This window comes from Anolis sagrei, chromosome 2, assembly GCF_037176765.1.
Source record: "Anolis sagrei isolate rAnoSag1 chromosome 2, rAnoSag1.mat, whole genome shotgun sequence".
In the NCBI taxonomy this organism is placed as follows: Eukaryota; Metazoa; Chordata; class Lepidosauria; order Squamata; family Dactyloidae; genus Anolis; species Anolis sagrei.
This window is the reverse complement of record NC_090022.1, coordinates 281,888,713-282,031,911: the sequence shown is the minus strand read 5'-3', so window position 1 is coordinate 282,031,911 and position 143,199 is coordinate 281,888,713. Positions and strand designations below refer to the sequence as shown.

At 40.8% G+C, this 143,199-nt stretch overlaps 3 protein-coding genes across 3 annotated transcripts; all 3 read right to left on the bottom strand.

Annotated features, from left to right (window-relative positions):
- Positions 1 to 885: 885 nt before the first annotated feature.
- RAX (retina and anterior neural fold homeobox) lies at positions 886 to 17,582 on the bottom strand. The gene is made up of 3 exons (XM_060761345.2): positions 17,237 to 17,582; positions 11,899 to 12,140; positions 886 to 1,836 (listed from the first exon to the last, which is right to left on the bottom strand). Exons 1-3 carry the CDS (start codon positions 17,574 to 17,576, stop codon positions 1,384 to 1,386), a joined length of 1,035 nt encoding a protein of 344 aa, XP_060617328.2. The 5' UTR covers positions 17,577 to 17,582; the 3' UTR covers positions 886 to 1,383.
- A 25,497-nt stretch (positions 17,583 to 43,079) lies between these two features.
- CPLX4 (complexin 4) lies at positions 43,080 to 102,570 on the bottom strand. The gene is made up of 3 exons (XM_060760796.2): positions 102,163 to 102,570; positions 92,935 to 93,022; positions 43,080 to 43,855 (listed from the first exon to the last, which is right to left on the bottom strand). The coding sequence occupies exons 1-3, from the start codon at positions 102,327 to 102,329 to the stop codon at positions 43,628 to 43,630; spliced, it is 483 nt and encodes a 160-aa protein (XP_060616779.1). The 5' UTR covers positions 102,330 to 102,570; the 3' UTR covers positions 43,080 to 43,627.
- A 5,790-nt stretch (positions 102,571 to 108,360) lies between these two features.
- LMAN1 (lectin, mannose binding 1) lies at positions 108,361 to 142,772 on the bottom strand. Its single transcript, XM_060761346.2, has 13 exons — positions 142,511 to 142,772; positions 137,051 to 137,205; positions 136,858 to 136,965; positions 135,450 to 135,511; positions 133,024 to 133,123; positions 132,076 to 132,199; positions 124,492 to 124,550; positions 123,033 to 123,165; positions 121,548 to 121,732; positions 121,360 to 121,430; positions 114,813 to 114,966; positions 113,115 to 113,236; positions 108,361 to 110,246 (listed from the first exon to the last, which is right to left on the bottom strand). Exons 1-13 carry the CDS (start codon positions 142,725 to 142,727, stop codon positions 110,210 to 110,212), a joined length of 1,527 nt encoding a protein of 508 aa, XP_060617329.2. The 5' UTR covers positions 142,728 to 142,772; the 3' UTR covers positions 108,361 to 110,209.
- Between the last annotated feature and the right edge of the window lie 427 nt (positions 142,773 to 143,199).

The window sequence follows — 143,199 nt, the reverse complement described above, 5'->3', positions numbered from 1 at the left end:
TTATCCACCATTTCTGTTTCCACAGAGAGTTCAAGACCATATTCCACCAATACGGGGATTGCACTGTAATAATAGTAAAAGTAGTAGAAATATCGGCACACAGGTTTCTCTTCCAACCATCTCTCTGTATCTGTCACCAAAGACAACTCTCTCATTCTAGCATTTTGCTTAAGGGTAAAGGTTTCCTCTGGCATTAAGTTTAGCACGTGCTTATCTTATCTCTAAGCCAAAGCGCTGGCATTGTCCATAGACACTTCCAAGATCATATGACCGGCATGACTGTAAGATGTGCTGCAGAAGTGGTACCTATTGATCTACTCATATTTGCACGTTTTTGAACTGCTAGGTCGGCAGAAGCTGGGGCTAACAATGGGAGCTCACCCCATTCCCTGGATTCAAACCGCCAACCTTTCAATCAGCAAGTTCAGCAGATCAGTGGCCTAACCCGCTGTGCCACTAGGAGCCCCGAAGGGTTTTATTTTAAATTCCCCTTGAATCAACTTTGATTTATAATGATCTTATGATGAAAGGCAGCCTTATAAGTTACACAATTACCAACAGTCCTGCTCAAGCCTTGTAAATCCAGGATTGTAATCTATCCATCTGTATAGTACTAGAGTTGCCACGTGAAAAGCAGAACTGAGCTCTTGTTGTTTTTAATGGCATTTTAAGAGGATATTTCAACAAGCAGAGGTTGTGTGACCAACACTCCTTGCTGAAATACCTTCTTCTACATGACTATTTAAGGTACCTGGTCATCCTGGTTAGGATCACCTATACAACTTGGGTTATCATCCAAACAGGACACAACCTTCTCAACATGTTCAGAAGCCTGCAGTGCATCACATTCAATGACTCTTTCCACAGAGAATGAGGAGGTCCAGGTTACACTCTGAAAATATTTGTGCTTTAATGTTACAAATACTCCTAGAAAGAGTACAACAATGTTCTTTGCCTCTACTGTAATCCAGCCAATAAAGTCAGGGATATCAAATGATTAGATCATTGAGAAAATACAACAAACAAACAAAACTAGAATCAAGCCCTAAATCTTGGCCGAGGATGGGGAAAAGAAAGAACACAAAAGTGTGGAGAATTGCGGGATAGCATGGCTTCTCTGCAGAAGAGCTTGGAGATTGTATTTTTTTTGGACTACAACTCCAAGAATCCTGGACCAACTAGGCCCATTGCTGAGGGGGGCTGGGATTTGCAGTCCCAAAATAACTTGCTCTACCTCTCCTCTTTAGTCCTCAGGTCACTTCTATGCAGTAGATGCCTCTTGACAGCAACAGTCCTGACCTATCTGTTTAAGGAATGAGTTCACTTTGCAAGGATGATGTAGTCAAGTCCTCCAAAGAGCACACAGAAGGGAGTGCTTCCTTCTCATATCGTCTGCCATGGTTTCCCAATGGACTGGATGTGCTCCTTGGCTTTCATCCTCAATGCTGCTATGCTGGTGTTCCGAGGGTCGACTTCTTCCAAAGGGAATTTGTCCACAAAGTTGGTCCCGCATTGATATGGTGGCGGTGGCCCCATGGCTCCCAGGGGTTGCAAGGTGTGTCCCATGGGGGGAGAGTTTAGGAAAGGGGGAGGGGTGTAGCTGCTGGGGAGGCTTTGGGGTGATGCCACGAAGCCCGGCAATGTCTGGAGGGGGCTGCTGTTGGACATGGGTGGGTTCAGCCATGACTCCAAGGGCAAATTGCTGCCAATGGTCCCAATGGTTGAAGGTTGTGGGGAGCGGTTGAAAGAGAGGATGGGTGAATCCTGCAACTTCATAGATGTCACTTCCAACTTCTCCTGCCTCCTCCACTTGGCTCTCCGATTCTGGAACCATACCTGAAAGACATAGCATAGAGTTAATTTCATGTCAAAGAGTACAGTTTTCCATTATTTTATCAACAGCTTTGGAAAAGTTACTTTGCTGTATCATGATTTCCAGAATCCAAGCCAAGCTAACTCAGTGATTCTGGGTCCTATTTTCCAAAAAAAGTAACTTTTCCAAGCTCTGGTAATTAAATAGTCATTTTTATTCTCTATTTTAACATGCATATACTTGTGAAACATCTAGATGAACTTTACATAAAGCAATCACATGTGTCTTTATTCAGAAGCAAAGTCCATTGTCAAATGAAATGGGTTTTCCAAGTAAGCACGGTAAGGGATGATTTGAGGAAAAAAAAATTGAGAAAAATCAGCATAAAGGAACCATGGTGGCACAATGGGTTAAACCCTTGTGCTGCTGATCTGCCAACCTGAAGCTTGGCAGTTCAGATCCACGAGATGGGGTGAGCTCCTGTTCCTGACAACCTAGTAGTTTAAAAACATGCAAATGTGAGTACATGAATAGGTACTGCTTCAGCAGGAAAAGGCAAAGATACGCTCCAAGCAATCTTGCCGGCCACACAACCAGGAGGTGACAACACAGGCTCCTCAGCTAAAAAATGGAGAAAGCACCTCCCCAGAGCCAGAGATGAACACAGCCTCCAGAAGCCGGAAATGAAAGGAGAAGCCTCTGCCTTTGTGTTTGTGCATCTCATTATACATGATTGTAAAGGCATTGACTGTTTGCCTATATATGTAAATGCTGTAATCTGATCTCAGCCCCTTAGGGAAGAAGGGAATATAAATAAAGTGTATTATTATTATTATTATTATTACTATTATTATTATATGCATAAGTGAAAAGCACAACAAAAAGGATACATGTCGCATAGCTATCTGTATGGATCCACATATATATAATGCTTCTTTTTCTAAATTTTAGAAAACACCTTCTGTATTCTTTTTCAGTGCATCCTTATCTGTGTCTTCTCAATGCATAACATTGAGCCCAATGGGCTTATTCCAAATAAGTGGATATAGGATGACAGCCCTAACATGAAACTTACTATCTGCATTTTTTCCATAATGGATATTTTTTTAAAAATCAATTATTACCCAAAGTACCAGAAGAAAATAAAGAGTTGACTTACACCAGTATCACCACTCCACCCTGGGAATATATAGGAGTAATTTGGGCAGTCATGTGCATAACCAGTAGGTTATGCTGGCAGGTAGTGACCAGACCTTGGAAAAGTTACTTTTTTGGGACTACTACTTCCAGAATCCCCAAAACATCAACAAATGCAGCGATGCCACTCTTCTGGGTGAGGCCTACTAGTCCCTCACAAATAGATGATCAGAATAAACAAATCAACAACAATGGTAACAAAGCATCCTCTGAGGATGCTTGCCATAGATGCAGGTGAAACGTCAGGAGAAAATGCCTCTAGAACATGGCCATATAACCCAGAAAAAACTACAACAACCCAACAATGGTAAAGACAAATGTAAAAAGTAACTGGTGCATATTCAGAAACAAAACACTACATTTTGCAGCATTTAACTCCCCAAAAATATACAGTGGATTTCAGCACTTCTTTTAAATCAGGGGTTTTCAACCTGTGGGTCCCCGGGTGTTTTGGACTACAACTCCCAGAAATCCCAGGTAGTTTACCAGCTGTTAGGATTTCTGGAAGTTGAAGACCAAAACATCTGGGGGCCCACAGGTTGAGGACCACTGTTTCAAATGAACACTTTCTATAGAATACTATAGACTGCCCATGCTGACTGAGGGATTTTGGGAGCTGTAGTCCAAAAGTCAACATATTTAAGATCAGTTAGAAGGACACCCAAAACTGTTCCTCCATGAAAAGGACTGGAAATGATAGGAAATTCTCATAGCATCATTCCTTGTGTCCCTGTATTGCGTTTTAGTCTATTCCAGAGGCAACTAGTCAGTTCCATGGAGTGAAACCCCTCTAGTCTGAATGTTAAATGACATGTTTGAGGTGCCCTATGCCTAGAACAGGTCCAACTCCTTGGATATATTATCTACTTTAAAATTAAGGTAAAAACCCAGAATAGATTCACTACTTCACAACAAAGGAGCCATCCGTTGCTGGTTTCCTCCCTAGTCCAGCAAATTGCTTCATCCTCGTCTTCAGAGCCCCCATAATTCCTGTCACTTTTCCCTTGTATCCTAATACATTTCTCCTGTGATCTCCAGCTTTATCACTTTTCAAGGCCAGCATTGTCATTAGGCAGAGTCTGGTGACCTTCCCAGACAACAGATGCTGGAGGGCAAGAACAGCCATCCGTTGGCTGACCTCTTGTGCCCTTTGGCCATACCCTTCTGTTGGAGATGAAGCTGAGCCTTCCATATTAGCCCAAGCTGTTCTTATGAACTGCCTCGTTTTAGGAATCTAGCACCCTGTTTGGAAGAAAGTGCACTTTTCTATGGTGTTCTTAAAAGTAGCCACACAAACATTAACTAGCAGGAGTAATATGGAAGTTGTAATACTTTCCCCAGCTTTGCTTACAACTCATTTGGGTAATACCTGAACAGGACATTATCAAAGTAGGGGTCATTGTGCCTAAGCCACCTCTACAAAGATGCATATTACAGCTGAGGCAACTTCTGGAACGTGTACAAGGTCACTTAAACAAATAAAGGTAGTGCTGGAAAAAATAAGGAACTCATCTGGAGGACCAAACAATAGCTCCACAGATTTTTTTTGCCTACAAGTCCACAGATCTATAACCATTGGCTATGATGGAAAGGCCTGATGAGGATGTAGGTTCAAAACACCTAGAAGGCCACAGCTTACCTCCAAGTGCCTGCTTTAGGGGAATAGCAGTTTTGAAAAACTCAATTGACATAAAGGTGCACTTGGAGTAGGGGTAGAAATGACCAAGTAATCTGTGCGTCTCCCTCTTCAGTCTGCTGCCCAGGTATTAACCGTGTGTGGGCAACTTCAACCTGCCTTGTTTTCTTTTATTATTGTTGTTTAACTTTAAGGCAAATTATTGGACTGGATAACCCCTTTGGGGAGAAAAAACGGGCTATAAATAAGTATAATAATAATAATCCTTCCAACAGAGGAAGCATTCAAGCAAGGAAAAACTTTTCCTATGAATGGCACACAAATTATGCCACATGTAAATCTATTCCAGTTCCCCCCCCCCCCCCACTTCAATAGCACAGGTTAGGGCAGGAGATAAATGTTTTCCTTTTGCTAATGGCTTGAATCTTATCGTTAGGTCCAACTAAAGTAGATCCTATGGTTTCTGTAAGTCGCTATTCAATTTGAATATACTCTAACTGGCTATCACTACATGCCAAAATGACCAAAATGAGACTATTGTACTTTGGGCATATTACAGTTGACTGGAAAAGGTGAGAATTCCTGGTAAAGCTGAAGATAGTAGGAAAAGAAGGAGACCTAATTGCAGCCAAATTGTTTCAATGCATGAAGCAATGGCCCTGTACTTGGAGGTCTCTGTTAAGAAGATCACTGTAAGTTGGAAGCTGACCTGACAATAAAACTCTATGTACTGATCAGGGATAGTTGGGGCTAAGAAAACTCCAGTAGAAAATCATGCTGATCTGACAGCAAATATTTGTTGATATCCAGGCTTTAGTCCACACATTAAAGGTAACTATCCAAAGTGCTGAACTAAGCTTCACACCTTGGATATCTTCTTCGGCCCAGAAAACACACAGCAACCCAAACAAGCAAACAGGAATTCATCTAAAGCCAAATAATGTTTGTGGATCATTATATTCCATCTTTCAAATTATTCTTGAACAATTTCCTTCAAACTGGAAATAATCCTCTCTCCACTTTTCTGGGTCTTTATAGACTCATTCACATGTGCTTTTCTAGTAAGCAAAAAGAAGACTGCTGTAGTCAAATATATAGACTGGGGCAATAAATACTTGCCTTCCCAGATTATGGTAGACTACAACTCCCATCAGCATTGCCAGTGCTTGGATCGTTTGTCCAACAATATTTGGAGGGCCAACCTTTTGCTTGATTTACATTTTTAAAATGTGTTCTTGAACATGAACTCAAGCTTGATCGGTTTAAAATGAAACCCTTTCCAAGCGCTTTTCTCCCATGCTTCCCACCAATAATGCCTTTCCATAAACTCGGATCTCTTCTCATTACCCACAAGATGGAATAAAATTAGTCCTGTTTTTCCACTGTTTGGGAGGCAGCTTGGGAAAAAAATCCACCTCGTTTTTTGGAATCCCTCCCAGAATTTTTACAGATGACTAGTAAATATTTCAGGCTTTTCAAACATTTTCATGATCCAGGGATTAAAGATCATTCAGCTTTAATTAAGCCCATAAAAACCTCCCACTTACAATTAAGGGGGGAAACACTAGACTCCCCCCTCCTTACAGTGGGAACTGAAAAGAGCCGAAAAGAATGAAGCAGCAGAATCTATATGATCTGTAGGGAATGGCATATATTTTATATCCAGTGTTGGGTTACAACTTTCAGAGAGGCTCTGAATGCTGGTAACTATAGTCTACATACACCTTTTCTGAATTCCGGTAATGACATTGTTCTGAGACTATTCACAAGTTAACAATGTGAAACAGTTTTAATTTTTTTAGCAAAACTGATTAAGTAAATACCCCATACAGAGTGAAGAGGCAAAGCCAGGAAGATAGTTCCACCTTGTTTTTTGTGCCATCAGTTGTGGGCTCCTCTCCCCAACAACAATATAGTACTAGATAATACAAATATTGTGCTATGATAATAATGCAATATATTGTATATAATATTATTTTTTTTGTCGTGTCAGGAGAGACTTGAGAAACTGCAAGTCGCTTCTGGTGTGAGAGAATTGGCCGTCTGCAAGGACATTGCCCAGGGGACGCCTGGATGAATTGATGTATTTATCATCCTTGTGGGAGGCTTCCCTCATGTCCCCGCATGAGGAGCTGGAGCTGATAGAGGGAGCTCATCCGCCTCTCCCCGGATTCGAACCTGCGACCTGTCGGTCTTCAGTCCTGCCGGCACAGGGGTTTAACCAACTGCACCACCGGGGGCTCCATATAATATTATCATGTAATACAATATACTACAACTACTACTAATAATAATACAATATAATAAAATTAATTATATATTATATATTACATGCAATATTGTTAATAATATTACAGTATCATGGCATAGTACAACATAGTAATATATAATGTTAATATTGTGCTATGCTAATAATATACATTGTATGTACATGTAAACTGCTCTGAGTCCCCATCAGAGTGAGAGAGGGCAGGATATAAATGCAACAAATAAATAAATAAATAAATAAATAAATACTATATTTACTGGAAAGTCCAGTTTTAGTAAGCAGATAAGTACTGCACGTTTCTCTGTTTTGTGAAGTATGGATATAAAAACTTTGCTCCTATTATGTGAAGATCTACACCTATTTTTAAAAATTGTTCTGTTCTGTTTGAGTTGAAATCCTAGATTGTGTTTGCATAGTGTAACTCTCAACTCAGTCTGCTACACAATTAAAGTGTTATGGTAACTTTGGTTAAGTATATCAGTATTGCCCAGATTGTGCTGAAAACTGACATTAACTGATTGTGTATCATGGAATGTGTCTGTATATTTAAAAAATGCATAGTTGTTGTTTCCAAATTCCAACTAAAAGTGGTACATGAAGAAAAATAGTTGCAATTGTTGCACAGCATCCAAGAATGGGCAACTACATAGACAGAATCCTGTTAGTTACTTCCAATTACAGTAGACCCACTGAACCCATTGTTAGCATGTTATCAAGTGAGTTAATATGTAGGTCAATCCAGTTGTTTCTGAAGCTCTACTGAAGACTGAAACAGAATGTAGGCCTATGGAAAATAGTTATACTTGTTTAACTCTCCATACACAACCATGAATGGAAAACTAAGAATGGGCAACTTAGAAGTCCCTGAACAGACTCAAAAGTGGAGTGGGCAGATCAAAAGATAACCTGGCAAAATGGCACAACCTAGAAGAATCCTCCACCTTATGGGACTGTGGAGCAGAACAAACAACTCTGCATCTGTATGCTTGTCCACAATGCTCTGCCTCATGCACAGAAGAAGAATTGGTTGAAGCTACAGACAATGCAATTACTGTTGAAGGCTTTCATGGCTGGAATCACTGGGTTGTTGTAGATTTTTTGGGCTATATGGCCATGTTCTAGAAGCATTCTCTCCTGAAGTTCCGCCTGCATCTATGGCAGGCATCCTCAGAGGTTGTGAGGTATATTGGAAACTAAGCAAGGGAGGTTTGACCTCACAACCTCTGAGGATGCTTGCCATAGATGCAGGCAAAATGTCAGGAGAGAATGCTTCTAGAACATGGCCATATAGCCCAAAAAAACTCTCTGGTGGATGCTCCTTCTTTGGAAGCTTTTATACAGAGGCTGGATGGCCATCTGTCAGGGGTGATTTGAATGCAATATTCCTGCTTCTTAGCAGGGGGTTGGACTGGATGGCCCATGAGGTCTCTTCCAACTCTTTGATTCTATGATTCTAGAACATGGCCATATAGCCTGAAAAACCTACAACAACCCAGTGCAATTACTGTTGCTCATTTTTGGTCTAAAATTATTTAGCCGCTTGTGCTCCCTCTATTTTATCAGTTTTACATTTATTTATGCAATGCTTTTGACACTAAATAAAACCATGGACTGAATACATTCACTATGCAATAGGTACAAAAGTACAACCATGGATGTAAGGGAGATTACATATAGGAATGACTTCAACAAAGTAAATGTGGTGTAGTACTTTGAGCTAGGACTCTGGAAGACCAAGGTTCAAATCCTTACTTGGCATTGAAATCCATTGGGTGACCAAGTCACATTGTTTCACCTTCAGACAATATCAATGGAAACCCCTTGCTAAGAAAACCCATTGTAAGGTCAGTTTGAGTTGTAAATTACTTGAAGGCACACAACAAGAACAACAAAGACACCAATGTGATGCCAACCAGGATCATGAAACCATAATAAACTTCACTTTGAGAAGACAACAAAAGGTGCAACTACACTATACAACAAGTATGGCAAATTTAAGAGGTGTATGAACCTCACTTGCCTAGTTTCTATCATATGTGAGGAGCTAAAGATTGAAGGTGGGAAAAGTTAAGAACTTTTAAAAGGTACTTAAAAATGCAGATGGCTGAGAGAATCTTGAGAAAAGTAAATCTGATCATTGTACAAACAAGAAACAATTGCTCTGTGTGAGATTCAAAGGTCCATGCATTTTATGCTTGAAGACCTTATCTTCATGTCCACAATGGTAGCTGGTAGATTCATTGGGGTGGTAAACTTAGTCTAATATTCAAGGAATTATCCAAGTTGCTTAACTGTATACGCTAACCGGGTTCACTACAGTGCCTTTCAAATGCAATGCAAAATATTCACCGGATTTATTACCCCACTGACATGGAAGCTCCCACTGAAAGAACAGTTAAATTGTAGCCCTATTGGTTGTGGGATTTCAGGAGTTGTAGTCTAAAAGGGTATCTTGTTTGACCTGTGCCAAAGGGTTGCAAGAGAACCCCTAGTCTTGCTAACAAAATAGCATAATTGGATGTGGGAATGAGTTTCATAGCATTTCACACTAGAGAGTTAATGCAGTAGCACAGCTGGCTCAAAATCAGAAATAAATGCACCAACAAGAAGCTTATCAAAACAATCCCTATCTCTGGGTCTTGCAGGATGCAAGGGTGCCATTTTGTTGCAGGTGGAAGAAAACGTCTTCCACGGCCCTTGGGTGCCCCCGACCACCCAGGAGTATTCCTTAAACAGAGCTAACTGGCCATAGTAATAGTGCTATGAAGTGACTATTATACTGAAGAAATAAATGGGTTCACGTCCTAGGTGAGCATGCCAAAGGCACAAATCTGTTTGCTTAACAAATATAAAAGGGATGACCGATTGACCTTTGGAAAAAATATTGCTATAAGATACCAAGATATTATTTTTTAAAAGAAAATAAATACATTTTTTTTGTTTTTGTGAGATTCTTGTTTATCTCCTATCAGAATTAGAAGTGCATCAAAAATATTGCATTGCACTGCACTCAGACCACTAGTTTTTATTAACTACCATATATACTTGAGTATAAGCTGAGTTTTTCAGCCCTTTTTTTAGGCTGAAAAAGCTCCCCTCAGATTACACTCAAATTTATTATTTTCCTCTAATAATAATAGTTATTATTATTATTATTATTATTATTACATTTTTATTTTACTCTATTATTACTACATTTATTATTTTACTCTATTTATTATTGTTGTTATTATTAAAATTATTATTTTACTTTATTATCACTACATTTCCATTATTTTACTCTATTATTACTATTATTATTGTATTTCCATTATTTTACTCTATTATTATTATTATTATTATTATTATTATTATTATTGCATTGATAATTTCACCTGCTGTATTATTAAGCACGTTTACATTCAAGGTTAGAATAATAGTTTAATCAGAGTTAGGCAGTCTTATCTTAAATTACAGTTTTATGCTAATATTCAAAAACATTTAACCTACCGATGCCCCAATTAATTTTATTTTATCTATTATTATTTTGATATTTGCCAGTAGCTGCTGCATTTCCTACCATTGACTCCGCTTATACTCGAGTCAATACATTTTCCCAGTTTTTTTGTGGTAAAATTAGGTGCCTCGGCTTATATTCGGATCGGCTTATACTGGAGTATATATGGGTAATACAATCATGTTTGACAGGCAGTGGGAAGGGATACAGAGGTACTGTGATTTATTCCCCACTGTTCCAGAAATGAATGTAGTTTTGCTTCTGTTTTGCAATGTAATCTTGAATATATTCTACAGCAAGATTAGCCACTTTGATGTGAATCCTTCTCAGCCAACTTCCAAAATCATAACAAAAATGTATTGGACTGAATAAATAGATTTAGCTGAAGGATCTTTTAGCAGCTTTGAGACTAAGGGCCCTTCCACACAGCCCTATAACCCAGAATATCAAGGCAGAAAGAAAATCCCACAATATCTGCTTTGAACTCTGTTATCTGAGTCCACACTGCCATATATTCCAGTTCAAAGCAGATAATGTGGGATTTTATTCAGCTGTGTGGAAGGAGCCTACGAGAAGGCTTGAAAACATAAGTCTATTTCATCAAATGCAGGCTAGATTGAGCTAGAAACAGTTAACCAGATTTCAGAGTCTTGTTGCGTTGGGTTGCAGTTTTTCAAAGAAAGGGGCACTTTCATTCAGAATTGTGCATGGAGGGGTGATTTCACTTATTTATTCCCCTTCAAGTCGGGACCCACAAAAATGGGATTTCCAAACACAATGATTACAGTTTGGTTACTAAACAATTTTGGGAAAGTTAGTGATAGTTTAACCAAGTATTAATTGCCATGCAAAGTGGCAGAGCTCTAAAAACAGAGGATACAGGCTGAGAAACAGATTAGAGATGGGATTTTCCACAGTGTTCTGAGCTGAAAATAATAGATGAAAATGAACTCAACTGGACAACACCTAATTTCTAACTGGTTTTTTCTTTGCTTCCTGGGTCTGTCTTTCTGTTCTCCAGATCCCTGGCACTTTATCAATAAGTAGGGGTTTAGAATTCATTCAAATACACTACGTTGGCATAAATGGCTTTGCAAATAACCTTAGCGACATGTTTCCCCAATACGCCACTCAACTTCCCAGGTGAGTGTGAAGAATCTGATTCACAAAATGTGAAACCAAACACTCACAATTAGAGAGCAAGATTACAGTCTAGATTGATAAAGAGAGAAGATAAGAAAACCAGATTAAAAGGGGGAAAATCCATTTACACACCATTTAGCATGTGTGCAAACCCGAAATTATCCTCTGGGCAAGAGGAGAGAAAGAGAAGAAGGAAAGCCTTTAAACTGGATTAGTAAGCAAAGGTTGCTTTTGATTGAGGTCTCCTAATGAAGGAAACAAGGAGTGGGAGAGGATTAACTGTCCAAGATTTCACAGGGGAGCCAGAACAGGAGCGGAAAGGAACAGACAAGTTGTCTTCTCACCTGAACTCTCACTTCTGGAAGATTGACTTTCATCGCCAGCTCCTCTCGGCTGTAGACATCCGGGTAATGGGATTTCTCAAAGGCTCGCTCCAGTTCGTGCAACTGGTAGGTGGTGAATGTAGTCCGATTCCTCCGGTGCTTCTTTTTGGGCTGGTCTTCATCAGAAAGTTTGCCATCGCTGTTGTTGCAAGCGGGCAGCTCTGGACTCAGGCAGTCCTCCGAACGTTTGGGACAGAAAGGATCTGAGAAGGAAGAAGAGGCCGGCAAGGCTAAGTCCACTGACTGATTCAATCAGAAGAATGTATGGATTTTAGCAGACTGACCCCAACACAATGAAGGGCATTTATTTTTCAGAATCTGCAAGTCCCATTTGGTCCAATAATATTTGCTTTCCAAATTATCAATTTCCATGTTGGCTGGTAAATTTTGCCTTTTGCCTGATTTTAACATTCTGAGATTTTTGCACATGGAAGTTTGCTAGAAATTATTGTTCTCTATACATTTTTTTGAAATAGGAAAATAATAAGGGTATTAATCATCATCACTGTCACCATTACTGAATCTTCATGCATAAAGATGATTTTTTAAAAACAACAACTTGCCTTGAGTGAGTTCTGGGATATTTTGGACTCTCACAAGAATGCTACCTTCTTTAGGGTTAGCACCATTCCTAATGTTAGCCATAGGATATTCTGTATACTTTGGCGTTTCTCGAATCTACTGAGATTTCTCTCCTCCTTCTCAACCTTATGGTCAAGCTAGTGATTATCAGAATATGTCACTTTCGTTTTTCAGCATCATGGTTCACTGAGCACTGGCAGGGGACTTTTTTGTGTGTCCTATTATGTTACATTGATTGGGAGAAAAAAGTACCAAAATTTCAAAAACCAATAGATTTCTTGGAATAGTCGTGGTGGGTTACTATTGTTTTATTTGCTAGTTAGAACAGCATTTCTCAACCTGGGCATTGGGACCCCTGGGGGAGGTCATGAAGGGGTGTCAAACGGGTTGCCAAAAACCATCAGAAAACACAGTATTTTATGTTGGTCATCAGGATTCTTTATGCGAAGTTTGGCCCAATTCTGTCATTTGTGGGGTTCAAAATGCTCTTTGATTGTAGGTGAACTATAAATCCCAGCAACTACAACTCCCAAATGTAAAGCTCTACTTTCCCCAAACTCCACCAGTGTTCAGATTTGGGCATATTGCATATTCATGCCAAGTTTGGTCCAGAGCCATCATTGTTTGAGTCCACAGTGCTCTCTGGATGTAGGTGAACCACAACTCCAAAATTCAAGGTCAATGCCCAACAAACCCTTTCAGTCTTTTTTGTTGGTCATGGGAGTTCTGTGTGACATGTTTGGTTCAATTCCATCGTTGGTGGAGTTGCACTTTGATTGTAGGTTGACTATAAATCCCAGCAACTACAACTCCCAAATGGCAAAATCCCATCAGTATTTGGTTGAAGTTTGCCCATGCCTGTTCTAAAGACTTCCTTCAGTGAGTTTTCCTTAGATGAAATTAACAATTGGATTTCACCAACTGAACATAAAGCAACATGTTTTGCATGAACATGAGCTTTGAGATCACAGTGTGCTCTCAGTTTGCATGCCTGTCTTTTGCAGGGTCAAAACCTTTCTTCCCCCCCCCGAATCCATACTGCATCTGTGCTATGTGAATCATGTCTTGGTAAGCATCTGGTTAGCTGTCGTGAGCTACACTGAAAGCACCGGTTCAAACAAACCTTGATCTAATTGAGTGAGACATTTGCTCAAGTCTTTTGGGGTCCAGTCAGGAGGAGCGAAGGTGCAAAAATGATGATTTGAGGAAGTGGTGGATCATTCAAATGATACTGTTCATTTGGTTTTGCACCAAGCAACCAGAATTTGTGAGCAAAGCTATGCTGTATTGTTGAAGGCTTTTATGGCAGGAATCACTGGGTTGTTGTAAGTTTTCCAGGCTATATGGCCATGCCCCAGAAGCACCCTCTCCTGACGTTTCACCTGCATCTATGGCAGGCATCCTCAAAGACTGTGAGGTCTGTTGGAAACTAGAACAATTCCACAGATATATAAACCCCATTTTCCTAGTTTCCAACAGGCCTCACAACCTCTGAGGATGCATGCAATAGATGGAGGCAAAATGTCAGGAGAGAATGCTTCTGAAATTCACAACAACCCAAACCTATGCTGAATTGTTCAATTCTAAATTTGTGCGGATTTCAGTAGAATGTAAAAATCATATGGCGTCCCCTGGGCAACGTCCTTGCAGACGGCCAATTCTCTCACACCAGAAGTGACTTGCAGTTTCTCAAGTCACTCCTGACACGACAAAAGAAAGGTAGATGTATATGTAAAGTCACTAATCTGTGCATCTTTGAGTGTAAACCTAACTGAATTCAGTGGAGTTTATTTCTCCCCAAAGGTCACAATTCATTTTGGGATTAATAGCAGCTTCATTTTTGTCATCAGAGCAGTATTGTTTTGATCTTGGAATTTTATTTTGAAATATTTTTAAAAGCAGGGAAGAAAAAGTGGGAACACACATTGCTATATAACAGCATCACTAATTCAACTATCCTCCACCTGGATGGGACATTTGAATCCTCTTGAGTCATATTTTGTTGCACAATCAACAAAAAACTAGACTCACAGCATAGACGTTTTAGAACATCATCACCTAACAGTTGTATATAATGCCTCCAACTTTTCACCGCCTGCCATGTACAAGGAGTTTCTAACACAGTGGTTCTGAATCTTCCTAATGCCGCAATTTCTCATGTTGCGGTGACCCATAACCATAACATTATTTTTGTTGCTACTTCATAACTGTCATTTTGCTACTGTTATGAATCGTAATGTAAATATCTGATGTGTGGGATGTATTTTCATTCACTGGACCAAATTTGGCACAAATACCCAATGCGTCCAAATTTGAATCCCGCTTAAGTGGCAGAGGGGAAAAAGGAAGGGGCCTGAGAATGTTAGGAATGGTGGGAGTTGAAGTCCAAAACACCTGGAGGGTCTAAGTTTGCCCAAACCTGCTTTAGAAGAATGAAGAGAAACATTTCCACTTACTCACTTAAGGTAAATGTTTTGCCCTGACATTAAGTCCAGTCATGTCCGACTCTGGGGGTTGGTGCTCATCTCCATTTCTAAACCGAAGAGCCGGCGTTGTCTGTAGACACCTCCAAGGTCATGTGGCCAGCACTGTTAAGCAACTTAAGCAACCCATTAAAATTAAACTAGACAGAAAGAAAGAGGTTGCGATCCACCAGCATCTCACTACTGATCAGATCCATTGATTCTACTAGATGCCAATTTACATATGATAGCAACACCAAAGTAAGCAGATACTGACTATTGGTCTTAGCTGCCATTATTGCAGGGTTACTTCGGAAATTGACGTTAAGCAACCTTAGCATCTCTCAGCTGGGTTTAAGTTTTGTTTGAAAGGTTTAATAGAACGGGTTTATCCTCTCTCCCTAAAAAAATGGTAAGAAAAAACTCTTTCTACAAGGATCTGATCCAAATGCGCACACTTCACTGCAGTCTCAAACTTGCCAGTGTTAAGAATGGTGCCTATATTTAAGTAATAGACTCATCTTACGTGGGTTTAATGAAGAGTATTAATGAATTATCTGGGAATTGTGTTGTCAATGGGTTTCAAGGCCAGAATCACTGGGTTGCTGTGAGTTTTCCGGGCTGTATGGCCATGTTCCAGAAGCATTCTCTCCTGATGTTTTACCCACATCTATGGCAGGCATCCTCAGAGGTTGTGAGGTTTGTTGGAAACAACGCAAGTGGGGTTTATATATATGTAGAATAATGTCCAGGGTAGAGAAAGAACTCATCTGTTGGAGGCTAGTGCGAACTTTGCAATTGGCCACTTTGATTAGAACTGAATAGCCTTGCAGTTTCGAGGCTTGGCTGCTTCCTGCCTGGGGGAAAACCTTTGTTGGAAGTGATTAAGCAGCCCTGATTGTTTCTTGTCCTGGGACTGTCTTTATGGCTATGTCCAGCTTGCCCTACCAAGGTTCAGGATCTTTAATTCCTCCCCCCCCCCACCACCTTTGCCTTTTTCTTCCTCTGTAATTCTGCTTTTGATTTAAGAGGATGAGGGCATGTCTTAAGCACTCTTGTTGGAGTTCAAAATGTGCATGTCCCATATGGAAGACTTGAACGCCTGCCTTGACTAATTTTAGTAAAAGTAAGTGTTGTTAAAAATTAGGCAAGTGGGGATATATATCTGGGGAATGTCCAGGGTGGGAGAAAGAACTTTTGTCTGCTTGAGGCAGGTGTGAATGTTGCAATTGGCCTCCTTGATTAGCATTTAATGGCCTTGCAGCTTCAAAGCCTGGCTGGTTGCTGCCTGTTGCAATTGGCTACCTTGATTAGCATTTATACTACTTTATGCAATACTTTTGATACAAAATAAATAAATAAAAATTAGCATGATGCATGATAATAATAATGTTTTAAATATATTTTAATCTAATGTTTTAACTTTTGTATAATGTTGTACGTAATGTGTTAGAGTCCCCTAGAGTCCCCTTTCGAGGGTTGAGAAGGACAAGGTAGAAATGTTGCTGGTTGTTGCCTATTGCAATTAGGCACCTTGATTAGCATTTATACTAATTTATGTCATGCTTTTGATATGAATTAAATAAATAGCATCTAATGGCCTTGAAGCTTCAAAGCCAGGCTGGTTGCTGTCTGTTGCAATTGGCCACCTTGATTAGTGTTTAATGGCTTTGCAGCTTCGAATCCTGGCTGGTGGCTGCCTGTTGCAATTGGCCACCTTGATTAGCATTTATACTAATTTATGTAATGCTTTTAATATGAAATAAATAAATAAATAAAAAGCATTTAATGGCCTTGCAGCTGGGAAACCTGGCTGGTTGATGCCTATTGCAATTGGCCACCTTGATTAGTGTTTAATGGCCTTGCAGCTTCAAAACCTGGCTGGATGCTGCCTGTCGCAGTTGGCCACCTTGAGTAGCATTTAATGGCTTTGCAACTTCAAACCCTGGCTTTTTGGGGGTGGGGGTGGGGGTGGGGGTGGGGGGAGGTCCTGAAGCTGTTAAGAATGGTGGGAGTAGAAGCCCCAAAAACCTGGAGGGCCCAAGTTGGCCTGCTCTATATAGCTAAGGTAGAAGTCAAAGACTGGTTGATGTAGGTTTTTTCGGGCTATATGGCCATGTTTGAGAGGCATTCTCTCCTGGCGTTTCGCCTGCATCTATGGCAAGCATCCTCAGAGGTAGTGAGAAGTCAAGGGTGCTGGAGAGTGGGGATGGGATACTTCTCCCAAACGTCCTGCCCCTTTTTCCCTGCCTTACCTTCGAAGTGCTCTTCGGGGCCCCCTTCGGCCTCTTGCCCGGGCATCTGCTCGGCTGGCATTTTGGGGAAGCAGTCCCGGGGGCTGATCTTGCCCGGTGCCTCTTGGCCCGCCCGGCCGCCCCCTCCAGCCGCCTCTCCGCCTTGGAAGCTGCCAAGAAGAGGGTCTTCTTTGGGGAAGCCCAGGATGGCTTCGATACTGTGCAGCCTGGAGGGGTTCCCTCCTCCTCCTCCTCCTCCTCCGCTTCCTCCTCCTCCGGGGCTCCGGACCAAATGTCCCGACAAGGAGAAGCCCCCTCCTCCTCCTCCTCCTGCGCTCCCTCCTCCGCCGTCGGTGGCCATGCTCACCAGCGCGCCTTGCTGCAGATGCATGGGCTTGGGGAGCCTCTTCCCTTCGAGGAAAGTCGCGCAAGAGCCTTGAGTTGCGCCTCTAGACCCTCCCGACGGATTTGCGCTCCTTCGGTGTCAGCGCGGGCAAGAAGAAGAGGCCAAAGAGGAGCAGCAGCAGGAGGAGGAGGAGGCTCTCCTCTAAGCCGCTTCGCCTTCTCTTCCTCCTCCTCCTTGGAGAAGCCTTGTCCTCGAAGGGCCCGCTTGGGATGAGAGAGAGAAAGCCCTTCACGTCCGCCCTTCGGGTTGCGCACCAAACGCCGCTCCTCTTTGGAGATCCTTCCTTTTCCTTCCGTCCTCTCTCTCTTTTTGCCGCGGATTAGGCATCGGAGGGAAGCCAACTTCGGGCTGAGCCGAGCCCCGCCCCCTTTCTCCCCCTAAGCCCCTCCCTTTTCCCTGTGCCTTCCTCCCCATCCGTCTAAAAAAAGTCCAAGAAAGGACCTTCCCCCGAATTCACTTCTTATAGGGTTGGATTGGACCTGCTGGGAAAGAGAAACAATATACCCTACCCTATGTGTTGTCGAAGGCTTTCATGGCCGGAATAACTGGGTTGCTGTGAGTTTTCCGGGCTGTCTGGCCAAGTTCTAGAAGCATTCTCTCCTGACGTTTCGCCTCCATCTATGGCAGGCATCCTCAAAGGTTGTGAGGTTTGTTGGAAACTAGGCAAGTGAGGTTTATATATCTGTAGGATAATATGGAGGGTTATGTTCCAGAAGCATTCTCTCCTGACGTTTCTCCTGCATCTATGGCAGGCATCCTCAAAGATTGTGAGGTCTGTTAGAAACTAAGCAAGTGGAGTTTATATATCTGTGGGATAATATGGAGGGTTATGTTCCAGAAGCATTTTCTCCTGACGTTTCGCCTCCATCTATGGCAGGCATCCTCAAAGTTTGTGAGGTCCGTTGGAAACTAGGCAACTGAGGTTTATATATCTGTGGGATAATATGGAGGGTTATGTTTCAGAAGCATTCTCTCCTGACGTTTCGCCTTCATCTATGGCAGGCATCCTCAAAGGTCGTGAGGTCTGTTGGAAACTAGGCAAGTGAGGTTTATATATCTGTGGAATAATGTCCAGGGTAGAGAAAGAACTCTTGTCTGATTGAGACAAGTGTGAATGTTGCATTTGGCCACCTTGATTCGCATTGAATGTCATTGCAGCTTCAAAGCCTGGCTGCTTCCTGCCTGTGGGAATCCTTTGTTGGGAGGTGTTAGATAGATAAACCCCACTTGCCTAGTTTCCAACAGACCTCACAACCTCTGAGGATGCCTGCCATAGATGCAGGCGAAACGTCAGGAGAGAATGCTTCTGGAACATAGCTATACATCCCAGAAAACTCACAACAACCCCAAGTAAGTGAGGTTTATATATCAATGGAGTGTCCAGGGTGGGGGAAAAATTCTTGTCTGCTAAAGGTAAGTGTGAATGTTGATTAGCATTTAATGTCCTTACAGCTTCAAAGCCTGGTTGCTTCCTGCCTGGGGGAATCCTTTGTTGAGAGGGGTTAGATAGATAAACCCCACTTGTCTAGTTTCCAACAGACTCACAACCTCTGGGGGATGCCTGCCATAGATGCAAGCGAAACGTCAGGAGAGAATGCTTCTGGAACATGGCCATACAGCCCGGAAAACTCACAGCAACCCAGTGATTCCCTTCGACAACACAAGAGAAACAAGGCTTTGTCGTATTGGAGTGGGTGCAAGGCGAGCTCTTCTTCCCCTCCAAGGGGACGTCTACATTGGACTCTTAAGGCGCTTTGCCAACCTTTGAAATGCCATGGATCAGCGCTATAAAATCCTGGGTTTCGTAGTTTTACAAGCTTTGTATTGTCGAATGGTTTCATGGCCGGAATCACTGGGTTGCTGTGAGTTTTCAGGGCTGTATGGCCATGTTCCAGAAGCATTCTCTCTTGACGTTTCGTTTGCATCTATAGCAGGCATCCTCAGAGGTTGTGAGGTTTGTTGGAAATTAGGCAGGGGAGGTTTATATATCTGTGGAATAATGTCCAGGGTGGGAGAAAGAACTCTTGTCTGCTTGAAACAAGTGTGAATGTTGTAATTGGCCACCTTGATTAGCATTGAATGGCCTTGCAGCTTCAAAGGCTGTCTGCTTCCTGCCTGGGGTGTGTGTCCTATGTTGGGAGGTGTTAGCTGGCCCTGGTTGTTTCCTGTCTGGAATTCCCCTGGTTTTGGAGTGTTGCTCTTTGTTTACAAGCTTTCTTTATTAAAGGCAGTTCTGGTATTTCAACCAATTGCACAATTCCATAGCCTTGAGCGTGGCAGTTAAAGCGGCATCAAAAGGTATCAATTCTACAATGTAGATGTAACCCAACTTCCCCTCGAAGGCGCCACGGATCCGTCTTTGTTTATGTGTAGCTTTCTCTCCTGGGGAGGAAGAGGAAAGCAAGCAAAAATTCAAAACGGGGAAATAGTCTTTTAATCCCCCCTCTCTCTGTGTGTGTTAAATTACAATTAAAAATTAAAATTAAAAGAGTGCCATTGTCGGGATAGAAAGGAATACAACAATATCATTTTGTGGGTTGTTATGAGTTTTCCGGGCAGTATGGCCATGTTCCAGAGGCATTCTCTCCTGACGTTTCGCCCGCATCTATGACAGGCATCCTCAGAGGTTGTGAGGTCTGTTGGAAACTAGGCAAGTGATGTTTATATATCTGTGGAATAATGTCCAGAGTGGGAGAAAGTACTTTTCTATGCTTGAGGCAGGTATGAAAGTTGCGATTTTAGCAATTAATGGCTTTGTAGCTTCAAAGCCTGACTGGCTGCTGCCTGGGGGAATCCTTTGTTGGGAGGTGTTAGCTGGCCCGGAGTGATATTTGTCTGGAACTCCCCTACTTTTTGGTGTTGTCCTTTATTTATTAATTTGGTATTTCTTTATGTATTTCTTTATTTATTTATTTGGTGTTGTCCTTTATTTATTTATTTGGTATTTACTTTTTTATTTATTTATTTGCTGTTGTCCTTTATTTATTTATTTAGTATATTTATTTATTTGCTGTTGTCCTTTATTTATTTATTTGGTATTTATTTATTTATTTATTTGCTGCTGTCCTTTATTTATTTATTTATTTATTTATTTATTTGGTGTTTATTTATTTATTTATTTATTTGGTGTTGTCCTGATTTTAGAGGGGTTTTTTTTAGTTCAGCAAGCTTTGAACACGGATAACCACAGATCTGGCTCTTGGAAAGGGTTTGTTTGACATCTTCTGTATGTTTGGAATGACTTCATAAGGCATCCCATGGTTTTGATTGCAGGTTATCTAGGAAGCGTTATTACTATGAGGATGCTTGCCATAGATGCAGGCGAAACGTCAGGAGAGAATGCCTCTAGAACATGGCCATATAGCCCGAAAAAACCTACAACAACCCGTTATTACTTACTGTGGTTGAAAGCCGCCTTTGGGGTTTTCTCCTGCTCTGGGAGAAAGGCGGCGTAGCAAAAGGGAACGGAAAGTCCTTGTCAAACTACAACTCTCGAGCCGCCCGACGCCTCCCGGCTGAAGAGACAAACGCAAGACTTCCCTGGGCCTCTCTCTTTCTTTCCTGGGTTTCCTTTAATGAACTAATTGCCCTTCCTTTTAATTAATTCAACGCCCAGGGAGGGAAAAGGGATCAAGTTAAGAAGGTGAAACGCCTTTAATCGGTTCAGGGTTTTTTCTTCTTCTTCTTCTTCTTCCATGTGACATTTATGCCTCCGATCATCCAGTCCACAATCTGGGTTTATCTACACCAGGCATGGGCCAACTTGGGCCCTCCAGGTGTTTTGGACTTCAACTCCCACCATTCCTAACAGCCTCAGACCCTTTCCTTTCAGCTTAAGCGGCTGAGGGGGGAAAAGGAAAGGGTCTGAGGCTGTTAGGAATGGTGGGAGTTGAAGTCCAAAACACCTGGAGGGCCCAAGTTGGCCCATGCCTAATCTACACTGTAGAGACCATCGCTTCTCAACCTGGGGGTTGGGATCCCTGGAGGGATCACAAGGGGGTGTCAAAGGGGTCGCCAAAGACCATCAGAAAACACAGTATTTTCTGTTGGTTATGGGGGTTCTGTGTGGGAAGTTTGACCCAATTCTAACGCTGGTGGGGTTCAGAATGATTGTAGGTGAACTATAAATCCCAGCAACTATAACTCTCAAATGTTAAGGTCTATTTCCTCCCAAACTCTACCAGTGTTCACATATTGAGTATTTGTGTCAAGTTTGGTCCAGATTCATCATTGTTTGAGCCCACAATGCTTTCTGGGTGTAGGTAATCTACAACTCCCAAACTCGAGGTCAATGCCCACCAAACCCTTCCAGTATTTTCTGTTGGTCATGGGAGTTCTGCGTACCAAGTTTGGTTCAATTCTATTACTGGTGGAGTTCAGAATGCTGTTTGATTGTATAAATCCTAGCAACTACAACTCTCAAATATCAAGGTCTATTTTCCCCAAACTCTACCAGTGTTCACATATTGAATATTTGTGTCAAGTTTGGTGCAGATGCATCCTTGTTTCAGTCCACAGTACTCTCTGGGTGTAGGTGAACTACAAGTCCCAAACTCAAGGTCAATGCCCACAAAACCCTTCAAGTATTTTCTGTTGTTCATGGGAGTTCTGTGTGCCAAGTTTGGTTCAATTCCATCGCTGGTAAAATTCAGAATGCTCTTTGATTGTAGGGAAACTATAAATCCCAGCAACTACAACTCTCAAATGTCAGGGTCTGTTTCCCCCAAACTCCACCAATGTTGGTCATATTGAGTATTTGTGCCAAATTTGGTCCACATCCATCGTTGTTTGAGTCCACAGTGCTCTCTGGATGTAGGCGAACTACAACTCCCAAACTCAACGTCAATGCCCACTAAATCCTTTCAGTATTTTCTGTTGGTCATTGAAGTTGTGTGTGAAAAGGGGGTTCAATTCCATCGTTGGTGGAGTTCAGAATGCTCTTTGATTGTAGGTGAACTATAAATCCCAGCAATTACAACTCCCAAATGACAAAACCACCCCCCAAACCCCGCCAGTATTCAAATTTGGGTGTATCAGATATTTGTGTCAAATTTGGTCCAGTGAATGAAAATACATCCTGCATACCAGGTATTTACATTTCGATTCAGAACAGTAGCAATGAAAATAATGTTATGGTTGTGGGTAAACATCAGAAAGTGTATTAACGGGTTAATGAAGAAGGTTGAGAAACATTGCTGTAGTCCGTTAGTGTCCAGCGTTTTTCAACGCCGTTCCTCCCGATTCAGGGTAGGAAAAAGAGTCGTGAAGCCCAAGATCGGAAAGTGTTTGCGCCTTTGGCTAAAGCTCCCCTCGAAATCCTATTACAAATGTAACTTCTTAATCCGTAGCCAAGGCATTAATCGATTTGTCGCCCCAATGAACCATTCCTCTTGGCCACGTCTGGCATTAGTAGTATTACTAGCTGTACCCGCCACACGTTGCTGTGGCCAACCTTCCCTCCCTCTTCCTCTCCTTCCTTTCCTCCCTCTTTTTCTTTCCCTTCTTCTTTTTTCCTTCTCTAGCTGTTTATTTCCTCACTTCCTTTGCTCTTTGGTTCCACCCTTCCTTGTCTCTTTCCTTCCTTCCCCTCTCTCTTTCCTTTCTTCTTTCACTTTTTTATTTCATTCTCTCTTTTCTTCCTTCTCTACCTTTCTTTCTTTCCTTCTTTTTCTGCTTTTCTCTCTCTTTCTATCCCTCCTTCCTTTCTTCCCTCTTTCTCTCTTTCCTTCCTTCTCTCCTTCCTTCTCTCTCTCTTTCCTTCCTTATTTTACTTTTTTATTTCCTTCTCTCCTTCCTTCCTTCCTTCCTTCCTTCCTTCCTTCCTTCCTTCCTTCCTTCCTTCCTTCCTTCCTCCTCTTCTTTCTTTCTTTCTTTCTTTCTTTCTTTCTTTCTTTCTTTCTTTCTCTCTCTCCTTCTTTCCCTCTTTCCATCCTTCCTTGTCTCTTTCCTTCCTTCCCTCCCTCTTTCTCTCTTTCGTTCCTTCTCTATTTCCTTCCTTTCCTCTCCGGGGGCAGAGAGTTCCACTGCTGAATGGCTCTCACAGTCAGGAAGTTCTTCCTAATGTTCAGGTGGAATCTTCTTTTAAGCAGATGCTGAATGGCCATCTGTCAGGGGTGCTTTGAAAGGAACACTTCTGCTTCTGACTGAAACTCTGCTGTGTGTGTGATATGTGTGTGTGTGTGCGTATGAATGCTGGTGAATGCCATTTTCCCAAACTGTTGTGACTCTTAATAGGTCATGCTTTGACCAAGAGGTTATGGCATCATTTTTTCAAAAGGTTGTGACTTCTAACAAGGACATATCTTTCCAAAGATGATAAAACCTCCAAAAAGTTATGGAGATTTCCATTTTTCAAAAACGCCAAACAAATCAGTGTGCATGCTTCCCCAAATTGTGCAAAAGGTACTCCTAACATGTGTTCTTGCTCCACCTTTGTAGCTTGCATTTAAGACAGGCATGGGCCACCTTTGGCCTTCCATGTGTTTTGGACTTCAGCTTCCACAAATGCAGTGGGTTAAACCACTGAGCTGCTGAACTTACTGACCGAAAGGTTGGCAGTTTTAATTTGGGGAGCGAGGTGAGCGCCCGCTGTTGGCCCCAGCTTCTGCCAACCTAGCAGTTTGAAAACTCGCAAATGTGACTAGATCAATAGATACCGCTTCTGTGGGAAGATAACAGCGCTCCCTGCAGTCATGCTGGCCACATGACCTTGGAGGTGTCTACAGACAATGTTGGATCTTTGGCTTAGAAATGAAGATGAGCACCACCCCCCAGTCAGGGGAAACCTTTACCTTTACTATAGGCTATTAGGAATGGTGGGAGTTGAAATCCAAAACAACTGTAGGGCCAAAGTTGCTTGATCTAGGTCTTTCAAAGCAATTATATGTCCAGCTTCCAGTGGAAGTTGACCATAGGCTCATTCTGGAAGACCTAAAGATTCATTGAAAGCTGTTTTTTCAGATTAATTTTGTGTTCTTTATTCAGTTTTTCAATGTCATGGGGGTCCTGTGACCCTGGCCTCCAGTGAAAGGCGAGGGGGTGGGGGGGGGGATGACTATACTATCCTTATATGATAGTACATATCATTTGGCTCGGAAGCCAAATCGGAGTCCCAGAAGGGCTGGGCAATGCATGCTAGGCAAACAACCACGACTAGCAATGTTTCCCCTTATTGTTTGCCCACATGCTGCTAAGGGGCTTGTGGCCTTTGTCCCTGGCCATTCAGGGATTTGTCCTACACCCCTTCGCACTGCCCTACCCCTTTACTGTGTGTTGAGCCTAGGTTTTTTATTAATGGAGAGAGACAAAGAAGGGAGATGCTTGCCTTTGGAAGAGGGAGGGAAACTCAAACAAGGACATGCTGGGCTCATCTTTTGTGGACAAGTCCCTGGCAGTGTGGAAGCAATAGAAAGCAGCACTCCAAGTTCATTGTTCCCCTTAAAATGGTTTGTGTCCTTCCAAGGAAAGTGACAGTGAATAAACAACACAACATTCCTAATCTTTCCCTTTTATAGCTCTGATTCCCCACCCCTCCCAAAATGGGTCTTTCACCAATGCCAGAGCATTGCAAAAGTTTCTTTTTCTGCAGTGGTGGATTGAGTCTAAAAATATTGGTTGTCAGAAGATGGGGGGGGGAGGGGCACCCACAATATTATCAAGAAATAAACAATTTAAAAAATGCACATGGAAAAAAGTACAATTAGCATTGTTATTTTTTTAATGATATTGGACCCCCCGGTGATGCAATGGCTTAAAGTTTTGTGCCAGCAGGACCAACAAGTCAGGGACAGGCCAGTGGTTTGAATCTGGGGAACAGGGTGAGCTCCCATCTGTCAGCTCCAGTTTCCCATACAGGAACATAAGAGATGCTTCCCACAGGATGGCAAAACATCCGGGAGTCCCCAGGGCAGCATCTTTGCAGACGGCCAGTTCTCTCACTCCAGAAGCAACTTGCAGTTTTTCAAGTCACTCCTGACACAAAAAGTAATAATATTGAAATTTCTATTATATTTTCAAATTACTAAAAGGTCATTAACATTTTTAACATATTGTCTAATGTTTAAGGCCCCCTGCTTGCCATTGGGCAAGCTGAAACCCTGCCCAATCCACCACTGGGACCAACCTCACAATCTTTTTTATCTTCTAATCGGCTTCAGTTTCCTCCCATGGAATATGGTTTCCAGTTTAGATCCAGTGATAGTTCTTCCTTGCTCAACCCCTGGTGAACAGAACAAACATCTGGGAAAATAGGACAAAGAACAAGCAATAGAGAGTGTCATAGCAGTGTAGGAGTTTGAGTGTTGGACTATGACTCTGGAAACCAAGTTTGATTCTCTGCTCAGCCATGGAAACTCACCAAGTGAGCTTGGGTCAGCCACACACTCAGGGTCCTTCTACACAAGCCCTAAAATGCAGAAGAAACTGGTATAAGGGGAGTGTGGGGTTGGCTAAATGATGTTTTACAAAAATGTGCACTGATTCAGATTAGCAGCTAAAAAACACATGTTAAAAATGTGTGCTTAAAACCTGATTTCAGCCGGAAAGTGTGCATTTTCACATCACTGTATATCCCTGCACTCAAGAAAAACATGGGACTTTGTTGCGATACAGTGGCGTGGACTGCTCCAGTGCATGTGTACATTTTAAAATTCTAAAATAGCTGATCTGGGCTGTAAACAAATGGAGCCATGGACACACAGGTGGATGAATGGAAGCACAACTGGAAAGCAATTACAATGAGTACTCTCTGCAACCATTCCTTTGTTCTGATTATGAAATTAAACGGAGACTGGATTTACCAGAGGTTGAGGATAGATATTAAGAAATTTGCTTGTGTGTACAATGGGATATCTGCACGATCACATATGAGGTCCAGTGCATCTTGGAGAGTCAATTTTTAAAAAGTAAACTTCCACTGAATGTTCCCCGTCTATCTTGTGGATTTTAAAAATCCACTACAAATGAAGGTGTCAGAATAGTGGGGGACCATTTACCGGGACTGACAAGCTTGTGTTTGGACTTGCTGTCAGGTCCTGCAAATTTTCCCCGGCCCCACTATTTCCCCCCCCCCCCCCATTTTGACACTGTCTGGAAGCATCCTCCATTCCAGAACGCCCTGTGATAGATTCACAATACTGTTGTAAGTCAGAAATGACTTGAAGACATAACAACAAGTAACTGAAGCTCAATCCAAATAAAATGGAGATATTGAAGAATTGTAGGCCTGTTGATCTTGGAGCATTAAGTGAACATCCCATATGGAAAATAATGCTGTGCTCCCCTAAAGGAATGCACATTTGAGCATTTCCCAATCCAACTTTGCTATATGAACGAGAAACCATGGATGTGGGATTGGAAGTTATTTAGGAACACTCAATATGGTAACCACACTCTCTGCCCTAGAATATATAGACATGGACTCCATCATTCATGTTTTGATAGTTTATAGAATAGAAAATTTTCAAATGTTTTAGAATATTGTTCAAAACAGAATGGTTCTGGATCTTCTTTAACCAGCCGTAGCCCAAGGTCTTAGCAGAATTCTGGTGGTAGTTTCCAGATAACTTCAATTTCCTCATGTATACCTTCAGTTTCCTCATGTTCCCCCTTTCCCATGTGTTGTAGCAGAGTTGGTGCCCTCCAAATGGTTTAGACCAGTGGTTCCCAACCTGTGATCCATGAACCACCAATGGTCTGCAAGAACTAAAATATGGTTGACGGCCTCATCATTACTACACCATTGCAATGAGAGTGACTGGTATCACGAAACCCTCTTATAGTGCTGAGGATTATTCAGTATGGTTTTCTGTTGGCAAGCAGATGGCGACTACATGGATAGTGTATGTTCTGTATCAGAAACTAGAGTTGTTGTGGTCTATCCAATGCAATTTTCTGAATCTGCGCCCCAAATAACCAAACTGAATCTAAACTTGACCAAAAACCCTTTTGGTACTAATGTTGGAGAGTGGTCCCTGGTCAAGTGGTCCCTAGTCAAAAAAGGGGATAGGAACCACTAGTTTAGACAGGGTGTGGTCTAAATTGTGAGTGGAGTACGGCTTTGAATCAAATGAATTTACCTGACTCAACAGTTGACTGAATGAGTCTATTCTTGTTGGGTCTAATCAACAAGATTCCATCATATAATTCCCACAATCCCTGATCAGTGGTGATGCTGAGGGTTAATGGCTAATGTAGTCCAAAACACAAGTGAGAAGAAATGGGTTGTCTGCTCCTCTCTTCTGAGCATCCAAGTTTTGTGGGTTGTGTGGCCTCTTTTAGAAGTTGACCATGAGCCTTCTTGGCACATGGCCAGTAGCCCATGGCCAGTAAGAATCATAATCATACATCATGTTAACAAATCCTCTCCTTTTTGTAAATGAACTCCAGTGATAGATTGGCAAGTTTCACTTCTCTTCCCTCTCCCTCCAAATGTTCGTCCCCTTAAAGGTAGAGGTTTTGAGTTTCACACAGTAAAGCTACATTAATGCAATCCTTCTTTACTTGTTTTCCAATTAGCCTAATTGAATTCAGATTGCTTAAAAGTGGGCACCCGAGACGTTTATCTTGATGGGATGACTGCTCTGAGCTCCAGCGATCCTATTAGCTGTAAGAAGAATGAAAATCCCAGGTTGTGTTGCTCCTTCCGTAACACCAGCCCCAGGCCCCACGTGAGGGGATCCAAGTAAGCCGCTCCTGGTCTTCTGAGCTCTGCTGCACACTTGGCATGGAAATTGCTCACCATAAGGACCCCGGTGGGTACATCTGACATGAAACTGCATGCAATGAAGCCTTGGCTTCTTCATGTTAAATGAAAAGAAGCAGGGAGGGGAGGTAGGTTTGAAGGATAGTGATAGGTACTTAACCTTTTCCCCAATGACTGTTTTTCCAGGGTTTTTTTTTCATGTCAGGGATGACTTGAGAAACCGTAAGTCACTTCTGGTGTGAGAGAATTAGCCATCTGCAATGACTTTGCCCAGGGGAAACCTGGATGTTTTACCATCCTGTGGGAGGCTTCTCTATGTCCTTGCATGGGAAGCTGGAGCTGACAAATGGGAGCTCACCCTGCTCCTTTGAGTCAGGAGTTCACGCTTGTGATCCTTTTCTGTAATTATTTGTGTATCTTACAAGATCACAACTCTGTGTCTTTGAATGAATTAATGCAGTTTCACACTACTTTAACTGTCATGACTCAATGGTATGAAATCATGGGAGTTGTAGTTTTACAGCAACTTTAGCCTTTTCTGCCACAGAGTCACCAAACGACAAATCCCAGGATTCCATAGGGTTGAGCCATGGCAGTTAAGGTGGTGTCAGACTGCATTAATTGTACAGCGCTGATACACTCTCTCCTTCTTTTCTTATTTAGTTGTTAAAATATTTTCATCACAAACTGTTATTAAGGGATTGCAAGGCTTCAAATAGGTGTAGCACACACAATTCAAAATGTACAGTACTAAAGAGCTCAATCAAACTTCAACAAGTTGAAAGGGCTAGAAGTGACAAAACAGTTTAAAAAAACACGTACAGGCTGAAAAATAAATTAGATTCAGATGCTTTGCCTGGCACTTCAATGAAACCAATGTTATCTCTAGTTGAGTCTCCAAGGCAGTGTTTCTCAACCTGGTGGTCGGGACCCATCAGAGGTCGCAAGGGGGTTTCAGAGGGATCGCCAAAGACCACCAGAAAACACAATATTTTTTGTTGGTCGTGGGTTCTGTGTGAGAAGTTTGGCCCAATTTTCTCATTGGTGAGGTTCAGAATGCTCTTTGATTGTAGATGATCTATAAATCCCAGCAACTACAAATCTTAAATGTCAAGGTCTGTTTTCCCCAAACTCCACCAGTGTTCACATTTGAACACATTGAGTATTCATGTCAAGTTTGGTCCAGATCCATCATTGTTTGACTCTACAGTGCTCTCTGGATGTAGGTGAACTACAACTCCAAAACTCAAGCTCAATGCCCACCAAACCCTTCTAGTATTTTCTGCTGGTCATGGGAGTTGTGTGTGCCAAGTTTGGTTCAATTCCATCATCGGTGGAGTTCAGAATGCTCTTTGATTGTAGGTGAACTACAAATCCCAGCAACTACAACTTCCAAATGACACAATCAACCCCCTCCCCCAAAACCCGACCAGTTTGGGCATATTGGATATTTGTGCCAAATTTGGTCCAGTGAATGAAAATACATCCTGCATATCAGATATTTCGTTATGAATCATAACAGTAGTAAAATTGCAGTTATGAAGTAGCAACAAAAATAATGTTATGGTTGGGGGTCACCACAACATGAGGAACTGTATTAAGGAGTCACAGCATTAGGAAGGTTGAGAACCACTGCTGCAAAGGGAGGAGGTTCCAAGGAGAGCAGTGGTTCTCAACCTTGGGGTGTTACATACAAATTGGGGTGTTACATCCAAAAAGACCTTCTTCACTTGCTCATTTTTTTAAAAAAAACAACAACATTACACTATTATTAAAAGCATAAGGTCACATCAAGGTCTGTCTTCCTGGTCAGTTGGCAACTACAAATCTCCATCTTAAGGTCTGCCTGTCTCTCCCTCCTAAGCTTCCTTTGTGAAAAGAGCTTAGCTTGAATAAATGAAACAACAGAAACTTTCCCCATTGCTTTTCTTCTCATTGCTAAGAAAAGCATTGCTGATGACTGATTGTTTTCTGTGTCCTAGGAACACAGGAGTTGAAGACACAGGAGTAAAGCTCCTTAGTAAAATGTGGGCTAGACAATGCCTCTCTGAGGTGGATTTCTAATTGGTTGACCGGCTGAACCCCTTCTTCATCCTGGAGAGAAGTGGTTGGTGGGGTATTAACAGGTTTCTGTCTTGAGCACAGTGCTATTTAGCTTCTTTATCAATGACTTTGATGATGGAATAGAGGGCATGCTTGTTGAATTTGTGGATGGCACGAAATTAGGAGGAATAACTAGAACCCCAGAGGACAGAATTCAAATGACCTTAACATATTAGAGAGTTGGGCCAAAAAGAACAAAATTAATATCAACATGTAAGGTACTGAGGCAGAAAAAAAAATTGAAACACACTGATTTAGAATCATAGAGTTGGAAGAGACCTCATGAGCTATCCAGCCCAATCCCCTGCCAAGAAGCAGGAAAATCACATTCAAAGCACCCCTGACAGATGGTCCTCCAGCTTCTGCTTAAAAGCCTCCAAAGAAGGAGCCTCCACCACACTCCGAGGCAGAGAGTTCCACAGCTGAACAGCTCTCTTGCAGTTAGGAAGTTCTTCCTAACGTTCAGGTGGAATCTCCTTTCCTGTTGTTTGAAGCCCTTGTTCTGCATCCTAGTCTCCAGAGCAGCAGAAAACAAGCTTGCTCCCTCCTCCCTATGACTTCCCCTCACATATTTATACTTGGCTATCATGTCTCCTCTCAGTTATGTCTTCTGCAGGCTAAACATGCCCAGCTCTTTAAGCCGCTCCTCATAGGACTTGTTCTTCAGACCCTTGATCATTTTAGTTGCCATTCTCTGGACACATTCCAGTTTGTCAACATCTCCCAGAATACAGGGGTAGCATGACATTAGAAGCTGGAAAGTGACTGTCTAGAGAAGGGTAATCAAGTCCCACAAGGAGTGGACAAGAGAGAAGGGTGTGTTTAGCTCCAAGAAGAGAATATTAAGTGACATTATAAATCATGTTTAAATATATTGAAAAGATGTTGTACTGAAGGTGAAGCCAGCTTACTTTCTGCTAGATTCAAAATACAAGAGGAGATTCCACCTGAGTATTAGAAAGGCAATAAGAGCTGTTCAGCACTCAAATATGCTGCCAAGAAGGGCGGTGAAGACTCGTTCTTTGCAGAATTATAAACAGACACTGGATAACAATCTGTCAAGAATTCTTTGATAGTGTATTCCTGCATGGAGTTGGGTTACACTGGATGGCCCTTGTGGTCTCTTCCAACCCTATGATTCCATGATTGTAGATGTATTTGGCTCTTGGCTGTTTTGCTTTGACTTGTGATGTTGCCACTAATGCAAACCTATGCCCTGTCTTCCCTAAGTCACCCAGCAACTTTTTGATTGATCCGTGATCTGAAGCTGGGATCCTTATCTCCATCCAGGGCATCCCCATAGAAAGAAAATATGGCACTTGTTGAAATTGTGTCTCCTCTGCTACCTTCAAAGGAAGAGCTCTTCTGTTAGAGAGCTGAGGTTAGCTTTGCCTATCATGACTTCACCAGTTTAGCATGTAGATCTCTATGGGGTAATAATAATAATAATAATAATAATAATAATAATAATAATACTCTTTATTTATATTCCACTTTATCTCCCCGGAGGGAATCAGAGAGGATTACAGTAAACATATAAGGCAAACATTCAGTGCCTTTTTACACAAACAACAATATACAATAAACAGATAAGGTCAAGGCCTTCCCCTTTTTCATCTCCGGTGTCTGGAAGCGATGCTCAACTTCCAACCATAGGGAAGTGCTCTTGTTCCATTTTCCATGCCAAAGGAGGCAGCTGTTCATAGATATTTCCGATCTTTTTGCCTACATGTCTGCATGGGGCATCCTTTTACCTCTCCACTAAGGTAGTACTTATTAATCTACTTGCATTGCATGCTTTCAAACTGCTAAGTTGGCAGAATGGGTACATTTCCCCCCCCCCCTTTTCCCACAAATATGTGAACCAAAACGCTTGTGGAATTGGCCCTTTTCTGAATTCTGCAAGAAATACTCTCATTTGTAGAGAATTTAGATTAAGCATCACTTACCTGTAATTCCAAAATCCAAAATACTCCAGAATTGTCCACATGAGTGGCTGAAATAGTGACAGCTTTGCTTTTTGACAGTTCAATATAAAGAAAATTAGTTTCCTCAAAACATTATTAAAAACTGTATAAAATGATCTATAGGATATGCACATAAATTGTATATGAAAAAGAAATACATGTAATGTTTAGACTTGGATTGCATCTTAAGATATCACATTAAGTACATATAGGCAAATAGAGATTCCAAAATAAAAAAAAATCTGAAATTGAAAATATTCAGCCTCCAATGCATATAGTAGAGAAATAACATTAAAATGTATTATAATATTATATGATGCAATATATAATATAATATAATAAATATAACATAACACAATATAATTAATATATTATAATATGGAAAATGTGTATATTAGACCAAAACATATACCAAATGTATGCATATTAAAATGCACATATTTTGTACACAGATTTGAGGAACTTAAATAAAGTTTCAGTTTGAGATGAACCAGACTTAAAACTGAAGAAAGTTCTCAACAAGGCGAGAAATGAGAAATCAAAATAGACAGATCTGTCTCTATCCCTATGACATTGTAGATATATCGATGATGAGAACCTGAAAAACAAGGTCTTCAAAATACCAATCATCTTCTATCTCTCTGACAGTCATCACTATAATTATATTTCAAACCCGTTAACTCCTATCAACCCTTGCATTTGACGGACTCTCATTAGTCCCTTGTTTAGGGATCCTGATTGTACTTTCTCCTTTGACCCCTTAAACCAGGAACATGCTGATCCTATATGCACTGACGAATTTAATTAGCTCCTTTAAACCGCCAGATGCTTTCAATAAGATTTTCAAGATGTTCCTGTCACATTTTAATTCAAGAGGTCAAGAGCTTTAGGCTTGTTTGGTGCTTGTGTTTTTAAATAATGTACTTTGCTTCGTGACGTTAACACAAAGGTCCGAAGAGCTATAGCAAACAACAGACACTAGATGGAAATGGAACATAGAAGGATCTTCCTACAATGGATGAAATGTTTTGGTGTATTAATTCTTCTTACAGCACAAAGTGTTGAAGCATTTCTTATACTGCATAGGGACCACAGACCTCAGGAGGACTCCTGGAATATTAAGGACTCATTTATATTTTCCCTCTGCTTTATATTCACAGACATTAAGAAGGTTGATGCTTTGGAAAACAGGTGAAGTGATAAAAAAAACTTGGAAGCCAGTGTGAGCCCACAACCCTTAGCTCTCTTTTGCATCACACAATTACAGCACTTTCAGACCACCTTGGCACAGCTCCTATGGCCTCCTTAGATTTGTTGTTTCATGAGCTTTTTAGAATGATTTGCCAGAGAGTTCTAATATCTCAACAAACTACACCTAACAGTATTCTATAGGGCAATGGTTCTCAACTTTCCTAATGCTGTGACCCCTTAATACAGTTCCTCATGTTGTGGTGACCCCCAACCATAAAATTATTTTCGTTGCTACTTCGTAACTGTAATTTTACTACTGTTATGAACTGTAATGTAAATATTTGATATGCAGGATGTATTTTCACTCACTGGACCAAATTGGGCACAAATACCTGATACACCCAAATTTGAATACTGGTGGGGTTGGAGGGGGATTGATTTTGTCATTTGGGAGTTGTAGTTGCTGGGATTTATAGTTAACCTCTCTACGTGGGGTTGCCTTTGAAGACAGCTCGGAAGCTCCAACTAGTCCAACGCTCGGCAGCCATGATTTTAACAGGAGCGGAGTGAAGGGAGCATACAACCACCCTGTTGCGCCAACTCCACTGGCTACCGAGCTGAATTCAAAGTGCTGGCGTTGGCCTTTAAAGCCCTAAACGGTTCCGGCCCAAGATACCTATCTGACCGCATCTCTGCCTATGAACCCACCAGGACTTTGAGATCTTCCGGGGAGACCCTGCTCTCGATCCCGCCTGCTTCTCAAGCTCGGCTGGCGGGGACGAGAGATAGGGCCTTCTCGGTGGTGGCTCCTCGGCTGTGGAACGCCCTTCCTACGGACATTAGACTAGCACCATCTCTAATGGTATTCCGCAAAAAGGTGAAGACCTGGATGTTTGTGCAGGCGTTTGAGTAATTTAGTGCAATCTGGTAATGGAACATAGGAATGGAACAATGGACGACGAACCTGGACTACGCTTGGATGATGAGAAGATTGGGTACGGTTGTTTTTTGTAATAATTGTGCATTGTAATTGCTTATTGGTAATTTATGGATAATGTGTTAAGTCAATTGTTATATGTTGTATGGAACCACTGCTGTTTCTACTGTTTTTACTGTTTGTGAACCGCCGTGAGTCGCCTTCGGGCTTGAGATACAGCGGTATATAAGCAAAGTAAATAAATAAATAAAATAAATAAATAACCTGAGCATTCTGAATTCCATCAATGATGGAATTGAACCAAAATTGGCACACAGAACTCCCATGACCAAAAGAAAATACTGGATGGTTTGGTGGGCATTGACCTTGAGTTTTGGAGTTGTAGTTCACCTACATCCAGAGAGCACTGTGGACTCAAACAGACCAAACTTGACACAAATACTCAAAATGCCCACATGTGAACATCGGTGGAGTTAGGGGAAAATAGGCCTTGACGTTTGGAAGTTGTAGTTGCTGGGATTTATAGTTCCCCTACAATCAAAGAGCATTCTGAACCCCACCAATGATGGAATTGGGCCAAACTTCCCACACAGAACCCACATGACCAACAGAAAATACTGTGTTTTCTGATGGCATTTGGTGACTCCTCTGAACCCTCTCCTCTCTGCAACACCCCCAGGAGTCCTGACCCCTGGATTTAGAAACGCTGCCATAGGGTGTTAGCTAGACTGTTAAAGTAGTATCAAACTACTACAATTGTGTGGTGGGGAAGGAATCCTAGAATATATAGCCAGTGGATATATCTTCATGTCTATCTACTCTGTTAACCTGAGTGAAGAAGAAAAAACCTCAAGTTATTATAAAATTAAACACTGTCTCAGATTCTAAAAATTTAGAAAGCAGACTCAGGCTCTCGGAGCTGCCTGCATGCATTTGGATAAGATTAAAACATGCATTTTCTGACATGGAGATGAAACTTTGGCTTGGATTACTATTATTGGCCAATGAGAATAATCTTACATCAGTTAATTTCTCATCCAGTTCACTACTCTTCTTTATGGAATTGGGAAAGTTACACCAGAAACCAATATGACTTGTTATGTTATGTAACTTTACATATGGTGTCTAGCAAAGCTGCAGAGAAATCCCTTTACTGAATTGCAAAGATGTGTAACAGGACACCAACACAAGTGCCCAATATGATATATGTGTGCATTGGGCACCAATGTGCATTGGGCACATTGCTGGTTCTGCTATATAGTAACTTAAAAGCAGCCCTGTACTGGATATGGACATTATACAAGCACACAGTTCAAATTCTCACATAGTTAAGTTCACTTATGATGTAAATCCCAAGAAGACTTTGGCCTTAGTTTTGGGGACTATAACTTTCTGAGTCTCTCAGTTCGGGCTTCCAGGAACTGGGATCTTTAAAGAGTGTGTGTGTGCGCACGTGCATGCATGCATACACACACGCGCGCGCACACACACACACAATGCATTTCCATTTTTTTTTCACTCAAAAAAGGAGAACAAAGAAGGAGGGTTGTGAAGCTTTGGTTAGTAAATTAAAACTATCTAAATATCTACTATGTCACCAAAGAGGAGAAAGGGAATGGAGGGGGAAGAGAAACTTTACATTTGTTATAATTGTTACATCTATATTTTCAACACAAGTACTATTATACACATCATCAAAAGTTTTGAAAGTTCCATATCCTCTATAACAGGAAAAAAAGTGAATTCAAAATGCAGCATTTCCTGATTTTATAGCTTGGCATGAAACAAAAATACAATAGGATTCATAGAGGAATACAGTCAAAACAGAGGTGTTTTTACATACCTAGATCTATCAAAAGTAGAGATCTGGATATCAACAAAGTCCACAAATATGGCTTCTAATATCCTTGTTGTTCTATGAATTTTGGTTTCTTTGCTTTGTTTTCCTGGCATTGAATGTTTGCCACTTTTGTTTGGAAACCACCCTGAGTCCCTTAGGGGAGATAGGGCGGTTTATAAATAAAGTTATTTATTATTTTATTTATTGGTGAAGTCTGTGTTCATATTTACGTGTTTCTTCTTATAGGCAAGATCCATCCCTGTTTTTGCTCATTTATCTCAATTTTGTGCATTTTATGCGTATGTCTAAATTCTTTTCTTGATTGAAGGCAGCAGTATTTTGCACACATTTTATGCACTTTTCTAACCTGTTCATTTTCCCCATCTGTTTCCAGAGCTGTCCATCGCAGCAAGGATCTCTAAGTGCAACTTAGTTCTAGTTGAAAGTGTGAACTTAAGATATGTCAGATTGAAACTGGACACTTTCTTATCTCTAATTGAGAGAAACAGCCATTGTCAACACACTTTTTTTTCGTGTCAGGAGCGACTTGAGAAACTGCAAGTTGCTTCTGGTGTGAGAGAATTGGTCATCTACAAGGACGTTGCCCAGTGGATGCCCAGATTTTTTTTTACCATCCTTGTGGGAGGCTTCTCTCATGTCCCTGCATAGGGAGCTGGAGCTGACAGAGGAAGCTCATTTGCGTTCTCCCGAGATTCGAACCAACACACTGATGATGAAACTTTAAAATATCTCATGTAGTGAACTCATATGCAAACCAAAGGTACCACTCACATGAATTGTTGAAGGGTTGCTAGTATTTCTAACTGTTCAATTGACCATAAAAGCTTTTTTTTCCCAAAGGAATGTGACACAAATTGGTGGCCCATGGACTGATCACTAATTCACGTGCTTTTGTCTACTAGTCTGCAGTTATTTCCCAAGAAGGAAAGAAACAGTTGTTGTCATTGGGCATAAATATGGTGCCAGTCCCTGGCACATATGCCTGAAAAGCCCTGGATGTTTCCCACATCATATAGCTTTAGAATAGCCCAGTGCCAATTTGGAGGTGCTATGTTAAAAAGAAATCTGTTACTTGTTTGTTGTTAATTTTTACAAGGAACATATTACTTATAACAAGTAACAGAAAACATGATTAATGTGTTAGTGTTAACACTGTTTCAAGAGTTTTTTAACAAATGAATTCATTAAAAAGAGTTAGAAAATCCCAGTCTTAAAGGTAGCATTCCTGCAGCATGAGGTTACTCGTTTTGATGTTAATGGTTATGCAAACACCAAATGCATGTTCAGATTTGTGTTCAGATCTTTAAAATTAAGGAAGGTAACCTTAAGGAACGAAAGAAGGTAGGAAGGAAAGACAGACAGACAAAAAGAAAGACAATATTAATATTAATTTTAAACACTTTAATATTGATTTTTATACATTATTTCCTAGTTTTGACCCTAGGCAGTGCAACCAGTAGAGAGGGATTATGGGAGTTAGAGTCCAAAAAAATTTGGAGGGCCATACATTAGGCTTAATATCTAATCATAAGTAGGTGATGCTTTTCTTTGTGCTGTAAATGGTTTGCTCTTTTTAAAAAACATATCAACCTACCTTTAAAACAGTGGTCCCCAACCTTATTTTGACCAGAGGAGACTTGACCAAGGACCACTTTGACCAGGGACCACTTTGATCAGGGACCGCTTGACCAGGGACCACTTGACCAGGGACCATTTTGACCAGGGACCACTTTGACCAGTGGTCACATTGACCAGGGACCATTTTGATCAAGGGCCACTTTGACAAGGGACCACTTTGACCAGGGACTGCTTGACCAGGGACTGCTTGTCCAGGGACCACTTTAACTAGGGACCATTTTGAACAGGGACCACTAGATCAGGGACCACTTGATCAGGAACCACTTTCACCAGGGACCACTTGGGCAGGGACCACTTTGACCAGGGATCACTTTGACCAGAGTCCACTTTGACCAGGGACCACTTTGACCAGGGACCACTTGTGCAGGGACCACTTGGGCCAGGGACCACAGTGACCAGGACCACTTTCATCAGGGGCCACTTTGACCAGGGACCACTTTGACCAGGGGCCACTTTGCCAACATTAGTACCAAAAGGATTATGAATCAGTTTTTGGTCAACTTTAGATTCAGTTTGGTTATTTGGGGTGCCGATTCTGAAAATTGCATTGGATAGACTACATCAGCTCTAGTTTCTGATACAGAACATATGCCATCCAGTAGTTGCCATCTGCTTGCTCACAGAAAACCATATTTAATAAGCCTTGGCACTACAAGAGGGTTTTTCGAGACCAGTCACTCTTGCTGCAATGGTGTAGTGATGTGAGGCCGCAGACCATTTTTTAGTTCTCGAGGATCACTGGTGGTCCACGTACCATAGGTTGGAAACCACTGCTTTAAAAGCACAATCCAAAAGAGGTTTCATTCATCCTCTTCATCTTGCTCCTTACAGTGACAGATCAAATGTACATTGGAGGGTAGGGAAGTCCAAAAGAAGTAAGGCATGAAGGAATAGTTTCTTCCTTCTTTTAGTGGCATCTTTAAATGTATTTCTTTAAAAAATGCAAGTAAATCATTTGTGTTTCCAGCTTTATCCAGTGAAACAATCAGAATTTCATGGGAAAATATTACTCAGTGTTGCCATGAGATGCATGACAAAATTTGTAAGGGATTAGTTTGGATTAGTTGATAATCAGAAACTCTTCCAAGTACTTAGTAGATTAGCAAATCTTGTTTCTTTAATAAAGTAATTTCAGGGATAATTATAACAAGATGTTTCTTATTATAAGTCCAATTGGCTATGTACAGGAGGGAAAGCAACACAGAGAGAGTTGGTGTAAACTGCTTTTCAAATGTATTTCTAAAGTGTTTTCTACATAGTCAGGAACTGATTTTACAATTACTGTTGCTGTTGTGTGCCTTCAAGTGGAGGCTCCTTCTTTGGAAGCTTTTAAGCAGAGGCTGGATGGCCATCTGTCAGGGGTGATTTGAATGCAATATTCCTGCTTCTTGGCAGGGGGTTGGACTGGATGGCCCATGAGGTCTCTTCCAACTCTTTGATTCTATGATTCTATAAGCCATTTGACACAATCATGGGATTTTCTGGAGCGGAGAGTGTGTGACTTGCTCAGGGTCATCCAGTGGTTTTTCATGACCAAGTGCATTTTGAACCTTTGTATCCAGAGCCATATTCCAAAACTCAGAACAGGATGCCACTCTGTTTCTTGGATTCACTTTGCTCTCTGCAAAAGGGAAGTATTGAAAGAGAGTTTTGTTTGGACTCAGAATTCTAGATTGATGTTTAGAGGTGTTAAGTGTTCACACACCTCCCTGCATGGGATACTTGTTTGTGTGTGCTTCTTTTAAACTATTGTGACTATTCATCTCTCTGCCCAGAAATGTCAGAGCCCATTCTCAAAACTCTTTAGTGAATTTCCTTCTCCTCCTGTGTCCCTGGACAAAGTTTGATCATCAAAACCCTGTATGCCTTCACGGCTCTGCTCTCATGTCCCAGCATATCCTCTGCCTTTGGTCGCTGCTCTCCTTTGTCCCAATGTGGGAAGATGCAATGCCAGCTGTGAAATCTTGGCACTGCCCTTTCCTCTCCTTTGCTTCAGTTTCCACTGTTTATACATTTTCCCAATAGTGTAGACACCTTTCTTTGTATTAGTTTTTGTGTGGTGCATAACACCCTCCCCAGAGGCCAGCCTTAGATGGTCTATTCCAGTGGTTCTCAACCTGGGGTCCCCAGATGTTTTTGGCCTTCAACTCCCAGAAATCCTAACAGCTGGTAAAATGGCTGGGATTTCTGGGAGTTGTAGGCCAAAAACATATGGGGACCCCAGGTTGAGAACCATTGGTCTATTCCATTTCCCTGTATAGAGCTCTCTTGCTGGACTCCTCCTCTTCCTACAGCAGAGCTATTGTGACTTAGGCATGAGGTTGTCTGGTAACCCTAGGCCTAGCAATTCAAAAACAGGCATCCTTAACATCTGCACTTAGCAGTATTTTTGTACCACTAGTCTAAAGAACAACAGAAACTTTTGGCCAGCCTAAGCTTCACAAGGAAGAAGATTGAGAGAGTTTATAACCATCGCTTTGCACCAGAGGCAAGAGACTTTCAAAGATTCCAGAAAGATGACTGCAACCAGCAAAACCCTTTTAGTAATATATTGTTTTAAGTTACCTTATGATAGTCCCAGGTGGAGTTAACTCTTTATTCATTTTGTTTCAGTAAACTCATTTGGTTATCTTTTCACCATGTCTAAAGTGCCTCTGTCTGTTAAGGGTATTAATCTTAATGGAAGGTATCAGATAGTCCCCGAGTAAAGCCAGACAACATAGTTTTCCCAAAGGCTCGGGCGTGCCATCACACCAGCCAAGAGCTTTTACTGAGGAAACAGAGTGTAATTTTACACTTGCAGCGTTACATTATAGTTGTGAATTGCAATGGGCAGCTAAATATGCATTGTGCGTAGATATGCACATGCAATACAACTCCCAGAGCTAGGCACAATGCAAAATAACACCACATATGCAATCCACATCTAAAACTTAAACTGGATGCAAATATTGTGTACTGGACAAAAATAAAAGTGTCACCACTTCTATAGAGGAACTTATGCATACTTAAAACATGCTATCTTTGATGACTAAGAATAAAAGAACCTGCCTTATATGAGGCCTACTTGTCTGTCTAACCTAGAATTCAAATATTATGTTAGTCTGAAACAGTTGAAAAGGGTTCTTGATGCACCTTTGAAGCAAGCTGAGAGGAAGAAGTTTGTAGGAAAATCTTTTGTGCCACAGGGAGGAGGGAGCAAGCTTGTTTTCTGCTTCCTTGGAGACTAGGACGCGGAACAATGGCTTCAAACTACAAGAGAGGAGATTCCATCTGAACATTAGGAAGAACTTCCTGACTGTGAGAGCCGTTCAGCAGTGGAACTCTCTGCCCCGGAGTGTGGTGGAGGCTCCTTCTTTGGAAGCTTTTAAGCAGAGGCTGGATGGCCATCTGTCAGGGGTGATTTGAATGCAATATTCCTGCTTCTTGGCAGGGGGTTGGACTGGATGGCCCATGAGGTCTCTTCCAACTCTTTGATTCTATGATTCTATGATTCTATGATTCATCAGAAGCATGGAGTGAGGTACATATAGATTGACATTTATGCTCAGAAATCAGGCATGTGAGTAGTAACAGAAATGTGAAATTTGTCAGATGGTGATGACATGACAGGTCAGTTGGTGGACAAAGATAGCAGGAAAAATATTGTCTAAAACCAAAGTGGATAGACAAACATATGAATAATGGAGGAAGTTTGAATGTAATATAATACTAGCCATGAAGCAGAAATGAGTTGTGATGAAATGGGCAAGAAAACTATTACCGTATATACTCGAGTATCAGCCAAACGTTTCAGCCGCCTTTTTAGGTTGAAAAAGCCCCCTTGGCTTATGCTCGAGTCAAGGTTATTTCTTATTTTACTCTATTACTATTATTTTTATTACTACAATTTATTCTTCTTCTCTATTTATTATTGTCACTATTACATTTATTATTTTACTCTATTATTATTATTACATTTATTATTTTACTCTATTATTATTGGAAGGATACATGTGCACATTTACATTGAAGATGGTTAGAATAATGGTTTAATCAGAGTTTGACAGTCTTATCTTAAATTACAATTTTATGTAAATATTCAAAACCATGTAATCTACTGATGCCTCATTTAATGTAATTTTATTGGTATCTATTTTTATTTTGAAATTTACCAGTTGCTGCTGCGTTTCCCACCCTCGGCTTATACTTGAGTCAATACGTTTTCCCAGTTCCTTTGTGATAAAATTAGCTGCTTTAGCTTATATTCGTGTCAGCCTATACTTGAATATATACGGCATGTTAGTTTGGCTGAGGAATTAACTAATATCTGCTCAGGTTGGCACCAACTTTCCTGTATCTCAAGCAGAGACTGACCCCTTCATCTTGTACCACTTTGTGGTTTAAACTTACTTCTGAAGTCATGACAAGGAGAGATTGGCAAAGAAGTCAATGAGAGTATCTTCAGAAAGAATCATAGAACAAGAGTTGGGTTAAGAAAAAATGGATGGAGTTGGAGGATCACATTATTTGGGATGCTAGATAGGGTGGCTTAGATGTCATTAGATTGTATTTTTTCAACATGGAGTGGCCTGGCTAGGGGTGGTGGAAGTTTCTAATCCAACATCTAGAAAGCACACATTCCCTCTCTCTGTGCTGAAAGGTGTGCTGCCTCCTTTGCATCTGGTTATTTTTTTAGCTCAGCTATGATGCCAAATGTCGAGTCTAGCTTTAAATATTTGACAAAATTAGTTGGTTATGGTTTTTTGTGGAATGGAAATTAGATAAACTTCAACAAATTTCTGTATACTAGGCTATTTGTAAAACCCCAGGAGCAAAACCTGACAAAATATGGCAGCTATTGAAGGTGATGTGAAGTTATGCTCAGCCAGATAAACCTATACAATATTTTGTTTTGATGTGTTCAACAAATAATATATTCTGTGTTTTGAAACATCCTGTGTTTCAAAAGTCACGTGGCTCCTTTTGCATTCTCCCCTCCATAAATCATTATTATTCCCTTTCAAACTGACCCAATATATTGACACTAAATCTATGTTTTATACAGGACAAGACATGATCCCTTTATAACACAATATTTATTGTCCTTTTACTTCACAACATCATTGTACGCTGTATACAATTGATATCCCTTTATTTCAGAATGTTACTGCTCATCAAAGGCCATATGCAAAATAGATTTCACACATCTTTAAACTTCCCTAGCTAAGAAACACTTTTCTAATACCCAACTGAATGAAAACTATTATATCTTTCTTAAATCCGGGAAAATGAAATTATTGAAAATTGTCATAAAGGCGTCTATCATACTTAACAAGGTGAATTTTATCATGCAGTTCACAACCTGGAAGTATGGTGTGCTTTTGTGAACACTGAGCAAAAAGTTGTTTTTTTAAGTGCTGCCAGAGCTTTAAGCTCATTGTCTGCAGTTTTGGAATCCCACCACCTCTTTGTCAGTAGATACATCTGATTTGTTTGTTTGTTTTACATTATTTGGAAAGGAAACCCTGAAACACTTCTGATACAAATACAAATTGGCAAGTGAGCAGTGGGAGTAGCCATACATGGCTAGTGAGCATCTGTACACAGATCTTGTCACGGTCTTGACTACATTACAGAACACTTCTCTTCAGCTGCCTGCTTAATATCAGTGAAAGTAGCTTGGGCCTTCTCTTTGATAGTGTCCATGTCCATATTTTGGAGGTTCTGAAACTGTCCCAGAATAGAATCTTTGTCTTCCTCTTCTACTTGATCTTCAGCCACCATTTTCTGGAGGTCTTCTGGCAAATCCACGTCGTCACCAGCCATCTGGATTTGATTCTCATCCAATTCACTCTGAGATGGAAGGGATGGGGGAAGGAAAAAAGAGAGACAAAGCAGAAGAACTGTTAATACGGATATGAATCAACCGTGAAGCCAACAAGAAATTGAAAGTCATTTGGGAAGATCAAGAACTTGAACATCGTTTCCATCCTAAAAATCTCGGTGTCACCTTAAAACGAACACTAGCATATAGGAAACACTGCTTGAACACCAAGCACAAAGTAGCTGCACGCAATAGCATCCTGCGAAAACTTACTGGCTGCACATGGGGTGCAGATCCAAAATTAATAAGAACACCAGCCCTGGCCTTGTCTTACTCAACTGCTGAGTATGCCTGCCCTGTTTGGCATAGGTCTGCCCATGCAAAGCAGGTGATTATAGCATTGAACGAAACATGCAGAATAATCACAGGATGTCTTAAACCTACACCTGTTGATAAACTCTACAAGCTAGCTGGCATTGCCCCCCTCCCCCAATGTAGGACAGGAAGTTGCTGCTAAATGTGAGAGAAATTAAGTTGAACACTGTGAAAGCCATCCACTACATGGCTACTAGCCTCCTCCCAGTAGACTCAAATCAAGGAAAAGCTTTATGAGAACTACCACTCCTCTTGGCATCCCTCCAGCAACAGCAAGAGTATACCTCTGGGCAGCTAAACCAGGAAACCCCAACTGGATGGACTCCCGTGAGGGTCTTCCTCCAAGGGCAAACCAAGAATGGGCAACTTGGAAGTCCCTGAATAGACTCAGAAGCGGAGTGGGCAGATCAAAAGACAACCTGGCAAAATGGCACTGCCTAAAAGAATCCCATACCTTGTGTGACTGTGGAGCAGAACAGACAACTCTGCATCTGTATGCTTGTGCAGTATGCCCTGCCTCATGTACAGAGGAGGAATTGTTGGAGGCTACAGACGATGCTGTTGCTGTTGCCCATTTTTGCTCAAAGGATATTTAATCACCTGCACACCTTCTATTTTTATCAGTTTTATACTAATTTATGCAATGCTTTTGATACAAAATAAACAAATAATAAAGTTACCAAAGATGTAATTTAAATTTAAATCATTTTAGCTCATCAACCCAAATTCTGTGGAAACCTGGGTAATGTGTGTCGCAATGAAGGTTAATGTAGACATTCACAGACATGGAAGACTTTTGCCTTTGACCAAGAAACAAACTCAGTCATTTGTATTTTGCAAAGTTTATATAAAAGAACATATATACATACAGAGTCCAAATATTCTCTTTGAGACACAAGCCTTGTGTAACTCCAAACTCTTTCCAGCAAACTCCTCCGATTCACCAAACACACCTCTCCAACAATCCAGCTCCAACAACCCACAGCAAGGAATAGTACTTTGCTCCTTTATTCTCCTAGCAGCTGCCCCACCCTGGATGTAACCACACAATGTTGGCTAGGTGGTTTGGCTCACTCCTTACTGCATTGATCCTTACGCCACTTACTGCTTGCTACTTAACAATGTGATCTGTATAAAGTCAGATATTTTCAATTGGATGAGCTATCAGAGTTCTGTAATCCTAAATAAGGATAATGCTCCATCCATATTTATGGGAAGCTCAGAAGCAGATGAAAGGCCTTCCCTCTATTGCAACTGCCACTGCCCTAGCATCAGAGGGAGAGAAGAAGAGCAGGCAGATCTCCATCATGCTTAGCCCAGAAAGAGACGAAAGGACTTCCCTCCATCCTGATGGTCACTGCTCAGGCCTCAGAGGGAGAGAAGAAGAGGCAGCCACAGTTCATCATGCCCAGCTGCAGAAGCAGAGGAAAGTCCTCTATCCATCCCAACTGCAACTGCCCTTGTCTCAGAGGGACAGAAGAAGAGACAGTATTTGCTGAACTTAATCCCCTCTTCCTTTTGTGTCATGCCTTAATTAGTCTTTAAGCCTGAGGGCTGGGAAGTGTTTAGTTCTTTTACCCATAAAGCACCATGTACAGGAATGGTGCTATATATGAAAAGGGAGGAGGAGGTGGTGGTATTAGTAGTCCCAAGGAACATAATAGCATATATCCCTAAGTAAACCATCAGAGAGGATTGTGGTGCATTTGACAGAGGAGGAGCAAAGAGCTGAACTGTAATCCATCCACCTTTTATGCTATTGAACATTAGGAAATACAGTTTAGGTATCCAAAGAAAAAAGGTAGCAGGAAAAAGTTACCAAGCAAATACACAGGCCAATGGATACTCCACCACAGACTTCAGAAGAGCTGCAAGACCAAGAACAAGCCATGAGAGTAAAGACAAAGATCCACTCAGAGGAAAAGTGTTCTTGCCATACATCAAGGGAACCACTGACCACATAGGGAAACTGATGAAGAAACACAACCTACAAACTATCTATCAACTGACTAAGAAAATCCAACAAATGCTATGTCCAGCAAAGGACAAGAGGGATCCTCTCACCTCTGCAGGAGTCTATTTTATACCATGCAGCTGTGGACAAGTCTACATAGGGACCACCAAACGCAGCATTGCCCAAACACGAATCAAGGAATATGAAAGACACTGCAGACTAATCCAGCTAGAGAAGTCAGCCATAGCAGAGCACCTGATGAACCAACCTGGACAAGAGCATATTATTTGAGAACATAGAAATGCTGGACCACTCTAAACAGGCATGTAGCCGGGGGGGGGGGGGCTTGGGGGGGCTTGGGGGGCTTCAGCCCCCCCCCCCGAAATTCTCATGGTGGTTCGCGAAAAGCCCTTACTGGTGCATTATTTAAACTGTTATGTTTATTCATATCGTGATCTGATCACCATACTCAATATATTTATTTATTTATTTATTATTTAAACTTATATGCCGCCACTCCCCTGGGGCTCGGAGCGGCTTACAAGGATAGCTAAAATCTAACAAAGTTTAAAAGCAATTTAAAACAATTTAAAAACAACAGTATCAAACATTAAAAGCCTGTCGGAACAGGTATGACTTACATGCCCTGCGGAAAGCTGGTAAGTCCCGCAGGGCACGAACTTCAGGTGGCAGAGCATTCCAGACTGATGGCGCCACTGCTGTGAAGGCTCTGCGTCTGGTTGCCGTTAGAGGCAAGGTCTTGACACTGGGGACTTCCAATAGATCTTGGTCCTCAGAGCGGAGGGATCTCTGGGGTTGGTAGGGGGTGAGACAATCCCTCAGATACATTGGCCCCAGACCATGCAAGGCCTTAAAGGTGAGTACCATCACTTTGAAAGTGATCCGGTGCTCAATTGGTAACCAATGCAGCTGTAGTAAGATTGGTGTTATGTGGCATCTCATCGGAATTCCCGCAAGAAGCCGAGCAGCTGCGTTTTGTACCAACTTGAGCTTCCGAATCACCGACAGAGGGAGGCCAATGTAGAGGGCGTTACAGTAGTCCAGCCTTGAGATGACCGTGGCCTGGATCACCGTAGCTAGGTCGTCCCTGGACAGGTAGGGGGCCAGCCGTCTAGCCTGCCGCAGGTGAAAGAAGGCGGTTTTGATCACGGCGGAGACCTGGGCCTCCATTGTCAGCAGAGGGTCCAAAAGGACTCCCAGACTCTTTACCAATGATGACGGGCGTAACGCCTCGCCATCCAGGGTGGGCAGATGGATGTCCCCACTGCCTGGTCCACCCAGCCATAGGATCTCCGTCTTTGCTGGATTCACCCTCAACCTGCTGGCACGCAGCCATCCAGTAACGGCCTTGAGGCACTGATGGAAACAATCGGGTACAGAGTCCGGTCGGCCTTCCATCTTCAGCACCAGCTGAGTGTCATCGGCATACTGATAACACTCAAGCCCAAAACCTCGAACCAGCTGAGCAAGTGGTTGCATATAGATGTTAAACAACAGAGGGGAGAGAATGGCCCCCTGAGGAACCCCACAAGATAGAGGGGACCTCTCAGAGACCAGGCCTCCCCTCTCCACTCGCTGTCCACGGTTGTGAAGAAAGGAGGACAGCCAGTTTAAAGCTGTCCCCCTGATTCCAGCAACAGCAAGGCAGTGGGTCAAGAGATTGTGGTCGACTGTGTCAAATGCTGCTGTGAGATCCAATAGCACGAGCAGCGCTGACCCGCCCTGGTCAAGCTGGCATCGAAGGTGATCCGTGATGGAGACCAGCACAGTCTCTGTCCTGTGCCCTGCACGGAAGCCAGATTGGAAGGGATCTAGTCTGGCTGTGTTGTCTAGGAATTGCTGCAACTGCTCCGCTGCTGCCCTCTCAATCACCTTGCCCAGGAACGAGAGATTTGAAACTGGGCGGTAACTGGAGGGAACCGAGGGATCTAAATCTGGTTTCTTCAGCAAAGGAGAGACCACCGCCTCTTTTAAACCCTCTGGAAAGACTCCTTGCTCAAGGGAGCTGTTTATGATCTTCAACAGAGGGTCACGTAATCCCTCCAAGCAGGATTTCACCAACCAAGAGGGACACGGATCGAGGGAGCAAGTGGTCGGTCTAGCTGCAGCTATGAGCCTATCGACAGCCCCTGCATCCAGCAGGATGAACCGGTCGAGGATGGGCCCAGCAAGTGGCCACGGGGTCTCAAGTTCTCTCACTGTATCAATTGTGGCAGGGAGGTCCCGGCGAAGTAGCGAGATCTTGTCTGCAAAATAGCTCTGAAAAACCTCGGCTGGAGGGGCCTGATTACCACTTTTTGGGACGGTAGGAACCGTCGTTAGAGATCAAATTATTTTGAACAATTTTGCCGGGCGTGAGCTAGCAGACGTTATCAAAGAAGCATAATATACTCGCTTTGCCTCAGTGATAGCATGCTCATAGGATTCCCTGAATGCCTCATAAGCTGATCTCGATGCTCTGTCACGGAGTTCTCGCCACACGCCCTCCAGCTGTCTCTTTTCCCGCTTCATCAGTCGAAGTTCCTCGGTGAACCAAGGAGACCGATTTCGGCGGGGTCTGAGAGGGCATCTAAGGGCGATCTCGTCGAGTGCATTGGATAGCCTGATGTTCCATGTGTCCACCTGCACATCGATTGAGTCACTGGCAGGCTCCAGATCCCTCAGAGCATTCCGGAACCTACTGGGTTCCATAAGTCTCCTTGGGCGAGCCCAAATTGGCTCGGCGCCCTGGCAGCGTGGGTAGGCATGCTCCAACCGGACTCTCAGTGCGCAGTGATCCGACCATGGAACCTCTATTGTGGAGGCTTGGGTCACTTGAATTCCTGTGCTGAAAATCAAATCTAACGTGTGCCCCGCCCGATGCGTGGGCCCAGTAGTACAGAGGGAGAGTCCTAGTGTCTCCATGGTAGACACTAGGTCCACAGCCGCTAATGAACAAGAGTCAGCATCAGCGTGGATATTGAAATCCCCCAAGACGATAAGTCTGGGGAACCTCAGGGACCACTCTGACACAGTCTCAAGCAGCTGGGATAGGCTGTCCGCTGGTGTGCTGGGCGCACGGTACACCAGCAGAAAGGCTATGCTCTCACAGGAATCCTACACCAGGCCAACACTTTCAATGCCAGAGATGCTCAGCACAGGAACCGCCCTAAGAGAAAAACTTCTCATATGCATGGGGGTATTGGGGTAATGATACAAAAAGTTTGCTAAGGTAAACCCTCTTTCACTCAGACTCAGCCTCCCCCCCGAAACTCAGCCCCCCCGCCCGAAACCCCCCCTGAAAACTTTTTAGCCCCCACCGAAACGAAATCCTGGCTACGGGCCTGACTCTAAAACATGTCAGACAACAAAGAGAAGCCATTGAAATCCACAAGCATGTGGACAATTTCAATAGAAAGGAAGAAACCATGAAAATAAACAAAATCTGGCTATCAGTATTAAAAAAAACTCTAACAGTAAATAAAGAGCAACACTCAAAAAGTAGTGGAATTCCAGACAAGACTCAGTCGTGGCCAGCTAATCACCACCCAACAAAGGATTCCCCCAGACAGTAATCAACCAGGCTTTAAAGCTGCAGGGCCACTAAATGCTAATCAAGGTGGCCAATTGCAACATTCACACCTATTTATTTATTTCAAATATTTGTGCCTTGCCCTTCTCTAGCCCCAAAGGGGACTCAGGGTGGCTTACAGCCAGCTGCAATTCGATGCCCCCCCCCCCCATATACAAACAGACAAAACAACAGTTACAAAATAGGTAAAAAATTAATTTAAATTAAAAATAATTTAAAATAGTGCAAATTAAATTGGTTGGCCATATCTAAATCCAAGTTCTATGATCATCAACTTAGTCCGAAGCCGGTCCATTTTCCATAGCATTGTCATCATTTTTATCGTCACCTACCTCAAACAGGCAAAGAGTTCTTTCTCCCACTCTGGACATTCCACAGGTATATAAATCCCATTTTCCTAGTTTCCAACAAACCTCACAACCTCTGAGGATTACTGCCATAGATACAGGTGAAACATCAGGAGAGAAGGCTTCTGGAAGATGGCCATACAGCCCAGAAAACTCACAACAACCCAAATATAAGTGACTCTCACCAAGAAAACCCCACAACCGGTCTGCTTTGGGGTCTCCATAAATTGGGGACCTCACGGCACGCAACAACACAAATAACACAAGTAAATATGAATGATTTTCTGTGTCTCACTCTCTGCAATGGTAGATATTTGGAGATTGAAGGAATATTTCGTTTGGAGAAGATTTTTTTAAATTGGGGAATGCACGCTTTTTTTCTGCCTCCCTTTTCCCATAGCTACACTCCTGGTAAAGCTAACAGGATGAAGAAGGTTGGATTTCCACCCCTTTCTTAAGCCCTCAATATTTCTCATGAAATGTTAACTGGCTTGGAACTCTGAACTACACCTTCAAGATAAGAAAGCAGTGAGCCAACCACTGGCAGAAATGGATGGAGGGGAATAATCACCACCACATCTGGCTCCTACTATTAACTGAATCGGGACTGTTTGGCAGGAGTCCACTTGCTGGCTTCTATTCATGCTTGTGTGTTCCTTCTTACTGTTACAGGAATACAGACTAAGTTAAAACATGGAGCTCTTGAACTGCTGCAAATTAAAGCTTGTAGGGATGTAGCTTAATTGGCAATGAAATGTTTTCGCTTGGGAAGCTGTGGAAAGGGCTAACTCAAAAGGACACTAATAACAGCTGCGGAGGATTGGAAACCCAGGTCCTCTTCCTTTCTAGCAAGTTACCTGCTTCCCCCTAATTATTAAAAGCAGCATGAGTCACTTTTCCTGACGCCTCCCCCTTGTATTCCAATCCACGTTTACTGCCCCATTCATTTTTCCACTACATCATATTTGCCAGACTGCATACTTTTTTTTGTTATGGCCTGAGAGGTAAAATAATGAACAATAAAAGAAAATTTCACAGAAATGTAAATCTGGCTCGCTTCGTTACATTTGCAGGGCATGCCAAGAGAGTGAAACGGTTCTCTGAAGGCTCTTACCAGACCAAAGTAACCCTCAACTTCATTTGATGCCTTCTTTGTTTTGCCACCTGCTCAATGGGAGCATAGTTTCTCACACCAAATAAATGAAATTATAGTCTCATAAGAAACTATTAATCACAGCACTTGTTCAAGGGCATACAAAAACAGTAAGAACTGGCTGTTAAATCTGACAAGAGCTCTGCTGCTCCGGTCATTGCTTTCACAGCCAACTGCAATTTTAGCCAAAATGGTACAAAAGAGGTCATAGGTATGGCAAGACTAAGGCCTCTTCTACACTGGTCCTATATCCCTGGATCTGATCCCAGATTATCTTCTTATGCCAGATTATTTGGCAGTGGAGACTCCTTTAATCTAGTTCAAAACAGATAACCTGGGATCAGATCCTGGGATATAGAGCAGTGTAGATAACAATACTAATAATAAAACTTTATTTGTATACTGCCCTATCTCCCCGAAGGGACTCAGGGGAGTTTCAAACATATTAAGGAAAACTTTCAATTGCCAAGAAGAAAATCATACAAACAAATAAAAATAAAGGCATCACGAGACAACAAAAATCCTACTAGAACACAAGAAAAAATTAAACCAATTGCAATTATAACTCCATCAGACAAGTTTCAATAAAACCAATGGCTAGGACTACAAAATGGGCATGGTCAACTAAAAAAGGGCTGGACAAGGGATAGTGCAAACAGTGTTTCATACGGCCAGGAAAGTGGGCAAAGTGCAGAACAGAGTACTAACAGATGACCTAGACACTGGGACTGGGGACTAGTCATTCTCAAAAAACTGCTACAACATCCAGGTTTTCAGGTCCCTACAGAAGGAGGATAGTGTGGGGGCTTGCCTAATCTTCCTGGGGAGGGTGTTCCAAAGTCAGGGGGACACCACCGAGAAGTCCCTCTCCCTTGTCCCCACCAATTATACATGCGACAGAGGCAGAAAAGTGAGGAGAGTCTCCCTGGCAGATCTTTGAGCCCGTGCCGGACCATAGGGGGAGATGTGATCACAAAGATAGGTAGGGCCCAAACCATTTAGGGCTTTGTAGGTCATAACCTACACCTTGAACTGGAACTGGAAACTTATTGGCAGCCAGTTAAGGTGCTTTAATAGGAGTGTCGTGTGCTCCCTATACTTAGCTCCAGTTAGAAGCCTGGCCGCCAATCTTTATACCAACTGCAATTTCTGGGCTGTCTTCAAAGGCAGCCCCACATAAAGTGCATTGCAGTAATCCAATCTGGAAGTAACCAAGGCATGGACCATTGTGGCCAAGTCCAGCTTCTCAAGGTATGGTCACAGAACGAACCTAAAACTCTATACCACCTAAAGCTACCAAATCAGGTAACCTGCTGCATGCTGATGGTGACAACTAGTGTTGCCAGTTCTCATGGCCTGTCCCAATATTTCATTCTCTAAATGGAAGTGTGGACTCACATAATCCAGTTCAAAGCAGATATTGTGGGTTATTCTGCCTTGATATTCTGGGTTATATGGCTGTGTGCAAGGGCCCTAAGTGGGGATTTACTGGGAGCAGGTTTTAAAAGTACCTAGGTTTTCTTGGGAGGAAGGGGCTGCTAATTTTGGAGTAGGGGAAGTTGGGGAAGGAGAGATCACCAGGAGAAGCTAAAAAGTTGGCTGAAGCATTCATATCTTCTAAATCACAGACTTCCAAACATTTCACCCTTTACGCATGCATCATTTTGTGACATAGTAGTGTTATTAGCAAATCAGAGATTAACCAACCCCTTATGAGAGAAAAATACACAGAACTTATAATAATGAAATGTATGGAAGGACAACATATGGTATTTATTTATTTATTTATTTATTATATTTATAGCCTGGCTTTCTCAGCCATACGGCGACTCAAGGTAGGTTACAGATTGGCACAATTCGATGTCAGGCATTCATAAAAGTGCCATTCAAAACAATCCACATTACAATATAAAACTTAAATAAAAACCGTTAAAGCTTATAATAATCGGTGTCATCTTATTAAAAACGTTATCCAGTAACATTGTCTGGTCATTCCATGTTCATCATTCATAGTTCCGTGTTATCTATTCCACTGCATTCTCAAAAGCTTGCTCAAAGAGCCAGGTCTTTACTTTTTTTCAAAAAGTCAGGAGGGAGGGGGCCACCACTGAGAAGACCTTGTCCTTCATCTCTGCCAATCGCACTTGTGAGGCAGGCGGGATCGAGAGCAGAGATTCCCCAGATGATCTTAAGCTCCTAGATGGTTCATAGGAGGAGATATGTTTGGACAAGTAAGCTGGGTCGGAATCATTTAGGTATGGTATCGCATGAAAGCCTTTAAAAATACACATGGTTTGTAAGATATTAGCATACCTTCCCAAGCTGTTTGTCATTTACGAGTAGCAATATGTAAATATGTGCAAAAAACTTAGCTATTTCTATCTTGGGCTGCTCCTTTGAGGTATTGGTGACATCATAGAATACTTCTTAGAAAGATCAGAAGCCTCTTTATGACCTCATAGAATTCCTCCATGCCTGATTGGCTGATGATGTTGCCCATATGAAAGCACAATTGACCACCATACAGTAGGGATGATTCTTCCAGGCTATTACTCCTATGTTCTTCTCTTGGGAATGGTCTTGTCTTTAGTCTTCCTGTCAGTTGGCTTTGATTTTGATTGGTCAGCACAGGAAGCAGAGCAATCACTTAGGAGAGAGGCATCTAAAAGTCTTTATTGTTCAGTTTGTCAAGTATGCCGGTGTATTTTTGGCTCAGACAATATCCGGAGGTACCTAAAGAAGCTGTATGTTAGTGGTGCAGTGCTATTCATTGGTTTTTCTATACTCTACATTTCACTCATGAAACTCATGAAAAATGTTAAGGTAAGTTTTAAATGTATGAATTATACAATGAAGGGTGTGCATTAAAATAATTTGCATATTTCTAGTGAAAAGGTATTTACATGGTTCCCTAAGCCTGCAAGAAGAACCTTACAAAAAAGTTGCAGCACTTTTTACAGATCTCCTCCTTGTATTTAGTGGCAGACTGACACTTTGAGAAAATGTAACTTTAGTCTGTGCTTTCTGTGCTTGCTATCTACACATCAAGCAACTGTTAAGAGACACAAAGGTAGAGAGCGTAAAACAAAGTGGCCATTTTGATAAACATCTATTTATTTTTTCCTTAAGTAGATACAATTATCTTGTTTTGTCATTTTTCTCAGCTCAGTCATGACATGACCGAGACACCAGCTGCTTCAAAAGTGAAAAACAAATTGACCAAGAGAAACATAAAAGTGCATGGATTGTTGGTGAAAAACACCTACATGAATAAATACATGATATATGTCATGCATCATGAGAGGAAAAAACCGAAATCTAAATTAAGAACAAGAAGAAAGATCTATGAAACTGAAAGTGACGCTTCCCTCCCAGTGTGCTGCTGCCACGATTCCGGTCAAGACAGTGCATGAACCTCAAGAGTGGAAAGCCTCCCTCTTCCCATGCGCCAACCATCCTTCATGTTACAAGCAGTCTGTAAATGACAACGTAAATGACAAGTCAAGCCTCAACGTGGAGATCAACACATGTTGGGATGAATATTAAAGATTGTACTTGGTAAACAATGCTGTGGTTTTTCATATGATCCTGTTATCCTAGTCCACATTACTCATACTAAAGTGTGATTGAAGTAAATATAGTAGACTCTCAATTAACCAGAATCCAAACAACCGGAATGCTCAAGCAACCAGCAAAAAATGAAGAAATAGTACTTTACCGGCAAAGCAATTTGTTCAATGTTTACAAAACTCAGTTGGTGCTAGACTTTTGATATGTTTGATATGTTTTAATCATTTGAAAGGCTATTTTAATTGATATGTATTTGTTTTTACAGTTTTATAATATTTACTGATATTGTTATTATCTGAATCTGGCATTGAATTATTATCATAGTTTGTAAGCCGCCCTGAGACCTCTATCCAGGATGAGAAGTGATGAGACGCTAGTGAATGGTTATTATAGTAATTGTGTACTAATTGTGTATTAGATTAGGTTGTTAACTGTTCTTTATATTGGTGCATTGAATTTCTTGTGTGTTGTGAACCGCTGTGAGTCGCCTCTGGGCTGAGAACAGCGGTATAGAAGTAAAGTAAATAAATAATAAAATAAATAAATAAGGGCGGGGTATAAGTACAATAAATAAATAAATAAATATTTTTTTATAATACAGAAAAATAGCAGCACCATATTACATCGAGTTAATATCACAGAACACATATACGACAAACATTCAATGCCAATTATACAATGACAAGACAGACAACAGATAGATGTCTATACAGTAGAGTCCCGCTTATCCAACATAAATGGCAGAATGTTGGATAAGCAAAAATGTTGGATAATAAGGAGGGATTAAGGAAGAACCTATTAAACGTCAAATTATGTCATGATTTTACAAATTAAGCACCAAAGCATCATGTTTTACAACAACTCGACAGAAAAAGCAGTTCAATACATGGTAACGTTATGTAGTAATTACTGTATTTACGAATTTAGTACCAAAACATCACAATGTATTGAAACAGCTGTGGATTTGAGCAGGAGGCAGATTGCATTGGAATCCTTCTAACTAGATTCCAGAAGCGGGATATACAATGCTACTAACATTAATGCTAATAATTTGCCTAGTTTCCTCCTCCACTCCCAGTCAACGAGTCACTATGGTCTCATTCTCTGCATCCTTTTGGCTAGAAGTAGTTTATTTATGTGCATTCAACTCACCTATCAACTTATAGTGACCCCTTGCATTTCCAAGGCTTTTCCAAGGTAAGGAATATTTAAAGATGGCAAGCCTTGAAATGTAACCTACGGCTTCTGGTATTTGTTGGGGATCTCCCACCCAAGCAAGTAGGCTAGATTAAATGTTCCTGATTGCATCTATTCACTTCACCTGTTGTTGTTGTTGTTGTTGTTGTTGTTGTTGTTGTTGTTGCTGCTGCTACTTTAGCCCATCCTTTTCTCAGTAGGGACTCAAAGCCCATGACAACAAATGTCGCACAATATAAATTAAAACAATGCAATTGTACAGAAATATTAAAATACCTTTGAAAATGACAGCCAATTGCATCCCCTGAAAACTGCATTTACAAATGAACTACAATTATATACTTTTTAATCTAATGTCATCTGTTTGCAAACTGCATATACTCTTTTATGTACTTTTACTTATTTCAGTATGGAATGGGAACTAAAGAAATGAAAGCTTGTCTCCCATCGCACTTGGGATGGCGGGCCGTTCTTCTGTTTTCCCCCATCTGATTCTCTAGCCCTGGAACTCAACAAAAAAGCTCCTGTTTTATATCAGGTTTTCTATGAGGCGGGTGAGGTGGTAGTCCTTTGTGATATTATACATTTTTCTCAGGAGGAGCCGGTGGTTTACAATATCATAAGCCGCTGACAGGTCTATGAAGACAGCTCCTGTGATCCACTGCCTTTCAAAGCCATCTTCTACGTGCTGAGTCAGGTTCAGCACTTGCGATGTGCAGCTTTTGCCTTTCCCGAAGCCAGTTTGCTGTGGAATCAGACATGGGTTTATTTTTTCCATAATTCTATGCAAAATAAGTCTCTCCAGAACTTTGTAAAGATGGCATAACAAGGAGATTGGTCTATAGCTTTTTGGATCATTACGGTCTTTGCCTGGCTTCAAGATGGCGATGACTCTTGCTTTCCTCCAGATTTTGGGGATCTGACAGGATGCCGTGCCATTGCTCATCAGCTCCAGCAGCCAGCGCCTTGCTTTGGGACCAAAGTTCTTGATTTGTTCCATCCGTAGATCATCCAGGCCAGCTGCTTTGCCATTCTTACATTTGTTGAGAGCCATGTCCAATTCAGTAGGTATAAAGGGTTCATGGAGGTTGTTGTTCTCAATCTCTGGTTGCCTGGCTATTGGTTTCTTTCCTACTTTGGTGGCAAAGTTGGGTTTCCCATTCTTCAAGAGTTAGTGTGCTTTCTGATCTGCCTTCATGTTGGCATGGGTATTAGTTTGTGAGGGGTCGTTGCTCAACCGTCTCAGCAGCCTCCAGGCCTTCTGGCTGCTCCTGCCCATGTCGACCTCTGTGAACAGCTTGATCCACTGTTCTTTCTTGGCTTCAGAGATGGAGGACACAATGCTCTGCGCTGCCTAAAGGGTTTGCTCACTAAATGGGTCTTCATTGTGGAGCCTGTAATAGTTTTCCAACAAGGCAGCTGTTTCAGGAGTAATGCCCTGAAGCAGGCCCATAGCCAGGATTTCGATTCGGGGGGGGGGGGGGTTCAAGGGGGCTGAGTTTTGGGGGGGGGGGCTGAGTCTGTGTGAAAGAGGGTCTAGCCTAGCAAACCTTTTGTATCATTACCCCAATACCCCCATGCATATGGGATATATTGAATATGGTGATCAGATCATGATATGAATAAACATAACAGTTTAAATAATGCACAAGTAAGGCCTTTTCGTGAACCACCATGAGAATTTCCGGGGGGGGGGCTGAAGCCCCTCAACCCCCCCCCCCCCGCCTACATGCCTGCCCTGAAGGTAGTTGGTTCTGCAGCCTCTCGATATCGAGGCCCGTGAGCAGGTTTTCACTATTTCAATAAAGTGTTTGTATTACTCAGGGGTTGGCGCAACCGATGTGATCATGTCATGTAACATGTCTGAGAATTTAGTCCAATCTGCCTTTCTGAAGTTGAATCTTCGTTTAAATCGAACTTCCTGAGGCCTTATAGTTGGGAACAGTTGGCATACTATTGGTCGGTGCTGTGTTTTTGGAATTGGTGGTCCCACTGATTTAGTGCATTGCTGTATGATGCTTTCGCTCACAAATAAGAGGTCTGGGTTATATCCTCGGTGCCATCTCCTGCTGTTGTAGGATGGTGGGAGCTTACTATCATGAATGAGTGATAGTTTGTGTAGTTCAGACCAGGAGAGGACAGCCTCTCCATTTTTATCCTCTTGAGCATATCCCCATACATGGCTATGGATGTTAAAATCACCAATTACTACCACCCTTTGGTGCCTATCAAAGTTCTTGGGGGGGGGGGGGAAACAAAACTCTTCATTTGGGGGCTTGTACACAGAGGTGATTGTGATGTTATTAAGCTCTACTGTTATAACCTCTATATTGTTTTCTTCAGTGTTGTGGGTACTGCTGACTTGGAGGCCTGGTTTGACAAAGACAGAGCTTCCATACTGTGCATGTGGTCTTTCTGCTACTAAGATCATTCCTGGAACTTTTGGTTGTTTCTGTTGTTCATCCCTGTGTGTTTCTTAGTGTCACGTTGCCAGGGCTCTACCTTATTTAGGTAGAGATGAATCCCAGTTTTATCAAATAGTTTAATTAAAAAAGCACTTACTTGCTGGCTGTTTTAATAGACCAAAACATAAAACATAAAGATAGCACCCAGCCACAGAATAAACAAAAACTGATAGCAAAAACAACTCTGTAGTCAAAAGGGTCCAGTCCAGTGGTCAAATGCTGAGAGTTCAATAAGCAATGTCCAGGGATCAAGAGTCTATACCGTAGTCAAAAGCCAGTCCAAAGGTTCAAGGTTCCAGGATTCCAAGATTACAGGAGACAGTTCAGGATACCGAAAAATCCAACAGACCTGGGGAAAAAACCAGCAGCGTCCACCACTAAAATACAACAGATACTTTTTCCCCCAAAGATCAGTCTCAAGGTTAGCTCCTTAAATCCAGTAATACCCAGCTGCAACCCATCTTCTGCACACCTCCATCCCTAATTGCTTTCACCCATGAATTCCCACTTACAGATTACCAAACCCTCTAGAACTAATACTCACATTAACCTTTCCATCACCAACCACCATCAACTACAGAACATATGACACTTAGACACGCAGCACATCACATTTCTTATCTTGGCACAGTTCATAGAGCAGTTGTTCTTTGGCAGCTGAAATGCCTTCAATGTTTATTGAGATTATCATCATGATGGGTCCTAAAAAGATCAGTTGGTTGTTTTGCTTGCTTGTTTGCATGCTGCAGGTCGCTTCTGGTCACTTCTGGAGTGAGAGAATCAGCCGTCTACGAAGACGTTGCCCAGGGGACGCCTGGGTGTCTTGCAATCCTGCGAGGAGGCTTCTCTCATGCCCCCCTAGGAATCAGCTGCATTAAGATCACTACTGACCCAAAGGTCATGAGTTCGAAGCCAGCCTGGGTCAGAGTGAGCTCCTGACCAAAATTGTGTAGCTTGTTGCAGACCTTTGTAGCCCAAAAGACAGTTGCATCTGTCAAGTAGGAAATTTAGGTACCACTTATGTGGGGAGGCTAATTTAACTGATTTATGAGGCCATAAAAAATCTCCAGGAAGTATGCAAAGAATGAGGAAAGTACTTCAACAGGGTCACAAACGGATGGTGAAGCAACAGCTCCCCTGGTGGCCAGAAGCTGGAATGTTAAATAGCCTCTGAGTGTCTGTCTATATATGTTATGTGTCTATGGCATTGAATGTTTGCCATGTATATGTATATTATAAACCACCTTGAATCCCCTGCGGGGTGAGAAGGGTGGAATATAAATACTGTAAATAAATAAAAATGGGATGAGGGAGGTTGGGAGTTTTGGTGCTGCTGCTGTTGGGGATGGGTGGACTGAAAGGGATTTGAACCACAAAAGAAATGAGGCTTGGAGAAGGGAAAAGGCAGAAGGGAAAAGGAAGGGAAATTTTTGGTAGAGGGAGGGAGAGAGAGAGAAGAGAAAGAAAGAAAGAAAAAGGAAAAAATTGTTTGGCAGGGAGGGAGAGGGATAAATTAATAAAGTGATTTGAAACTACTTTTTAGTCACTAAAGCTAGCAATAGCTATTTTTATTGGGGTTTCTCCCTTGTTTCTTGGTTGTGATTTTTGGGACAACTACATTTCTCAACACTGTAGCACCTGAGATGCACAATTGGTGGCCATCCCAAGCCAGGGAAGTCACCAAAAGCTAATTTGGGTGCTTTCACTCTCTCTTTGAGGAAGTGGTTGATATTGGTTTCTTATTTTGGTTAATATGAGATAAATTCAAGTTTTAAAATAAAAAAGGTTCTTTCAAGACTGTAAAAATTTACCAAAAATTGGTAGATGTAAGAATGTGTCTGAAATTTTGCGGGAGTGATCCCTACAACCTTATGCAATTTCCTTGAAAATTCAAGGAGGTAGATCTTTTATTTTTTATTTTTTTTAAAAAAAATTCTGCAATTCTTTTTTAAAAATCTGTAAAATCTAAACATGTTGAAATTTTGTATGCTAACAGAGGAGGATGCGTTCTAGCACTATATCAAGTTTCATCAGGATTGAACTAAAAATGATGGAGGGAAGAGCCCCAGAATTTTCCTCAGTGCCAGTGCTGTTTTTCGCTTATTGCGCAATAGCGTCCGCCATTACTGAATCAATTTGGAAGTTTCGGAAGTTTCGGAAAGTTCTGATTTTTTTCTTAAAAAATTAAAAGTGAATTTAGAATTGAACCACCAGCACCCCCTACTTTTGAACACAGGTTAGAACCATTGGGGGGGGGGGGGATCAACCAAGCCTAGTAAAAATGTGTTTTTAGAAGAAAGTAGTTATCCCCGGGTTTTAGGTTTATTTCCATACTTTAACCTTGGTCTGGTAGCTCCTTTGAAGTATAAATGACATCATAGACTATGTCTTTTAAAGTCCCCTTTATGACCTCACAGAATTTCTCCATGCCTGATTGGCTGGTGCACCTGTATTAAAGGCTCCCTGTCCTAATTATTTCTGGGGGAGAAATTATTTCTGGGGCAGCAGCATGAGCCTTCCAGGCCCTTACTATGTTCTTCTCTTGGGAGCCATCTTCTTCTCTTCAGTCTTTTTGCAGAATGCTTTCAGTGGTGAGAAACCAGCCTGGGCAAATGTTGCTTTCGATACACCAGAACAGGAAGCAGAGCAACTTTTGAGGAGAGCATCATCTAACAGTCTTTATGGGTCAGCGTGTCAAATATGCCGTAGTATTTTTGGCCTAGAGAAGTTGTATGCTGTTGGTACAGTGCTACTCGTTACAATTATTGGTTTGTTTATAATCTACCTTTTACTGAAACACATTAAAAACAGCAAGGTAAGATTTCTATGTATGAATTATATATCGAAGGGAATGGTCTACGCATTTGTGATTAGAGCTTCCTACATATTTTATTATGTTTTGCATTGTTACAGATTCCAAGGAATTAGTGAAAATATTAGTTTGACATGATTTTAACTCTCATGGGCCGATGCTATGGAATCCCGGTTGTTGTAGTATGGTGAGACATCAGAACTCTCCCAGGATCTACAACTCCCAGGATTCCATAGCATTGAACCGTAGCAGGTAATGTTGTATCAAACAGCACTAATTCTACAGTGTAGATGGAACCTCAGAGAATAGAGACATAACAAACCAAAACTTTGGAATGAAGCTGGGGGAAGGAGTTGGGAAAGGGATGATCTATAGGCCGTGAAGAAGACTTCAAAGTAAAGTCTACAACTAGTAAAAACAAAGTGGCAATGCTGACAAACCACTATGTATATTTTTCCCATTATTATGTTTGATGACAATAATCTTGTTTTGTCAGTTTTCTCAGCACAGTCAGGACATGATCGAGGTAGTACCTGCTTCAGGACTGGATAACGAATCGACCCAGAACAATCAAGAAATGCTTGAACAGTTGGTGAAAAACACCCACAAGATCAACAAATACATGAAGTTGTATGTTATAGGACATTACAAGAAAGAAATGAAATCTAAATTAATCCCAAGAAGAAAGTACTATGAAACGGAGAGTGAACGTTTCCTCCCAATGTGTTCCTGCCATGATTCCTGTCAAGACAGTGCATGAGCCTCAAGCCCAGAAAGCTTCCCTCTTCACATGTTCCAACATCCTTCGTGTTACTAGCAGTTCTATAAATGACACCAAAAGTGACAAAAGCCTCAACATGCATTGAGATGAAAATTAAAGATTGTGCTTGGTAACTTACAGCTTCCAGTATTCATTGGTAGTCTTCCATCCAAGCAAGTAGACTAGGTTATGTTTCTGGTCCCATCTCCCTATACAGATGAGAAGGAATGATCTAGTCATTCCAACTTGAAATGGGAAGAGCTCCTTCATGGTTTCTATCATAGTCTCCAAAAAAGGAAAATGTGTTCTTTGTGTATATAATGCTTTATGAGATCTCAGGTGCCATCCCATGTTTTGGTCTCTAAATCTCAAAGATGGAAGAAGGAGGAGGAGAAGTTGGGACCTTTTAAAGCAGCTGTTATAGTGGGCTAATAAATTATTAATCAGGACTGTCTCTGCCAAATCAGGACAATTGGAAGTATGAAATAATTGGGTGGAAGACATGGAGGTGGGCCTTCTTGGCTGTGGCCACTCACTTTTGGAATGGCAGCAGCATTTGTTGCTTTTGGGCCCCAGGTAAAGACATGGCTCTTCATTAAAGCATTTGGTGCCTAATTGGCTTCATCTCTTTCATCTCTTTTACCAGGTTAGTTCCTTCAACTCGATCAAAATGATTAACATGTCATCTTGTCTTGATGATTGATTGATTGATTGATAGGCATTTGGAATTGTTTGAATTCCTTATACTGTCTTCTTGGTTGGCCACCCATGAGCTCTTATGAAATAAGGGCATACTTACATACTTACATGGCTTTTTTTCAGACCATCACTTTCAGGCAAATCTCTTTTTTCTGGATTACTATAGAAGGAGAACCTGTTCTCCACCATGAAGTGGCATTGCGGGCCCTGAGCTATATTTCATGAGTCCTATTTTTGTGCTGCTCTTAAAAGGTATACACAGATCTATTCAACGCACTTAATAAGGAATGAATTGATGGATCCATGCTCCATCTTTGCCAAAGTAAGGAGTCTAAACAAATTCAGTCCCATCTTCACCCCCAGTTTCTTAGAAGAAACAAAAACAGTGTTCCCAAGTTCATCTTAAACATTTGATGCTTCCTCGGCCCCTTATAATGAAACAAGCACCTGCCTTCATTCTGTGGTTTACTTCTCCATTCCCATACTGGTCAGGATTTGACAGTAATTTTACTCAGATTGTACAAGGGAAATAAGATGAAATAATAGTTCAAGACTAACAAAAGAAGGAAAAGCTTAAAACCCATCTGCTTTCAATCCTCAAAATACTTTTTCACATATGCCTAGATGCTAAAATGTTCAGAGCATGAATATCAAAAGTACATATACATTAGTAAAACAGTCATGTCACCAACGGACATATATTTAGGGAGGGATTCCAATGGGATACATCTCCACTGCCTGATCTCTGGATGACTTCTCCTATGGGGCATTCTGGGAGTTCTAGTCTAAAGCAACAACTTTTCATTCTTTGCATTTCGGTTATTTCATGGTGCTAAGCAAAGTCCTCAGATATTCTGCTATATAGAGGCAGATTGGAGGTAAGAACGGGACTTTTGAATGCTTCATTGGGGACTTGCTCCCCCCCCCCCAATACAGTTGAATAAAATCCCACATTATCTGCTTTGAACTGGGATATATGACATTGTGGACTCAGATAATCCAGTTTAAAGCAGATATTGTACGTTATTCTGCTTTGATATTCTGGGTTATATGGCTGTGTGCAAGTAGGGGTGGATAGGTTCGTTCGGAAGAGCCTGTAACTGGCAAAAAACTTCCAACTCTTGACTTTCGAAGCAGTTTTGAACCATGCAGGAAAGGTGGGAAGGGCAAATCCGAATTTGAACCACTAATCATTTTTCCGGAAATATTCCATAATGTTCGGATGTCTCCCAAGGTTATGTTAATTTTCAGAACCATTAAGCAACTTTGGTAAAGCCTAAAATGTTTTAAAATCGCATGCTTTCCTTCCACGGCAATGCAAGGGGGGGATGAGGTGGCTGTGGCTAAGCACAGCTATTGTAGTTTGTGACGGCCAGGCCCCCAATGATAGAGATTGCAAAAGACCCTGCTGATAAACTTCATTTCCCACACTGCATTGCTGCTCATTAGCCAAAATGGCTGAAGGACCCCTATAGCTGTCTGTAGCAGTCTTCGTCTAAATATACAATAAACTGATTGAATCTACAAAGGTCTCTAAAGAAGGCAGCAAAGCAATAAGCAACTTTTGGAAAGCCAAGAGAATATAAACTGCTTAAAAAACGAATCATTTCACTTTGACCTGATTGCTATGAACAAGGCACAAGGGAAGCCAGCCACAGCCAACCACTGCCAGCCCTTTAAGTCAGTAAGTAATGATAAAAGAAAATGATTGATTGCATCCACAAAAAGGAATAAATGGATTGGTGTCTTGAGGGTCTCCTCCAACTCAGTAGAAGAAGCAAATTGATGTCAGGAGAGTTTGGATGGTGCCTTTCTGCCCAGAAAAAGTGTGTCAGTCTAGATGTTCCTTGATGGAGTCTCTACTATTATTTCTGTTCTCCACCAATTTAACACAGTTTATGCCACACAAACAAGGTTTCTGAAGTAGAACAACTAATTGCAAAGTAAAGACCACCAAATGAAACAGGAAATAACACTTTCAAACCAGGAACACAGATTTTCTTATTATTAAAAAAATGTTTTTATAAAAACTTTGAAAATTTGCCAAAACTCCATGGATAAGTAAAAGGTTATGAAATTTGGTGAGCTAACAGTGGTCCATGTGTTCTACCACTGGGACAAGTTTCATCAGGATTGGTCTAAAAATGAAGGAGGGAGAATCCCCTGGAATTTTCCCAGTGCCAGTGCTGTTTTTTTTCCTACTGTGCATGCATGTCTGCCAATAACAAATCAATTTGGAAGTTTCTGAAAGTTTTGAATTTTTGGGAAAAAAATTGGAAGTGACTTTAGAATCAAACCCCAGCACCCCCTACATCTGAAATGAGTTTTGAACCATTTTTAAATCAATGAAGCCTATGTGCAAGGGTCCTAAGTGGGCATTTACTGGGAGGAGGTTTAAAAATATCTGGGTTTTCTTGGGAGGAAGGGGCTGTTAATTTTGGAGTAGGGGGAGTTGGGCAGGGAGAGATCACCAGAAGCAGATTAAAAAGCTGGCTGAAGTATTCCTATCTTCTAAATCACAGCTTTCCAAACATTTCATGCATCGGTTTAAACATGCATCATTTGGTGACACAGTAGCTCAGTGTTATTAGCAAATATGAGATAAATCAACCTCTTATGGTATCTCATGAAAGCCTTTAAAAATACATGATTTGTAAGACATGATCATACTTTGCCAAACTGTCTGTCATTTATGAGTAGCAATATGCAAATACTTGCAAGACTTTTAGCTATCTCTTAGGCTACTCCCTTGAGGTATTGGTGACATCATAGACTACTTCTTAGAGAGATCAGAAGTTTTTTTGTGACCTCACAGAATTTCTCCATGCCTGATTGACAGATGATGTTGTCCATATTAAAGCCTCCCTAGCACAATTACTTCTGGTTGACCACCATACAGTAGGGATGATTCTTCCAGGCTTCTCGTCCTATGTGCTTCTCCTTGTTTTGTCTTCTATGTTACTACAGAATGTTCTTAGTTTTAAAAAACCAGCTTGGGCAACAATTGTCTTTGATTTACCAGCAGAGGAAGGAGAGCAACTGTTGAAGGGAGAGCCATCTAGGTGCCTAGAGAAATTTTATGTTATTGGTGCAGTACTACTCGTGACAGTTATTGGTTTATCTATACTCTACATTTCAATGAAACGCACGAAAAACGTTAAGGTAAGTTTTTAATGTATTAATTATGCAATGAAGGGTATGGTCCACCCATTAGAGTAATTTGCATAGTGAAAATGTATTTACATTGTTCTCTAAGCCTGCAAGAAGAACCGTACAAAAAGGTTGCAGCACTTTTTACAGGTCTCCTCCCTATATTCCATGGCAGACTGATACATTGAGGAAAAAGTCACTTTAGTTTGTGCTTTCTGTGCTATCTACACATTAAGATTCTGTTAAGAGACACAATGAAAGGGAGAATGAAACAAAATGGCCATTTTGATAAACCTCTATTTATTTATTTATTTATTTTCCTTAAGTTGATACAATGCTCTTGTTTTGATGTTTTTCTCAGCCCAGTCAAACCATGACCGAGACATCAGCCACTTCAGAAGTGAAAATCCAATCGACCCAGAGTAATACAAAATTGCTTGAATTGTTGGTGAAAAACACTTATACAATGAATAAATACATGAAGTATGTCATACGCCATGAGAGGAAAGAACTGAAATCTAAATTAAGAACAAATAGAAAGATCTATGAAATGGAGAGCGACGCTTCCCTCCCAGCGTGTTTCTGCCATGATTCTGGTCAAGACAGTGCATGAACCTCAAGAGTGGAAAGCCTCCCTCTTCCCATGCACCAACCATCCTTCATGTTACAAGCAGTCTAAAATTGACAACGTAAATGACAAGTCAAACCTCAACGTGGAGATCAACACATGTTGTCATGAATATTAAAGACTGTACTTGGTAAACAATGCTGTGGTTTTTCATATGATCCTGTTATCCTAGTCCACATCACTCATACTAAACTGTGATTGAAATAAATAAAGTAGACTCTCAGTTAACCAGAATCCAAGCAACTGGAATACTCAATCAACCAGCAAAAAATGAAGAAATAATACATTTATTTAAAGCTGTTTTTATAATAGAGAAAAATAGTAACACTGTTATAACAGTACCTTAATTTAAATTTGCCTTTATTTGCTTTTAATTGCTGCATTCCAACATTAATAACAGATCAATACACAATCGATGGTATGGTATAGAATAGGGTATAATATTAGGGCTATTTTTAATAGTAAACCTCAAGCAACCAGAAACTACATTTATTTAGTATTTACCAATCCTCATGGGTGCCAGTTAATTTAATCTATTGGAGGACTTCCTTTATGTATTTAATAATAGATCTTTTATGTATTTATTTACAGTATTTATCTTCTGCCCTTATCACCCCAAAGGGGACTCAGGGTGGATCACAAGACACATAAACAGCAAATATTCAATGGCAATTATACAATGACAAGACAGACAACAGATATATATATATATATATATATATATATATATATATAGAGAGAGAGAGAGAGAGAGAGAGAGAGAGAGAGAGAGAGAGAGAGAGTTTTCCCATCTTTCGGCATCTTTGGAGGCTGTGCTCGGTTCCAGCCACAGGGGGTGCTGTTGCTTCATCTCTTGCCAAAGAGCTTTTCTTTGTTCGTAAACTGCCTTCTTTTTCTGATTGAAATGTCTTTTATTAGCTGTACATCAATCCTTCTAACTAGATTCCAGAAGCGGGATACACAATACTACTAATAGGAATGCTAATAATTTAACTTGCTTCCTTTCCCTCTCTCAGTCACTGAGTCACTATGGTCTCATTCTCTGCATCCTTTGGGCTAGAAGTAGTTTATTTATGTGCCTTCAATTCGCCTATCAACATATGGTGACCCCATGCATTTCAGAGGCTTTTCCTAGGCAAGGAGTATTTTGAGGTGGCAAGCCTTGAAATGTAACCTACGACTTCTGGTATTTGTTGGGGATCTTCCACCCGAGCAAGTAGGGTAGATTAAATGTTCCTTATTCCATCTCCCTATGGGGATGAGGAGAAATAATCTATTCACTTCACCCTGATCTGAGAACAGCCCCTTTATGGGTTGTTGTAGGTTTTTTCGGGCTATATGGCCATGTTCTAGAGGCATTTCTCCTGACGTTTCGCCTGCATCTATGGCAAGCATCCTCAGAGGTACCTACCTCTGAGGATGCTTGCCATAGATGCAGGCGAAATATCAGGAGAAATGCCTCTAGAACATGGCCATATAGCCCAAAAAAACCTACAACAACCCAGTGATTCCAGCCATGAAAGCCTTCGACAGCCCCTTTATGGTTTCTGTCATCATTTCCTAAAAAGGAATATGTGTTATGTATGTGCATAATGTTTTATTTTATTTTTTTAAAATATTTTTATTGAAGTTTCTTGGTTGCAATACATCAGTAAGGTGTTAATCATTGACATATTGAGTTAAAAATAGACCGGATTGGGGGGGAGGGATGGGGGGGCAGGGGCGGGAAGGGTAGCTATCTAAGGGATGGGGCAGGGGGCTGTGAAGCGGACAGTGTAGGATATCACCTAACTCATCGGAGATGGAAGGGGGGGGGTGGTGGGTAATGAAGGAGGTGGGACGTGGAGTGTGTTAGTATGTTAATATATTCTCCCCCTAGTTCATTGTTTACCCCCGTTGATTAGTTAGTGTTTGTGTGTTCTTGCTCTTTCTGTCTTCGTTCTTCTTGTCTTCTTTCCCGTTCGTCATTCTTATTTTCACCTTCCTTCTAGATAGTTCCTTATTGGAGACCAGTCTGTTATGCTACTTCTTGTCGTCTGTTTGGATGTTAAGTGTTGTGCATATGTGCATAATGTTTTATGACATCACTGGGTCTGTCCCACGTTTTGGTCTAGAAATATCAAGGATCTTCCTGTCCTGAAAACCCTAGTGTAAACTCATCTCTCAGGCTATGTGTATTTCATTGTTGTTGTTATTATTATTATTTTAGCGCAGTAGGGACTCAAATGTGGCACAATATAAATTAAGACACAATATAAATTAATACTAAAATATTAAAATACATTTAAAATCACAGCCAATTGCATTCCTTCCAAAACTTTATTTACAAATGAACTACAATTATGTAATGTCATCTACTGACAAACTGCATATACTCCTTTTTGTTTAGTTCAGTATGGAATGGGAACTAAAGAAATGAAAGCTTGTCTCCCATCTCACTTGACAAGTGTAACGTGTTTTTAGAAGAAGGTTATAGCTATCTCTCCATGTTTAAACCTTGGTCTGGCTGCTCTCTTCTGGTATCAATGACATCATAGGTTGTTTTTTTTTTAAATAAAGACCCCTTTATGACCTTAAAGGATTTCTCCATGGCTGATTGGCTGATGCACCTATATTGAAAGCTTCCTATCTTATTTATTTCTGGGGGAGTTGTTGTTCCTGGGGCAGCAGCATGCTCCTTCCAGACTCTTCCTATGTGCTTCTCTTGGGAACCATCCTCCTCTCTTCAGTCTTCTTCTTTCAGGATGCTTTCAGTGGCGAGAAACCAGCCTACACAAATGTTGCTTTTGGTACAACAGAACAGGAAGCAGAGCAACTTTTGATGGGAGAATCATCTAACAGTCTTTATGGCTCAGCCTCTCAAATATGCCATAGTCTTTTTGGCTTAGTCTTTTCCAAAAGGGGCCAAGAGAAGTTGTGTGCTATTGGTACAGAGATACTCATTACAATTATTAGTTTGTTTATACTTCGCCTTTTACTGCCACATATTAAAAACATCAAGGTAAGATTTGTATGTATGAATTATATATTGAAGGGGATGGTCTACACATTTGTGATTAGAGCTTCCTATATATTTTATTATGTTTTTGCATTGCCACAGATTCCAAGGAATTACTGAAAATATTAGTTTGACATGACTTTAACTCTCATGGCTCAATGCTATGGAATCCTGGATGTTGTAGTATGGTAAGAAATCAGAAATCCAAAGACTTGGATCCCATAGCATTGAGTCATGGCAGGTAATGTGGTATCAAATTGAAGTAATTCTACAGTGTAGATGCAAGCTCAGAGAATAAAGACACAGAAACTGAAACTTTGGGATGAAGCTGGGGGCAGGAGTTGGGAAAGAGATAATCTATAGCAGCGGTTCTCAACTTGGGGGTTGCAACCCACAGAGGGGTCAATTAGCCATTTGAGAGGGGTCATGCTGCTGCCTCCTTTTACCCACCCCCTCCTCCCCAGAATGGCTGCCAGCTCCCTCTGCCAGTCAAACAGCCACCCAGCGGCCATGCCCAGGCCTATCTTTCCTCCTCCACATCAGTTCTTCCTCCTCCCTCTGGGAGGCAGGGAGTCAGGAGGAGGTGCTTGGGGGCAGAGGTGTGTGTGGGAGAAGGTTCTCACATGTTTCTTGAAGTTGAAGATGCTCTCACTCTTCTGTAGGGTAAGTAGCATGGGGCCCATGGCGAAGGCTGCTTCTTCCTCAAAGGGCCCACCTCCTTGGCCTCACACTTCTGTGGTGCCTCCATCACTTAACTCCCACTGCCTGCCGGACTTAGCGGAGGCATGAACCAGGCAAGAGCCTCCCTTCTGTGCCTGGGCTCTACAGTAGTGCCTCTGTTGCCCAGCTCTTGCCACCTGTCGGGCTAGTGGAGGCATGAGCCTCTCGGCCAGATCTAGGCCTGGACCTTGCTATGAGGCCCCAGGCACCTGGCTCTCACCACCTACCAGGTAGTGTGCTAAGTTTGGTTCAATTGCATTGTTGTTGGAGTTCAGAATGCACTTTGATAGCATCAAAGCAACTGCAACTCCCAAATGTATGGGTCTATTTTCCCCAAACCTCTCCAGTATTTCCTCTTGGCCATGGGATGTTCTGTATGCCAAATTTAGTCCAATTGCATTGTTGTTGGAGTTCAGAATGCTCCTTGATGGTGGCAAACTATAAATCCGAGTAACTGCAACTCCCAAATATCAGGGTCTATTTTCCTCAAACCTCTCCAGTATTTTCTGTTAGTCATGGGAGTTGTGTATGCCAAGTTTGGTTCAATTCCATTGTTGTGGAGTTCAGAATACTTTTTGATTGCAGGTGAATTATAAACCCAAGCAACTACAACTCCCAAATGTCAAGGTCTATTTTACCTAAACTCCACCAGTGTTCAAATTTGGCCATATTATTTGTGCCAAGTTTAGCCCACATCGATAGTTCTTTGGGTTCACAGTGCTCTCTGGATGTAGGTGAACTACATCTCCCCTAAATCACTCTCAATTCCCCCCAAACCCTTCCTGTATTTTCTGTTGGTCATGGGGGTTTTGTGTGCCAAGTTCGGTCAGGTCTGTCAATTGTGGGGGTCTCAGTGGTTTGTGGATGTCAGAGGTGAATTGGTTGAGCATACTGCAAATCCCATGATCCATTGTCCATACTCCCTCAAACATTGCTTTTGCGATTAATTGTATTCAATTTGTAACAATGAAAATATACATACCAAATATTTACATTTCAATTCATAACAGTAGCAAAATTACAGTTATGAAGTAGTAACGAAAAAATAATTTTATGGTTGGGAGTCACCACAACATGAGGAACTGTATTAGGGTTCACAGCATTAAAAAGGTTGAGAACCACTGGTCTATAGGCTGTGAGCAAGATTCCAAAGTAAAGTCTACAACTAGTAAAAACAAAATGGCAATTTTGATAAACTTGCATGTATGTTTTTCCACTTATGTTTGATAACAATGATCATGTTTTGTCAATTTTCTCAGCCCAGTCAGGACGTCACTGAGACAGTACCCGAATCGACCCAGAATAATCAAGAAATGCTTGAACAGTTGGTGAAAAACACCCACAAGATCTACAAATACATGAAGTTGTATGTTATAGGACATTACAGGAAAGAAATGAAATCTAAATTAAGCACAAGAAGAAATTACTATGAAATAGAGAGTGAACGTTTCCTCCCAGTGTGTTCCTGCCATGATTCATGTCAAGACAGTGCATGAACTTCAAGCCCAGGAAGCTTCCCTCTTCCCATGTTCCAACACCCTTCATGTTACTAGCAGTTCTGTAAATGACACCAAAAGTGACAAAGGACATGCATTGAGATGAAAATTAAAGATGAAAATTAAAGATTGTGCTTGGTAGCCTACAGCTTCCGGTATTTGTTGGTGGATTTACATCCAAGCAAGTAGACTAAGGTTATGTTTCTGGTCCCATCACCCTATGCAGATGAGAAGGAATAATCTAGTCATTCCAACTTGATCTGGGAACAGGCCTTCATGGTTTCTATAAAAAAAAGGAAAATGTGTCCCGTGTGTATATATAACGCCTTATGACATCTCAGGCACCATCCCCTGTTTTGGTCTCTAAATCTGAAGGATGGAAGGAGGAGGAGGAGAATCTGGGACATTTTAAAGCAGCTGTTATAGTGGGCTAATAAATTATTAATCAGGCCTATCTCTGCCAAATGAGGACAGTAGGAAGTATGAAAAAAATTGGGTAGAGGATGTGGAAGAGGGCCTTCTTGGCTGTGGCCACCCACCTTTAGAATGGCTTTCCCCTTGGAGCTGAATGGCAGCAGCATTTCATAGAATCATAGAATCATAGAATCCTAGAGTTGGAAGAGACCTCATGGACCATCCAGTCCAACCCCCTGCCAAGAAGCAGGAATTTTGCATTCAAATCACCCCTGACAGATGACCATCCAGCCTCTGTTTAAAAGCTTCCAAAGAAGGAGCCTCCACCAAACTCCGGGGCAGAGAGTTCCACTGCTGAATGGCTCTCACAGTCAGGAAGTTCTTCCTCATGTTCAGATGGAATCTCCTTTCTTGTAGTTTGAAGCCATTTGTTGCTTTTGGGCCCCAGGTCAAGGCAAGGCTCTTTATTAAAGCATTTGGTGCCTAATTTGCTTTTAAACAGGCACATGGCATCATCTATTTTACCCGGTTAATTCTTTCAACTTGATTTATTTGATTAACATGTTATCTTGTCTTGATTATTGATTGATTGATTGATTGGAATTTGGAATTGTTTGAATGCCATATATTGTCTTCTTGGTTGGCAATGATATAAGGGCAGGATATAAGGGCAGGAAAAAATATTTAAGTACATACGTACATGACTCTTTTTTCAGACCTTCACTTTCAGACAAATCTCTTTTTTTCTGGATTACTATAGAAGAAGAACCTGTTCTCCACCACGAGGTGGCATTGCGGGCCCTGAGCTATATTTCACAAGTCCTACTTTTTGTGCTGCTGTTAGCAAACATACCGAGATCTATTAAATGCATTTAGTAAGGAATGAACTCCTGATGGATCTGTGCTCCATCTTTGCCAAAGTAAAAAGTCTAAACAGATTCAGTCCCACTTTCACCCCCAGTTTCTTAGAAGAAACAAAAGCTGTGGGCCCAAGTTTATTTTGTTATTTATTTATTTTAGTCAAAATATTTATATTCTGGCCCTCTCACTCCGCAGGGGACTCAGAACATATATACAGCAAACATTCAATGCTGGACATAAAACTATAAATATACACAAACATTAAAAACACTTATATCTTCTTTAAAATCAGATGTTTAAAACCATATCAAAACACCCATTATTGTCTCCCAAAGGTTTGGTCCTACAGCCAGGTCTTTACCATCTTTCCAAAGGACAGGAGGGAGTGGGCTGACCTAATATCACCAGGAAGGGAGTCCCATAGCTGGGGTGCAATCACTGAGACAGCGTCGGGACCAAGAGCAGGGCCTCTCCAGAAGACCTTAGTCTTCGCGGTGGTTCGTAAAAGGAGATGCGTTCGGACAGGTAAACTGGGCTGGGGCTTTTTAGAGCTTTATAGGCCACAGCCAACACTTTGAATTGTGCCCAGTAGCAAACAGGCAGCCAGTGGAGTTGATGTAACATGGATGCATTTTAGACATTTGATGTTTACTTGACCCCTTATAATGAAATAAACAGCTGCCTTCATTCTGCCATTTACTTCCCCATTCCCATACAGGCAAGGATTGGATAGTAATATTGCTTGCCATAGATGCTATTGCTTGCCATAGATGCAGGCTATTGCTTACCATAGATGCAGGCGAAACGTCAGGAGAGAATGCCTCTAGACCATGGCCATATAGCCCAAAAAAACCTACAACAACCCAGTGATTCCGGTCATGAAAGCCTTCGACAATACATTGGATAGTAATTTTGCTCAGATTGTACAAGGGGAGTAAGACAAAATAATAGTTCAAGACTAACAAAGAAAAGAACAGCTTAAAACTCATCCGCTTTCAATCCTCAAAATACTTTTTCACATACAACAAATATAGTGAGTTCTTGGTATGTGCTGGGATTTGATTCCACACACCCCCTCCCTCCATAGATATAAAAATCTGTGGATGCTCAAGTCATATTATACAGGGTGGTCCACGAGAAGGCCTTACTGGTACATTATTTAAACTGTTATGTTTACTCATATCATGATCTGATCACCATGCTCAATATATTCCATATGCATGAGGGTATTGGGATAATGATACAAAAGGTTTGCTAGGGTAGATCCTCTCCCACTCAGACTCAGCCCCCCCCCCCCCCTCCCCAAAATAAAAATCCTAGCTACGGGCCTAATATTATATATAATTTTGTAGTAAAATGGTGTTCCTTATATACATTGGAAAAAATCAAAATGTACATTTAAAAAAAATTAAATATCAGTTTAAAGCTGTGGATACAGAAACTGTGGATACAGCAAGCTGACTGTAAAACTAATGTCCAGATGCCAAAGAGCATGAATAGTAATATTCATGTAATATTCATTCAGAGCATATTCACATTTTAGTTAATTTGTGGTACCAAGCAAAGTCCTCAGATATAGAGACAGATTGGAGGCAACAGCAGGACTTTTGAATGCTTCTTTGGGGACTTAGGCCCCTTTCACACAGATGAATAAACTCCCACATTATCTGCTTTGAATTGGGATATATGGCAGTGTAGACTCAGATAATCTAGTTCAAAGCACATATTATTCTGTCATGATATTCTGGGTTATATGGCTGTGTGGAAGGGCCCAGAGGTTCTGGAGAGAAACGATGGAAGCAAAGGATTCCCTTACATTGTGACCAGACCACTGCATCAGTGTAATTTTCAGGTTTCAGATGGTGTGGATGGGCTTGTGCAAGATGCACTCAATGAGTGCATAGTGTTTCCACCTCTTCCTTAACATTGCCATCCCCAGTGCCCATTCATTTGAGATTCAGCATGGCACAGTGATAATAGCATTGGACTTAAAATCCAGTTTTAATGAATTTGCTTGTTTTGCATCATGTATTCTGATGGCACACCATAACAACAACAACAACAACAAGCCATTATTTATTTTAAACCATATCTATTTGTTCAAATAGAAAAGTCTTCTGAAAGGAGAGAGGGAGAGGGCCAGCTGGTGGGACTGGGAGAAAGCCCTTTCCGGAGGATCTTTAAAACCCAAGGTGCCTCATATAAGAAGATAAACATATTTTAAGTAAGCTGGATCTAAGCTATGGAAGCTCACACAAGCCCTTTCAAACCATGAGCAGCTCCAACAAAACTCAACTAATGGAGGCCTTGAAGATGCAGTTTTAATTTGGGCAAATAAGGAATTGTGAATAAAGAACCAATATCAGTTGGTGCAAACAAGACCTGGAGCTGACTGCAGTTCAGAACTTCTTATTGCACAATTTCGAATCAGACTAAAGAGATTAAGGAAAACACAGAGACCAGTTTGATGTGATCTCACTAATATTTCTAGTGAATATGCAGTGGAGGTGAAGAATAAATTTAAGGGACTAGATTTAATAAATAGATTTCAGGCAAAAATGGGCATGATTAAGAACAAAGATGGCAAGGACCTAACAGAAGCTGAAGAGATCAAGAGGTGGTGAGACTATACAGAAGATCTGTATAGGAAGGATAATAATATTGAGGATAGCTTTGACAGTGTGGTGAGTAAATTAGAACCAGACATCCTGAGGTGTGAAGTTGAACGGGCCTCAAGAAGCATTACTAATAGCAAGGCAGCAGGAGACGACAGGATCCAAGCTGAAGTGTTTAAAATCTTGAAAAATAATAGAGAAAAATAATAAATGTAATAATAATAAAGAGAGTAAAATAATAAATGTAACAAAATAATAATAGACTAAAATATTGTATCAAATGTAATAATAATAAATAGAGTATATTAATAAATATAATAAAAATAATAATAGAGTAAAATAATGAATGTAATAAAATAATAATAATAGAGGTGCTGTCAAGGTGATGCATGCCATATGCCTGCAAATATGGAAAACATAAGAATGGCCATTGGATTGGAAAAAGTCAACTTATATCCTCATACCAAAAAAGGGACACACTAAAAAAGGGAAACACTAAAAACACTAAACCCTTATTTCTCATGCCAGTAAGGTAATGCTCAAGATCCTGCAAGGAAGACTCCAGCAATACATGGAGTGAGAGTTGCCAGATGTACAAGCTGAGTTTAGAAAAGAGAGGAATGAGAAACCAAATTGCCAATATAATGGATGAAGGTAGGGAGTTTCAGAAAAACATCTATTTCTGTTTTATGGACCATTCTCAAGCCTTTGATTGTGTGGATCATAATACATTTTTCCAAATTCTTGGTGGTATGGGGATACTAAGTCACTTTGTCTGTCTCCTGAGGAATCTGTATAATGACCAAGTAGCAACAGTAAGAACAGACCACAGAACAACAGACTCGTTCAAGATTGGGAAAGGAATACAGCAGTGCTGTATACTCTCACCCTACCTAGTCAACTTGTATGCAGACACATCATGTGACATGTGGGGCTTGTTGAATCCAAGGCTGGAGTTAAAAATGATGGAAGAAACATTAACAACCTTAGATATGCATATGATACCACTTTGATGGCTGAAAGAGAGAAGGAGCTGAGGAGCCTTATAACCAAGAAAGAGAAAATGCTGGGTTCCAGTTAAACATTAATAAATCAAGATTATGGCAACCAGACTGACTGATAACTGACAAATAGAGGGAGAAAATGTGGAGGCAGTGACAGACTTTGTATTTCTAGGTGCAAAGAAATATTGGAAATCAGAAGACAGGAAATCAGAAGACATTTACTTCTTGGAAGGATAGCAATGACCAATCTTGAGAAAATAGTGAGGAGTAGAGACATCACACTGGCAATGAAGATCCACATAGTTAAAGACATGGTATTTCCCGTAGTAACCTATGGATGCAAGAGCTGGACCATAAGGAAGGTTGAGTGAAGGAAGATGGACACTATTGAACTGTTGGAGGAAAACTCTGAGAGTGCCTGTGAGAAGATCAAACCATACTTCAGGAAATAAAGCCTGATAGTTCACTGGAGGGAAGGATATCAGAGACAAAGATGAAGTACTTTGGCCACATAATGAGAAGACAGGGAAGCTTGGAGAAGATAATGATGCTGGGGAAAATTGAAAGAAAAAGGAAGAGGGGCTAACCAAGGGCAAGATGGATGGATGGTATCCTCGAAGTGACTGGCTTGACCTTGAAGGAGCTGGGAGTGGCCAAGGCTGACAGGGAGCTCTGGCTTGGGATGGTCCATGAGTCTCGTTTTATGGGCAGGGTTGTGGAAGGAAATGAAAGAGAGGTTAACTCTTTCACATCTCACATACAGAGTTTTCATGCCCAATGCTACTTCCCAGAAGCCTCCCATTTACATAAATAAATTCAAAAAGGAAAGGAAAGAAAAGAAAGCTAATTGCAGCCACACAATTAGCAAAAAATCAGGTTTGGTTCTTCCACTTCATATTTAGAGGTGCAAAGATTTCTTGCCCTAAGAATAGAATAACACATACCCCCTGTTGAAAATATGTGGCTTTAGCATCAGCTCCCTTTCAGTAATTTGCATAACCCCTTATTAATCTGAGAAATGTATAGTATATGCTATCTTCAATGGTAAAGGCCTCTCAGTTCACTTATGAAAAACAATTGCAACCATTACAAAAGAAAACATACAAGAACAAAACTAAACTAAAGTGAGCAACAGTCTAATAATGCAGTACTGTACCTTTACCAAAATGTGGAATCACAACTTTTGAAAGATTAATTTGAACATGAACAAAGATTGGGCTGGATGTCACTTCTTTCAGGGGAAGAATGCCAATGAAAAAAAGACCCTGGCAGTGATGCCTGCCCATCATTGATGAACGTGAAGATGGGCCTACAGTCATGCAATATGTTAAATGTAACAAAACTGAAATACTGAAAACATTTTAGAATACATCCTTGGCAAATAGTGTAACAAGGACAGTTATTAAAAGTTTGGATGAAGCTAGATGGAAGATGCTTCTGGAGAGTGGTGTCCCACCGTTTTAGTTCAGTGTTTGCAAATAAAATTAAAAGCAAGACAAAAGATATGTTTCTAGGTCAAAATACAACAATTTTCCAATACTGGTTCTATAATTACTAATGTTTGCAATATCTAAGCAGGGTCCTAGGGAGTGATGATGTCACAAATTCTTGTGGACTAGTTTTGGATAGATGTGCATTTCTCTACAAAGCAACCATATAAACACATGTAAACATGTAGCAAAGACAGCCACTGCACATTTCAAATTTCACACAAAGTGATCTTTACCGTTCTGCTCACTTTCCATTCCAATGGAATAGTTTCACTTATGAACAAGCCATAAGTCTCATGGATGAAAACATCTTTTCAGTGACAAATCTACCCTGACAATCCCATTAATAGGATTAAGGTTCATTAAGGACATGTTTTGTCATATAAGACTGCCCCAAATACTCCTGGAGGTTTAAGTCTTGCACCAAAACCCAGGGCCTCTTGCACAGTAAATCCTGGATACATCTTCTGAAAACTATTGAATGTTTTTAAAGAAATAGGCATCATTTTAACCAAAAGTGTATTGTATTACTTTAGCCCAAGTTGTAAAATACAGTTAAATTATTATATGCACAATCTAAGCAGAATATTATTCTCTAGTAAACTAAAATTACTGAACCAGAATGGAGTGATGACTTTATTTGCCTGGATGCAGCAAGCAGGCACAGGTCCAGAAATTTCCTCAATCTTCCCATGTTACTTCTGCATATTGCAGAAAGCTAGGAAGGAACCTTCAACTGTAGTAGACAATCAGTTGCTTTGTCTACTCTGGGAAACAGTAGTCTTCCAGGGTGTCAACCAGAGGGTCTTTCCCTGATCCTTTTTAAGGAAGGGAGAGAGAGAGGGAGGGAGGGAGGGAAGAAAATGGATTCCAGGAGCTGAACCTAGAATCCTTTCCTTATAATACCATAGTCTCTCCCTATATTGACTGGATGAAGCAAAATGATCCTATAGAAAAGCTGTTATCTGTAACATTTCCATTTGCTAAGAATGCTGACTCCATGAAGAAATTTTCCTTTAATTCCTAAATTTCTAGCATTGCAGAAAAATAACATTTCAGTTTAGGCATCTCAAGAAAAGAGCAGTTACCAAGGAAATGCAAAAATACCAAATATAAGAGTTCTTGGTGTGAGCACTAGTCATCATTGTCTAAGGCCCCTTCCACACAGCTGAATAAAATCCAACAATATCTGCTTTGAATTGGGGGGGGGGGGGCACTTCCAGACAGGTCATTCCCAAGAGCAACCGCGTTTTAAAAACGCAGATGTTCCCAGGGGCCCATCTACACACACCCCAGAAAGTGCACACTTTCTGGGGTGTGTGTCCAGATGTTCTCCCAGTACTTTCAGGGAAAACACCAGGACACTCTAACCTCCTTCCCAAAATACCGCCAAAACAGCATTAAAAAACGAAATAATTTACCCGGCCTCCATGAGATGGCTGCTGGAGCTCTCCTGGCACGTACCAATGACGTACCAGGAGAAAGGAGAGCAGGAGCTCAAGACGTCAATAAATCAACAATTGGTATGTGCCAGGAGAGCTCCAGCAGCCATCTCATAGAGGCTGGGTCAGTTCTTTTGTTTTTTAAAGCTGTTGGGGGGGGGCTTTTCGGGAGGAGGTAGGTATTCTCACAGTTTTCCGGGATAATTTAGCTCAGAAAGCCGTGGAAATTTAGTCCAGACACCGGAAGTAATGGGTTTATCCCATGCCTTCCAAGAAGGTGCAGAATAAACACACTATCAAATTAATTTGCTGATTAATTCAGGTTTGTCCAGGATGTCATCTGGACAGCCCCTTTTTTATTGCAGAAACTACCACAGTAAAGTGGCTGTCTGGATGCGCCCTGGGATATATGGCAGTGTGGACTCAAATAACGCAATTCGAAGCAGATATTGTGGATTATTCTCCCTTGATATTCTGGGTTATATGACTGTGTGGAAGGGCCCTATTTTCCGCATTGGTAGACATATGGAGACTGAAGGGGAATTTCACTGGGGAGAGGGCAGATTTTGCTTTTGGGGCCAACAATGTCATTTTGTCTCTCTTGTCCCCGGTTTTGCCTGCTGTCAGCAGTTGGCCATCAACAGACAAAAATCTTCTCCCCATGGTTGGCAATGTTTGGCTCAAAGCAACCTCTGGATGCCAGAGTACAAAGCGTGCGATAATTACATCATGTTTCCTCCATTTCAATCTAAGGAGCATGGCTTGCCATCGAAATAGGATGCCAAAGGCTTAACCCCCTTCCTGCACCCTCAGAGAACTGGTTCCTGAACCTTCATTTTGGCCAAGTGAACCTGACAAGAGTTGACAGCTCCTGGGAAGATTTTTCCTTAACTTTTCTTTAAGTTGAGCCTTAATAAGGTGCTTGCCCATGGGCCGAAGGTTAACTCTTTTTTCCCTGCTGTTCCATAGCCTCCGTGATTGTAACCCCAAAGCAATTATGAATGAAGTGCCCTGAGGACTTGGTAATTGGTTACCTGAGGACATTTCTGAATGTGTTGAGCGCCCTGTGGGTTGTTAATTTCATTACTGCAGCTTAATTTATAGAGAAGCTATAAGGATGGAGAAAAATGTTCATGCCCTTAATGGAGCCATCACTTTGGATAAATTTCTAATTCAATTTTAAAAAATAACAATTTGAGGAACAATGTGAATAGTTAAGTACTAACATTCTTTTATACCAGGGGAAAGGAGCCAATGGGCTACCAGCTATTTTGGATGATAACTCTCATAATCCCTTAGCATCCGCCATGCTGACTGGGGCAAATGGAGGTTGATGTGCAAAGCATTTGATGGGCCCAATGTTACTGAGCTCTATCTTATATAGATAATCTATATCTATATATGTAATCAGTGTAAAACCTTATTTATTTATTTATTTTATTTCGGGTGCTTCTACCCCGCCCTTCTCAACCCCCGAGGGGGGACTCAGGGTGGCTTACACAAAGGCACGATTCGATGCCTACACAAGATATACATACATACAAAACAGCAGTTAAAACAATTAGCAAGTTAAAACAGTCGGTACATAACACAATTAATAAAACTAAATCTCATGTTCAGCGTTTATCTTGCAGAGTTCCATAATTCCATTCCGTTTAGTCAATTCCTGTCCATTGTCAAGTCCTTTCTTTAGCTGCCAGAATGTCCGAATGCCTGGTCCCAAATCCAAGTTTTCAATTTTTTCCTAAAGGAAAGGAGGGATGTCGCTGATCTAATTTCCCCAGGGAGTGAATTCCACAGGTGAGGGGCCACCACTGAGAAGGCCCTGCTCCTCGTCCCCGTCAATCTCACTTGTGAAAGAGGCGAGGTCGAGAGCAAGGCCTCCCCAGAGGATCTTAGACTCTGAGGTGGGACGTAGAGGGAGATCCATTCGGACAGATACACTGGGCCGGAACCGTATAGGGTTTTGTAGGTCAAAAGTAATTACATATTGCTGTATGACATGAGGTCCATTAAGGGACCATTGGTATTTAAAAAATCAGTTAAAATCCATAAAAATATATTCAAAACTAAAAAGCACAGTATCCCCTGACTTGAACCCTGTTCTCCAGAGTTGAAACCCAGCTTTCAAACGAGTACACCAATATGTATATTCCTTGATTCTGCTCAAATGCTAAATTGAAATGACACAATTTGAGACTGCTGAAATTTTTTGGAAGATCAGCTCTAGAGAGCTCTAAGTATTTTCTATAGTATGCTTCACCCGGCGGACATAATTCATCCAAGACATACCATATATACGTGAGTATAAGCTGACCCGAATATAAGCCAAGTCACCTAATTTTACCACAAAAAACTAGGAAAACGTATAGACTTGAGTATAAGCTGAGGGTGGGAAATGTAGCAGCTACTAGTAAATTCCAAAATAAAAATAAATTCCAATGAAATTACATTAATTGAGACATCAGTAGGTTAAATGTTTTTGAATATTTACATAAAGCTGTAATTTAAGGTAAGTCTGTCCAACTCTGATTAAAACATTATTCTAACCTTCTGCAATGTAAATTTCCAATAACAATAAAGAGAGTGAAATAATCAATAATAATAATAATAATAATAGAGTGAAATAATGGAAATGTTATAACAGTAATAATAGAGAAAAATAATAAATGTCATAATAATAATAGAGTAAAATAATACATGCAATAAAATAATAATAGAGTAAAATATTGTATTAAATGTAATAATAATAATAGAGTATAATAAATATAATAAAATAATAATAAAGAGAGTAAAATAATAAATGTGATAAAATAATAGAGTAAAATAATGTACCAAATGTAATAATAATTTGGCCACATCATGAAAGCTAAGAGAAGACAGTTATGCTGGGGAAGATGGAAGGGAAAAGGAAGAGGGGCCGAGCAAGGGCAAGATGGATGGATGGCATCCTTGAAGTGACCTGATTGACCTTGAAGGAGCTGGGGGTGGTGACAGCCAACAGGGAGCTCTGGCATGCGCTGGTCCATGAGGTCACGAAGAGTTGGAAATGACTGAACAAATGAACAACAAAGAGTAAAATAATAAATGTAACAACAACAACAGAGTAAAATAAGAAATAACCTTGACTCGAGTATAAGTGGAGGGGTGCTTTTTCAGTCTAAAAAAAGGGCTGAAAAAACTTGGCCTATACTCGAGTATATATGGTAATTCATTTCAGAGAAGAAAAATAGGGTTCCAGTTTATGTTAAAATCATATTACATAAAGTGTTCCTGAATGGATCTTTCACATAATATGCAGCCCTGCTATAGAGTACTTGCCCAAATCCTACTGTTAACATGGTTTGTTGCTGCTAATTGTTATCAAGTTGACTTCATCAATATATGATGAACGGTTCTGGCCCAACATATCTATCCGAACGTATCTCGGCCTATCAGCCCACCAGGACCCTAAGATCTTCGGGAGAGGCCCTTCTCTCCATCCCGCCTGCTTCACAGGTGCGGCTGGCGGGAACGAGAGACAGGGCCTTTTCTGTGGTGGCCCCGCGGCTTTGGAATGCCCTCCCTATAGAGATAAGATCAGCCTCCTCGCTGATAGTATTTCGGAAAAAACTCAAGACATGGATGTTTGAGCAAACATTCGGCTAATCCGATACGATGAAATCTCTGATCAAGGACTGGCAATCACAGACAACGAAATTGGATTATGATTTTAATTTAAGAGATGCATTGGTCTGTATTGGTGGCCCAATACTGTGTATTGTATATGTATGTGTTTTATATTTTTAATTGGAATATTGTTGTTTTTAAATGTTGTAAACCGCAATGAGTCGCCGTTTTAGGCTGAGATATTAGCGGTATACAAGTGTACTAAATAAATAAATAAATAAATAAATAAATCCTATGAACACGCTGTCCTCAACTGCCTGTTCAGCTCTTACAATGTCAGGGTCACTAGCTCCTTGACTAAGTCTATCCATCTGTCTTCCTCTTTTCCTACCTCCTTCTACCTTACCAAGCATTATTGACTTTTCTAGTGAGTCATGACTTCCCATGATATGGCCACTATATACCTTCCTATTGTGCAGAAAATGGTAGCCTGGTAACCTACAAGTATCCTCACCCTGTTCTCTATGTGGTTTTTGTTGATGGGGGTGGGAGGCTCACAGCCTCTTCCTCTCTTCCTTCTTAGAGTTCTTAGACTTTTAATAAAAGTTGCACAAAATATTATTAAAATATTTAACTAATAAATAAATGGAAACAAATAAAAAGGAGAAATCCTATTGGTTGTGATAGCCTTATAGGATGCTACTGTATATACTCGAGTATAAGCCGACCCGAATATAAGCCGAGGCACCTAAGTTTACCACAAAAAACTGGAAAAATGTTTTAACTCAAGTATAAGCTGAGGTTGGAAATGCAGCAGCTACTGGTAAATAAAAATCAATACCACTAAAATTACTAATTGAGGCATCAGTAGGTTAAATGTTTTTGAATATATACATAAAACTGTAATTTAAGCTAAGGCTGTTCAACTCTGATTAAACCATTATTCTAACCTACTTCAACATAAACGTGCTTACATATCCTACCAATAATAATAGAGTAAAATAATAAATTTAATAATAATAGAGTGAAATAATGGAAATGTAGTAATAGCAGTAATAATAGAATAAATAAATGTAATAATAATAAAAAACAGAAAAATAATATATGTAATAATTGAGTAAAATAACTGTAATAATATTAATAAATAGAGAAAAATAATAAATGTAACAATAATAATAACAACAGAGTAAAATAATAAATAACTTTGACTCAAGTATAAGCTAAGAGAGGCTTTTTCAGCTTAAAAAAGGGCTGAAAACTCAGCTTATACTCGAGTATATACAGTAATTCCTTAAGACATTAGTTGTTTACCTGATCTGTTTAACTCAAGAAAAAAGCATAATAGTTTGTTTATTTATTTATTTGCATTCTACCGCATGCAGGACACAACGTGGCTAAACATTAATCCCAATTTAAACAAAATTGAGGTATCATATTTAAAAACAGCAGTTAAAAGCAGAGGAAATGAGTAGATTTATTTATTTATTTGCATTCATTAAATAAATATTTTAACGGAATTAAAGATAATTAAATACCAACTTAGCAGGCATTCCTACTTACTACAAATGATAGAACTTTTCTGGTGTAGATGTAATTCTCATTCTGGATTGGGTGATATCGTGAAAATCTAGCAATGGTTTTCCCTGTCTTAGCCAATTGTCCACATGCTTGTTTATTTCAATGGATTTCATTTAGTGTTAGTGCTTTGTTGGCAGCTAACACCTCCCAAGAAAAGATCCTCCAGATAGCAGCCACTCAGGCTTTGAACCTGCAAGGTCATTAAATGCTAATCAAGGTGGCCAATTGCAACATTCACACTTGCCTCAAACAGACAAGAGGTATTTCTTCCACCCTGGACATTCCACAGATATATAAACCTCACTTGCCTAGCTTCCAACAAATAATAATAATAAAACTTTATTTATATTCCGCTACCATCTCCCCAAGGGACTCGGTGCGGCTTACATGAGGCCGAGCCTGCAATACATCAGTAATAAAAGCAGTAACAGACAACAGTTAAAATAAATCTCATAAACAAAAAATAAGCAATAAACAAACCTCACAACCTCTGAGGATGCCTCCCATAGATGTGGGTGAAACATCAGGAGATAATGCTTCTGGAACATGGCCATACAGCCCAGAAAACTCACAGCAACCTGAGGTTATCAGTATTAATCACTTTAGATTTCTTCCACTCAAATCAGGACTGTGATCTTACATCAAGAAGATAGATCATAACTATATAGTCATAGATACAAAGCTGGTGTGCAAAGCCACCTCATTCGTGAATTATGCTGTTGTAAAAAAGAAGCACAACCAAATAAGCACAAGCATCACCATGCATAATACAAATGTGCAACCATGTGCTATTTTTTTTTACATGTCAGGAGCGACTTCAGAAACTGCAAGTTGCTTCTGGTATGAGATTATTGGCCATCTGGAAGGACATTGCTCAGGGGACACCTGGATTTTTTTTTTTACTTTTTGATGTTTTACCATCTTTGCCGGAGGCTTCTCTCATGTCCCCGCTGGAGAGCTGAAGCTGACACAGGGAGCTCATCCGTGCTCTCTCCGGATTTGAACCTGCAACCTGTTGGTCTTCAGTCCTACCAGCACAAGGGTTTAACCCATTGTGCCACTGGGGGCTCCTATGTGCTAAGCGATCTCACATCAATGCATGCAGTGTATTTGTGCGCAATAGTACAGCATGCATAATTCTACTTCTGTTACAGTGACCTCAATATGACTGTTCTGCATTGGATTCCAGACACTTCCATGAGGGAACTTGTGTGTGCATAAGACAGCAACAAGATTCCAGGACAGATGTTAAAGTGATTAAGCTTGGCCATTAGAATTTTAAATTTATTTAAAGTATTTCTTGACTCAAATTCTGTTTTTAAAAAAATGTGAAATGCCAAATATTCCATTCTTGCTTCCCCCTTGATTCCTCCCCATGTAAATACTGAATGTGTGTGTGCTTTAAAAAAAATCTGGCATCTATGTGCTTTGATCTATTTATCAATTAGCCACATGCCTCACCCTTTCTCTACAGAGCTCAGGGCTGCTTTCATACTTAACTCAGATGGTCTCTAATCCAAGTGATTTACATCAGTGTTTTTAAGCTTTCTGATGTGCAGGAGCAGCAAGGGTTTTCCTTCAGTGTGTCCAGAACTGGCATAATATTTTTGCCCATTGAGTACACAGAAACTTGTCATGGATTTGTAGCCAATAGCTCAAGAGTTGGTGTGAGTCTATGGACCTTCTCACTGAGTAGTACTGATTTTACAGGTCAAAATGGGCGCAGCTTTAGAAAGGGAACTAGTATTTCTCCCCTCATCCTCTGAACTATAAGAAATGCAATTCACTACAGGTTGAATATTCTTTTTCCAAAGTGTTTTAGATTTGGAATCCCCCCTCCTGATTTTGGAATACTTATATTTGCAGATATATACATAATGAGATATCCTGGAGTTAAGATAAGTATGCTGAAAAATAAAAACATGCCCAAAGAGCTTCCATTTGAAGGGACTAGAACCAACATTTGGACTTGAGATGCTTGGGATGACAGTCTCCACAATCATTATGACAGTCTCCTCCTTAGACTGGTTGTAATTTCTGAGACCTGAAATCTAAACCTTCAGTTCTGGTGTGGGCAATTGTGGTGTCAGCTTCCATGTTAGTGGGGTGACAAATGTGTTCAGGGCTTAAGTCCAAACCATTTCTGGGGGTGGTCGTCAACTTGAATAACTCTATCAAAACCCAGGCTGAGGAAATTCTCATTTTTTAAAATTGTGTCAGAAGTGACTTGAGAAACTGCAAGTCGCTTCTGGTGTGAGAGAATTGCAAGGATGTCGCCCAGGGGCCACCCGGATGTTTTAACATCGTGTGGGAGGCTTCTCTCATGTCCCTGCAAGAGAAGCTGGAGCTGACAGGTGGGAGCTCACCCCATCTCGTGGATTCAGACCGCCGACCTTCAGGTCAGCAGTCCAGTCACCACTAGTGTTTAACCCATTGTGCAACCGTGGCCCATGAGATATGAATAATGCTGCTTAGAGAAACAACTTCTCAGGAGACCTGCAGAGACTAAAGATAAATAATTTGTGATTTGGGAAAGGGAGAGCCAAGAGCAATAGCCTTGTGGATCAGACTGGGCCTGTGTCCAGCAGTTCCTCAAAGGATTTGTGGAACAGCACAGAGTGTTGTTATAATCTGTTGTTTTTGTTGTTGTTGTTGTGTGCCTTCAAGTCATTTCCAAGTTGTGGCAAATTCTAAAGTCATGATACCATCATTATAGAGTTTTCTTGGCAAGCTTTGTACAGGAAAGCTTTGCCTTTGCCTTCATCTGAGGACGAAAGAGTGTGGCATCCCCAATGCCACACATTGGGTTTCCAGGACCAAGCAGGGCTTTGAATCCTGATTTCACAGAGTTGTAGTTTCACATTTGAGTCACATCACCATGCTACCTCTATAGGCTGGCTCTCAAAGAACTCTAGTTCCCAGTTTTCCTTGAAAAAAGCTTGACTTTGCAATGGGCACCCACAGAATTCCCACTTGCAAAACTCTCTTCCAAAGGAAGGCTAGAGGAACTCTTTCCCTGATGTTGCTTGGGGGTTGGGGATAAAAATGTATGTTTTTTCCTGCTTGTCTTTTAATATTTTTAAAATCTAGGATTGAAGGTTTAACTCTCCTCCTTTGAACGTGAAAGGCTTAGTTTTAATTTATTGCTATCTGATGAAGCTTTGTCTGGCTTGATTATGTAAACCACTTTAGGGGACCCTTGTTAGCAGGACCAAAAAGCAGCATAAATATGACTTTCAAAAATATATGCAATAAATAAGTAAAAAGGCAGTGAGATGATTTTGGTTTTAATCCTTGGCCCCCAGTGTCATGTGGCTTGGAATTTTGCTTATTTTACCATTGGATTAAATTGACTGCTAAAATGGGGAAGGTATATTAAAAATGCAGTACTATGGTCACTTATCTGAGTGGAAGAGCATTGCAAACATTTTTTAAAATGAGAGGCAGGAGCTTTTTGTATAAACAATGGGATTCCTGGTATCCTGCTGCCCAATCAGATATGTCATCCTCAGGGCAATGCTTCCTGGGGGATAATGGGATTGAAGTTAAATGTCAACAAATCTGACGGAATTTTTTGAAATGCATGAGAGCACTATGAATACCATAGTTTGCCCAAAACAAACAAACAAACAAACAAACAAATGAATTGGTCCAAGAGCAACTCAAGCCTTAACTCTGTCTTGAAGTCAAGATGACTAAAATGAGCCTAGCATTGGGACATATTGTGAGGAGATGATTCATAGAATCAAATAATTGGAAGAGACCTCATGGGTCATCCAGTCCAACCCCTGCCAAGAAGCAGGAATATTGCATTCAAATCACCCCTGACAAATGGCCATCCAGCCTCTGCTTAAAAGCTTCCAAAGGAGGAGCCTCCACCACACATTAGACAATAATGCTCATTATGGTTTTATTATTTATCGTGTCAGAAGCAAATTGAGAATACAGTTATAATGCATACAAAAACCACAAACAAAGTTAAAAGCTTGGCATTGTACTAAATTTCCTTTGACCAGAAGCTGGCCATTTCGAGTGCCTCTGGTGTCGCTGTAAGAAGGTCCTCCATTGCGCATGTGGCAGGGTTCATACTGCATTGTAATAAGTGGTCTGTGGTTTGCTCTTCTCCACACTTGCATGTCATGGACTCCACTTTATAACCCCAATTCTTAAGGTTAGCTCTGCATCTCGTGGTGCCAGAGTGCAGTCTGTTCAGAGCCTTCCAAGTTGCCCAGTCTTCTGTGTGCTCAGGAGGGAGGCTCTCATCTGGTATCAGCCACTAATTGAGGTTCCTGGTTTTAACCTGCCACTTTTGGACTCTCACTTGCTGAGATGTTCCTGCGAGTATCTCTGTAGATCTTAGGAAGCTATTTCTTGATTTAAGGTGTTGGCTTGCTGGCTAATATCCAAATTGAAGATGAGCCAGAGATGTCAATGCCTTGCATCTTGTTATGGTGACCACAATACAGACAGATAGATTCTATCAAGAAAGCTATTACAATAAATCTACAAGACCTGAGCAGGGTTGTTGATGAACATGTTACTTGGATGTCTCTTATTTATAGGGTCGCCATAAGTCGAAGTGGACTTGATAGCAATTGATAACAAACAACAAACTTTGGGGCTGTAACATCCAACTGTCTCCTTATTAATCAGTCAGTCCCTATGTAATATTGTTGCCTGTATCCCTTTTGTGTGGTGTGGCGATATCTCCATTTAAAATTCATTCAGAATGTACTACCTTTCCCTTCACGTTGTTCAGTGATAGTTGGTAGTTTCTATGTTGATGTGGCAGCAATTCCCTTTTAGGTTTTAGTGTGAAATTTAAATGGAAGTAACCAAGGTGCTGAACCCTTGTTGCTGCCTTCAAATCAATTTCAATGCATGGTGACCTGAGGAGCAAGAGATCTCTGTCTCACCTTGTCCTCCACAGCCTTGCTCTGCTCTTGCCCACATAGGACCATGGTTTTCTTGATTCACTCTTTGTCCTATCTCTTTTCCTACTGCCCTCCATTTTTCCAACAAGATTGTCTTTTCTAGTGAATCATTTATGAACCAATGAAGGATGACAGCTTCGTTTTATTCATCTGTGCTTCTATGCCAAGGTGAGCCCTGATTTGCATGAATACATATCTATTTATTTATTCATTTATGTTGAACCCTACTGACAAAATAGGTTCAGTAACTTAGTAAAACCCCTTTAAAGTGGACAGAAAAATCCATAGTAGACATATTGCCATACTTACACAGCAGCCAAATATTGCCATTGATAGCTTTATAAACTTTTCACCTTGGAAAGCTATGGAAACATTTCTTTCACAATATTAAATACAGAGTTGCCAAGTCACATGGCTACATTTCTGTAATCATATCTCCCATGATATCACCCCACGTCCCCAAATTTTTTTTTGTAAGCAATGCAGACCCCCTAAACATGGCAACTTCTATGCACAATTGGAGCACAATTTTGATCTAGAATGTTTCAAATCAAATTGTTCTAATGCAGTGTTCCCAAACCTTTGGTCCTCCAGATGTTTTGGACTTTAGCTCCTAGAATTCCTGACAGTTGGCTAACCTAGCCAAGGCTTCTGGGAGTCGAAGTCCCAAACAACTGGAGGACCAAAGCTTGGGAACCACTTTTCTAGTGCAATTAGTCTCTTTTGGATGAGAAACACTGCAAGCACTGTGCAATATACACTTTACTAACAGAAGAGGAAAACATAGATGGAAGTAAGTGGATAAAACAAAGGTAAACAATGTGTGGAATCTTGTCCTTCTTGACAGATTGAGATAAAGCATATGTGTCCTTCATCATTAATAACTTTGCCATCTTGACCATATTCTATATTATTTGGTGACACTTATCACAGTCTCCCTGTGTAAAATGCTGGTGGGTACTTAGTCATGGATTATGGGAGATACAGTCCTTAATATTTCCCAGTTTCCATCTGTGAAATACTGGAGGATATGTGGTAAGGGATTATAGGAGCCATAGTCCAAAATATTTGTAGGGTCCTCTGTTCTGAAAAATTGTGTGTCCCAATTATTTGGCCCTACTGGCTGGGGATTTTGAGAGCTGTGGCCCAAAACTACTTTTTCCAAGCTCTTGACTTACTCTTTTGGATACCTATAAGCCTATAGTACATGTCGCCTGATGAACAATATTTTCTGAAAAGAAGCTGACATACTAACATGCCTTGGATACTGATGATCAGAGTACAAAATAAAGACAAAGTAACACAGCCTAACCTTCTATACTTAGATTCTATACTTAGATTCTAAGTCCAGCTGTTAAAACCTAATAACCAAGCTGTAACTCCACTGTGCTGTTCAGCTACAGACTGCTGTCACGCAATGTTCTGGCCTGGTGATATGAAATGTTTCAAATTTATATAAAGCAAAAGATGTCCTGCTAAATGGCATCCACTTCAAAACATTCCTCTTTCCAGTTTCCACTAATGTGAAGACATTCATTTTGAAATGACCTGGACTATTATTTTATTTGTTAACGAGTGACAGAATTTTAAAACTACGCACAAAAAAAGAGTCTCATAGCTCCTTAGAAACATAAAAATATATTATTGTGTAAGAATTTTGGGACTATATTTTACATCATTAAATGTAGGATTTGTAATCTAGGGTTACAAATATATACATATAATTGGGAAATTATATAAGCAATAGTCTTGTGCATTTGTACAGAATCACTATCCGTTTCAGTTTGTTTCATTTGTAAGGCCCCATTTTTGTTTTCGAGCACCTCTCCCAAAAATGGGTGCCTTTCCGAATGAGCTTTTTGCTCAACATCCAAAAAAACCCAAATATATTTGGCCCATTGGTAGCAAAATGCTATGGCCTACAGCCAAACATCAAGTAAGAGGCGCTTGGCTGTAGATTCTGCCAGGGCCTACATCTAAGCGCACCAAGCAACTGATGCACTTTGATGTAGGTCCTAGCCACATCAGACCTGGGCAGGGCCTACAGATGAGCACTGAATGCCAAAAATCAGCCAACCAAACAGTCACCATTCCCACTTACCTTTAGTTTCACCAATTTTTCCAAACAGGAGGGGAATGTAACATTACATGCCATCCAAATGAATGGTACAAAACGAAAACACGAAAGAAATGAATGAGACAAGTAGCGGGCCCATGACTAATAGGCAAATTCCCAGGTCACTCTACCCATAATGCCTGTCTCTAAAGACCTCAGAGAGGTGTATTCTTAAAGAAAGAAATGCTCTGAGAGCTGTAAAAAATAGTGCTAGCCTCCAGAATTTGGGCCCTTCAAGGATGTCGTGACGGTTCAAATTTGCTATTACTGGTACTTCACAAGCACCTAATTTCTCTAATCAGAAGATGAAGAAAGTTGCAATGGTATAGTGGTTAGAGTGGTGAACTAAAAATCTGCAAAATCAGGTTCAAATTTGTACTCAGCCTTGGTAACCCTTTCCTTGGTTTTAGAGGATGGCAATGGTAAACCTTTGGCTTTCAACCTCATCATACGGGGCTAAATCAGTGGCATACGCCGATCTAACCCCAGTCACCCATGGAGCCGGCCAGCTCCCATCAGATGATGTCATGCCAGCTCTGTGAATTAAAGAGGGCAGAATCTGTGTGCTAACACCACAACACTGGACGTTTCCTGTGTTGCTATAGACTTTATGGGGGGAAGCTGCACACTTTCCCCTATGGAATCAGCTGCCAGTGGAGCCCAGCAAGGCGGGGTGTGGAGCAGTGGCTTCCCCATCTCCCAGTGAAATGGTGCAACATGGAACATAGCATCCATATCTGCAGTTTCACCCACACTCAGGTCTCCCTAGGATTTTCCTATGTCCTGCAGACAATTACATAATATACTTCTACTGAAGTTACTATAGAGTTGTGTTAGAGATCCTAACAAATTCCTAGAGATTATATCTATCTAGGAATCTCTAGGTCATCCACTGCAACTCTATGGTATGCTGGGACTAGAATTAATTCAATGGTGCATGATCTATCTGCAGTTTTGTGTAACCGAGGCCCAGCTGAGAACATATCCCCCAGAAATGTGGGGATCTTTCTGTATACAATAGACGAATGTTTCTGAAAGTTTTTGATCTGCATTGATGAGGGAGAGGATAGGTGGAGTATAAAGAAATATAACAATAGCAACAAAATATTTCTTTAAAAAAGTTTCTTACCTTTGGAAGTCTGTATTTCTCTCGCATATGAACCCTCAGGACAGCCCTCTCAGCCTTTTTTTGTGTAAAGGCTGCATCTCTTTCCATTCTAAAAGCAGAAAGAAAATGCTTTGTAATCATAAACTGAACATCCCACAACTGTTTGGTAAGATTGTGTATATAGTATAACAGTTATAGCTGCTTAGTACCACTTTAATTAGTAGTTCAACTGTCTACACTACAGAATGCTAGACTTTATAGTAAGGCGAGATGTAGTAGGAGGAGTGGGTTAGACCTCTCCTGCAGATAATTCTGGATACCTTGCCAAACTACATATCCCAGGGTCCTTAAATACGGAACAATGACAGATAATGCAGTTTTAAACCATAACAATAGCATAGTCATGGAGATATACTCATGGAGATGGAGGAGATCTCATAATCCATCTAATCCAACCTGTGAATTGGTGCAGAAAGAACAAAAGGTAAATCACCTCCAAAGGAAGGATGTCCAAAACCTACATAAAGATCCCACAAAAAAGCTCAACTAGGAAAGTTGCATGTCCCTGGACTTGGTTTCATAATGTATACTCTTACCATTACAATGTTTGGCAAAAGACTGCTTTAAGAATGACATTACAGCTTGATATACTATTGTTACAGTTTGGCTTGAGACCGGCACACATAAGTGAGGTATATACAGTGGGAACCCTCCAACATTTCACAGATGAAGTTTTGGCAAAGCAATATCAGACTGGTCATAATGATAAACAGTAGGGCTGGGCGGTTTCGTTTTGTTAATTCGTAATTCATTAATAATTCGTTAATTTTTTCAATTACAAAACGATAACGAACCATTCTGGAGCAATTATTTAAAAAAACGAATTTTCAAAAACGTTTTGTAAATGCTTTGTATTTCAATATTGTATTCGTTTCGTTATTGTTTTGAGGTCGTTTCGTTATTATTTCCGCATGTCTGGGCCAGTTTTATGGTTTAATTAGTGAAAAAAAAATTATAATATCACACCAACAGTCAACAACAGAGGGAGAGGGAAGCTTCAGATGGTTTTGGAGGTTTTTTAGCATATTTCGCGGTCGCGTCCGCCATTAACGAATCGATTCGTTATTGTTTCGGAAATCGATTTGTTAATTTTTTACCATTTATGAAATTTCGTAAATATCGAACTTTTTAAAAGGAAAATTTTGTAATTATTTTAAATATCGAAACAAAAAAAAAAACCCCAAATACAAATCGATTTTAGAAACAAATTTTTCCGTTGTTACCCAGGCCTAATAAACAGCAATAAGGAAGTCAAGTCACACAAGTAAAGACCGGCTGCAGCTGTTTCCTTTTGCCTGAGTCTACTGGGAAGAGCAAGGCTCTGCTTCCTCCTTTCCTCCCTGCTGAGTTAATGGACTGCAAGCCACTTTTACACTTTGAACACAGCTTACCACAAGTGAAGTAAGATGAGGATAAAGAGGGGAAGTGGAAGGAGGAAAGAACTGGGACATTTTAAAAGCAGCTGAAAATCAGAGCTGTCTCTGCTAAATTGGGACAGTTGGATAGTTTAAGAGGCTTCCTTCCATTTCAGTGGAATGGTGAGGTCATTCCAGAGTTTAGTCTGGTCTTTACAAGAGCTCAATGATTATCAGTGCCCATTGGTAACATGGCACATGAGTAATTCAACTGGCTGCCATTGCTCAAGAGACATTGCTCAAGGGAGGGAGGAAAGAGCCTTACAATGTTTTATTTATACGTTTGACTTATACGTTTGATTTTGTATCAAATTGCATATGTTCATAAAAACTCAGCAAGAAATTAATATAAAATTAGACATTAATTTTTCTACATAAATGTAGGCCTTTCACCTAGATATTACTTTTCCCTCAACCTTCTGGCTACATCTCTGTTTTAAGTTATCTTCTACTAACCATAGGAAAAGGAATCTAAAAAGTATATGTTCCTCTATGATGCTTCATTCTACTTAACTACTAGCTCTCTGTTTTTTTTTTACCTTGGCTATCTGAATAGAATCATCATACATCAATATGCCACTTTCTATGTGTATGTTTTTCTAGTCTCCAAAGCATTCCCAAGGGGTCCCAAAGAACATCTAGTCCAGCCCCCTTCTGCCAGGCAAGAATGCAAGTTACAGCACTATCATATAGGTTCCACACACATACAAAGAAATTAAGTAAGTTTGGACTTCCCCTGAGAAACGGTTCCATAGTGCAGATATTTCCTTGCTGTGTTTACTGAGACATGCAGTGGGTCTTCATTCTACTTGAAAACGGGAAAGTTGAAGGCAGTCCTTTATGATGGCAGGTATCCTTTATTAGAAGGGATGTATTTTGTGTGACTAATGGAAAGCTTTTTATATATAGGATGAGTGGAATGCCCACAAATCCTATATTTTGGGGGTGAAGCAATGACCCTTCAAGAAGAGAGAAATTTGGGAACCCTGTAACTTATGAGTATGGGCTTACATGAACAAAAACCAATGCTTTAGTATTGTATTTGGCTTGTTAATAGCTATTTCCTGGTTGTCATTAATCTTGATTGTGCTATATTACTCATTTTGAAAACTTGTCAACACTGCAGTCCTATACATACAAATCTTGAAATAATACTCATTGGGCACAACAGGGACTCATTTATGAGCAAGCACACATAAGGTTTCAATGTTTGCATTCTTCTACAAAATAAGAGATGGATTCTGGACCCTGCCCAGAAGAGGCGGTGGGCATCTTCCAGAGAGATGTGATTTGGCCATGATTCCCCAGCCAGAATCCCCATGTATATATAAGATTATTCCAGTGTCTCTTTGACATCTGATGTGTATTGGTGGCAACAAGTAATTGCTGCACCAGGGTTGAATGGAAAGTCCAGAAGATCCAGCATGATGTTGTGGGTTGAATGCTGGACTAGGGTTCTAGGGCAGTAGGGTTCAAATCCCCACTCAGCCATAAAAATCCACTGGATGGCCTTGGGCAAATCACACACTCTCATCCTGAGAGGAAGGCAAGGGCTAATTCATCCATCATTTTATTGACCATCTCAGATGTTAAGCCAGCACCAGGCATTTCTACTGAGTAGGCAGGTAGACATGTTCAAAACTTGCTCTGCACATTCTGCTACTATATCAACAATCAACCATTTATTATGGTTCATAGATCCATCAGTGAATTAACAGTCATTAAAAATTATCCCATCTCATCATCCAAAATTAATATATATAGTTTCAAGTAATACCCCTATCCGAGGTTAGTTTCTTTCTCAGCCTTGTTGCCACTGTGAGAAATTTGCCACTATAGGGGTCACCCTGTGGCACTTGTCCTCTAAAAGATACCTAACAATCCCTTGCAGGGGATGGCTGGTCATGTGGGACAAAATTGGATATAAAAGTTGGCTATCTTGCACTGTATAATAGCGGCACTTCTATAAAATGTGTTCTATTGTTTCTACTTCATTTCCTTCACAGGGGCGTAGTCTTTGGGTGTCAGGAGTTCTACTATAAGAATATTTCTGAAGTGCTCAGTTCTCTTCTGACCCCTCCAATCCCATTTGCACAAACCCTTTTGCTCAGGTGCAACTCTTTCAAGGGACTGGGTTTACAGCTACAGTCCTTGATATGGTGTCTATAACAAAAGCAGTTTTCTCGGGGGGAGGGGGGATTTTGAACCCCAGAAATTTTAGTTGCCTTCAAAGGCAACACTAACTGGTCACAGTAAATATAGGAAAGACTTCTTGCCCAGCCCACTGACACTTTTCATTGAGAGCCACATCAGCCTTTTGGTTGTCTTCAAAGGCCCATTGAATCCATGGACAGAGAATCCATGAATAAAAAGAGGGCTAACTGTAATTTTTAGCATAGTCAGTGCTATTTAGCTTTTGCCCAATTTGAGTCCCCAGATGTTAGTTATCAACAACTCCCATCCTTTTGATTATTTGCCATGTGATTATGAATTGCAGCACTTGAGGCTGTGAGGTTAGGGAAAGGTTAAAGGGCATCTTAAAGTCAGATATCATATCACAAGACTCGTATCTCAATACAAACTCTGCTATCCTGACCAAACAGAACAAACTGTAGCCTGTATCACAACTCCCATCAGCTCTAGTCATGGTGCCGATGATAAGAGTAGTTCAGCATCCAGAGGGCCACATAAAATGGCTGGATTCTACCCTTGAGTCTTGATTTTAACACATGTCCTTTAGTGCAAGGGATACAATTTGCATTCTGCCCCACTCCTATAACTGTTTCTGCTTTATGTCTGAGGTCAAAGTCCTAAAGCAGTTTGCAATCCAATAAATTAGCTGGGGTAGAGAGAAGTGGGCAGAATATTGCCCATCTCAGAAGGCTCAGGCAAAAGCAAACTCCTGCAGCCTTTCTTGGCTTATGTGTTTGACCCCATTAATCAATTTTGCCACCTTGTACACACTTGGATGTTACTTGGAAAGGTATCTAGACTTCATCTGTGACATGTAAAAGGCCATAGTGTACTCCATGTGTAATGTTAAGATTGGGCAAAGGAGCATTTCTTTCTTCTGCTTTAACTTCTCAATAGCCCTGTTCACTACATATGACCAAGGGCCAGACATGTTTCTACACAGGTTAAGTCATAGCAGAGCTGATGACCTCAGATTATGAAAGGCTTCCAAATTACAGGAAATAATACTAAATATCAAGGTTGATATAATTGCTAGAATACACATTTTTGGACAAAGCCATAAAGTGTTTTTAATTTGACACAAGTCAGGGTTTCAACATGTATTCAATCCTATGGGCAAGAAGATCTATTTTAGCCTATTGCTCTTCCTGAGCAAATGATATCTGTGATAAATGGAATAAAAGTAAATAAATAGGGAAGTAAGATTGAGAAGTACGGTATATTATATCTTTTTGGGTGTAGCTGCTCTGCAGAATTAATGCAGTTTGACACCACTTTAACTGCTATGCCTCAATGCTTTAGAATCATGGGCTTTGTAGTTTCACAAGGCCTTTAGCCTCCTCATAGAATCATAGAGTTGGAAGAGACTTCATGGGCCATCCAGTCCAACCCCCTGCCAAGAAGCAGGAAAATCGCATTCAAAGCAAAAAGTGCCAAAATTGTACTTATAAGGACTGCGTAGCATTAAACCATGGCACCTAAAACAATGTCAAACTGGATTAATTCTACACCGTAGATGCACCTTTCCTCTTCCATCTGGTTGCCCTTGTGCTTAGTGATTTTTAACATGTTGAACCCAGATCACTTCCCTCTTGAGAATCAGTACATATCATATCATGCTCTTCTTTGGTGCACAAAGCAAATAACATACATTTGGTTTACTATTTTAAACCAAGGATGGGGACCATCTAGCCTTCTAGAAGTTGTTTAAATAGAACTCCCATCATTCCTTACCATTGGCTAATGAAAACCAGAGACCAATAGCATGTGGAGGATGACACATTTCCCATTGTTGATCTACACTTGCATGTTTGGAGGCAGTGTTTTGAAGTAGGAAAGCTTTCCATGGTCTGGAATATTCTGTTATGGGCCACAAGCCATTGATGGATGGAACTGGAGGCAAAGCAAGCAGAGTTTGCAACTAGGCTGAGGTCACAGGTTCCTTGCCTTTGCAGACTACTAATGAACACTATCTGGTGAGATGGGAATTCCTTGTGGCATCTGTTTGGTCTCTATTGGACACTAGATGCTGCACCATATCTTGGAAAGGTCACTTTTGGGACTGCAACTCCCAAACTCCCCCTGCCACATAAATATTTTTGTTGTAGTCCCAAAAGGTTAGTTCTCCATGATATGGCAATGTGCATATACCTAAGTCACTCAATAATAGTTCAGTGATTGAAATGAATAGAGGTGTGAAATACTCATCAATGTGATACACAGAGTACATCTACACTATAGAATTGGTGCAGTTTCATACTCCTTTAATTGCCATGGCTCAATGCTATGGAATCCTGAGAGGTATAGTTTTACAAGATCCTTAGCCTTACCTGCCAAAGAGAACTAGTGGATCACCAAACTTCATCTCCCATGAGTCCATAATAATGGCTCATAGCAGTTAAAGTAATATCAAATTGTGTTAATTCTACAGTGTAGATGCACCCTCAGACACCACCCAACACTGTAGATTTACAACAGTTCGTAGCTTCATCCTATGGAACCCTGGGATTTGTAGTTCATCATGGCACCAGAGCTCTCTGACAGAGAAGGGTAAATATCTCACAAAATTACAGTTCCTAGAATTGCTTAGCATTGAGCCATGGCAGGTAATGTGGGGTCAAACTGCTCTAGTTCTAGAGCAGTGGTTCTTAACCTGTGGGTCGTGGACCATCAGTGGGCTGTGAGGATGAAAATCTGGTCTGTGAGCCTCCTTCCTCTTTATTTCATTTCATTTTATTTTATTTCTGCTCCTTTCATGCTGCCTGCCACTCCTATTGCTACCATGGCATATGTTCTGTATCAGAAACTAGAGCTGATATGGTCTATCCAATGCAATTTTCTGAATCAGCACCCCAAACCAAATCTAAAATTGACCAAAAACTGATTCGTAACTCTTTTGGTACTAATGTTGGAGAGAGGTCGCTGTTCAAAGTGGTCCCTGGTCAAGTAGTCCTTGGTCAAAAAATGGCTGGGAGCCACTGTTCTAGTCTGGCTACAGCTTCAGTTAGGCTTTTTGTGTTTTAATTGTGTCACTTCTGTTTCCAGATAACACTCATTATCACTGGGTTATATACTATTTGAGGCTTTTCCCTCTTGTTAAACGTTTGCACACTTCTCTAATTTTTGTCTTGATTGATACACTTTGAGCACTGACAAATGTAGGAAATACACAAAATAAGGAAAACAAATGGAAAATAGGAGGGTCACATGGGATTTAATCTGCCTGAGCCACTGAGTCATTGGATGACCTTTGGCATGTAATTTCACCTTTGTGAAACTCAGTCTGTGCAGCTATAAAACTGGGGTATTATCAGGAGACAAGGGGGGGTTGCATCTATCTTCATGTACCCTTGTTTTCATCAACCATTTATGTAACAACTGTTTACTTTTCTATAGGTTTAATTCCAGTCTTGAAAAGCACATTAATTCTGGTTTCTGCTTAGAGGAAACACTATTTAGCTTTGAATGCAATTGCATTATTACAGGCATTATTGAAAGGAATCCTCATTATATGCGGAGTCTGCGCATTCCAGGTTTTGAATGAATGCCACCCCAGAAACATCATTACTATCAATTGAGTTTCAAATATGAAAAAGTTGCACTTCAGATGCTATACGTTCCCAAGTCCACGTCACAAACCAGCTACTTCTAAATATAGCCCCAGCATGTCTTAAATTCCATAGGTCATTAACCTTTCACCCATAATCATCTTAGATGTGGGATTTAGCCGACCATTATGTAATTGATCATTAGTGAAATGATGTAGTGGAGATTTGAAAATACAATTGCTTTTGTGGCCGTACTATTAGTGCTGGGTAGTAATATTTTTATGGCATCTTTTTGTGATGTTCTGCATTGTCTGACACATAGGTTATTCATATTATTAGAATTATTTGGAAATCAACTCTAAGGGGAAAAAACATGTGTATACAACTTGAAAACTAGCAATTGCTTTTTAAACAAACATAGAGTTATTAGACGGGTTGGAAAACAACAATGCTTGCAATTATCATTTATAAAAAAATGGTAAAAGAAAAGAAAGACACCTTCATGTTTTGTTTTTGTTTTTTGGATAAGGGCCTTGAATTTTGAGGGCAAACGAGGTCAACTTAAGCAATCTATACAATTTAAGCAAGCTCATATAACATGGAGCACTAGCCAAAGCTTTACACAATTAATTCAGTTTACAGAAGTAAAGTTTGAAGAACTATCTGTGTGAGGAAGAAGACAAAATTTACCCATGGAAACTATTTGCAGAAAGTATATTCTAGAGCAGTGTTTCTCAGCCTGGGGGTCGGGACCCCTGGGGGCAGGGGCAGCTCAACCCATTACGCAAAGTAAGCCTTCGCAGTATAGTTGATTTTGCCCAGGGGTGCTCTTGAGGCGCTCTTGGGGGGAAATAGACCTTGACCTATGCGAGTTGTAGTTACTGGGATGTATAGTTCACCTACAATCAATGAGCATTCTGAACTCCACCAATGATGGAATTGAACCAAATATGGCACACAGAACTCCCACAACGAACAGAAAATATATATCAGTGATTGGTTAAGGGGGGGGGGGGGTGGGGGTGGAAAATTACTGTTTGCTTACAGTTGAAAATTACCTAGGGCTGCCTCTGCCTGGGGGCGGGGGTCACAGGGGGTGCCAAAGAGCATCAGAAAACACAGTATTTTCTGTTGTTCATGGGGGTTCTTTATGGAAAGTTTGGCCCAATTCTATCCTTGGTGGGGTTCAGAATGCTCTTTGATTTTAGGTGAGCTATAAATCCCAGCAACTACAACTCCCAAATGTCAAGGTCTATTTCCCCCAACTCTACCAGTATTCACATTTGTGCATATTGAGTTTTCATGCCATGTTTGGTCCAGATCTATCATCATTTGAGTTCACAGTGCTCTCTGGATGTAGGTGAACTACAACTCCAAAACTCAAGGTCAATGTCCACCAAACCCTTCCAGTATTTTTTGTTAGTCATGGGAGTTCTTTGTTCCAAGATTGGTTCCAATGTTGGTAGAATTTAGAATGCTCTTTAATTCTAGATGAACTAAAATTCCCAGCAACTACAACTCCCAAATGACAAACCATCCTCCCCACAACCCCACCAGTATTCAGATTTGGTTGCATCAGATATTTGTGCCCAATTTAGTCCAGTGAATGAAAATACATCCTGTATATCAGATATTTACATTACAATTCATAACAGTAGAAAAATTACAATTGTGAAGTGGCAATGAAAATAATTTTATGGCTGGGGGTCATCACAACATGAGGAACTGCATCAAGGAAGGTTGAGAAACACTGTTCTAGAGACAGCGTGAAACATTAAGAACAAATATATCATATTTTTCATTCGTTATAGAGAAAGTATCTGGGATAGCCTAGTTATGTCTCCCTTTCCTAAGAATCTGCTGAAAGAAAATATAAATGCAAGGTCATTTTAATTGGAGGGGGAAATCATAGAAGCTCCTTGAGAGTCAATAGCATGGAGAAGGCCCCCATATCCTCCCTGTAGTTTTAGTCCCTTGTGAACTGCGACAGTCTGAATTGGTTACGTGCAGTCAATATGGGGCAGTGCACTTACTTCTCTTCGATGACTTGCTTCTGGTACTCCTCATACTCTTCCCTGGTCATTCCAGCCGCAGCAGCTGGGTCGCTAGGAGCGGCTTCCTCCGTTTTTTCTTCTCCCCCTCCTCCAAGTCCCAAATTTTTCACCTGGTTGCTCAGCATACTTTTCATTAGGAAAGCCATTTTCTTCTTCTTTTGCCCTCAAAAATGCCCTCCTCGCACACTGAACAACAAATTTGGAATACGACTGATAAACAGGGGAAAACACCCCCACGAAAGAAAATAATAAACTAGTCGGCAAATGGAATTTCCTACAGTCCTGGAGAAGCTGGTGAAGGGCACCGTGCTAGCGAAAACTGTATGCCAAAAACAGTTTGTCAGCCATAATCTGGATTAAGGCAGTGAAGTCCTTAGTATCCAGAGGCAGATGGTTCAGATTACTCAGAGGAAAAAATCATTAGATGCAGCTACCTACTTTTTATATTAATACCTTAAGCCAATTTCCATTTTTTTTAAAAAAAAGAGTCACGATAGATATTAAGACAATGTTGGTTTTTCTTTGTTTTGAGAGAGAGAGGCACAAATAAGGGAATAGAGTCTAGTCTACTTGATGGTAATGTTGCTCTGGTTAAGTGGTAGGATCCAGTTGATTACATCCATGTTGTGAAATGGGTCAGCAAATCATGTTGGCTAGACGGGAACCAAAGAGGTAGCAGACGGAATGATAGGATTCTTCATTAAAGAGGAATCTATCTTTTTATCCATTAACATTGTTATATCCCATAGGGCACCGGATTTCAGTCTGATGTGCTCTTTCAAGTGCTTAGATGGATTGCAGATGGCAGCTGGAAAATTCATGTACATTGGAATACTGTTATTTGAATCATCCATGTCACTGTACTTCCAGTTTCAATGTACTGGTGTGAAACCTGGACAGAGTGGAAAACTGGTAGGAAGAAATTGATAGGAAGAAGTAAAACTAGTTTGTAATGTGAAATATAAGAACAGGCCATGGAACAACAGACTGGTTCAAGATTGGAAAAGGAGTTTGACAGGTCTGTATACTTTCACCCTACCTATTCAACTTGTATGCAGAACATATCATGTGATGTGCAGGGCTTGATAAATCCAAGGTCGGACTTAAAACTGCTGGAAGAAATATTAACAACCTTAGATATGTAGATGATACCACTCTGATGGTTGAAAGCGAAGAGGAGCTGAGGAGCCTTCTAACCAAGGTGAAAGAAGAAAGTGCAAAAGCTGGGTTGCACTTAAACATAAAAAAAACCAAGGTGATGGCAACCAGACTAACTGATAACTGGCAAATAGAGGGAGAAAAGGTGGAGGCAGTGACAGATTTTGTATTTCTAGGTGTGAAGATTACTGCAGACGCAGACTGCAGCCAGGAAATCAGAAGACGTTTCCTTCTTGGGAGGAAAGCAATGACAAATCTTGATAAAATAGTGAAGAGTAGAGACATCACACTGGAAACAAAGGTCTGCATAGTTAAAGCAATGGTATTCCCCTTAGTAAACAATGCGAGAGCTGGACCATAAGGAATGCTGAGCGAAGGAAGATAGATGCTTTTGAACTGAGGTTTTGAGAGTGCCTTGGACTGCAAGAAGATCCAACCAGTCCATCCTCAAGGAAATAAAGCCCGACTGCTCACTGGAGGGAAGGATATTAGAGGCAAAGATAAGTACTTTGGCCACATCATGCGAAAACAGGAAAGCTTAGAGAAGACAATGATGCTGGGGGAAATGGAAGGGAAAAGGAAGAGGAGCCAACCAAGGGCAAGATGGATGGATGGTATCCTTGAAGTGACCTGCTTCACCTTGAAGGAGTTGGGGGTGGCCACAGCTGACAGGGAGTGCTGGCGTGGGCTGGTCCATGAGGTCACAAAGAGTTGGAAGCAACAGAATGAATAAACAACAACGTACAATGTTAAAAAAATTCTAAAATTCACAAAATTGTGATACCAATGCATAAAACTGAACGGATTCTACACTGTAACAGCTAAACTGTCATATACAATTATAGGCACATTAACAAAACAATAGGACCCAGATGAAGAGAAATAGTGGTACGAGGTCACCACTGGCAGGCTACGTTCAGGTCTTGGCCCAATTTAGGAAGGCTATCCGTGGCACAGTGGGTTAAACCCCTGTGCCGGCAGGACTGAAGACTGACAGGTTGCAGGTTCAAATCTGGGGAGAGGCGGATGAGCTCCCCCTATCAGCTCCAGCTTCTCATGCGGGGACATGAGAGAAGCCTCCCAAAAGGATGATAAAAACATCAAATCATCTGGGCATCCCCTGGGCAACGTCCTTGCAGACGGCCAATTCTCTCACACCAGAAGTGACTTGCAATTTCTCAAGTCACTCCTGACACGACAAAAAAAAAAATCAACAAAGTGGAGCATATCCAGGAGAGGACAACAGATGTCAAAGCGGCTAGAAACAAGGTTTCTATGAGGAATAACTGAAGGAGCTAGATAAGTTTTCACAATTGCAATGTATGAGTCTTAAAACACTGAAAGAGTAGTCCTATATTGGCAGAGCAAGCTTATTTTTCACTGTTATAGATTTCAAATTATAAGAAAAAGCCCTAAGCTAATGAGTGAGATGAACTTCGCTAATGGTATGGATTTTTTTCTGGCTGCAGAACAAGCCACTGCAGAAGTTAATATATCTTCCTTTGTTAAGATGTCTTTAAGCAAATGTTAGTGGCCTATCGGTGGTGAGTGACAGCTCTTATCAATGGATTGATGTATCCAAGCTTCAAAGTTCTCTGAATTTCTGAATCTTGCACTACTACCTTGGAGAGCTCCTTTCAATTTAACTAAAATGTGGCATGAATTTCTTTTCTCCACTGACATGGAAACCGCCAGCTGCTGATTACAATATACAACAATAATTTCATGGCAAGTTCTCATTCAACACAATGATTCCAAGCTTCAAAAGGGCAACGTCCATGAGTGAAAACAATAAGTACTGTCCACAGTGGCAAGACTCTGTGTTCAGAAGGAGATCAGAAACAGTGATCAGGGTGTGCCATGAGTGGAAAAAAAGCAGAAATCTCCTGACCTTAGCAAGCATTACTAAGATCACCAAAATTGAAGGGGGATGTTGACAAGCTGGAATGTGTTCAGAGGGTGACTGAAATGATCAAGGGTCTGGAGAACAAGCCCTATGAGGAATGGTTTAAAGTGCTGGGCATGTTTAACCTGCTGAAGGGAAAGCTGAGAGGAGACATGATGATGGCCATATATAAATAGGGGAAGTCATAGGGAGGAGGGTGCAAGCTTGTTTTCCGCTGCCCTGGAGACTAGGACACTGAGCAATGGCTACAAACTACAGGAAAGGAGATTCCACCTGAACAGAGCTGTTCAACAGTGGGACTCTCTGCCCTGGAGTGTGATGGAGGCTTCTTCTTTGGATGTCCATCTGTCAGGGGTGCTTTGAATGCAATTTTCCTGCTTCTTGGAAGGGGGTTGGACTGGATGGCCCACAAGGTCTCTTCCAACTGTATTATTCTATATGGAGTTTTCTGACGCCAAGAATGTGTGATTTGCCCAATATGACCAAGTGGGTTTCCCTGGCTGAGCAGAGAATCGAACACTAGTGGCAGTCATAGTCCATTGCTCAAAGCAGTTGGCTGAAAAAGACTTACAAACTAAACATGATCATAGAAATGCATGCAGGTTTGGAGGGCACTTGGAAGATACCTCATGACCACATAAGTAGCCAATTTTACTTCTAGGTTCATAATAGCACCAATCTGTAAACCTTTATGTAGGTGTATATGCATGATTTGAGTGAAATTTAGTATATGACTAATAGGAATTTCTACAAGGCTTTGTAGCCTATCTACATATAATTTCTTTGAGACAGGGAGATTTTGTTCTAGTATAGTGTTTGTGGGATATTAATAGAAAATATCCTAACAATCTTTGGGTACAGCTTTAATAACCATTCCCATCATTTCTGTGCAAATGGGTTACTGCACAGCGCCACAATGCTACTGAACATATGGGAGGAGTCATCCTTGGCTAATCCTTTAATGCACTTTAGTACCTTTCTAATTAAAGCACACCCTGCTCCTTTAAAAAAATAGTACAGGATGTTCAGTAATCTAAACATATCACTTGTTCATCAGCAGATGTGAACTTTCCTTTCGACATAAGATTGCATCTTGGGTGAAAATGATTCCTTATTAGTTTTGCTTTGCTTTATGTCCCAAACATTAAATACTAGGAAATTCTCCCCCTAAAGAAAAAAAATAGCTAGAAAGCACAGGGACACACAAGTTGTAAGCATTTAGAACACAAAGTTGTGGGCTAGCAGATATCAAGTCACAGGGCAGTATTCATTACGTGCATGTTGCAGAAACTTTGAATATTCTCTTTAAGAAGAGTAGTTACTACCTTTTAAAACTTGGGGAACTACTTGTCAATCAGAGATTCCTTGTCAGAGACATGTTATTTATTCGTTCAGTCATTTCTGGCACTTTGCAACTTCATGGACCAGCCCACATCAGAGCTCCCTGATGGCTGTGGCCACCCCCAGCTCCTTCAAGGTCAAGACAGTCACTTCAAAGGTACCATCCATCCATCTTGCCCTTGGTCAGCCCCTCTTCCTTTTTTCTTCCACTTCCCCCAGCACCATTATCTTCTCCAGTCTTTCCTGTCTTCTCATTATGTGGCCAAAGTACTTCATCTTTGCCTCCAATATCCTTCCCTCCAGTGAGAAGTCAGGCATTATTATGTATGTCAGAGACATATAGCATTTCAATTGATCAACATACCTTTTAGGATCTTCTGATTTGTATTTTAACATACTTTTAAAATTATGCAAAGTAGAAATGAGAAACCCTGATGCACGATCTTGCAACCCTCCCCACTTGCAATAAATCTTGCTAAATTAGTAATGTAAACAGGTGCTAAAATACACATTTACTCAAATATTTAATTGTGAAACCACTTGCTTTTAGCATACAGAAGTTGACAATACAATTCCCTTCAGTAGTATTTCCACAAAATAACAAATGGAATTTATTGGCAGGTGTTATTTCTTCACTTTCAGCAATCGCTATCAGTACTACCATATGCAACCATGGTTTAATACACCTTGATTTTATATTATTACAGTATTATCAACATCTGCTGCAATTTAGAGATGTGTATACAATATACACAGATCGGTTAGAAGTGCTACTCCAAATAGTCTTCTGTAGAGTAAGAAAGCATTCCTAGAATCATGATCTGATGGGAATCCAATTTGCACTGGGACTTCACTTATTGATTTACAGCATTTATATTCCTCCCTTCTCACCCCGAAGGAGATTCAGGATTGATCACAGAACATATACTTGACAAACATTCAATGCTGTTACACAGAAAGGACAGACAAAAGATAGAGGTATTTTTCCTCCAACTTTGGCATCCTGGAGGTTGTACTCGATTCCGGCCACGAGGGGGTGGGCTGTCACTCCATCCTCTATGATGAAGAGTCCTTGATCACTGACTTCCACCATTCTTTGATAGCCAGCACTTTCTGGTACTTCATTTTTGTGGTGCCATAAAATACCTCCCTGCTTAAATTATGCTTTATTTCTCTACCCCCAGCTCACAGCTGTTTTCAAACTGCTTAGGTGGACAGTGAGCTGGGCTGAAGGTGCCCATCCCGACCCAGGGCTTCGAACTGCCAACCTTTTGATTGGTGTGATCTTCTTGCTGTTGGTGATTAACCAGCTGTGCTAAAGCCTGGCCCTCATGCCTGTTTTAAATGTAAATATTTAAATTAGACAATGTGCTTGCTTAATATACCTATTTCGAGTCAGACTAAACTGGCTTAGTCACAATTATCCCATGTAGGTGTTCAGACATGGAAAGGATTAGGTAGGAAATCCCTGCATTTTTTTTCTAACATGGTGAAAGATAGATCTGCTTGGAAGAATGCTTCCTTTTGAAAGGAGACTATCGTGAATTTCTTCCACTAAAATGAAAGGCCAAGGCTGCAATATTTTAGTATTCCGGCACCAAAGCCGAGGTGTAGTATACCCTTGGGTTTGACGTGGATGTGCGGGACTGGGTCCCCTTGTTATGATCTGGTCATCGACCCTAATAAAATTTACTTACTAGCTGTAGCATTAATTCCAGCCCATAAGTTGCTTTGAAGCCTGGTTTCAGCCGATTAGAACACAAGATACAATATTGGTTGCTTCAATATTTTAATATTCAAATTGAAAGCATCACATCTGGGAAAATTGACATACTGAAAACAAAATAAAAATGTTATCTACACAGGGATTCCCATTTCCCCCAAATATACTCCCCCCCCCCCCAAAAGGTGGGGGGCCAATAGAATCAGCTCTTATAAAATTAAAAGCACCGAAAAATCCCTTTCCACGCTCAAGGTGGCATTTTCTTTGGTGCTGGTGCGAGGAAGCCGAGGGCCAAAAATCCAATATTAACAATCACTTGAGCAGCACATTCTTACAATGACAGCTTTTTTTTATATTTTCTACTGTCATTTTTCTAAGGCATTTCTAAAAATAAAATCTTGCTGGTGTGGAACTGGATGAGCTATTTGACGTTTTTGTTGTTGCTGCCGCTCCTTGCTAATCTGTCCCTATTTGCAAAGCAGCAGGTCCTTCCTTCAGATGTACTATTGCTACCAATGTCATAGCTGGGATTTGTGGAAGGATTTTTGAAAACCAGGTCTCCATTGCATAGATTTCTTCTTTCTCAAAGTCGTTAGGGACAATGGTTTCAATGCGCGTAATACTGAATGTGGTAGAAGAGTCATTCCCAAACTGTGGCTCTTCCAGATACTGGACCACAACTCCCAGAATGCCTCACCACTGACCCAATTAACAGGGGCTTTGGGGAGCTGACAGGGTTGAGAACCTGTACAGTTGCCTTTTGCTAAATACCCCACTTAGAGGAGTTCTAGTCACATCTGAATCTAATTTAAGGATATGGGATACCTTGATCATGTAAACTTGAAGGCAGCACAAGTAACCAGCTATAGACAAGGCTGGGATTCATTAATATTTCCTATTAGTGGACCTCCCTAAGAATTTTTACATGGAAAAGGCTGCCAGACAAAATACTTGTGGCTTTTTGAATACAATACTGATCTAGGATTAGCAGTAGGAGAGTAAGGAAGGATTAGGGGAGGGAGAATTTGTAAGAACGCTGTCAAGTGTTCAGGAAATGCTCCCGGGATATTGAACACAATGCTTTGGAGATGATAGCGTCATTCTCAAAGGTTTGATGCAACGTCTGTTTAGTTTGCAACCATGTTTAGTAGATATTTTGATTTTCAAGAGGCCATACTCTCACCAAGGTGTATTCTGAAGTCATGCAAGCTAAAATCTCTTCCTTGAAGAGAGGTTAAAGGACACCTTCGCAAAAGTATGATCAGTGTCAATAGTACAAAGAATTATATCAAAACATGCTGGGAAGGACTACAACTTCCTGTAGATTTTTCCCTCTACGAAAGAAAACCCCATTGAAGACTGAACTATTGTTTTAGGGACTGCTTCTCAATCAAATGTCTCTGTTGGTAGCTGATGTTTCTGCTCATTTTTCAGCGAGGGAAGGCAGGCCTAAAACAACTTGAATTTCCTCATAGCAACTCCAGAGTTTGGCAACATCTTTCCATAAAACCAAAGAACAATGCAGTTTTAAGATCTCCATTGTGCCAATCAGTTCTGCAACAAGGCCATGACAGTACATCCTCCTGGCCAGCGCACCTTCCAAAAACAATATAATAATAAAGTAATATGGGTGAGCTCTTTTCACAGTATTCTTCCATGGAAGTACTGGGGCAGTAGAGAAAGGGGCTTCATTCCAGCTTCTCTGGGAAACTCAAGGACAGAGTTATGACTTTTTTGCCACAGTTCTCATAGTTAATTTTGCATTTTCATCCCAGATTCCACGTATGCAGCAAAAACTCAATAATTTGAAAATATTGAAGCATTTTCAACACTAAAGTTTCCCTCATTTGCAGCTCACGTAATGCTCTGCATATGCCTACTGAAATGCAAACTGGTCATCAAAAAAACTTCTTTGCTGCTGCTTCTTGCTGAGATCTGCACAAACGCAAACAGAGAGAAATCAATTAGTTAAATGAAATGAAATGTGTTTTTATGCATTTCTTAGCTGCCTTTCAAAAGTACTCCCTTCACATGTGGCTTCAAATACAAGGGTTGAATGAAAAGTAATGCCTCCACCTTCGTTACTTAGCTTTGGATGGGAATATTTTAATAAATCAAATGCAGAAATAATCATTAGAATGTGCTCTTTAACTACCACTATTCACTTTTCCACATAATCACCAGACAATTGGATACATTTCTGCCAACGATGAACAAGTTTTCTGAAGCTGTCACGGAAAAAGTCGACACTTTGTTTCCGCAACCAGCGTCTCACAGTTCTCTCGAGGTCTTCATCCGAAGCATAATGATGTCCCCGCAGATCTTCTTTCATTATCGGGAATAGATGGAAGTCAAATAGTGCTAAATCTGGACTGTATGGAGGATGTCGTACTGTGGTGAAAGCCAGACTCTGAAGTTTCAAGTCTGTGCACTTTCATTTCAGGCATCAGCATCCTGGGTACCCATCGTGCACAGATCTTCCAATAGCCAAGCAAAGTAATAATGTGACCCACATGTTCTTGTAAAATGCCGATTATGCTTGAAATTTCTCTGAGTGTTACGACGATCGTCCTGAAACAATTTGTCAACCTTTTGCTTGTGAAACTCAGTGGCTGCTGCCATAGGACATCCAACTCTTTGTTTGTCACGCAAGTCAGATGTTCCCACCCCAGCATCTTTAAACTTTCTCACCCAATGACACACAGTACTCACATCAACACAATCACCAAAAACAGCTTGCATTCTCTGATGAATCTCCTTTGGGGTGACACCTTCTGCTGTCAAGAATTCAATGACTGCACATTGCTTAAGTCACATTGACTGACTGTCTGCACAGGGTTCCATAATTCGCACTTTAACAACACAACTGTTCAATGCTAAGGCTTCCTGCCAAAATGTAACTGTAAAGGAGAGTCTACTGAGCAAGCCAGTACCTGCCGCATACCAGTACTGCCATCTGTTGAGGAGTTACGAAGGTGGAGGCATTACTTTTCATTCAATCCTCGTACAAAGTAAAGAAAATCATAAAACTGTGATTTTTATAAAACTGGCTTAAGTTAACCCAGTAGCAAAAATCGAATGCATAATACCTATTCTAAACTGGAAACTGAACAAACCCTTCTTAAAAACAGTCAGCTGTATCTCTCTTGGAAGGGAGCGCCTCTCAAGAGAGGAGATACTTTGTCCAGTTCTGGGCACAATTCAAGAAGAATGGTAGACTCAATTGGGAAAGAGCCTGGAAACGATGAATCCCTATGAAGAGCAGCTTAGGGAGCAGGGCACATTTAGTCTGGAGAAGAGAGGGTTGAGAAACAGTGCTGTAGAGCAGGGCTTATTAGATTTTACCATTTGTGACCCCTTTTGGCCCAAGACATTAACTGATAATAAATAAACACTTGCAAGGCTCACTAAACAAGTTGTTTTTTTTCTTTTTATGAAGTACAGCTGAAGCATCTTCTACAGAGACCACTGTAAACACTGCACAACAGAATCGTGTAAATGACTAAAACAGCCACGAGGTTGCCAAATTTTGGGACCCCAACATTATGCTAAAACCCCATTTGAGGTCTGGACCCCTGGTTTAAGCAGCAGTGCTCTAGAAAACAAGGAGACATTTTCATCAAGGGGAGGGGGGCCTTCCTGGGTCAGTATACTTTGGCAACTGGCCTCACTTGTTGCAGAAGGATGAGAAATGTGCTTTATTTTCATTACAGATGTTCTCAAATTGTGTTTTAAATTGAAAATGCTGTATACCATGCAGCTGTAGACAAGTCTACATAGGGTCCACCAAATGCAGCACCCAAACACGAATCAAGGAACATGAAAGGCACTGCAGACTAAACCTGAGAAGTCAGCCATAGCAGAGCACCTGATGAACCAACCTAGTCACAGAATTTTATTTGAGAACACAGAAATACTGGACCACTCCAACAACTACCATGTCAGACTACAAGAGAAGCCACTGAAATCCGCAAGCATTTGGACTATTTCAACAGAAAGGAGGAAACCATGAAAATGAACAAAATCTGGCAACCAGTATTAAAAAAAAACCTCTAAAATCAGGATAGTAAATAAAAAGCAACACACAAAGGCAGGAGAATTCCAGACAAGAATCAATCAGGGCCCGCTAACATTTCCCAACAAAGGACCCTCAAGCAGGAAGCTGCAAGGCCATTCAATGATAATCAAGATGGCCAATTGCAGCATTCACACTTGCCTCAAGTAGACAAGAGTTCTTTCTCCCACCCTGGACATTCCACAGATGTATAAACCCCACTTGCCTAGCTTTCAAAAGATCCCTCAACCTCTGAGGATGCCTGCCATAGATGTGGGCGAAACATCAGGAGAGAATGCTTCTGGAACATGGCCATACAGCCTAGAAAACTCACAGCAAACCAATGCTGTTATCTCTGCTATGCTTTCATTGTATTTATTCTATTTGATTGTGAGTCACTTTCAGTCCCATTCTTAAAAGAAAGACAGAACATGAACTGAACAAATGAATTAATAATTGATGACAAGACGAATCAGTATTCCTTCAGTGACTAAGAAGCTCATTATTTTTACATCCACTGTAATGTTATTTTAAGTTTCTCTGCACCTGTTGATGCCTCCTTCTGGAGCACTGTTTCATACTTGTGGGCCACTAATTCAATTCAACTATCACACTATGGTGTGTGTGTGTACATGCATCTTCAAATTCCCTTATAGTTGACAAATAGTGACTCCATGAATTCCATAGCATTTCCTAGGCAAGGAATGACTCAGAAGTGCTTTGCAAAAACATTCACAATAGCTGCTTACCTATACATGATGTAACCAATGAACAATAATGTTTGGACTGCTACAAATACAAAGAAGTGTGTCGTAGATAAACAAGATGGAAACTGTGGCAGCTCTGGACATTTGGGCTTTTCGTTTGATGGCTACAAAACAAGACAGCAGAAATTATTTCTCAGCAGGAAGAAACCCAGTATGCATTTCTTTAGCGTTATTTATAGTGTACTTCCATATAAGACAACGCAAGACCTAATCTGATAGTGGGATACATGCAATAATACAGCGGAAAGAGAGCCCTGCTGCCAAAGGGTAAATCTGGACAACACAACAGAACACTGACCCCCAATTTTGGAAGCTCCCCTGCCAGAATGTAAGGAAGTATGTGTTGCCCTCTAAAGGCAAAATCCAGAAGGGCTCTGAATCCCAGAACACAGACATGTCAATTCCACCCCTTTCCCTGGAGATGGTTTCATTAAAAGGCCTAGGAGATTACCATGACATAGGGCAGGAATGAGCAAACTTTGACCTTCCAGATGTTTTGGACCAACCCACACAATTCCTAACAGCCAGTAGGCTGTTAGGAATTGTGGGAGTTGAAGTCCAAAACACCTGGAAGGTCAAAGTTTGCATTTGCCTGGCACTTCAATGTGTTATTTGGCAGTATGGATAAGGAAGGGAAAGAGACAAGTCTGCAACCTCTTCCTTACATCAACAAATCAGGGGGACTTTTGATACTATAAAATTATAGTGCAAATTGCTTTATATCATCTGGACAGATGAGATTTGTAGTTTAGAGAGGGACATTTAGCATTCTCATCCAGAGAGCTCTGTGTCTCACCAAATACAAACCCCAGGATTCTATGGGATGCAGATGCAGCAGTTAAAGTGGAATCATAGAGCATGTAATGTGAAAGCATGCAGTATAAAAGGGTTCCAGATGTGAGGTAACTACATGAAGGTAGTCCTCACTATTTCTGCTTCACTCCCTAGCTCTTTACCTTTATGGGAAGACACACTTGCATGTTAGGTGGTCTATTTTGGTCCTCCTTAGGAGGTTGGACTGGGTGGCCCATAAGAGCTCTTCCAGCTATGATTCCTAAACAAGTCTATTGCCCTCGCAATAAAAAACACCAGTTAGGATCCAAAACATAGTCCTCTTATTGAAAGCTGGTGGTGTGTGTGTGTGTGTTGGGGGGGGGGGGATCCATCTCTTAATAGCAAATTGTGTTGGAACAACCCAGCAGCAACCCATCTGTATTTCAAGAGAGTTTTTCCTTCCTTTTCTAAGTCACTGATGTGAAACAAATGTGTGCAATGCTGCCTACTCTGGAGTTGATTTGCAAGACTAAAAGAGTGGCTCAACCATGAGGTTAAAGTGCAGCACATTATGATGCTCCATCCTGCTCATATTGCTGATATTGCTTCCTGCACACATGCTAACTGGCAATGCTATCATGCACCAGGTCAGTAGTACAGAAATCACTCAGCAGTAAAAATGAACAATTGTCCCCAACTGGAGTTTCCATTTCTTTGCAGGTGAAGTGTATACATTTAGATCTGGAGTGTGTGGAGACCTAGCTACCCATAAAAGTAACAACCATGCAGCTCTGATCCATTTGCTCTGCACATGTTTTGACACCTATTCCCAAGGCTGCAGGAGTCCCTGAATGGCAGCGTGTGGACTCACTGAACTGCTTGAACATTAGACACAGAAAACAGTACCACGTTTCTCTGGACTAGATGTTCGATGTCCCTCTTTACGACGTGAAGATGATCCTTGATGTCATTGAAGTGCTGGGTTGTTTCATAGATGCCACCAACTGACCCAGCATGCTGAATACCATTGACTTGCTTTAGGGCTTCTCCTATGGAATTCCTGGAAGGAAAAAAGAAAAACCAGTTCTCAGCACCAGCAACTCTTGGCTGCCTCAATCTTTTATTTGTAGGTCTCCTTAAGTCAATCTGAAAGGTTCTCAAGTCTCTCAAAGACTGGAGAATAGACACCATTGGTTGTTTGTGCTCCAAAATTAAGAGGACCCATGGGTTCAAAGAAAAATGAGAAGAGATCTAGGAAAAGTGTTTTGACATCAGTATAAAAACATAATGCACCCTGCTTAAATTGTCCCTTTAGGATTCTCAGTTGAGAGCAGTAGGTTCTCCAAATGTTGCTAGACTTTAAATCTCATCAGCTCTAGCCAGCATAGTCAATAGTGCACTAAGTAAGAGCAGCCAGCAAGAAATATAAATTGGCTTTCCTAACTTGGAGGGACGAAGATTTACAGGATCCATTTATCCATGCTTCATTGCACAGGGATACCAGAAACAAAGGATTCCCCCAGGCAGCAATCAGCCAGACTTTGAAGCTGCAAGTCTATTAAATGCTAATCAAAGTGGCCAATTGCAACATTCACACTTGCCTCAAGCAGACAAAAGTTCTTTCTCCTACCCTGGACATTCCACAGATATATAAATCCCACTTTCCTCATTTTCAACAGAACTCACAATCTCTGAGGATGCCTGCCATAGATGTGGGTGAAATGTCAGGAGATAATCCTTCTGGAACATGGCCATACAGCCCGGAAAACTCACAGCAACCCAGTGATTCTGGTCATGAAAGCCTTCGACAACACCTACCACAGTATACCTCTGTATCTCAGTTGCAGGAAATTACTTTCAAGAGGACTCTCTCTTAGATCTCTCCTGCTTGTAGTTTCCCCATAAGCCTCTAAGTGGACAGAATTGCTGGGCTAGATCGGCCTTTGGTCAGATTAAGTTGGTCTCTCCTTCTGTCTTACACTTGATACTATTTCATTCAAAGCACCAATTAAAAAGGTGAATCAACCAACGTCCCGTAAACTATGATCACTGAGTTTTGAAAATTGGTCCAAGACCTGCCTCACACAAAGGCATAGGTATAAACATTCCCAGTCCTGACTTGCAGCCAACTACATCTCTCCAGCATAGCTTTCTCCTGCATGTCTGAAGAATGCTACCAAAGAGAAAACCGCTCCAACAGGATCGCTATTACTTTGAAAACCATGCCTTTCAAAAAGAGAAAACACACTTTCCAGGGATATAGTCAGAATGGAACAAATTTAACCACATTGTTCTATTTGATTTGGCAAATTATTTCAGCTCTCACAAGCCAATCTACTTTTTGTGTCTTCAAAAGTAAGTCCCTGTATAAGACTGGCGTCTTAATCCCTCTCTAAGCGCACAATTCTACTCTTTTTAAAAAAATAAGCAGATGAATGAATTGAATGATTTGAATCCAAATCTTCCAAAGCTTTAAATAATATCATAATTTGAAAGAAACTGAAATCTCCTTCAAGACAGCAAAACAACAACCTCACTGTGCTTTAGGGATAACCGAAGACTTAAGACCTATGGCTCACGATTACCTTTGACATGACAAATTCATTTCCTGCAGGCATCAAGGCAATGCAGAGTATTATCCTGGCATAAACTCCTTTCTGCTCTTACAGAAAAGAAAATTAAAGCCATAAAAAGTGCACACATTGTAACCGGTGATATTACAAATCTAAACTGATTGGATAATGGAACCAAGCATGGCCCTTAATCAATATGTTCTCATAATTTTCTCCTGTTGTGATGCCTCTTCCCAGTTGCAAAGAGGATTAGTAGAATATCAACATCTGACTTTAATCCCTTCTCCGTTAACAGAATAATCAATGCCCGTGTTCCAAATTTAGTTCAAACTTTCTTTGGACAAAGGTGGTTTAACTGCAACTCTTTGTTTACTGCCTTTGTCCGCAATCTTCACCAAAGCTCCTTATTCAACCATATAATAATCATAATTGCAACATTTAAGTAACTAAAATACATTCAATCACTGAAGACCAAAAACATAACATAGTCGGCATTCTAAAGATATTACTCCATAATATTTATAATCCAAAAAGGTGGTCCAAATCCAGTTGCTAATTCCAAGCAAAGTAAGCCCATTGGATCAGTGAGGTTTGCGTAAGTATTGACTTACTCTTTAACAATTGATTTGATATTTCTACTCTAACTAGAACTACCTGTTGGATTTAAGTCAGAGGCTTTATTTCTACACAAAGATGGAAGGATTTTTAGAAAATGAAATTATATGAAGAAATGTACATAAAATTGACAAAATGTGGTTCTTAAACCATCCCAAAAATCAAGGGGAAGTTATGTTGTAACAGCAGAGATTAAATTACCTGCTTCCGTCTTTTATCTCGCCCAACTTTTTAATTAGTTTTAATTACTTTTAATCAGTTTGTCCTCTTGATTACTACATGTTGCCCGCCCATTATTATTGTGCCTTTATTTTTCATATTGTTATGTATTCATGTGTTTTATTTAACTATGATGTTATTGTTTATTGTTTGCGCTTTCGGTTTGTGTTTTTGGTTTTCTTTATTGTAATTGTCATTTGGGCTTGGCCTCATGTAAGCTGCTCCGAGTCCCCATTGAGGAGATGGTGGCGGGGTAACAAATAAAGATTATTATTATTATTATTATTAGTCAGTGATCAAAGTTCAAAATGTATTGAAATCAAAATTACTTTTTCATCTTCCCTGTTTGACAGAGAGTGTTTAATAGTCATGGGCCCGGTATCTGTATCATTCGTTTGATTCGTGTTTTCGTTTCGTTCCATCCATTTGAATGGCACAGAAAGGGAAGGGCCCTCCTGGAATGAAAATAAACTTGATACGAAAGGCAGGCGGGAGCGGGTACCGGCTCCAAACCTGCTTTTGGGATTGATTGCCATGTGCGTAGGCCCAAAGCGACCGGGCCTGCACACGAGTGCTGAGTAAGCAGCGCACCTTACTCAGCACTTGGCTGCAGGCCCTGGCAGACCCAGGCACTTTGGGCCTATGTTTCGGGTTGCGGAGCAAGGCCACTGGCAGCAAAGACGATGAATCTTCATGCCCAGTCAGGGAGCCCTTCAACTCCCCAGATGAAGATGAGGCAAACCCTGGTAAGAGGAGCCTGGGTGGGGAGTCCCCACTCCCAATAATGGGCTGAAAGAAAACATTTCTTTCGGCACCCAAAAACCGAAAACAAATCTCTGCCCTCCTGATTTTGTAAGGTTCAGTAGAAACGGATTGGGGTCCCCACTGAAAGCTGAATTCAAGGTTTACCCTGAATGCACACGATTAGTATTTAACTGTCATTGTATACAAATCAGGAAATATTTAATTTGTTTGTTTTTAATGACTGTTATGATAATTTTGTTATAATTAATCGCTACTGTTTTAATTCTGTATGTATTTATGGGTTTATACTGTGTTACTGATTTTGGCATCGAATTGCTGTCTTTGTTAGCTGCGAAGGGCGGGGTAAAAATGCTGTAAATAAATAAATAAAATTACCTGTTTGCAAGGAATAACATAATTATATATATCATCAATTAGAGTAAATAAAAAGTCAATTAAAAAGGCTAATCTCTTTAAAATACTACTACTTGATACAAATAAAAAACCCACAAGTTTTAAAGACAATAACAGTTGATAAGAGGGCCCCGGGGTTCAATAAAGCTCTTTTTAAAAGAGACGCAGTCCAACCTCCTCGAGTTGACTACATCAGTCAGAAGTCTATTCTTATAAAGCGATTAGGAAACATCTTGACATGGAAAATTACATAGACATTAAGTCTCTTCCTTCCAGGGTTGACCCAAAAGACAGAGGGATGTTCATTTGTTTTTGTTATTTTTTTATCCACTACAAGACATTCTTTAATCTCAAGATGAAAATATTAAGATGATGTTATGCAAAAGCTTCCTTAATAAGTAGTCACTAAAAGGGCAGGCTTCTGATATTAACAATGAAATCTAATTTACTTTTCCACTACAAAGATTTGTGAAGAATATTAAAACGAAAGCTGTCTCCAAAGAACATGGGTGGAAATAGAAGTACATTCCATAATCTTTAGTCTATAAAAGCTGACCTACTTAGGTACACTGAAGGAGCTGTCCTCGAACTATTAATATTGGTAAACACCACAGTCCAGAACCATTATACAAAGACCCCAAGTCACAACACTGCAAGGTTTAGTGTTGTTCAAGACCACAAATGAATACGAGGAGGACACAAGAAACTCACACACTTTCTAAGATCTTCCCCATAAGGTCCCCATTAATATAGAAATTAGAAAAAATGAAGGTGCTTACACCCATCTACAAGGGATTTGCACCCACAAGGAATACATCTAGCAGGAAGAAAGGAAATACGGCCTGATTTAAACTCCAAAATGATCTGAATCTAATTCTGTACAAGTATAAGACACATATGCAAGACTGAACTATGCAGTGCAAATAAAGTAGCTAGAATGGATACTGATCCTCATCCCAAACTCTCTTCTAAGATTGACAAACAATGTTCCACAGTCAACCATAATTCTACTAACAAGACTGGTGGTTTTGAAGGTTTACACTTGATAACTTTTACTGCATCACAAAAAAAACCTTACCTGACCTTTGTTTACCCCATTGTAGTGTGAAACAAGTATTTTTAGGCATTACCAGTACACTGTAAATAGATTTTACTTGATTGCTTGACTAGGATATGGATTAAAAGATAAGGAATCTTAAATCAAAAAGATTAAAAAAAACTTGAAGTATTTTTTAAACAATAACTAAAGGATAATAAGGCTCCAAGAATAAGGAAGAATTATAATGAGGAATGCTATTTGAAAAATCCTCTGTTATTCTTTGGTTATCTGTACAATTCATACCAACAATAGGATCAATGTGTTGTCGAAGGCTTTGATGGCTGGGATCACTGGGTTGCTGTGAGTTTTCCCAGCTGTATGGCCATGTTTCAGAAGCATTCCCTCCTGATGTTTCACCCACATCTATGGCAGGCACCCTCAGAGGTTGAGGGGGTCTGTTGGAAACTAGGCAGGGCAGATTTATGTATCTGTGGAATGTCCAGGGTGGGAGAAAGAACTCTTGTCTGTTTGAGGCAAGTGTGAATGTTGCAATTGGCCACCTTGATTAGCATTTAATGGTCTTGCAGCTTCAAAGCCTGGCTGATTGATGCCTCAGGGGATCCTTTGTTTGGAGGTGTTAGCTGGCCCTGATTGATTCATGTCTGGAATTGTCCTCATTTTTGAGTGTTACTCCTTATATACTGTCCTGATGTGAGAGGGTTGTTTTTGTTTTTTGTTTTTTACAGAAAATGTACACAAACGAATAGATACGTACATAAAAACTCCAACCATCATCCAAGTAAAAAAAAAAGAAGCTCAATTAAAGTCCTGGCAGACCGTGCAAAAAAAATCTGCAAACCTCACCTCCTCGAAGGTGAACTGAACCATCTAAATCACCACAGACATCAGAAGAGCTGCAAGACCAAGAGCGAGCCACGGGAGTAAAGATAAAGATCCACCCAGAGGAAAAGTGTTCTTACCATACATCAAGGGAACCGCTGACCGCATAGGGAAGCTGATGAAGAAACAAACTATCTACTAACTATCTACAGATGCAATAAGAAAATCCAACAAATGCTACGTTCAGCAAAGGACAAGTAGGATCCTCTCACCTCTGCAGGAATCTACTATATTCCATGAAGCAGTGGACAAGTCTACATAGGGCCACCAAATGCAGCACTGCCCAAACATGAATCAAGGAACACGAAAGGCAGTGTAGACTAATTCAACCAGAGAAGTCAGTCATAGCAGGGCACCTGATGAACCAATCTGGACACAGCATATTACGTGAGAACACAGAAATGCTGGACCACTCTGACAACCACCATGTCAGACTACACAGAGAAGCCATTGAAATCCACAAGAATGTGGACAATTTCAACAGAAAGGAGGAAACCATGAAAATGAACAAAATCTGGCAACCAGTTTTTAAAAAAACTCTAAAATCAGGACAGTAAAAAAGAACAACACTCAAAACCAGGAAAATTCCAGACATGAATCAATCAGGGCCGGCTACCTCCAAACAAAGGAGTCCCCCATGCAGCAATCAGCCAGGCTTTGAAGCTACAAGGCCATCAAATACTAATCAAGGTGGCCAATTGCAAAATTCGCACTTGCTTCAAGCAGACAAGAGTTCTTTCTCCCACCCTGGGCATTCCACAGACATATAAACCTCACTTGCCTATTTTCCAACTGATCTCTCAACCTCTGTGGATGCCTGCCATACATGTGGATGAAACATCAGGAGAGTGTGCTTCTGGAACATGGCCATAAAGCCTGGAAAACTCACAGCAACCCATTAGTATCTATATCGCAGAATAAGAAATCAGAATTAACTAGCTGCTCTTACTTCATTTCACCAACTTGTTTTAGGACCTCCTCTTGCGTCTTCACAAAAATGTCAATTCCTTGCTGGGAGACCTTCAATAATAAAAACAAACAAACACACTCCATCAATAGTCTTGCTGAAGAATGGCAAAGAAAAGAATTGTGACACCAGCGGGGAAGACACACATATCAGGGAGTGTGTTTCACTACCTGCCCTGGAACACCAGTCGCTCTTTTGGAAATTTCATCTGTTAATGAAGAGACGTATCTTCTCTGCTCATCCAGAATCATATTTAATTGTCTGTTGAGTTGCTTTATTTCAAGGTGTATTCGGTTTTGACCTTCGAAGATTTGCCTTAGTTCACGATCACTGACAGTCTCGAAAAGATCTTCCGCTAAGAATAACAATAAAAAGGACTTTCCAGTTATATGCTCTTGATTGGACACCACACAATTACCCATATGGCTAACTATTTCCTATTTAAACATTTGAATACTTACAGCTATACTTCTAACTGACCATCCACCACATTAATTAGTGTTCCCAAGAATGCAGGACAATACAGAAGAATGAACAAAGGATATTACCAGGGACACAAACACCTATATTAGACTGTTCATCTAACAGCCCAGTCTTATACTGCTCTCAAGACAGGCATAATCCCTCATTCTGTATCTTTCCACTTAGGCAGAAAAAACGAAATGCAAACAGAATGGGGGACAATGCCTGTCTCGAGAGCAGTACGTGTGAAAAAGATCTAGGAGTCCTTGTGGACAACAAGTTAAGCATGAGCCAACAATGTCATGTGGCGGCAAAAAAAGCCAATGGGATTTTGGCCTGCATCAATAGGAGCATAGTGTCTAGATCTAGGGAAGTAATGCTACCTCTCTATTCTGCTTTGGTTAGACCACACCTGGAATATTGTGTCCAATTCTGGGCACCACAAGTGAAGAGAGATTGACAAGCTGGAATGTGTCCAGAGGAGAGCAACTAAAATGATAAAAGGTCTGGAGAACAAGCCCTATGAGGAGCGGCTGAAGGAGCCGGGAATGTTTAGCCTGAAAAAGAGAAGGCTGAGAGGAGATATGATAGCCATGTATAAATATGTGAGAGGAACCCACAGGGAGGAGGGAGGAAGTTTGTTTACTGCTTCCATGGAAATTAGGACAAGGAACAATGGCTTCAAACTACAAGAAAGGAGATTCCATCTGAACATGAGGAAGAACTTCCTGACTGTGAGAGCCGTTCAGCAGTGGAACTCTCTGCCCCAGAGTGTGGTGGAGGCTCCTTCTTTGGAAACTTTTAAACAGAGGCTGGATGGCCATCTGTCAGGGGTGATTTGAATGCAATATTCCTGCTTCTTGGCAGGGGGTTGGACTGGATGGCCCAGGAGGTCTCTTCCAACTCTTTGATTCTATGATTCTATCCAGAAATAGCATTTGAGACAATGGATAACCAGCCATTTATGATACTGCTGCACAACCAGCTACATAAATTAAGGGTCCAAAAGGATCTTGCTGGGAAATATTCATACTAAACTAAAACTGTATAGGAACTTAACATTCAAGTTAGCATCTTGGTATTGATAACAAAGACTCAAGTTCACTCAGTATCAAATAAAGATTAGTGTAACACTAGGAAAGCAAATCTGCAAACTGAGTTACGCCTTCCAAGCCCATCGCTCAGCCACTTACCGGGATGCCCTTCCATGTCAGGATGCTCCTTCTGAAATTCCTCCTTCTTTTTGTCCAGCTCTTGCTGGAAATGCTCAAACTCTTCTTGATATTTCTCCTTGTCCTTGTCAGGAATTTCTGCATCAGGTGGAGGCTTCAAAACCAAATTTGAAAGGGAATTATTTAATCAGAAACCCTAAAAGCTCATTAATACTTAAAAAAAACCAACAACATTTCTGCACTGGGATATACCCTACTAATATCCAGAAGTAGAGTTGGGCAATAAATCTTCAATGAGATCATTAAACAGACACTCAATTATTATTTGCTGCTGCCTCCACTGATGCCCTAAGCCATTTTTCCTAGGTATTTCTAGTACACCAGTGCCCATAATGAGCTGTGTTCAGTAAATCAGGCTTAGTTAGTGGTTGAATTTCTGATCACTGGAAGGCAGCCCTTCCCTCTACCTTTGCCCTTTTCCTACCACTGCTGCCATCATGTCTACACTGGTTCTCTCCTATTTGCAACTGAAACAGAATAACGAATTATAACGAAAGTTTTGTCTATCTTTATTACTATGTTTATATGAGAAAGGCAGGCAGAGGTGGAGGCATATGATTGATGCGTTGCCATGGTTGTGAAGCCTCTGCAGTAGAAATGTATCCATTTTAGAGTGGCTAAAGACATAAATTATACTGTTCTGAAAGTTATATAGTAATAGTTTGATATATTCACAAGAATAAAAAATATGTAACAATATTCAAGTGGAACTGAAGAAAAGTGCTGTGTAACAAATACGCTTATGTACACAAGAATTCATAAATAAACATTTCTTTGTTTCATCTAATATACTGGAGTCTCGTGTCACGTTACAAGGTTGAAGATACATTCCTAAAAGCCAGCTGAAAAATATATTAAAGCTACATACTGACTACAGTATTGGTTATACAACAGACATATTCAGACACCAACTAGCTGAGTTTCTGAGAGGTTTATTCTTCTTTAACCCCTATACCAACAGCATTGCCTTGGCACCTACGTACAAATATACACATATAATTTTACTGGTGGCAGAAGGTGGCATGTTAAAAATAAAATAATAAAGAAAGATATTCCCATTCCTTCCACATGTATATATCTCCACAGCATCCCTTCTCTTTTCTGTTTACAACAAACACAGCCATATACATTTTGTGTGCATTAAATAAAGGGGGTGATGCTAGAGATATAAATGCTTTTCCCATTTATGGGAGTGCTGCGCTTCTTGCCCCTATGGAATTGTGATGTAATACCTATAGGGCCAGCCATATAGGTATTACAACACAATTAGTACAAAAAGTTAATGCTCACTGAGAAGAGAAAACCCTTTTTACTTATTAGCATGTAATTCTATAATGCATGGGGGAAAACCTTTCTTTCCACAAACCCCTGGTGAGTAAGTGTATTTCAAGTAATTGCAATTATCTAAAAGGATGCTTACCGCTTCTTTGCCAGGCTCCGTCAGCTGAAAAGTCAGGAAAGACAAGACATCATGGTCATCTGGATAAAAATCCCAAACAGATCAAGTTATGAGTTCTTCTCATCTTATCACAGTAAAAGGGCTTGCCAATATAAAAACAAGTATGTTTTCATCAAGTCAACAATGTGATCGCCCTCTGTTACACTTGACAACTGCTTGGAGGCATCAATGTGTATATGTCCTGCAAGACTTATGAGGTGATGAGTCAAGTGCTAGGATGCCTGAGGACCATTGCATCTTGGCATCATCACTTTTTCAATTTTTAAAATATATTGCTATGAAAACCTGATATTTAATAAATATATAGCAGATCAGAGGGCTGCAACAGCTCTCTTGTTTTTCCCAACTGTCTTTAGGTTTCCATCCTCAATGCAGCCCAATAGGTGGATGCTACAGTGGGGCCAGAAACACCCAGGCTTCAGATGGGGGAAGAAGGTGTCAAGGAGAGTTGGGACCGAATCACTCTTAACGAAAAGATCTGTAGTTTTCAGAGGGCCATTTTCATGTAATTTCCGAAAACAGAAAGGGGAAGAGAGATGAAAAAAATCAGTGAAACATGTTAGAAGTATTGTAAAAATGTGCAAAATTATATTGTTCATTGTATGTATTTGGTTATATTTGTGTAAGTGAGTTTGTGCCTTTAATTGCTGAAATGCTTGTGGTTTGGGTTGGTCAATTGGGTGCAGGTGGATCTAATTACTGTTGTTATAATGGTTTGCATCTGCCTGCAGTCTTTGGGGTCTTGGTCTAGGTCCTGGATTTGCTTGGAGGTTTTTTGTTTAAGGGTCTGATGTTTGATTTCTGAGTTTCCACTATGAAGCTTTAATAAAGCAAGCTTCTGCTGAAGAATTGTTATTTTTTTTTTATTTGAAATTATAACTCTGCTGACAGGTTATGGGCCCAGAACGCTGCATAATCCATGCGTCTGAGGTGATGTTTGTTTTTGAAATATGTGGTGGAACATTAAGAAGTTTTTTGAAGGCATTTTTGAGTCTTCTGCTCCTGGCTGCTTTGGTGAGCAGCGAGGTTTAAAGTGATAGCTTGCTGCTGAACACTAAACCTTGGAAGATTTGCCTTCAGAGAAATCAAGAAGATTTATGGCTTGCTATGTTGGAGAATTTGCCTTCTACGTGCCTGAGCAGCAAGGGCCAACTATGTTGCTTTCCTGTCTTGCCTTGCACAAAAGGTTTTTTCAGCAAATGTTTCTGAAGCCAAAAGAAGAAGCAAACAGTTTGTGAGTCAGACCCTGTGTTTGAATTCCAGAGAATTACTGCAAAGTTTTGAAAGATATTGGACTGCTAGAAGCCAATTTTACTTGAAGAAGTGAATATAAATTGGCTGGGCTGAAACCCGGGTATACTGGGGGTCCTTTCTTTTTTGGTGCAGTAAGTATTTGTTTCTGGAACTTTGGGACTTTAAAGTGAAATACCAAAATGGCTTTGCCGCCTCTTCAAGTTGGTTCACTCCCTTTTGATAAACTATCTGATAGTAACTGGCTCAGTTGGAGCATCAGATTTAAAGCTTATCTTGTTTCCCAGAATTTATGGGACATAATTGAGAATTTTCCAGCTCAACTAACTCCTGCGGATCAACAAAAAGATGAAAGAGCTTTGGCGCTTCTTCAGTTGTCTGTGTCAGATTCTTTGTTGGTTCACCTTCATAATATTCCTCATGCACAAACTGCGTGGAATCTGTTTAAAGATATGTTTCAAAGACAATCAAGTGGTTCAAAGATAATTCTTATGCGACAGCTGTTTAACCTCAAACATGAGGAGGGCACTCCAGTTCAAACTCATGTTACAAAAGTTGTGGCTCTTTTTTCGGAATTGAGAGCAAGAGACATTATTTTTCCCCCTGAGCAACAAGCGTTAATCTTGATGGGATCTCTATCTCGCCCTTTTTATGCGTTTATGGACTCTCTTCATGGAATTCCAGACAGGGATCTCACGATACCTTTTATTTCAGGGAAAATTATGGAATTTGAAGCTCAACGCAAATTGAGAAGTTTTGCTCCTATGCAGAAGAGTTCAAGTTCTGGGACTGCTTCTAATGACACTGCTTGTGTTGCTAAGCCAAAGTCACAAATTGTGTGCTTTAAATGTAAAAAGAAAGGGCATTATGCTAAGAATTGCAAACAGAATCCAGGACAATGGAGAAACAAGCAAGTGGAGAGACCTAGTTCTTCAAAGGACTTACAGCATGCTTTCCTGGTGACCTCTAAGAAGGATACAATGAACTCTTTCATTATTGACTCAGGCTGTTCTCAGCATTTGGTAGAAACTATAGAACTGTTGACAAATGTGAGAGACTCTGATATAAACTTTATTTCTTTGGCAGATGATAGAAAAGTTAAAGTATTTTCTTGTGGTGATCTTTATATTGATAGTCTGAAATGTACTCTTGAGAATGTGTACTATGTACCAGAAATTATGTATAATATTCTCAGTGTCAACAAACTTTTGGATGAAGGTTTTGAGGTGTCTTTAAAGAAAGAAAAGTCTATGCTAATTGATCTTCAAGGTAATGAAGTGCAACTGAGACAAGAAAAGGGATTTTTTGTTTTAAAGTCTGCTACAAATGTGTCTGCTTGCATTAAGCAGATACCTGATAATCCCAGGCCATTACACGACAAATGTATTCATGAATTTCACAGGAAAATGGGTCATTTGTCATGGCAGTATCTAAGACAGACAGCTGAGTTGTGTGAGATTCCTATTCAAGGATGTAAGAATTTTCTAGATTGTGAAATTTGTGCAGCAGAAAATCTTAAGAAAGCTCCTATAGCAAAATACAGTGCTAGAGTTTCAAAAAGGATCTTAGAGCTTGTCCATATTGATGTATCTGGTCCTCATCCTACTTCTGTAGGTGGGTCAAAATATTTTTTGATTTTGGTAGATGATTTTTCACGTTTGAAGTTCACCTTCTTTCTAAGAACTAAAGGTGAAGTTTTTCAAAAAATTTCTGCTTGGCTGAAGCTAATGCAAACACAGTTTCCTGAGTACCCAGTACAAGCTTTTCAGAGTGATCGTGGTGCTGAGTTTATGTCCAAACAAATGCAAAATTTGCTTGAAAAGTTTGGCATAGTTCACAGGTTAACAAATCCTTACTCACCCAGTGAAAATGGGGTTGCAGAAAGATGGATAGGTGTTGTAAAGGTTGTGGCTAGAAAAATGTTAAGAGATGCTAGTTTATCTGATGGATTGTGGGCTGAAGCCGTGGCAAACGCCACTTTTGTGCTCAATCGTTCTTTTTGCAAAAGTGTCAATAGTATTCCTTATGTGTTGTTTTTTGGAAAAACTCCTGATTTGAGTTCAATCAGAGTTTTTGGAAGTGACTCATATGTCTTAATTCCTTCTCAACAAAGACATAAAAAGGATTCTATTTGGAAGAAATTGAAATATCTAGGCCCTGCTTCTGAGTCAAAAGGTTGGAGATTTTGGTGTGGTAATAATAGGGTGTTAGTTTCTAAAAATGTGAAGTTCCAACAACATAGTGGTTGGGAAAGGATTCATTCAAATAAGGAAGTGTTTCTGCCTTTCAATACTACTCAAATGCATACACCACTAACCACACAGCCAACTACACAGCAAGTTTCACAGCGGCCTGCTACACAAGTGCAATCAGTTTCACAACAGACTGCACAGCAAAATATACAACCAAGCACATCTCAAGATACACAGTTTGGAACACAAGTGCAAGTGAAGCAAGAATCTGTTTCTAGTCAGTTACAAGGCAGTAGTCCTGTAATTAAAAGGACAGAACCTCAGAAGAGAAAAGCTGAAGCTGAATCTTCTAGTTCAGAAAGTACTAGCTCTAGTAATTCAGAAACTGATGAGACTGATGGAGGAGATAGTACTAGGACCATTCCTAGGCGCAGTTCTAGGACAACTAAGGGTATTCCTCCAAAGAGATACCATTGTGAAGTTGTGAAAATACAAGAACATGACTGGTCTGAACCTCAAAGTTATAAAGAGATGTTGAAAAGAGATGAGACTGAGAGAAATCTTTGGTTAAAAGCAATGCAAAGTGAATTTGATTCTTTGAAAGATTTGCAAGTCATGGAGAAGTCTAAAACAGTTGACAATGTAAAGGTTCTAAGTTGTCGTTGGGTTTATAGACGTAAACAAACAAAGGATGGTGGTTTTTTGTACAAAGCCAGGTTAGTTGCTAGAGGTTTTGAACAGATATATGGAGAAAATTTTAATGAAATATTTAGCCCCACAGTGTCTGGGGAAGCACTAAAAATAGCCCTTGCAATTGCCAGTAATAGGAATTTAAAAGTCAAACATTTTGATGTGAATACTGCGTATCTTCATGCAGACTTGGAGGAGAAAGTTTATATATCTGCTATCCCAGGTTTTGAATCTGACCTTCCTGAAGGGACTTATCTTCTTAAGAAAAGTCTTTATGGTCTTAAACAAAGTGCACGTAATTGGAACCTACATTTAGACAAAGTGTTGACAAAGTTGAATTTTGTTGCCAATAGTTTTGATCCTTGTTTGTACTCAAAAGGAAGTGGAGACACACAAATGTTTATTGTAATTTATGTGGATGATGTGTTATGTATTGGATCTGAGGAAAAAATTCAGGAAGTATTTCAGAATTTGAGCAAAGTATTGAAAATCAAAAATCTTGGAGATGTTAATAGATATCTTGGCATAAATATTGCCAGAAATGAAAGTGGTTTTGAATTAAACCAAACTGACAAGATTTATGATCTTTTGAGAAGAACCAGAATGGAAAATGCAAACACTGTTAATACACCCATGGCTCTTCAGTTTTTACAACATGTAGATGGAGAAGTGTTTGATAACAATTTCATTTATCGTTCAGTTATTGGCTCTTTATTGTACATTGCAAACAACACAAGGCCTGACATTTCTTTTTCTGTTGGTATCCTAAGTCAAAGGATTCAAAATCCCTCACATACAGACTGGGCTGGAGTAAAAAGAGTTCTGAGATATTTAAAACAAACTGCTGAAAAAGTTTTCAGAATTTGTCCAGATGACAAAAAGTCTTTAGAAATACATTGCGATAGTTCTTTCGCAAATCTAAAGGAAAATAAATCTGTTACTGGATTTGTAATAAAATATGCAAATACACCAGTATGCTGGAAGAGCAGAAAACAGAACATTGTAGCATTAAGTACTGGAGAAGCTGAATTCTCAGCGTTGTCTGATGCTTTGTCATCAGCAGAATGGCTAGAATCTTTGATTAAAAGTCTGAACATTGATTTAGAACTGCCAATACAAGTTTTTGTTGATTCTCAAACTTGCATCGCTTTGTGTAAAAATCAAAATATGAAAACGAAGTCTAGATACATTAATGTTAGATATTCAAATGTGCAACAATTTGTTAAGGACAAAAGAATTGTTCTCAATTATGTTCCTTCAGTTGAAAATGTTGCAGATATTTTGACGAAACCTCTTACTTGTGAAAAACATAACCAGTTTTGTGAAAAATTGAATTTATGAATGTATAAATATGAACTAATATAATTTTGTGGAGGAGTGTTAGAAGTATTGTAAAAATGTGCAAAATTATATTGTTCATTGTATGTATTTGGTTATATTTGTGTAAGTGAGTTTGTGCCTTTAATTGCTGAAATGCTTGTGGTTTGGGTTGGTCAATTGGGTGCAGGTGGATCTAATTACTGTTGTTATAATGGTTTGCATCTGCCTGCAGTCTTTGGGGTCTTGGTCTAGGTCCTGGATTTGCTTGGAGGTTTTTTGTTTAAGGGTCTGATGTTTGATTTCTGAGTTTCCACTATGAAGCTTTAATAAAGCAAGCTTCTGCTGAAGAATTGTTATTTTTTTTTTTATTTGAAATTATAACTCTGCTGACAAAACAATTTTAGAGAGACTATGTTTTTCGGAAAGGGTTAAGTCCACAAAACGTGTGAGGCATGGAGATCTATGGCATGTTTTTCTCTCCCTGGCAGAAGCAGACTCCGACAATTTTTTTTCTTGGAAAGCTACCTCCTCCTCCAGAGAGGGCCCTTAGAACTCACTTTCCCAGTGGCGCTAGCATAGGGTGGCCATTGAAAGTTCCTCCCGGAGCATGACGGGAGTTGAAGTTTTTCTCTCTGTGTGTCTCTTAGTCAATAAAAAGCCTGTGGTGTCCATGCTCTGACTGGCTGAGAGTGGATACAACAGGCAACTACAATTCCCAGAACCCTCTCTTGCGGTTTGTCTTATTGTTTAAAACGTTTGGGTAACTTTCTGGTAAACAAAATGAGGGTCAGATGGAAATGGACACAAAAACAGTATGCCTTTTGGTCTCAAAACACATGACTTGTGTCAAGGTAACCATCTACAGGGTGCAGTAGGATGGGGTTAGAGACACCAACAATAAGACACTGAATAAACTAGCAGTGCTTATTTGCTATAGCCAGCAAAAATTGGAGCGAAGGAGATCAGTTTAAGGCAATAGGTATTTTAGCTATTGCCAGGAGCTTAGCCCCATTAGTCTATTTCAACAAAGTCAAAAGACTTGTTGGCAAGTTCACTTGGCATAATCATTTGTGAACTGCAGCCTCCTATTCCTCTTAAATCAGCTCACAATCCACAAAATCTAATACCAAATAATTCTTGTTTGACTTTAAGGTGTCATAGGGCTCTTGGTTGTTTAAGAAGGGATTACACAATACATGTTCAGATTTACTAGATGCTGTAGAGTAGTTGGAAATATCTTCTCCACATGGTTAGAATCTGTTGTTAGGGGTTCACTGCACTTTCAAAGGCAAGCACAGACCTCAAACACAGCCTGTTGCGCTTTGGATCCCCACCATGGTGTTTACTATGAATTCCTGTAGCTCTGACCTGTGTCTTCTTACCAGCAGGGCTGTTGAATAATTATAGGCAACATGGCTGGTTTCCAAGGAATGACAAGCTCTGTGCACCCAAGAGAGCTCCACGTTTACATTTCCTCATCTCGCTCTTCTACCCCAATGTGGTAGGCAGCCATGTTGTTCCAGAGCCCTCAAGAACAATTTGCCTTATCATTAGGGAAATAAGCAAATCTGCTATACAAGGAACAAATACCACTAGGAATAGTCAATTCTCTGAATTCATTTAAGATCCCAACATGACAAAGGGATGCCTCTAGTTAGTAGTAACACCAGCTCAAAAGTAGTCTCATTAACACAGCAATGCTCCATAAATGAAGAACAGCACTCCACCATGCTGAAGTCGATAAAGCCCAGCACTACATTATACACATTCTTCCTGAGACCACGCTACTGATTTTATTCTCTTCCTTCTTGAAGAGTGGTTCATAACAAAGGAATACGTTGTCTCTTAAAACAGCACCAATTGCACAAGTGCCAAGAACCATACAGGCATTCAACTGGAAGGAAATAGCCAGTCCAACAACTTCAACTTGTACATCCTGTACTCCTAACTCCTTCCAAAGACCTTATTGGTTAGTGCCAGTCATAGCTGCTGATTCTGCAGTTGGTGAATTTGCAAGTATTTCATGTTGTATCAAGGACAAAAATCATGCCTTACAAAATAAGGATAGCTTTAGCTTTAGTATTAAAATCACCTGCAAGACCACCAGTTGCTGCCGAGATTCCAAAATATCCCTGAGGTGGCAGAACCATACTTTCTACTTTGGCACAAAATTCATAATCTTCTTTGTCTGGAGTGAAGCCATTGTTTATCAATACCTATGAAAAGAGACACAAAGATATAAATCTGCCTTACAAAGACCTAGGTCGAGTCTACACTGTTGCATAATGCAGTTTCAGAGTGCAGATTAACTACATTTAACTGGATATGAGTCTACAGTGCCATATAATCCAGATCAAAGAACTTAATCTACATTCTGAAACTGTATCACGTTAGCTGCCCCGAGTCCCCTTTGGAGAGATGGTGGTGGATTATAAATAAAGATTATTATTATTATTATTATTATTATTATTATTATTATTATTGTTACTTGAAACACAACAAGATGTGTCCACAGCAGACACTCTGTGAGCTGTTGAATTGGAACCACACGTCTGATACTTCCCAAGTGTCTAAGACTGTGTGATGTATCGGCGAATGATGTGTACAGATCCCAGTATGGTGGCCTTCTGCAGCTGGCAGATGGTAATTTTGTCAGTGCCGACTGTGTTTAAGTACAGGCCAAGGTCTTTAGGCACTTCACCCAGTGTGCCGATCACCACTGGGACCACCTTTACTGGCTTGTGCCAGAGTCTTTGCAGTTCAATCTTTAAATCCTATTATTATTATTATTATTATTATTATTATTATTATTATTATATGGCACTGTAGATCCAGCCTTAGTACTTCTCACATTGTTCAGCAACCTCTCCAGCAATATTTTTGGACTATACTGCCATATAATTCAGATCAATGCACATAATCTGCATTCTGAAACTGTATTACATGGCACTGTAGATCCAGCCTGAAGCCAACTTTGTACCTAGGTCTAAGAGAAAAGTGGTATACAAGTGAAGTAAATAAATAAATAAGAAATACTTGCCGTCAGTGTCTTTTGATAGTACGTGATCTTTGCTCGGACTGGATAAGGCTTGTTACGAAAATCTCTTTGACAGGATGCCAGAGCTTGTGTGGAACCATCACTTTAAGAGGGAGGACATAGAAATAAAAAGTCAAGGCTAGAAAACTACAATAAACAAATCTTGAACGTCACAAAACTAGAACAAAAAGGATAGGCAAGGAAAGTTAAACCACAGATGATGATGATGATGATAATAATAATAATAATAATAATAATAATAATAATAATAATAGTAATAACTGTATTTATAACCCACCCTTTCTCCTCGAAAGGACTCAGATGGTTATCTCTAGCCATGCAGCACTCAACAAGTGACTTTTGAACAGTATATGGGTTTCCTTAGAACAGGACAAGCAGCTTCTTGGAGATAAAGAATTGCATTGAAATTTCATAAAGAGCAGCACAGCTGTGGCCATTCAATGATACCAACAGTAGCTGCAAATGGTGCAGGAAGAGGCCAGCGTGCACTCCTGCAAAAAAAGACTATTTCTGGACTGTTGTTGTATATTGTCCATGAAAAATAAACAATGGACAGGTTCCACACAAGTATCCTATAAGCATATACACTGACACCCTTGAGGAACTATGTTGTCCAAGGGGTTGGCAGGGATATGCGAGTGAAATGGCCCTTTTAAGTGGGAAGTGAGAGACAGAAGAGTATATAAACTGATCTAATGCTGGTGGGTAGGAAGAGTTGGAGTTGGAAAACTGATTTGCCTGTAGTGGGAAATTCAGGAAGGGACTCTCAAGGTAATGCTATGTTCCATTATGCCTTTGTCCTAGAAGCTGGTGAGAGGCCCTATTATACTCCAATTCAAAGTGCTGGTTTTGACCTACAAAACCCTATACGGTTCCGGTCCAGTGTATTTGTCCGAACGGATCTTCCTCTACATCCCACCTCGAAGTTTAAGATCTTCTGGGGAGGCCCTGCTCTCGACCCCGCCACTGTCACAAGTGAGGTTGGCGGGGACGAGGAGCAGGGCTTTCTCGGTGGGGGCCCCCCACATGTGGAACTCACTCCCCGGGGAGATTAGATCGGCGACTTCCCTTCTGGCGTTCAGGAAAAAACTGAAGACCTGGGTTTGGGACCAAGCCTTTGGTCACTCTGGCAACTAAATTAAGGATCTGACGATAGACAAGGACAAATGGAATGGAATGGATAGATGGACTCTGAACCCGAGCATGAGATTGTTTTAATATTTTATTATGTATTGATGTTTTAATTTAACTGTTGAATTGCTTTTTGTACTTTGTATTGCTGTCAATTGATTTAGGCATCTAATTGTGCCTCCTCTGTAAGCCGCCCTGAGTCCCCCCCCCCCCCGGGGGGAGAAGGGCGGGGTATAAGTAAGTGAAATAAATAAATAAATAAACTGCCATGGCTCTGGCCTCTGACAGAGCGACTAACAACCAGCATCTGCAGGACTTGATTGCCCAAAGACATTCCCCTTTCCTTATAAGTCATCTCTTGTTTAGATTGTAAGCCTGGGGGGCAGGGAACTGTCAAATTCACAATGTGATAGGCACTCTGGGAGGCTGCTTTGGCTGAAGTACTAGGTATAAATACTATTAAATAATACTATATGTATAAAAATGCTCTGTGCATAATGAGTACCTTAAAAACAAAAGAACCAAATGAATGAAATCACACCAAATTTGGCAACAAAACGTCTCACAACACAAGGAGTGACCATCACTCAAAAAACTATGATTTTGTCATTTGGGAGTTGTAGTTGCTGGGATTTATAGTTCACCTACAATCAAAGAGCATTCTGAACTCCACCAATGATGGAATTGAACCAAACTTGGCACACAGAACTCCCATGACCAACAGAAAATATTGGAAGGGCTTGGTGGGCATTGACCTTGAGTTTGGGAGTTGTAGTTCACCTACATCCAGAAAGCACTGTGGACTCAATCAATTATGGATCTGGACCAAACTCTACACGAAGACTCAATATGCCCAAATGTGAACACTGGTGGAGTTTGGGGGAAATAGATCTTCTCATTTGGGAGTTGTAGTCACTGGGATTCACAGTTCACCTACAATCAAAGAGCATTCTGAACCCCACAAACGGCAGAATCAGGGCAAACTTCCCACACAGAACCCCTTAAAGAAGGACAATTATATGTTGCATGTTCCAGAGTGGGCAAACCAAACACTCTCCACGACAACACTGATAAAGAAACAGCAAAAAATACTGTTTACCCACAAGCATAAAGAAATTACATATATTAGAAACAGATCAACAGACTGGGCCACAGCAACGCGTGGCAGGGGACAGCTAGTACGGTATGTTTTCATCACTGCAATCATTTGGGTTGGGTACAAAAGGTAGAAATCTGTTTCTGTGAATCAACAGAGACCAGGCAAATATGCAACTTACTTTTGATGATCATAATGAAGCTTGCCATTGTTTCCAACAACAATCACTGCTGGGTTGTTTTTCTAAGAAACAGCAGAAATCAAAATAAGAGTATGTTCAGACTCAACAATAATAACATTAAATATCAGAAATTCTTTCAGCACTGTTTTGAAACTGTCCCAGTAGAAAAAAACAGTGCTTTTCTGAACTTCAGATTCCAAAAATGTGCATTCATCATCATGAATGCTCTAATTAATTAGGATGTTTCCTATCTTATCAGAAAATACACAATGCCAACTTAAAATATTAGCATTCAGTGCAAGCAGGGAAAAAAGAAAGGCACTGTTCAGAAACTGAAGCAAAACCTTATGGCTTAATACATACCTAGAGAAATCAAAGGCACGAACTTTTAAGACCGTGTAACACTAGAATCATAGAGTTGGAAGAGACCTTGTGTGCCATGCAGTCCAATCCCCTGCCAAGAAGCAGGAAAATCGCATTCAAAGCACCCTTGACAGATGGCCATCCAGCCTCTGCTTAAAAGCCTCCAAAAAAGGAGTCTCCACCACACTCCAGGGCAGAGAGTTCCACTGCTGAACATCCCTCTCTGTCAGGAAGTTCTTCCTAATGTTCTGGTGGAATCTTCTTTTCTGTGGTTTGAAGCCAGCCATTGTTCCATGTCCTAGTTTCCAGGGCAGCAGAAAATAAGCTTGCTCCCTCCTCTCTATGACTTCCCCTCACATATTTATACATGGCCCTCATTATGTCTCCTCTCAGTCTTCTCTCTTGAAGGCTAAACATGCCCAGCTCTTTAAGCCGCTCCTCATAGGGCTTGTTCTCCAGACCCTCGATCATTTTAGTCACCCTCCTCTGGACACATTTCAGCATGTCAAATTCTCCCTTCAATTGAGATGCCCAGAATTGGACACAGTGTGGAATTCCCCAGTTTTCCGAGTGTTGCTCTTTATTTACTGTCCTGATTTTAGAGTTTTTTAATACTAGTAGCCAGGTTTTGTTCATTTTCATTATTTCCTCTTTTTTGTTGAAATTGTCCACATGCTTGTGGATTTCAATGCCTTCTCTGTATAGTTTGACATGGTAGTTGTTCGAGTGGTCCTACATTACTTTGTTCTCAAATTTCTATTTTTTTTCTTTCAATACATGAAAGTATACTCTTATATTATGTATTCTGCATACTAATTCAATTAGAAGATTAATTCCATTCCATACACTTATCTGGAAACGAACTACACTAAAATCAACAGGGGTTGATTTGAAGAGAATATATATGGGGATAGTAAGTAAGTTCTCACATTCTACCTCCTGTGTATCCAGATATCTATGCCCTAATGATCTCATACAAATTGGAGCTCTCCACAAAATGCAAAAGTCTACCCATCAAACATTTTCTGCTTTATTGTCCACTAACCTTTGCATCATTGTCAAAGGAATCAAAGAAGATGCCAACACCATTCCAGTTGTCAGCTGCTCCAAAAACAGGACCCTCTAAGCCTTGCTCTTCTGTAAACCAGACGGCCTGTTCAGAAAAATGCAGATCTAAGTTTTAGGCATCCTGGTTTGTCCCACTGATTTGAGTTTGCAAAAGTAACCATTCCACATACCAGTCCATCAGCTCCTACTCGCCCTCTTCCTGTCACTCGGAAGGTCACTTCAATCTCCCAATATTCAAATATGGATTTGCTTTTTGTCCATACGGATCCCCTCTGGCTTTTTAATGATGGAGTTATCCTTATCTGATCAGCACTGGGAATAGCATCTGAAAAGAGAATTAGTAAAGTTAGTAACTTTTTCTTTGTATAGGGGTGCATTCTTTATTTTTTGTTTTTCACATTTGTATTCCTTTAATATAATTATATACTGTTTAAAGAAATATGTTTTGATTATTTTTAAAAGTTTTTATTGTTCGTTTTTAATACACTGCTAGCCTAATACGGTGCCCAGCGTTGCCACTGTCCCTCTGCTTTCATCCCATCTTTTTCTTTCTTTCTTTCCCTCCCTTCCTTACTCTTTCTCCCTTCCCTCCTTTTCCTTTTCATTTCTTTTGTTTTTCTCCTTCCTTCCTTCCTTCCTTCCTTCCACTCACACATATACCACCTGTCTTTCTCACATCACAGAGGGCCACTTCACCTAGTAAAAGCCAATCCTTCACTTAGCAACAGTCAATTAAGTGACATCACAGAGGGCTATTTCACCTAGCAAAAGCCGTTGTGGCACAAACAGATAAACATGAAAACATACTCTGACTTTCCAGTCCTTTTGTATCCATGTTTAGTTTTTAAATGCACTTCTTTATTCCCTCCTATTTATGACTTTCAAACTCACTGTCCTAAAATTTGAGTCTGACCAACTCTTGTTGGATTTGCCACATTATCTCAAGTGCTCGTTTAATCAGTGACAGAATAGTAAACACAACGTTATAAAAATTAAGGTCAGTCCACTAGAGTTTTCCACCATATACTATAACAGGAGTGCATTACCTTTATTTGGATAGAGCAAAAAGCTCAAGATAATGGAAGATAAGCAGCATTGCTGGAGAGGTTGCTGAACACGGTGTGAAGCACTAAAGCTGGATCCCCACTGCCATATAATCCAGTTTCAGAATGCAGATTACCTGTGCTGAACTGGACTATATGGCAATGTGGACTCATAATAATCCAGTTCCAGAATGCAGATTACCTGTACTGAACTGGACTATATGGCAGTGTGGACTCATAATAATCCAGTTCCAGAATGCAGTTAATCTGCATTCTGAAACTGAATGACATGGCAATTTAGATCCAGACTAAAAGACAACCTCTCATTTCTGTCAATACTGACACATCACCATAAAGTGGCAAATGGTTTCATATCCAGTCATTTCCTGAACTAGCAAATAAGCAACTGCAGAAATATCAAGGACTGAGGGCCCTTCCAGACAGGCCCTTTATCCCAGATTATATTGCAGTGCGGACTAATATAATCCAGTTTAAAGTATAAAACCCGTGATCAGATCCTGAGATAAAGGGACCTGTCTGGAAGGGCCTGGACAGCAGAAAAGACTTTGGCCTAAATGAGAAGAATACATTATTTCCTAAAGTGTACACTCTGACTACTCACAGCTGAGGCACTAATCCCAGAATTATAAGCATTGGTACATACAGTGATGTCAAAGTACTATAATTTTTCAGTGCAGCAATATGAATTTCATAGGGCTTTCTTAGGCAAGGCATATTCAGAAATGGTTCTGCCAATTCGTTTCTCTCAAATATAGTCTGTGCACATAGGATCTGTTGACAGTCTCCCATCTAAGTACTAACCAGGGTTGACTCTGCTTGGCTTCTAAAACTCAGACGAGATTTGGAACTTTTACACTATTGAAAGTGGACCAGTGTTACATACCAGATTCATACAAGCTTGGAAGTTCACATAAATACGAAATGGAAAAATAAAGAATGCTCTGTGCATAATGAGTACCTTTAAAAACAAAAGAACCAATGAACGAAATCACACCAAATTTGGCAACAAAATGTCTCACAACACAAGGAGTGACCATCACTCAAAAAATTATGATTTTGTCATTTGGGAGCTGTAGTTGCTGGGATTTATAGTTCACCTACAATCAAAGAGCATTCTAAACTCCATCAACAATGGAATTGAACCAAACTTGGCACACAGAACTCCCATGATCAACAGAAAATATTGGAATGTTCGGTGGGCATTGACCTTGAGTTTGGGAGTTGTAGTTCACCTACATCCAGAGAGCGCTGTGGACTCAAACAATGATGGATCTGGACCAAACTTGGCACAAGCACTCAATACACCCAAATATGAACACAGATGGAATTTGGGGGAAATAGACCTTGACATTTGGGAGTTGTAGTCACTGGGATTCACAGTTCACCTACAATCAAAGAGCATTCTGAACCCCACGAACGATGGAATCGGGGCAAACTTCCCACACAGAACCCCCATGACCAACAAAAAATACTTAAGGCCATCCAGTCCAACTCCCTTCATCAGGGCAAGAAAACGTAATCAAAGTCCTCCTGACAAAGAGCCATCCAGCCATAGATAGATATAGATATATAGATAGATAGATAGATAGATAGATAGATAGATAGATAGATATGACTCACACACAGAGAGATATACTGTAGTATCATAGATTTAAAAGGGACCTTAAAGAAGGACAATGATATGTTGCATATTCCAGGGTGGGCAAACCAGACCATCTCCACATCAACACTGACAAAGACACAGCAAGAAATACTGTTTACCAACACAAGCATAAAGAAATTATGTATATTAGAAACCAACACTTTCTCATTACTTTATTTTCCAGATCAACAGACTGGGCCACAGCAACGCGTGGCAGGGGACAGCTAGTGTGTGTGTGTGTGTGTGTATGTATATATCTTTTGTTAGTCTTATAGATTATGTTGTTTTTTACTTTGTATGTTTTGTGATGTTACCTGGGAACCACTCTGAATCCCCTCGGGGAGATGGAGCAGTATATAAATAAAGTATTACTATTATTATTATTATTATTATTAAAAGAATGGGGGTCATTTTGTATCACATACAAAGAAAAAGAGAAAATGTAAAAATGCTTGAAGGACTTGAAGATTAAATGAAATACTGAGATAGGTAGAACACAGCAGGTTGTCAAAGTCAGGAAGTCAGTGGACGATTTTCACTCCATGTCTTCTGGATGGGAAGTCTGTTTTAACTTTTTGATTCTACAAATGGGGGCGGTTTAACAGCTGCATTGGTGATCTTAATGGCATCCTGGAAAATTCCTATCTTTACAAATTGCATAAGATAAAGCAGACTGTCAATAAACTGGCACCCATGGGGAATGGTAAAGCCGGGATACATGTTGTTTCTGGTTGCTTGAAGGTTACTATTAAAAAAATAGGCCTCACTAATGCTAAACCAAACCTTGAACTTTGTATTGATTTAATAATGAAATGCAGTACCATAATTAAAAGCAAGTAAAGACGAATTGAACTGAATGTAACACAGGATTTACTGTATTATTAAAATGGGTTTCATTTTAATTTTTATTTAGAACATCTGTTCTTTGTTGCTTTTGTTTTTCTTTGTTTTTACTTGATTCACACTCTGCACATGTCCAGAGATCCTGATTTACTCAGCTGCACTTTACAGATGCCAAGACTGCTTTACTCAGCCGCACCCTGCACATACCTAGACGCCCTGCTAGTTCTGCACTCTGCACATGCCCAAATACCCTGCATTACTCAGTTGCACTTTACACTGTTTCACTCAGCGGCACTCTGCACATGCCGAGACTGCTTTACTCAGTCTCCCTCTGCACATGCCCAGAGGCCCTGTTACTTGATCTGCACTCTGCACATGCTCAGAGGCCTTGCCTTCCTCAGCTGCACTCTGCACATGCTGAGAGACCTGGCTTTACTCAGATGCACTTAACACATTCCAACACTGCTTTACTCAGTTGCATTTTACTCAGCTGCACTTTGCACATGCCCAGAGGCCCTGCTTTACTCAGCTACACTTTACACATGCCGAGACTGCTTTACTCAGCCGCACCATACACACCCTCAGAGGCCCTGTTTCTTGATCTGCACCCTGCACATGCCCAGAGGCCTTGGCTTCCTCAGCTGCATTCTGCACATGCCCAGTGGCCCTGCAACTTAATCTGTCCATGTCCAGACACTATGCTTTACTCAGTTGCACTTTACACATGCCAAAACTGCTTTATTGTTTGTGTTTTTCATTTTTTTTAATTGTAATTGTTATTTGGGCTTGGCCTCAAGTAAGCTGTTCCGAGTCCCCATTGGGGAGATGGTGGTGGGGTAACAAATAAAGTTTATTATTATTATTATTATTATTATTATTATTATTTACTCAGCTGCACTGTGCACATGCCCAGATGCCCTGCAACTTAATCTGTCCATGTCCAGACACTGTGCTTTACTCAGCTACACTTTACACATGCCAAGACTGCTTTACTCAGCCGCACTCTGCACACGTCCAGATGCCATTACTTGATCTGCACTCTGCACATGCCCAAATACCCTGCTTTACTCAGTTGCACTTTATACTGTTTCACTCAGCTGCGCTCTGCAGACCCAGAGACCTTGCTACTTCATCTGCACATGCCCAGAGGCCCAGATGCACTCTGCACATGCTGACACTGCTTTACTCAGTCTCACTCTGCATATGCCCAGAGGCCCTGTTACTTGATCTGTACCCTGCACGTGCCCAGAGGCCTTGCCTTCCTCAGCTGCATTCTGCACATGCTGAGAGACCAGGCTTTACTCAGCTGCACTCTGCACATGCCCAGTGGCCCTGTAACTTGATCTGTCCATGCCCAGACACTATGTTTTACTCAGCTGCACTTTACACATGCCAAAACTGCTTTACTCAGCTGCACTCTGCACATGCACAGAGGCCCTGCTACTTAATCTGCACTATGCACATGCCAACACCCTGCTTTAATCAGCTGCACTTCACACATACCAAGACTGCTTTACTCAGTTGCACTTTGCAAACACACAACTAGAGGCCCTGCTGCTTGATCTGCACTCTGCACATGCCCAGAGGCCCTGCTTTAATCAGCTGCACTCTGTACATGCCCAGAGGCCCTGCTGCTTGATCTGCACATGGCCCTGCTTTAATCAGCTGCACTCTGCACATGCATAGAGGCCCTGCTTCATTTGCACTCTGTACATGCCAAGACGCTGCTTTACTCAGATGACCTCTGCACATGCCCAGAGGCCCTGCTTTACTCAGCTGCACATGCCCAGAGGCGCTGCTACTTCACCTGCACTCTGCACATGCCCAGAGACCCCGCTTTAATCAGCTGCACATGCCCAGAGACCCTGCTTCTTCACTTGCATTCTGCACATGCCCAGAGACCCTGCTTTAATCAGCTGCACTTTACACATGACAAGGCTGCTTTACTCAGTTGCACTCTGCACATGCCCAGAGGCCCTCCTTTACTCAGCTGCTGGTGCCCAGATACCCTGACTGAACTATTCATCTGCGCCCTGCCCATGCCCAGAGGCTGTGCTTCCCTCCCCTGTCCGGGCACCTACTTCCGGTGTGAACCCAGAAAGGCACGGCGCCGTCCCCTTGCGCCAAGTGCGGCCCCTTGAAGCTGTACTTGTACTCGAAGCGCCGGTGCGGAGCCAAGGGAGCGCCCCCGCCGCCTTCGGCCTGGCCCGTGGCCTCCGCGAAGGGGAGCGAGAGCACGGCGGCCCACAGCACCCACTCCCCGGCGCCTCTCCGCCTCTCAACCCCGCGCGCCGCCATCTTGCTCTCCCAGCTCACGCAGCCCGGCTCGGCCAACAGGGCGCTCCGTGATTGGCCCAGACCGCCGAGGGGGCGGGGCCTGCGAGCAGCCAAAGGGTAAAGAGCGTGGCGGGTTTTTTCAAAAGAGGGCGGAGCTTAGTTTGTCCCCGCCCCCTTACAGGGAAGAAGGAGGCTATTTCCACAGTGACTCCGCCCACGTTGTGACGTAGATGAGGGGCAACAACAACAGGCCTGGGCCAACTTGGGCCCTCCTTCCAGGTGTTTTGGACTCCAACTCCCACCATTCCCAACAGCCTCAGGCCCCTTCCTTTTCCCCCTCAGCCGCTTAAGCGGGGATTTGTTGGCAGTCTCCCATCTAAGTACTAACCAGGGTTGACTCTGCTTGGCTTCTAAAACTCAGACAGGATTTGGAACTTTTAGACTATTTAAAGTGGAGCAGTGTTACAGAGTGCAAATGAAGAAGCAGGGTCTA

Bases quoted from the DNA above. Each gene is read 5' to 3' on its own strand.
- RAX (XM_060761345.2), bottom strand. From the start codon at position 17,576: ATGGCCACCGACGGCGGAGGAGGGAGCGCAGGAGGAGGAGGAGGAGGG. The intron at 12,141-17,236 runs GTAAGGCAGGGA...CTTCCTTCTCAG, and splicing joins CCCCGAAGAGCACTTCGAAG to ATCCTTTCTGTCCCAAACGT. The intron at 1,837-11,898 runs GTGAGAAGACAA...TATGTCTTTCAG, and splicing joins TTCCAGAAGTGAGAGTTCAG to GTATGGTTCCAGAATCGGAG.
- CPLX4 (XM_060760796.2), bottom strand. From the start codon at position 102,329: ATGGCTTTCCTAATGAAAAGTATGCTGAGCAACCAGGTGAAAAATTTG. The intron at 93,023-102,162 runs GTAAGTGCACTG...TTCTGCTTTTAG, and splicing joins AAGCAAGTCATCGAAGAGAA to AATGGAAAGAGATGCAGCCT. The intron at 43,856-92,934 runs GTAAGAAACTTT...CTTCCATCTCAG, and splicing joins AGAAATACAGACTTCCAAAG to AGTGAATTGGATGAGAATCA.
- LMAN1 (XM_060761346.2), bottom strand. From the start codon at position 142,727: ATGGCGGCGCGCGGGGTTGAGAGGCGGAGAGGCGCCGGGGAGTGGGTG. The intron at 136,966-137,050 runs GTATGTGGAATG...TTTTCTGAACAG, and splicing joins GAGTAGGAGCTGATGGACTG to GCCGTCTGGTTTACAGAAGA. The intron at 135,512-136,857 runs GTTAGTGGACAA...GCTGTTTCTTAG, and splicing joins CCTTTGACAATGATGCAAAG to AAAAACAACCCAGCAGTGAT.